Source organism: Oncorhynchus keta, chromosome 9, assembly GCF_023373465.1.
Source record: "Oncorhynchus keta strain PuntledgeMale-10-30-2019 chromosome 9, Oket_V2, whole genome shotgun sequence".
In the NCBI taxonomy this organism is placed as follows: Eukaryota; Metazoa; Chordata; class Actinopteri; order Salmoniformes; family Salmonidae; genus Oncorhynchus; species Oncorhynchus keta.
In genome coordinates this window covers 39,417,340-39,557,899 of record NC_068429.1, presented here as the reverse complement: position 1 = coordinate 39,557,899, position 140,560 = coordinate 39,417,340, and the positions used below count along the sequence as shown (strand labels likewise).

The window sequence follows — 140,560 nt, the reverse complement described above, 5'->3', positions numbered from 1 at the left end:
CAGTAGTAGGCTACCATTCACCAATCATTCATTCAATAGTAGGCTACCATTCACCAATCATTCATTCAATAGTAGGCAATTCATCAATCATTCATTCAATAGTAGGCTACCATTTATCAATCACTCATTCAATAGTAGGCTACCATTTATCAATCGCTCATTCAATAGTAGGCTACCATTCATCAATCACTCATTCAATAGTAGGCTACCATTCATCAATCACTCATTCAATAGTAGGCTACCATTCATCAATCACTCATTCAATAGCCAAGCAAAGTAAATAGACCGGTAGTCTTGGCAGTATGTGACAGTATGGGTAGGCTACAGTATTGCTGTGTGATAGGATTAGTAAAGGATTAGGAACACCCCTCCCCCTTTATTGGGGGGAGGGTTGTTCTACTAAGCGAATTGGTTTAAAATGGTTATACCAAGGATCGTTTAGCTATCTGATTTTGAGCTTTAGGACCCTTTTAGGTTTATATATATTTTTTAAATGAAACATTGAATTTGGTCATACTGCTATTAGCCAATAGAAATGCATTGAATAATAGATTCATACATGGAAAAACAGAAAGTAAAAATAAAAAAATTGAAAGGAAGTCTATTTTGAAGTGTCTGTCCTATATCTGAGAGATCGAAGAAAGATCAGGAAACGATTTAACATTTTTCTTGACACATTTAACCCGTTTTTGTAGGCATTAAACCACTTCCATATATACTTCCAGAAATGTTTTTAACTGGTACCGGGCTACGTTCAGGAGAGTGTTGTTAAGCTTCTGAGTAAAACAACCATCATGTAGATGTTCGTGAGAGTCTCACCTTTCCATAAAGGGTCAAATTAGTTAGAAGGGGTCAAACCGTTCGGACGCTACAGACGTTTTCGTGAGAAGAGCAATTTTCTCGTGGTCTCGTGGTCTGACAAACACCACGGTAGCTGGGCCACCCTCCACCTCAGATGCGGAAGGCCACCATTGGCAGACGAGGTGGATTGAGACGCAGCCCATGCTGGATATCTCTAGCTTAGGTGAACGACATCATAGCCTAGCCTATTGAATTTCAGAGCCTATAGCAAGGCAGGAAATAGAAACACAATCATGCATTGATAAACTAAATATTGAACAACAATTTGTCTTTTGCATCGATGTGTGCACTGCAGCTTTTACTTTTCAATTGTTCGAAAGGACAATCAATCTAGCAGAGTGCGCAGCCAGTGTTTGGCACTCGCTAGGCGGTATGCATTTTTAGTTTGGAAAAGTCACTGCAGCATTTTGCCCACGCCTCTACAGAAATGTGATCAAATTTGCCATTACGCTTTCTTTTAGGAACTACCATGTTCCAGTTCCAACATCATCAAATCATACAGCAAATTTGTTTTTTTTTGTTACCATATAAGGTGAATGGGGGGCATTTTCCAGGCGGGGTTGTACGGCTCGTTCACGTCTGAGAAATGCAAATAATATGTGGCGAACGCAAATCCTAGAATCTCCATGTATGCCAGAATTTAGTAAGACATTTATGCATGGTTGATAGATGAGGCCCCAGGTCATTTTTGGTTCTGCTATTAGATGAAGCACAGTGATAACACAATCTGTTGTATAATTAAACAAAATGTCTGACATTGTTTATCCAATAGAATTTGGTTCCACATTGGAAATTCAACAAACTTTTGGATGTATTTTTGAGTGGGTGAATATAGTTTGTAACCTCATTGATCAACCTCTCAACCAAATACCACCCAATTATCCACGTTGAAATGATGTGGTCTGACCAGCAGGGTGTCTTACTCTTAAAAAACATCAACATTGCTTTTATTACTTTGAGGTTTTGACCTAATCTGTAAAATGGCTTGCTTTAATAAAACAGACAGTACTCAGTACAGCTCATCCTCTCAAACCAATGTCTGTTTGTTGCCATGGTACCCGTCTCAAAGATATGCTTCATGCTCTCGCTCTTTCATCAATGATCAGTTACTCAGGCAGACACAATATCTCATATATAATGAGCTTGATATCTATATTTTCACTATAGGCCTACCTACACCACAATTGACCAATGAGTGCATTCCTTTCCTACAAACAAAACAGCTACAGTAAGCGAGAAAAACAGTTCTCATAGCAGCCGTAAGACAGCCTTTGTCAGCCAGCACATCTGTATGCAGGAGGCAGTGTAAGTATACTTCAGCATCAGCTCTTCCATTATCAGGATCAGGATTGAGCCATCCCTCACAATACCCCTCTCCGCCCGCATGCACTAAATCCTAAAATCACTAAACAGGAAAAGGATGATCATTTTTGGAAGTTGATGACGTCCATAAGCATACACAAGCTCCTCCTGTCATGATTCTAGAAAATATGCAATTCCCAGGGTGAGTGATGGGCTGAATGAAGTAGTGTGGTACCTATCGTCTATATGACTGACAGTAACTGGTTCTCTTGGATGAAAAGCAATAGAGAGTGAGTCATACTCCCTGCTTAGTGGATGGCAATCTCCCAGAGCCTTGTCTATCAGTGGGCATCAGTGAGCTCAGTACAGACACTCAGCTCAGTACGTCAGAGGAAGTAGGCTGATCTGCCAGGATAAGGGCTGCCTCCTAAATTACCATCTTATTCCCTATAGTGCACTGCTTTTGACCACAGCCTTTTGGGCCCTGGTAGGCACCATTTGGGACACAGCCAAGGCATGACAGGCAGGCACCCAGGCTCCCTCACAGCTTCACAGAGGATCTGATCTGCGGGGGCTTAAGCAGCTGCTGTTGTTAAAACAATCGTTGCCGTGTTGGTGATATTTTTAGAGTGTAATGACTGGACATCCTGTGTCACCACCACCGGCCGACCCTGACTGTGAACAGCAAACATTGGACATCAATATCCCTGTCAACAGGGCCCGTCACACATCTCTGTTCCATTGACTGATAAGCAGCGAGCGATCTGGTGACCAGACGCTAAGACTCCTGGCTCCTGCCTGTCAAAACCACTGGATATAGACTATTGGTACATACGTCGTCATAGCCACCGGCAACAGGAAGAGGATCCCCGCCCACCTCACTGTCATCATGACAGCAGCACACCTGTCCTGTTTCTCACCTGGACAGACAGAAGTTCTGCATCCCAAATGGCACACTATTCTCTTTATAAGCCACTACTTTTGACCAGGGCCCATACAGCTAGGGTCAAAGGTAGTGCACTACATAGGGAATAGGGTGACATTTGGGACGCTGCCAGATGGTCCCAGTTAACAGTTTCCTGCCTGGCAGTGACGCCACAGCTGGCCTGTTCTTACAAGCAGCCAAATAGAATACCTACAGCAACACTTACCACCGCAACAGCGTTATCCCTTTAGCCAAGAGCAATCCCTACTGAACAGACCAGTCTCTATCTCCTGAGTGGTGCTCTACTTGCTGAGAAACTGGCTACAGACATTTAGGCACTGGACACAGACCTTTCCTATCTAAATGGTCAGCAATGTTGGACATTTACATAGACCAAATGCTGCTTATTTTTAAGGGACATTGGTAGCATCATGCTAAATCCATGGAGCAAAAAGAGAAACGATGACAGTGCATCTCACTGACACTGAGAGGAATAAGAGCGATGAGAGGAGAGTAGATGAGAGGAGGAACCTTGGGAAAGACATTGTTGAGCTGGACTCCAATGCAGTTCCGTTTGCCTCGGCTGCAGAGGAGATCCTCCTGTCCTGCGTTTCTATGACAGACGACAAAGCGCAGCATAACCAGTTCATTACATCACAGTCTTCTCTGACCACTCTGTTTAATTTCTCTCTCCTCACATGACTTAAGCTGAGACCTTGGGCGCTGTGGCTTGTAGCTGTCACATCTCTGCCGTGGTGCAGAGATGTGGGGTGACGACCCTAGTGATTGAGTCAGCCGCATCAGGGAGCCAACAGAACACTGCTAGCACTGCCTTTAGGACTATGCATCTAGAGACTGTCTACCATGGGTTTCTATGTAAAGCAGTGATAGACACTCACCGGCCAGTATATTAAGTACACCACCCCGTTCACGTAAATGGTTCACTCCTACAGACAGTGAGTCATGTGGCCGTGGCTTGTTATGTAGGGGCGGCAAGTAGCCTAGTGGTTAGAGCGTTGGACTAGTAACAGATAGGTTGCACGATCAAATCGCTGAGCTGACGAGGTACAAATCTGTCGTTCTGCCCCTGAATAAGGCAGTTCACCCACTGTTCCTAGGCCGTCATTGAAAATAAGAATTTGTTCTTAATTGACTTGCCTAGTTAAATCAAGGTTTAAAAAAAGCAGACAGACAGGCATTGAGGCATTCAGTTACTGTTTGATTTAACGTTAGAAAGAAAGTTACCTTTGAGCGTGGTACAATCGTCGGTTGCTGACACGCCAGATTCAGTCCCTCAGAAACCGCCACCCTCCTGGTCTTTTCACGCACGACAGTGTCCAGGGTTTACCAAGAATGGTGCGACAAACACAAAATGATCTGTTTCTGAGGTAACGGGCTGTTCGTACCATGAATGTACCGTCGTCCAATCTGCAGCAACTGCATGATGCCATCGCGTCAGCACAGACGAACATCCCTGTTGGAATGTTTCCGACTAGAATGCCTCAAAGAAGTCAGGTTGTTATGGAGGCAAAGGGGGTCCGACCCGGTACGAGATGGGTGTACCTAAAAAACTGTCCGATGAGTGTTTCTTAATTTAATACACAACAGAGGTTTGTAGATATCCATAAATCCATATTATTGACATCATCTTATGTCATCAAAGTATATGTCCATATGGTCTGTTTTACAGAGTATAATTAAGCAATAAGGCCCGAGGGGGTGTAGAATATGCACAACGCAGAGTGCCTGGATACAGCCTTTAGCCATGGTATATTGACCATATACCACAAACTCTGCAGGTGCCTTATTGCTATTATCAACTGGTTACCAACATAATTAGAGCAGTAAAAATACATGTTTTGTCATACCTGTGGTATATGGTCTGATATACCATGGCTGTCAGCCAATCAGCATTCAGTGCTCGAACCACCCAGTTTATAATTTTATATAACTAGCAACCTACATTCATTCTGTATTACCTGTCTATGGGTGGTAGAGTAGCAGTGAGACTGACAGCAGGAACCTACTCGTCTCCGCACCACACATATTAACTAACACGTTTTTGAATATACTTCAGCTCTCTTTCTCCACTAGTATTACAGGAAGGAAGCCGAGTGAGAGGAAGCATATTGGCTTACTCTGAGACAGGAGTGTGGACTAATGCACTAAGTGGACAGAGATGAAGTGCAGGTTCTGAGTGGCTGGCTTCCAAAATCCAGCAGAGCTGTGTTTTCCAACCGGATCATCGGATGCTGTGGTCAGCTTCAACACTGTTATTATAATGTGTGAAATGGTTTTCCATCCCCTTTGTTGTACTTCCTGGGAGTTGTGCAACTGTGATAATGTAAACCACGTTGAACAAACATACAGTATTTTAGATGCCACAGAGTGTAGGGAAACATATACAGTATATTGATTCGTCTTTTTTTTACACTCAACCTAACATACAGGCATATAAGACATGAATGTTGCCTCACCATCTCTATCAGTGTGTACCAGTGAGTATGCAGTCAGTCACTATGATGCAGGGAGGGGTCCAGGACTCTGCTATGAGTCACACCTGCAGATGAATGACATGTCATACCCCTCAGCGGTCAAGCATATCACAGTCTCCGGGAAACAAACAGAGGTTGAAAACAGTCCACACAAACAATAGCTGAACGTATACAACCGTCATCGTTCAGTCAGAATGTCTGCCAGAATGACGACTGCTTAGAACGTTTGAGTCTTTAGAACGTCTGGTTGTTCAGAAAGAGAGATGCATGCCAAATGTTTTCCTGTAAAATGATATGTCGCCATTATCATCGTCGTATCGAATGTTAGATATGTTACACTGAGAATGGTGTTCTTGGGGTCCGCTCTTCTCTCTTCCTGCACAGCACACATTGTCGGTGACTACTAGCCAGGTGTGAATGAGCTGCAGCAGGACATCCTTCTTCAGGCCAATATATTTTCACACTAGGGCAAGCATCTCCTCCTCTCCAGTCCCTCTGTATGATAGAACAGATAATGTTTCCACAGCTGCGAGTTATATATTCTTCTCTGTCCCTACAAGCAAGTTATGGAGACAAGCAAGTTTATTCGAGAGATTCCACATTCTAAGAAATGATTGTTTGCCTTACAGCATGATTACTCCAGTCTGAGTGGTGTACTATTGTCAGTGGGCCCTAGAAGTGAGATTACCCTGCCTTCCTGACTGCTGAGATCAGGGTTGTGGTCCATGCATGACATTTTATAACAGGACCGGACAGTCATTAGTGTTGCTTAGAGGGCTGATCCAGCCTCATAGCTGACTGAAACCCAGCACCTTGTTCACTCCATCTGATGTCCACTGAGGAGACAAGGACAGAAAGAAAAGACAGGAACTAAGAGAGGAGAGAAGAGAAAGGGGAGAGAGATGAGAAAGCAGAGGAGAGAAAGAGAAGAAGAACTCATTGACGGGAAGAGAGCAATGGACACCATCAAAAAGAGGTGGGTCATTATTTTTTCCTTCTGCATTAATTGAACACGACGAGGCCTGAAGAGGAGTGCGACAGCAATCAGGACAAGAGGGAGAGAACCCCAGTCTGGATTATATACTGTTCTCCGTATGTTGATGAAAGCACTACAGTCTCAAAGGGTTTATGTAAATGAAGGGGCTCTAGGAAGGATGTTGGTCCTCAAAGAGCGAGTTGATTGATTTGAAGAGGCAGGTGATAAGGAGAGAAGGAGAGCTCTGTCTGCATCCAAAATGGAACCCTGTTCCCATGATAGAGCCCTACATACACTAGCGTTCAAAAGTTTGGGGTCACTTAGAAATGTCCTTGTTTTTGAAGGAAAAGCTCTTTTTTTTTGTCCATTAAAATAACATCAAATTGATCAGTGTAACAGTGTAAGATTAGGTAACTAAGCACTTTTCCCACTTACCCAGAGTCAGTTGAACTCATAGATACAATTTGTATGTCTCTACCTGCAGTTTAAAGGAAGTTGAAGGTAGTTTCACAAACCATTGCTAACTAGCACAATGACTAGAAGCTTAAAGGAACAGCTAGCATGCTGTTAGCAATTGCGCTAACGCTAGATAGCAATTGCACTTAGTTAGCAACTTCCATCGAACTGCATGCAGACATAAAGTTGGTATCCATTAGTTCATTTAACTCTGGGTACGTAGAAAAAGGGCCTAAATTGCGAAAATCACGCACTATCGCTTTAAAGGTGAAATAAAAAAATTAAAAAAATAGAAGCACCTCTCGACAAAATGTTTTATTCATGTAATCATGTTTTTTGGAGTGGCCGCAATGATTCATATTCATATCAAATGAACGATTTTAAATCAATCTATGGCTGTGCCTCCATTCTTATGTTATATTAGCTTTATGATTGAAGTACTGTAGTCTACATATCTCTTACATGTCTGTTTATCGATATGTTTCTTTGCATCCATGCAATGTCCATTGGTGTATGTTTGTGTGTGTGCACTTGTGTGTGTGTGTGTTTGTGTGGAATGTCTCTGTTTGTGTTAACGTCTGAGTGTGTGTTTGTGAGAGGGATGCTGCTCTCTCCCATGAAACCCTGGGGAGGGGGAGGATTCAGAAGTGAGTCAGAGCGGAGCAGCCCCCTGCCCCCCTGCCCCCCTGCCTCAGCTGATGAAGGGGGGGTGGGGGAGGATCCTCTACAGCTGCTCTGTCTGCAGTGCGATGAAGGGCATAGAGACACAGGGACTTATCATCACACAGACTGATGACCCCTGAGCTGGCTTTCTTTCCTAGAAAGTAAGACCCATAACCTTTGGTGAAAAGACACAGGATCAAGTCAGTCAATACTCTGGTCAGAAGCCAAGCTTCTCTTTGCATGATGAATATTTCAGAAGCTGAGTCCCAAATGGCACCCTATGACCTACAGTACACTACTGTTCAAAGGTTTGGGGTCACTTAGAAATGTCCTCGTTTTCCATGAAAACATACATGAAATGAGTTGCAAAATGAACAGGAAATATCGTCAAGACATTGACAAGGTTATACATAATGATTTGTAATTTAAATAATAATTGTGTCCTTCAAACTTTGCTTTCGTCAAAGATTCCTCCATTTTCAGCAATTACAGCCTTGCAGACCTTTGGCATTCTAGTTGTTGAGGTAGAGATTTCACCCATGCTTCCTGAAGCACCCCCCACAAGTTGGATTTGGCTTGATGGGCACTTCTTACGTACCATATGGTCAAGCTGCTCCCACAACAGCTCAATAGGGTTGAGATCCGGTGACTGCTGGCCACTCCATTATAGACAGAATACCAGCTGACTGCTTCTTCCCTAAATAGTTATTGCATAGTTTGGAGCTGTGCTTTGAGTCATTGTCCTGTTGTAGGAGGAAATTGGCTCCAATTAAGCGCCGTCCACAGGGTATGACATGGCGTCGCAAAATGGAGTGAAAGCCTTCCTTCTTCAAGATCCCTTTTACCCTGTACAAATCTCCCACTTTACCACTAGCAAAGCACCCCCAGACCATTACATTGCCTCCACCATGCTTGACAGATGGCGTCAAGCATTCCTCCAGCATCTTTTCATTTTTTCTGCATCTCACAAATGTTCTTCTTTGTTATCTGAACACCTCAAACTTAGATTAATCTGTACATAACGCTTTTTAAAAATCTTCCTCTGTCCAGTGTCTGTGTTCTTTTGACCATCTTTTCTTTTTATTGGCCAGTCTGAGATATGGTTTTTCTTTGCAACTCTGCCTAGAAGGCCCGCATTCTGTAGTCGCCTCTTCACTGTTGACGTTGAGACTGGTGTTTTGCAGGTACTATATAATGAAGATGCCAGTTAAGGACTTGTGAGGCATCTGTTTCTCAAACTGGTTAACAATGTACTTGTCCTCTTGCTCAGTTGCACACGGGGCCTTCCACTCGTCTTTCTATTCTGCTTAGAGCCAGTTTTGCGCTTTTCTATGAAGGGAGTAGTACACAGCATGGTACGAGATCTTCAGTTTCTTGGCAATTTCTCGCATAGAATAGCCTTCATTTCTCAGAACAAGAACAGACTGACGATTTTCAGAAGAAAGTTCTTTGTTTCTGGACATTTTGAGCCTGTAATCGAATCCCCCCCCCCCACTGCCTTTGCCACCGCTGCTGTACAAAAAAAATCCTAGAGGAACCTTTGATAGGGGAATCCCCATCGGTAAAGACACAGTCAGGTGGCCAGTTGCCATGACAACAGTTATCTGCTAGAGAGAGAGAGAGTGCCATCGAGAGAGAGCAAGAGAGAGAGAGAGTGAGAGAGAGGGAGAGGGAGAGGGGGAAATGCCCCCTGGTTCATTCATAGATCTGCAGCTCACATTCAATAATGGAGGGCTCAATGGCAAACCTTCTCAAACAGCCTAATTCATTCTCTTTATAGGGAGTAATGGACTTTACAGTGTTCTGCTATTAAAATAACATATTCCTATATATAAATACGTACAGTATATTTGGCTGTATGTATTTGTAGATAAAGGCCTATTTGAAAATGTGTATTGTTGCACTGTCACCATTTTCATTGCAAAAATAAATACACATACAAGCATAACTTTAAGCTACATATTACTTTGACAGAGGTAAGGAACTCTCCATTGATCAGCACAGCAATTGATGAAACAGGACCATGTTTGCTAAAAAATATTTTTTTAAAGAAGTGGTTCTGAGCTCATGGCAATATTGCACAGGTAGTCAATGGGTTACAATAACCAGGAATGCACAGGCTAGCTCATTATATCTGTATGAGACTCTGCGTCCAACACACCACCACCTGTTGTTACGTTGGACACCTACTGATGTTATGATTTTTTTTTTAAGTATTTCAATCACATGTACTGCTAAAATAAAGGTTTAGGGAACAACAGGCAGGTACCACATTACAACACGACAAAACAGCTCAGTCAACCAAGCCTGATGGTCTTGTAAGTATAAAAGCAAATATAACATTGATGTGACCGGCAGTGTGTCAAGAAGCAATGCGGCTTGGCAGAGTCGTGTTTTGGAGGACGCATGGCTCTCGACCTTCGCCTCTCCTGAATATATACGGGAGTTGCAGCAATGGGACAATTGGATATCACAAAAAGGGGTATACATTTATTTTTTAAATAGTACATTTTGTGTGCACTACGTCATCACGCACAGCCTTTTATCCGGAACAAGTCCATTTGATGGAAACACATCTCTGGTGGGAAATTGCACATACTGATTTTCTGCAGATTATAGAATTGGATGGAAACCTAGCTAGAGATTATGAAATATATGAAATAATATGAATAAATAGCAAAAGCTTATTAGACAATGTCACATCTGATATTCATTAACCCAGGGGTCTCCAATCTTTTCTAGCATGAGAGCTACTTTAAACAATGTAACACGTCGCAAGCTACTTTTTCTAGCTTTAAAATAGGAATGTTCTTCTCTTCTCCTCTCCCTTGCAACTCTTCACCAGGTCCTTAGTGTACAAGATAAAGTAGTGCACTATGTTTTCTGTTAATATACCTGGTAAAAAGAATGGTTAATAAACAACTCTAAGGGGGGCCCAATAAAATATTTGTTGTGTTTTCCAAAATTCTGTTTTATATTTTCCCAAATGATGTTCTCAGTTTTATTTTTAACTCCTAAAATTACAATTGTTCATAGAGAAACAACAAAATTGGATGTTCTGAGTCCAAATCACATCAGAAGACTATTTATTTTAGGTCTGGAAGAAAATGAACAAATATAGATTGTTTAGTGTAATTCCCCTTTAATTGTGCATCTTGTGAGTGAGGAATGTGCGGCCTAGCGATGGTTCTGTACTGCTGCTACTCATTTAATGAAAAAGTTTGCAATAACAAATAATAGAAGCAAATTATATACTTACCCATGATACACTTTTGCCAGGTAAGCCTACTTTGTGATTAACATTTAATTGAGAAGATTCTGGGAAAAATATTTCTGTCAACCCACAAGATGATTATCACATCAGCTGGCTACACAGAGAGTGATAAACAAATGTGCGCACCACACAGACAGACAAGAGCAATATTGCTGAAATCAATCGGCATTAATTACAGTATTGTGTTTTTTAAAAGTATTATGGCATTTTAAGACAATAGTGGCCAAACAGGGATGGGATAATGTCAATGTTGTGTTGATTAGATAGTATCTGGGAGCTTGTGGTGTCTGATACTTGTGAGATTTGTTTATGACAGTTGGCAGTGGAACACGTCAAAATTGCATGTACTTTCAGAATTGTTTGGCGAGCTACTCATAGGTGGGCTGCAACCTACTGTTATCTCACAATCTACTTGTTGGAGACCCCTGCATTAACCCCTCTATCATTATCATAACTCCAGTGCACCTTGAGAAATGACAATTGCTATTATTGAGGATTTGAGAATGGAGCCTGGATCTAATGTGCTACAATAACTATCAACCAGAGCATTAAAGCATTTCCCTTATTATGTGGTGAGTGAACCGTTGTAACAGGAGGGATCATAAATCTAATTCATGGCTGCATGATTCACATAGAGAACAATAAAGCAGCTGGCTGGACCAGCAGGAGCTGCCATCATCCTCTCTCTTTACCTGCTTCTGACCAGTTGCTCCTGACAACTGAGAACTAACCTCCCATACTAAATAAGGGCAATGGGCGGATTTCTCAATTCCCTTCTCCAGACGTTGTATTGGGCAGTTCAATGGTGAGAAATGTATGTCTCAGGGCATCAATAAGTTGCTCCCAAGCATTTTAAACCAGCATCAGGAAATTTAGTCTATCATAGTTCATGTGGGATTCAATGACATTATGAAATGCAGCTCAGAAAAGCTGAAGATGGATTTTAAAAAACATATTGGGTCACTACTTGACACCAACAAACGCCCCATTATATCTGTCCCTCTGCCCTCCCTAAATCGTAATAATAATATAATATATGGCATTGAACGGTTCAGCAGACTTTTATCCCTCCATAACTGGCTAGGAGACTTTGGCAGCTCTGTGGGTGTAACATTTATTCACCATTTTGATACCATCTGGAAACAAAGCTCGTATTTTAAGAAGGATGGGATCCACCCAAACCATTTGGGTTCCTGAATCCTTTCACAGCATTATAAAGCTGCGTTGAGACAATGACTTATCAATGACCCAAGCCCAGCTCATTTAATCCGTACCATTGTGTCGCTGAGTTGTCATAATGCTTCAGCAAATGTACATTATCCCAGGGGCGTTGGAAGACACAATGTAAGTAACCTAATTTATATTTATTTTATTGCCCTGAATGCCTCTGCTGATCCCACAGCTGTTGTATGCAGTAATCATGTGCCTATGAACCAGAGTGATACTGTTAGCACTAAGGCAGTGTGTCCTAGTAGGAAGTCCACTGTGTGCAGCTCACCCTGCACTAACATAAATAACATGAGCATGTCTACCTCTGCTAATTTCCCCAGTAAAGCAATAAAAACAATCAATCATCACAGAAAAGTGCTAAAAATAGCCCATATTAACATATGTAGTTTAAGAAACAAGGGTTCATAAAAATCTATAATTTGCTCGTAACAGATGACATTCATATTCTGACAATCTTTGAAACTCACTTAGATAGTACCTTTGATGATACAGTGGTAGCAATACATGGTTATAAGATCCACAGAAAAGACAGAAATACCAAAAGTGATATGGCTACAGGTTCAACTTCCTCCCATAAAACTGCTATAGACCACCAAGTGCTAACAGTCAGTATCTGAATAATGTGTGAAACGCTTGATAGTATATGTGATATCTACAGAGAGTTATATTTTCTGGCCGATTTTAACATTGACTGGCTTTCATCAGGCTGCCCACTCAAGAGAAAGCTTCAAACTGTAACTAGTTCCTGCAACCTGGCTCAGGTTATCAGCCAACCTACCAGGGTAGTTACAAACAGCACGGGAATGAAATCATCGTCATGAATTGATCACACTAACGCTGTAGAAATCTGCTTTAAAGCATTATCCAAGTCCATCGGGTTGTTGTTGATGTAATATATGTGTTGGTCTGTGGTGTGTAACGAGAAGCAACCAGACGCTGCACTTGACCCATATATGGAGTTGCTTATCCCAGTTACTAATAAACATGCAGCCATTAACAAAATTACCGTAAAAACTGTTAAATCCCACTGGATTGATGAGGAATTTAAAAAATGTATGGTTGAGAGAGATGGACAACAATAATGTCTTCACTGACATTTTCAACCTCTCCCTGACCAAGTCTGTAATACCTACATGTTTCAAGCAGACTACCACAGTCCCTGTGCCCAAGAAAGCGAGGGTAACCTGCCTAAATGACTAAATGACATGGTAGCCATGAAGTGCTTTGAAAGGCTGGTCATGGCTCACATCAACACCATCATCCCGTAAACTCTGCACCCACTCCAATTCACATTCCGCCCCAACAGATCCACAGATGACGCAATCTCAATCACACTCCACACTGCCCTTTCCCACCTGTACAAAAGGAACACCTATGTGAGAATGCTGTTCATCGACTACAGCTCAGCATTCAACACCATAATACCCACAAAGCTCATCACTAAGCTAAGGACCCTGGGACTAAACACCTCCCTCTGCAAATGGATCCTGGGCTTCCTGACGGGACGCCCCCAGGTGGTAAGGGTAGGCAACAACACATCTCCCATGCTGATCCTCAACATTGGGCCCCTCAGGGGGCCCTTCCAAACACACCAAGACAGTCGCGAAGAGAGCACGACAACACCTTTGCCCCCTCAGGAGACTGAAAAGATTTGGCATGGGTCCCCAGACCCTCAAAAATTTCTACAGCTGCACCATCGAGAGCATCCTGACCAGTTGCATCACCGCCTGGTATGGCAACTGCTCAGCATCCGACCATAAGGCCCTACAGAGGGTAGTGCGTATGGCCCAGTACATCACTGGGGCCAAGATTCCTGCCATCCAGGACTCATATACTAGGCGGTGTCAGAGAAAGGCCAAAAAATGTGTCTAAGACTTCAGTCACTCAAGTCATAGACTTTTCTCTCTGCTACCGCATGGCAAGTGGTACTGGAGCGCCAAGTCTAAGTTCAAAAGGCTCACTAACAGCTTCTAACCCCAAGCCATAAGACTGCTGAAAAATAATAAAATGGCCTCCCAGACTATTTACAATGAACCCCCCTTTGTTTTACACTGCTGCTCCTCACTGTTTATTATCTATGCATAGTCACTTTATGCAAAGATACCATGTACAAAGTACCCCTGCATATTGATTTGGTACCGGTACCCCATGTATATAGCCTCATTATTGTTATATTTATTGTGTTACTTTTCATAAAATGTTTTACGTTAGTAAAAGGAAGGGCATTCAGCATGCACAGCACTTACACAAATGATTGATGATTGGCTGAGATAAATTGATTGATAATGTCAAAAGCCACTCTGAAGTCAAACAAAACATCATAGTCTGCTGCTGGAAAAACGTATGTGTTATGGCTTTACACCCCCTGTTATATTGTGGATAAAGAGTTACCTGTCTAACAGAACGCAGAGGGATACGTACCTTTTTTTCAGTTTTCACCTAAAATGACACCCAAATTTAACTGCCTGCAGCTCAGGCCCTGAAGCAAGGATATGCATATTCTTGGTACCATTTGAAAGGAAACACTTTAAACGTTGTGGAAATGTGAAAGGAATGTAGGAGAATATAACAGAATAGATCTGGTAAAAGATAATACAAAGAAAAATCCAACTGTTCTTTTGTATTTTTTTTTCCTGGTAAATGTTCTTGTTACTTACAACCTCAGGCTAATCACATTAGCCTATGTTAGCTCAACTGTCCCATGGAAGGGACACCGATCCCAAAGAAGTTTTAATGGAAGCCTCTCCAACATAATCATGAAATCCCCAGGGCAGATGTCTAGGTCCCTACCTTATGGAACAGCTGGGACTGTGAAGCAACACAAACATAGGCACATGCATCCAACATACACACTATACACATACGTACACATGGACTTTGTGTTGTAGATATGTGGTAGTAGAGTAGGGCCTGAGGGCACACACTTAATGTGTTGTGAAATCTGTTATGAATGTATTGTGATGTTTTTGAAATTGTTTAACTGCCTTAATTTTGCTGGACCCCAGGCAGCAGCTAATGGGGATCCATAATAAATACTAATACAAACACAGATACACTACATTACCAAAAGTATGATAAGTATGTGGACACATCTCATTCCAAAATGATGGTCCCCCCCCACATGTCCATGTCCTGGGAAATGTTATTGTTACTTACATCATCATGCTAATCACATTAGCACACGTTAGCTCAACCGTTGATGTGGCCTCCTTCATTAACGGGCTGCTATCTGTCTATGGTACAGGGCTTCAGTTACACCAAGGCTGTCTGCTGGAGACAAACAAAGTTCATTGCCCTGCCCCACACAGCTGCACACAACATCTGTTGCACAGCTGCATGGAAACCATAGCAACAGCAGCCAAAAGGAGCGTCCGGCTTATCTGAGAGGAAATAGAAGAGTAGCAGATACAGGTACACTCCATTACCCCAGGTCAACTTCCTGCCTAGATGGAGAGATGGAATCTATGGGGCTCTGATAATGGTGGATGTCTGGCAAACCAACAAAGAGTCAAAAAGTAAAAGTGAAATGAACACATAAATAGGTTGTTTATTAGCTTGCCTCTATTCTGGGAGTGATGATAGAGAGAGCAGTACTAAGCAGTTTCTTTATTGTTGATAGCCCCATCTCTCCACCACTGTCCTCCCTAAAACGTCACATTCCAGTCTACCAGTCCTGAAGGTGGTGCAGTGCTACAGTGAGAAGTGGAAATGAATGGCTGAATTACTTCCTATTTTTTCTTTGCTGCATGAAAGGCAGACAGCACAACAGCCTGTACATCTCCTCCCTTGAGCAACACCACAACAAAAACAACAACATAAACCCTATTAGCTGGTTTATTTTCTATGCAGCATATGGACTCTCCCATTAAACTCAACCTGATTGAAAACCAGCCTGTGTAGTTCTGAATTCATCCACATGACACATAAACATAGTCCTTCTCTCTTGTTTTTGCAATGCTTTAAAAAATAGTACTAGATAACGGACAGTCCATTTATGAAAAATGGACTGAAAAATGTATATCATTTATATCATTTCCCCCCTATTGTATATAATTTCCCCCCTATTGTTTATGAAAATGGGTTCTAATGCACCCCCTCCCCCTGTATGTTTATTTTTTTTAGCACTTTGGCACAAAAATCAAAACCGATGTTTCAAAACTCTAAGCACATTTTCAATTGTCTGAGTACAACAAATAAATCCACAAGTCACTTGTTCACTGCACCAAATCACTCTTTCAATTTGGATACATATTCAATCTATGTATCTGCTTTTGAAAAATTCTATTCTAATTTGTTAACAACACAATGAACTTAAATCAAACTGCTCAAAACGGATAACTATTGAACCAACAGTATGTAGTGCCTAGTTAATGTATTTAGTTTGATAAGTGCTGAACACTACACATTTCTATATGTTTACCTCATAAATGCATCAATTTGACATACATTTATGGTTGAAGGTAAAACCAAATATGGATGTGGCTGTAAATAATACGTCAATCGTTCTCCATCAGCCAGTGTGCATCAATAGGACAAAGTTGTAAGAGTCTATATATATTCTACCATTTGGAATTATACATGTAGTGTAGTATACAATGCACTGCTGAAATACCTGGTTTGAATGTGACAATATAACTGTGTGAACTAACCACCAATGTCAAATATGACATAAACCTCTGCTTTATAAAGGGTGGCATAAGCACCGCTTAATAAAGGCCTAATAAATCATATTCAATTAAGGCTTCACAAAGCATTTATAACCCTGTTTCAAGTATTCAGACTCTTCACTATGTGCTATATCTCTGTAATATATGTTCAGGCATTACACGCTACAATTTGGATATATGTTGCCCTAAGATTTATGAAAAGTTGGTAGAATCTTATTCAAAAGGATTTATAGCTGTAATGGATGCCAAAGGTGCATCCACCAAGTATTAACTCTGGGTTGTGAAGACAAACACAATCAACACATCTTTGGTTTTGTATTATTATTCATTAGGAAAATGTTCTATTCTTTTTCTTTCCCTTTGAAATTGTGGAGTAGGTTGTGTAGATTGGTAAGAAAAAATATGTATAACATAATCCATTTTTACATGTAATATTAAGGCAGAAAAATGTGAAGACTGTGCAAGGAGTGTGTAGACTTTCACAAGCGTCTGTATATCTAGGGGATTAGTCTCGATCTCTATTCTATCATGAGAACAACTGAGTATCAGAGATAATGTTGATAAGGCTGTCAATGCTTAGAGCCCAAGGATCTGGTAAGAGACAACATTCAGTCATACAGTCATGATAGAGTTACAGTGAAATTCTGTGGTAACACTGTGATAATGTCTGATAAGTGCATGATAATGTGTGAAATTCATACCATGAAATTATACAGCAGCAACACGGTAGGTGCTCTGATGATGATGATGAGGGGGGTCGGTGAGAGAGAGAATAATAGAAGGACAGAAAGGTGGAGAGAGTGAATCAAACTGGCCTCATTGTCAGTCGGAAGCCCACGGATGCTTTCCACTGCTGCAGGGTTTGATGCATGATGAGACCTGGCCTGGCTGCCCTGTATGAGGTCACAGTGAGTGGCAGTTCACTTCCTGTTCCCATATCACCAGCTGTGACGGCCTCTGCTGGGGGCAGGGAATTGGACCACTGAGAGGGGATGACAGGTTGAGGGGGGGGGGGTGGTAGCAGAGCTCAGTGAGAGGAGAGAGGCCTGGGGACGGCACAGAGTTGGGGTTGGGATGGGGGTGGGCAGTGGTGGACCCTCCAGGGAAAATTAAGCCTCCATCTGCCGGTGTGGAAAGTGGACAGGAAGAGAGAGTTTTTACACGCTGTTCTGTTGATTAGCCATGGGCATCATGCTCTATAACTGCAGCAGTGTAGAAATGACTAGAGAGACTCACTCACTGCACCCAGGCATTTGAAGCTACAGTTGACTCATGGCTAATCAACAGATTACCACGGTTGACTCATATTTCCCCTCCCCTGTAGTACTTCTGATTCATCTAAAGAAAATGAAGGACAGCGTTCTGCTATTATTTGAGTCAATATAAGATAATTAGATAAATATGTGGGAGGAAAAATATTGGAGAGAATATTGAATGGATATGATTAGGGATGGTATGATTTTCCTCTTGACAGAACCCATACTTTCTATGTATGAGACTTGTGCAATTGTTAAGGACATACAGTATAAACAGTGCACAATAGGTTGTTGGCACCTTAATTCGGGAGGACGGGCTCATAGTAATGGCTGGAGTGGAACGGGATCAAATACACCAAACACATGGTATCCACACTATGTTCCAGACATTATGAGCCGTCCTCCCCTCAGCAGCCTCCACTGATACAGAGGTGTCCAAAATTATTGACACCCTTGATAAAGATTAGCAATAATGACTTTATAAAATGAATAACACTTAGTGTGTCTGCTACCTTGAATACGGATAATCCTGAATCAATCGTGAATAATCATAAGAGATACAATTCTGAGGGTCAAAGATCATAACCCCAAGACATACTAAGTTAGCATGTCTTGGAGGTACAGTATGATCTTTGACCCTCTGTAACTTTCTCAGTGATCATTATTTATGATTAATTCAGGATTATCCGTTATCATTGTAGAATTAACGTTAATGTAGAAGTGTTAAAAAAATCTATTCTATTCTCCAAAATGACACTACATTATTTACCATACATTTGTATTGGGCACAAAATGATGTGAAAAACAACAAAAACTAACTGCAAATGTATCCAAGTTTGTGGAGTCAAGCTTGATGAAGTCATTGCGTGCTAGGAATATCAAATCAAATGTTATTGGTCGCATTCACATACTTAGCAGATGTTATTGCGGGTGTAGAGAAATGCTTGTGTTCCTAGCTCCAACAGTGGAGTATAATATCTAACAATTCACAACTGTCACACTGATATTAAGTATTTGGAGACAGGCGCAGGAATACACAAAACAAACACGTATACAAAAACAAAAGAGCGATGGTAAACCTCGTTGAACGACACGATACCCATAATACACAATATATAAAGCACGCAGCATAACAGCTGCACCAACGCATAGGTACTCACACCACCAAAGGACATGGGAACAATAATCGACCCAGCAATGGAGACCAAGATATAGGACAGACACTTCAAAACCTTATTCTTTTTTTGACATTTATGAATGTGCTATTAAGTATTAGTAAAAGGCCAAATTCAATATTTTATCAAATAGCGTTTAAATATATATATTTTTTTGTATCTAAAGGGGTCCTAAAATTCTAAATGAAATAGCAAAATGATCCATGGTATGACCTCAAAACAATTCCATATGTCAGCTTAGAACCAACGAAGTTAAATCCTTCAGAAGAGGACAAGATAAGCTCACAATATAGAAGTTCCTCCTATAAAACTATAATGCCAGATGGCAGCTCGATTGACCCAGGAAAAGTATGTGATCATCAGCATAATGGAAACTTTCATTTCGATCTCAACATCCAATCATGGCAAAAACATCAAATCCTTACATTACAAGGGCTATATTCTGAAGATATTAGAGAAGAGAGAGAGAGAGAGAGATAGAAAGGCTATATTCTAAAAGAGAGCGAGAGAGAGAATAATGATTAGCTCCAGCTGCAGTCTGGCTAGCGACACGGACAGGGGTACACAGACAGGGACAAGACACTCAGGCCCAGAGCGTGCCTCCACTGAGAGCTCATTCCCTTTTGTTTTGATGCACTGTTTTGATGCACTGTTTTGATGCACTGTTTTGATGCACTGTTTTGATGCACTGTTTTGATGCACTGTTTTGATGCACTGTTTGAGAGGAAAAGTGAATAATGCTACTGTAAAAGCATTAAGAGAAGAGTTTCCTCACCTTCCACCCCAACTCTCTGGCAGGAAGTCCTCTGCAACACTTCCAGGTCGCAGCGTAACCCTTGGGAATTTGGAAGCCTCCCAGAGAAGTGTCCTTTGGAGGGAATCAAACAGTAGGAGACTGGCATTGCATTGTGAGGGCAATAATTTGACGATTACTCAACATCAGTGGATGCTTTTCCTAGAAATCCTAGAGACATGAACATGGCAGGAACATACTGAGGTATTTAATTATAGCAACATACATTTGGTATGCAATCAGTAATCACTCTTAATGACTAGTGTTCGACTGGCACAATACCGAGAGAGAATCCCGAGGAAGAATTCCTTCTTCCTCTCCTCTGTCCCTCTTGCATGAACTCAATTAGAGGCATTGGGTGGTTTGTTAAGGCATTAAGTCCATCACAGAGAGGCACTGATGTGTCATTATAGAGAATCTGCTTCCTGTTTACCAGCGGGAGACAGAGAGAGCCTCCTCTCAGAGCAGAGCAGAGAGCATGTCTACAGGTCACACACGCACTCACTCAAGCATGGACACACACACACACACACACGCACTCACTCAAGCATGGACACTCACGCACACACATAAACACAGGCTTTGAAAAACATTGCTTAACCTGTCACCACTCTGCAGAGTGCTAGACAAAACCCTTTTCTGAATACTGATCCTTGTTCTCTGAAAGAAATACTGATCATGGTACAGGGACAGAGAATCTGGGTTAATACGATTCTAATACAACTATTTGAAGACTGGGAAGATACATTTGATTCCAATGAACTATCAAAAACCGAGTGGAAAATAATCTCCTCAATGTGTACACTAGTTCTATGGTTTAGTGGAAGTCTAAAAGGGAAGCTAGCTAATGACCTCACATATTTAGGATGTCTGTATTCGCGATCCCTGGCATTTAAAGATGGCTGATTGAAGCCGAGGAGCTACAATCTTGTATCACAGGTCCCCGGTAGACTACAACCCCTCACCAGGCCTAGTACTTATTCCCAGTGACATGCACATCCTGCTACCAGCCAGTGAGGCAGGCAGCAGGCCAGATGTGGATGTTTTATGTATAACCACATTAGCAGACAGCATATGGGCTCACCTGGCCGGGGCTCTGGGCACAAAGTTCTGAAGGAAATAAATAAACACAACATGGGGCAAAGATGGGTCTGGATCTCAACAGTTGCTGTCTCGACTCCATCTCTGATCATATGCTGGCACAAAGGTGATGCAGCAACTGTCCTGGAATATAAAGTCTTCTATGGGTTCCAGAATGAAGTGTGAGAGTCCAAGAGTCCAGGGCTAAGTGAATGAGTGCAGTAGGAAAGAAAGAGTCCAGCAATAGTCTGACAGTGTTAGTGGAAACTAGCTCAGCCACATCATCCCCAGTCAGGTCATTGTAGAGAACAGTAAGACTCACTGACCTCAGAGTTAATATTCCACCAGCAAGCGACAACAGGACAGGCTTAAAATGCCGCTGCACACTCCCTCGTTCCATTTGAGAGGATTACTCACGTCTTTCCGACAGCTCGGGAATCTTAATCCGCCACCTTAATGATGCCAGGTGAGGCCTTGCGGCTATGATGCCTGGCTGGCTGCCTGGGTCTTGGTTAAAGTACTTTATCTTTCTCTCACTCTCTCTCTCGCTAACCCACTTTTGTCTTCTCTCTGTCTCTCCCTCCCCCTCTCTCTCTCCCACTCTCTCTTTCCTTCTCTCTCACTCTCCTGGTATTGTTATTGTTGTGGCGGAGCTGCTTTTCCTCAGGTGAGGGGAGGGCATGACGAACCTCCCTCCACCCATGACGACCACCTCCCCCCCTCTCCTCCACCCAACTCCAGCCCTGCATCATTAGTGTTTCTGCCTCAATCAATTACCAATCATAACCTGGGCGTGTAAGTATGCATTATTCATCCACCTGTCGAGAGGGGGAGGTCTACTGGGAGCTGGGTTCCTCTCCTCTCCCTTCCTCCTCCTCCCCTCTTCTCCCTCTCCCTCTCTCTCTCCAACCTTTCCCTCTCGCCATCCTCTCCCTCTAGATCCTCTCCTCCATCTCACTCTCTATTCTCCTCTCCCTCTCCCGGCTCCCTCTCTCTATCCTCCCACGCTCTATCCTACCTCTCCCTCTTCCATCTCTCTATTCCTCTCTCTCCCTCTCCCTTTCCATCCTCCCCTCCGTCTCCCGACTCCCTCTCTCTATTCATCATCTCCCTCTCCATCCTCTCCTCCCGACTCCCTTCCTCTATCCTCCTCTACCTCGCAATCCTCCCTCTGTCCATCCTCCCGTCCCCACCTTGACAGTTCACTCTGTACGACAGATTGATATTCATGAGCTATTAGTATTAAATATGCATCTATTATCACCTGTTTGTGTCTGATTAATCTCAACACTTGTAATTGTTTTTTCTTGCTCTTAGTTGTGTCGGCGCCTCACTGGCTGGTTGAAGTCCCAAGCCGCTTCATATTAACGACATCTCCAGGTCAGGACTCACACAGGGAGAGATCTTTACATCAGTCCAAAAAAGAATATGTTAAAAAAAAATATGAAAAAGACATTACACAACATCCTAGCACACAATTTAAGCCATTGCAAATGCAAGCTATTACTTTTTCCACTCACACAGAAAACACAAGAGGGTCAATCAATTTAAGCCCAATCAATTCCCCTCATGGGCTGTAGTTGATGCGTAAAGAGGCATGAGGTCACACTATTCCAAGATGGACGTCATCAACTGGACCATAATGAATTGGCGATGGGAGTAAGACAATAATCTATTGGCTGACAGCTCTGTTACTAAAAACATCCATAATACGATATTCAATAACTTATTTTTAGTCACACAATCCATACATTTCAGCAACTGCATCATAAACACTGACTGAGATGTAGGAGAAAATACTGACGTATCATTGTAAACAACTTAGAAAGAAAGAAAGTAATTGTCACTGCGTGCCACAGGGAGATCCCAATTGGCTATAATAAGTCTAGAAAAAGACATGATGTTCCCTTTACATTCAGACGTCTATAGAGACGTGGGCATGCTACTCCCCCTAGAGCTCAGATCATGAATTGGAGAGAGAGAGATGAGATAACAAGCAATGTAGTGGACTCACCTGATTGGCTATTCAGAGAGAGGGGGAGAGAGAGAGAAAGAGGGGGGAGAGAGACAGGGGAGGAGAGAGAGAGAGAGAGAGAGAGAGAGAGAGAGAGAGAGAGAGAGAGAGAGAGAGAGAGAGAGAAAGTGATAGAGCTTTGAGAGCCAGTGACAATGAGAGTGAGGAGAGAAGACCCACCACATGTGATCACAAGGTATGTGTCTATGACAACATGTTTATGGACTCACCCCTGTCTCTCACACTCCAGCTTGTTTTTAATGATGTCCATGAGCTTGTCTTTAGCCTCCAGCGTTGTGCAGAAGCCAGAGATGAGATGATCCCTGTAAGGGAAGGACAGCGGGTTGAAAGGTCTACGGTCACATTCTGATCAAATAATATACTGTATGTGCAAAGGGGGCAGGAAGTTCTTTGAAAGAAAGTGAGACGAAAATATGTGTTAAATTGAGGCCCAGTGTGAGCAGCATGTCTAAGAGGGGTAAATCTACAGTATGGGTGGCAGAGGCTGATCTCGCCGTGCCATTGTAGGGTACAGGTAGCCTAGCGGTTGGGCCAGTAACCAAATACCTGAGCCAACAAGGTGACAAATCTGTCGATGTTCCCTTGAGCAAGGCACTTAACCCTGCTCCACGGGCGCCGTACTACTATGGGTAAAACACATTTCACTGCACCTATCTGGTGTATCCGACAATAGAACATATATTAATAATCTCACTGTGCCAGTGTAGGGTACCGAGCCTGTAATCTCACTGTGCCAGTGTAGGGTACCGAGCCTGTAATCTCACTGTGCCCGTGTAGGGTACCGAGCCTATAATCTCACTGTGCCAGTGTAGGGTACCGTGTAATCTCACTGTGCCCGTAGGGTACCGAGCCTATAATCTCACTGTGCCAGTGTAGGGTACCGAGCCTGTAATCTCACTGTGCCAGTGTAGGGTACCGAGCCTGTAATCTCACTGTGCCCGTGTAATCTCACTGTGCCCGTGTAGGGTACCGAGCCTGTAATCTCACTGTGCCAGTGTAGGGTACCGAACCTGTAATCTCACTGTGCCCGTGTAGGGTACCGAGCCTGTAATCTCACTGTGCCAGTGTAGGGTCCCGAGCCTGTAATCTCACTGTGCCAGTGTAGGGTCCCGAGCCTGTAATCTCACTGTGCCAGTGTAGGGTACCGAGCCTGTAATCTCACTGTGCCAGTGTAGGGTACCGAGTCTGTAATCTCACTGTGCCAGTGTAGGGTACCGAGCCTGTAATCTCACTGTGCCAGTGTAGGGTACTGAGCCTGTAATCTCACTGTGCCAGTGTAGGGTACCGAGCCTGTAATCTCACTGTGCCCGTGTAGGGTACCGAGCCTGTAATCTCACTGTGCCAGTGTAGGGTACCGAGCCTGTAATCTCACTGTGCCCGTGTAGGGTACCGAGCCTGTAATCTCACTCTGGGTTCACGTTCAGGAACAGCCCTAACACCAGCTCTGTCCCCAGCTGTTTAAACAAAGGGTACACTCCACAAGAAGTGGTAGTCAGAGAAGTGAACAAAACATACATTTCTGGTATGGTCCTGCCGGTGTATTTTGAGTAAGACTGCATGAAGGCATGTGACTGGGGTTTTTAAAGGGTTCTTATGTTGCAGAAAGACCGTATAATCACTTTTCACAAACACTGTGCAGGAAAGAAACACTGTGAAACAAGCACTGTTAGCATAAATCCATGCCTATTTGTCATGACATTTTCACCCTGTCTTACCCATGTCTTTACCTGCTGATGAGGTCAGACCCTGAGTCGAGACAATTTCCTGTGAAGAGGTTGGTGATAGACAGAAGCAGCAAGCAGGCCTCCGCATGAATTAAAAAACACAGAATACAACGGACAACATTATAGAGCTGCTCATAGTATATGAGAAATAAAGAAACACAGTACAATGACTCCATCTATTGGTCTAAATAAGGAATAGTGTGGAGGCCTGAAGCAGCTTGAAGCAGTGTTGTGATAATTGAATTGTTTTCTCTATAACCTGTTAATTTATATGTCTTGTGACCGTGATATATACAGCGGGTTCAGAAAATATTCAGACCCCTTGACTTTTTCCACATTTTGTTACGTTACAGCCTTATTCTAAAATGGATACAATTATTTTTGTCCCTCATACAATACATCATAATGACAAAGTGAAAACAGGTTTTAAGAAATTTGTTTGAGATTTGCTATGAGACTAGACATTGAGCTCAAGTGGATCCTGTTTCCATTGATCATCCTTGAGACATTGCTACAAATTGATTGGAGTCCATCTGTGGTAAATTAAATTGATTGGACATGATTTGGAAAGGCACACACCTGTCTATATAATGGTTGAAGGAATTGTCCGTAGACCTCCGAGACAGGATTGTGTCGAGGCACAGACCTGGGGAAGGGTACCAAACATTTATGCAGCATTGAAGGTCCCCGATAACACAGTGGCCTCCATCATTCTTAAATGAAAGAAGTTTGGAACCACCAAGACTCTCCCTAGAGCTGGCCACCTGGCCAAACTGAGCAATCGGGGGAGAAGTGCCTTGGTCAGGGAGGTGACCAAGAACCAGATGGTCACTCTGAAAGATCTGATGATGGGAGAAACTTCCAGAAGGACAAGCATCTCTGCAGCACTCCACCAATCAGGCCTTTATGGTAGAGTCACCAGACGGAAGCCACTCCTGTGTAAAAAGGAACATGACAGCCCGCTTGGAGTTTGCCAAAAGACACCTAAAGGACTCTCAGACAACGAGAAACCAGATTCTCTGGTCTGATGAAACTAAGATTGAACTCTTTGGCCTGAATGCCAAGCGTCACATCTGGAGGAAACCTGGCACCATCCCTTCAGTGAAGCATGGTGGTGGCAGCATCATCCTGTGGGATGTTTTTCAGTGGCAAGGACTGGGAGACTAGTCAGGATCGGGAGAAAGATGGACGGAGCCAAGTACAGAGAGATCCTTGATGAAAACCCGCTCCAGAGTACACAGGATCTCAGAATGGGGCAAAGAAGGTTCACCTTCCAACAGGACAACGACCCTAAGCACACAGCCAAGACAACGCAGGAGTGGCTTCAGGACAAGTTTCTGAATGTCCTTGAATGGCCCAGCCAGAGCTCGGACTAAACCCAATCGAACATCTCTGGAAAGACCTGAAAATAGCTGTGCAGCGACGCTCCCCAGCCAACCTGACAGAGCTTGAGAGGATCTGCAAAGAAGAATGGGAGAAACTCCCCAAATACAGGTATGCCAAGCTTGTAGCATCATACTCAAGAACACTCAAGGCATCGCTGCCAAAGGTGCTTCAACAAAGTACTGAGTAAAGGGTCTGAATACGTATGTAAATGTGATATTTCATTACATTTTTTTACATTTGCAAAAACAGTTTTTGCTTTGTCATTATGAGGTATTGTGTGTATATTGACGCCAAAAAACACATATTTAATCCATTTTAGAATAAGGCTGTAACGTAACAAAATGTGGAAAAAGTCTCAAGGGGTCTGAATACTTTCCGAATGCAGTGTAGGCCTAAAGACCAAGACAAGAATAAGACACAGTGGCAGAATAAATTCAACCACACCCTTGTTTTATCCCAGCCTCTGTCTGGTGAAGTCCACAAAGCATATTGCATGTACAGTAACCTGCCCTACAGCATGGTCAAGCAAGTTAATGTTTCCTACATTTTCGGACCACAAAACAACTATTGATTTAGAACCACAGAGTTACCGCAAGTCGCAAAGAAAACAGGAGCTGCCTCCACTATTCCAGCACCATTTAAACAACATTCAACATTTCAACATTATCAAATCATGATGTGGCTGTCCATGGTTCTGAGTTCATGTTGACTCACCCTACTTGTAGAGAAACACCAATGCCATCCTCCTCTCTTTCATGTCACGAAACGGTCTATAACTCAGTCATACAGTACACGCTTTTAAAAACAGTAATATCATGACCACATTTGCCCATCAGTTGTAATTTCCTCTTTCAATGGGGAAGCAAAGGGCCCAACTAATCTCTGGCACTGTAGGTATCTTGCCTTCACCTTTTGTTACTTTTGATAACTGCTGCATCTATGTCCACCACAGTCCTAGTTCATAGGCAAAATATGAATTTGACGTGACTGTCAGATAATTGGCACTCAGTCTTTATGTATAGTTTACCCAAACTTGGCAATAATAATTAAAACATTAAACTTTTTTGATTTTTTTGTTGTTGTTGTTTTGTAACGCTTTGGCAGAATTTACAATTACCTGTCTTTTCCATTTGAATCTGTCTCAATCTGTTTATCGTTCTCTCTCTTCAGTAGAAGTAGTAGCTGTCATCTTCTAATTTTTTATTTTTTATTTTTTTATTTCACCTTTATTTAACCAGGTAGGCTAGTTGAGAACAAGTTCTCATTTACAACTGCGACCTGGCCAAGATAAAGCATAGCAGTGTGAACAGACAACAACACAGAGTAACACATGGAGTAAACAATAAACAAGTCAATAACACAGTAGACATTTTTTTTTAAAGAGTCTAGGTGAATAATTACAATTTAGCAGATGAACACTGGAGTGATAAATGATCAGATGGTCATGTACAGGTAGAGATACTGGTGTGCAAAAAAGCAGAAAAGTAAATAAATATAAACAGTATGAGGATGAGGTAGGTAAATTGGGTGGGCTATTTATCGATAGACTATGTACAGCTGTAGCGATCGGTTAGCTGCTCAGATAGCAGATGTTTGAAGTTGGTGAGGGAGATAAAAGTCGATTTTTGCAATTCGTTCCAGTCACAGGCAGCAGAGAACTGGAACGAAAGGCGGCCAAATGAGGTGTTGGCTTTAGGGATGATCAGTGAGATACACCTGCTGGAGTGCGTGCTACGGGTGGGTGTTGCCATCATGACCAGTGAACTGAGATAAGGCGGAGCTTTACCTAGCATGGACTTGTAGATGACCTGGAGCCAGTGGGTCTGGCAAGGGATAGGTCCAATACTAGACTACAATGTTATCATTTTACATTCAGACCAGAAACAGTAACCTCATGTGGAATGCATTTGAACCCCTACCCCCCAGACAAAGTCACTGGTGCATCTCATGACATGGTCAGTTACCAAGCCCTGTCTAATCCATGGATGAATTATCATAAATGAAATCCTATCATTGCCTGCTAATGTGTTAAAAATAGAAATAAAGTCTAAACGGATATGTAGGCTATGAAAAGCAAAACAATGTATTAATGTATAACATTGTAAGCCTATGACAAAGTGACAAAGTTCAACTGATTAGGCTATTGCAACACACCAACGCACACACACACACAAGCGTGCGAATAAGTGGCTATAATAGGACTATCACAAAGAATTCCTAACAGACGAAGGTTGTTGGTTTGTTCGGCAATCTTGATTGCTTTTCAATTCGTTGTTCACAAAGTCACTGCATCTCGGCAAAACTCCAGACTTGTCGCCCGGCACAGAGAACCCTGCAGTGACCGGTAGTTTCAACATGATTTTAAATCACTCTGTAGTGGTAATTCAATGTTTAGTTTAACCAAACAGTAGTTGGATTAGATGGCATGGTCTCGTTTGTTGGAGTGATACAAAAAATACCTGTTTATTCTGCATTTATTCTGCATACAGCCTTTTATATCCATTCTGCAACAAGGTTAAAGATCGAACTGGCTATTTGTCTAACTATGCCATAAAACAAACTCCAATCAAACTGAAAGCATGACTAAAGTCGCCCAATTGGTTTGTTTATGACAGCTGTCATATTATATTACACAGACCTATCACACTGCTATCTCATCCTGATATCTCGACCGCAACCGAAAGTATTCAGCAAAGCGCTTCCTGGATGGACTTCAGTAGTCCCACCAGTAGTCCCACTAGTAGTCCCACCAGTAGTCCCACCAGTAGTCCCACTCCTCTGCAGAGTTTCAGACTACTGTACTATTTTGGCCAGTGGTGATTTTAGCATGTAAATCTTGGTGGTGCAAACTCTATATAATTTTTTTTAGATCCATGCCAGCAAAGCTACTACACAACACAACACGAAACAATGCTTGAATTGCACTCTAACGGTGACAAACGGTGCCCACAAACTGTTAGGGCCTAGCTGTCCCAACCGCATAGGCTTGTCTGGCACACTTCATTCAGGCTCATTTACTGTCTTAGTTGATAGCTGATATGGCTGACTTGCTTAAACAAATGTGATTTTGACAATTGACATTTGAGATGTATAAACTATGGCATAAGGGAATGATGAGTGGACAAGAGGATATCTGTAATTTCAATTAAGACATTAATGAGCAAGCTAAGACGGACAAATCCATGTTACTACTTATTCAGCACTCTTGAAATGTACTGCGACAGAAATCAGAACATGGGCTGCTCTTGCAGCATTTTCCCTGTACACCAAGTCAGAACCATAGGATAAACAAAGGGGGTATAAGTAGACAATGAAAACTCTTACAATATTCAATGATGACATTTATCTTAAACAGTCTATAGGTTACATGTGCACCACCAAGTCAGAACAGTAGGTTAAGTTATGAGGAGGAAAGGGATTAAATGATTAGTATGACTTTCTTAGCTACAGTATACATCTTTCTGTCATATTACATCATTTATGCAGCAGCATACAATACATTTTTGGACTCACTGTTGCTCTGTACTCACTTGAACAGGAAGATGGTCCTTATTGTGGGCAAATTTTGTCATGAAACTTTATCATCAAAGTCTGACATTCTCTGGATTTATGGTGCTTTCAACCCAAGGCAACTGGGAACTCAGAAAAAAAGTTAAATAATGTATTTTTATTTAACATTTATTTAACTAGGCAAGTCAGTTAAGAACAAATTCTTATTTGACAATGACGGCCTACCCCAGCCAACCCCTCCCCTAACCCGGACGACGCTGGGACAGTTGTGCGCCGCACTATGTGACTCCTGATCACGGCCGGTTGTGATACAGCCCGGGATTGAACCAGGGTCTGTAGTGACGCCTCATGGCATGAGTTAGGCCTGAGTTCTCGACTTGGAATTCTGAGTTGGTTGACCATTCAAAGTGTATTTTCCCAGTCAAAGCTCACATTTTCGTATTTTTTTGGGCAAACTGATATGTGACAAGTATTAAAGCCAAAATAACACGCAAAACAGGCACAAACAAAAAACAACAATTATTATTTGTATTTTTTTTGCTAAACAGGTGTGGCTCAAAACAGCCCCACCTGCCCTGAATGACAGATCCCCTCTGATCCTGGCACATGTTTGTTATAAGCAGTGTGTATATAACAGTGTGTATATAATCCTCTGTCGCTATGTCTTGAATTAATAGGAGCTTTTGCAACTACACATTTTATTTGTGTCCCAGGGATAGATTTACACACACACACACACACACACACACACACACACACACACACACACACACACACACACACACACACACACACACACACACACACACACACACACACACACACACACACACACACACAGACAGACAGACAGACAGACAGACAGACAGACAGACAGACAGACAGACAGACAGACAGACAGACAGACACAAATAACATTTAATTTTTGTCAGCTTTCAAAGCATTTAAGTTTAAGTGACAGATTGGGCAGGAGGGGTGTATTTTTTTTGGTTTGGTGAGGGTTGTGTTTTTTAAAATTGGGCACAGTGGAGGGTAGTGCATTTCTCTCCCTGGTTTACATTAGCTAGTTTCTGGTTTTACTATATCATTTCTTCCAACCTAGACAAATGTCCTTATCTGCTTGCATGCTCTTCCCCTATATCAAGGTGTTTTGGTACTTCCCTTATGCACTATGCTTCTCTGTGTGGTAACTTTTACTATACTACAGATCAGTATAGTCTACCAGTCTAATGGTCCATCCTGCCCTTTATCCACCATTCATAGTGACAATAGTGCTAGGTGGATCGTTTATCCAGATGTGCAATAGGCTAATTAGCAATCATACCACACATGAAAGCATTCAAAGCTGCATAAATGTTAAAAAATATGAATACACAAGAACAAAAAGGAGATAGCTGATTGCCAGTGGAGAGCCCATTGAACAGTTAAGCTCCCATATTGATCTTGTTTAGGGACAATACAATTATCCTACCTAGACTAGCCTACAACACCACAATGCAATTAATAATTCGCTATTGTTTTCAAGCCAGTACAAAATTCTACTCCAGGCTGCAGTGAAAATTTAATTTGAATAACGGCGCAAAAGCCCTGTGATTTGAATGTTCCATTCAAAAGTTTCTGTCTCTCTGGGGCTAAGCTTCTTTTCCAATTTATAGGCTATATATATTTGTTTTAAATATTAATGTCATGCAGTGGACAACTAAGCCTATAGGCCTAAGCATGCAATGTCCTGATGCAATTAGTGCTCAAATCTCTGACAGCTGAACCTTGAGGTGGACAATTCATTTTTTTTTTTGCATATGTTACACATCGATTTGTTACAGGCTGTTTTTAAGTAAATGTGGCTCATTTGGCCAATATCCCTCGTTTATTGATGATGCTGGCTACGCCAGGTCGAATCTGAAGCCAGGTTGGATCTTAAGGCATATGGATGTCGGTAAATTCTTCAAATGTCCAGTAAATTAAAATCTTCAAGCTCAGTTGTCTGGCAACAAATTTTCCCAAAGAAACTCTGAAATGAGCGTATTGTTTTTATGCAGATTTTAGAATATGTTCATGAAAATCTGTCGTCAATTGGATGGAAACCTAGCTATAGACACCCTAAAGACTCTGGCAAGTGCGATAGTCCAGAGTCACTTTGATTTTGATCATGCTTCACAAGCAGCCCCAAACATCTAAAGAATAAGCTACAGACCAGCCAAACAAGCTTGTAAGATTTGTACTCCCCCCTCATATGTATCTGAGGGAGCCCGTCTGCAATTGATTTGGGCCGAGCTTGAACGCGCTGTGTTAAAAAAAAATGACAGCGAGTGCCTCTGTGACTGGTACACATTCTCTCTCTCTTCAGCAACCAGGGACCATAGCAAAGCAACAAATCAAATCAAATTGTTTTTGTCACATGTGCCAAATACAACAGGTGTACAGTTCACCTTACAGTGAAATTCTTAATTACAACCGCCTAACCAACAATGCAGTTTTAAGAAAAATACCCCCCAAAAAATAGAAATAAAAGTAACAAATACTTAAAAAGCAGCAGTAAAATAACAATAGCAAGGCTATTTACAGGTGGTATCGGTACAGAATCAATTGTGCGGGGGCACCGGTTCGTCGAGGTAATATGTACATGTAGGGAGCAGAGACAACAGTCTATGACTGCTGGAGTCGTTTACATTTTTTAGGGCCTTCCTCTGACACCGCCTGGTATAGAGGGTCTGGATGGCAGGAAGTTTGGCCCCAGTGATGTACTGGGCCGTACGCACTACCCTCTGTAGTGCCTTGTGGATGGAGGCCGAGCAGTTGCCATACCAGGCAGTAATGCAACCTGTCAGAATGCTCTCGATGGTGCAGCTGTAAAACCTTTTGAGGATCTGAGGACCCATACCAAATCTTTTCAGTCTCCTGAGGGGGAATAGGTTTTGTCGTGCCTCTTCACAACTGTCTTGGTGTGCTTGGACTATGATAGTTTGTTGGTGATGTGGACGCCAAGGAACTTGAAGCTCTCAAGCTGCTCCACTACAGCCCCGTCAATGAGAATGGGGGCATGTTCGGTCCTCCTTTTCCTGTAGTCCACAATCATCTTCTTTGACTTGATCACATTGAGGGAGAGGTTGTTGTCTTTGCACCACACAGTCAGGTCTCTGACCTCCTCCCTATAGGCTGTCTCGTTGTTGGTGATCAGGCCTACCAATGTTGTGTCATCAGCAAATGTAATGATGGTGTTGGAGTCGTGCCTGGCCATGCAGTCATGAGTGAACAGGGAGTACAGGAGGGGACTGAGCACACACCCCTGAGGGGCCCCTGTGTTGAGTATCAGCGCATTTTTACCGACCCTTACCACCTGGGGGTGGCCCGTCAGGAAGTCCAGGATCCAGTTGCAGAGGGAGGTGTTTAGTCCCAGGGTCCTTAGCTTAGTGATGAGCATTGAGGGCACTATAGTGTTGAACGTTGAGCTGTAGTCAGTGAATAGCATTCTCACATAGGTGTTCTTTTTGTCCAGGTGGGAAATGTCAGTGTGGAGTGCAATAGAGGTTGCATCATCTGTGGATCTGTTGGGGTGGTATGCAAATTGGAGTGGGTCTAGGGTTTCTGGGATAATGGTGTTGATGTGAGCAACGACCGGAACATATGTGTGTGTGCTGTAGCTTAGCCTCTGTGTCGTCTGACCACTTCCGTATTGAGCGAGTCACTGGTACTTATTGCTTGAATGTTTGCTTGTTAGCAGCATTTAGGAGGATAGAATTATGGTCAGATTTGTCAAATGGAGGGCGAGGGAGAGCTTTGACGCTTCTCTGTGTGTGAAGTAAAGATGGTCTAGAGTTTTCTTTCCATCTTGTTGCACATATAACATGCTGGTAAAAATAAGGTAAAACAGATTTAAGTTCCCCTGCATTAAAGTCCCCAGGCCACTAAGAGCAGTGCCTCTGGATGAGCATTTTCTTGTTTGCTTATGGCTTTATAGAGCTCGTTGAGTGCGGTCTTAGTGCCATCGGTTTGTGGTGGTAAATAGACAGCTACATAAAATATATATGAAAACTCTCTTGGTAAATAGAGTGGTCTACAGCTTATCATGAGATACTCTACCTCAGGTGAGCAAAACCTTGAGACTTCCTTATGATTTGATTTCGTGCACCAACTGTTATTGACAAAACAGAAACAGACCGCCACCCCTTGTCTTACCGGAGACAGCGTTTCTGTCAAGCCGATGCTTGGAAAAACCAGCCAACTGTATATTATCCATGTCATCGTTCAGCCACAAGTCGGTGAAACACAAGATATTTCAGTTTTGAATGTCCCGTTGGTAGGATAGGCTTTAATGGAGATCATCCAGTTTATTCTCCAATGATTGCACATTGGCCAATAGGAAAGACGGTAGAGGAGGGTTACTCACTCGCCAACGAATTCTCACAAGGCACTCCGACCTGGTCAGGTATCTGGAGTAAATCCTTCGCTTGGAGGTGAGTAATCGCTGTTATGATATCCAGAAGCTCTTTTCAGTCATAAGAGACGATGGCAGAAACATTATGTACAAAATAAATTACAAACGACGCAAAAAAAAACATAAAAGAGCACAATTGGTTAGAAGTCCGTAAAACAGTAGCCATCTCCTCTGGCGCCATTCTTTACTCATGATAAGTAAAGAGTCATGATGATCTGGACGAGACTGCCAAATCGAGGCAAAGGTTAGAATCTCTGGATTAACTATATAATGTTAGCTAAATGCAGTAATGAATAAATTGGCGACATTTCTTTAAATTGACAACTCTGTGAACTGTCTTGAGCAAGTTTTAAATGGACACAATACCTGTTAGTAAAGGTGTCAGCTAGAGATGATGTGCAGGAGGATTTGTAGTCTGCTTTGATGTTCATTAGCATTTTCCAATTTGAGAGTAAGTAGAGCCGAAGATTTTGATAAAAGTCACCTTGTCCGAAATAAATTTACATGGTTATCAAATCGTTAGCTTTTCCCCACAGGGTTAGCTTACACAAAATATACCTTATTTTAAGTATTTCTAAAATCCCCTGTGGGAAAAACGATTGGAACCATTTCCTTGTCTGACCACTAGGTTTTATGGGTGTTATGGCACATTCTCCGTGGGGCTCTATTGTCCTCTATTTGAAAGAATACATCTCATTATGTTGTGGTTGGGATTTATAAAATGATAGCTGATCATATTAACCAAGTAAACCACATGGCCTGGCAGTTAAATCATTATATATTTGCAAATTGTCATAACCAACACTGTCATTACCACCACAAAATGTGTCAGAAATGAGGATTTCAAGGTTATTACTATCAGAAAATAACAACTTCTGTATAAAACGGGTATATCCCTGCTCATATACCCCTGCTCAATACAGCTTATCAAAATATATTTGACTGTCTTTATAGCAATCAATGATATTGTAGATATACATTCCCACCCACTTATTTCTTAACAACTAACACAATTTATTTTTTTATCAACTAACGCAATTTACCATTACTCTGTTATTTCTTAATGTGGGAGTACCAATCTCTATAGACAGATAAACCCAATAACCCCAAAACCCGTTGTGTTTGTCGTTCAGTTTTAAACTAAAATTAAATGTTTTATGTTGTGATGACAATGTCATCTGCAGTGTCATCTGTGTTTTGTGAAAAATCCATGTATTGTCGAATAAAATGGTCACAGCCAATACCGGTATATGGTTCCTTACAAAATATCTCTGTTGATAAAAGTTTATTTCATGAAACATATTTGCCAAAAGTGTCCATAGTTGCAAAATCACTCTAATACTGTTTGAACATGACTTTGTTTTATTTGAAGCTGCAGACCTACGCACGTTCTGAGCCAAATAATGTCAGTGCATGGAGGGAAAGAGTTCATCAAAGTCCAGCATTTGACACAATAATGTGGCTCACAGGGGGAAAGTTGTGGTCTCCTAGTGTCTCCTTATTGGAACCACATGGGGACGGTCTAGTCAACCTTTTCTCTCATCCTAGAGAAACTGGCGTTTAAAGCGGGTTTCCCATCTACCGCCCAGCTGTAGAAATGAAATGAAATGTAGTTCATTTGCAATCTGTGACCCACTCATCTATTCTCCTGCACATCGGCTCGCGCACCATGGCATGTAACTTTCCCGCTCCTATGGCACTCAGTGGTCATTGCCTGGTGTGTTTAATTATTCCGTGACACCTATGGAATATGAGAGTCCATAGCAACCCAGGGAGCTGTTCAAACCCGAAAACCGAGCGCCCGACCCCTAAAAGGTGAGGAAAACTTTGACATCAAATTTGGAAAACCTCAGTAGTATTGGGGGTTTATGTAGCTATTTAGACACTGAAAATGAACTGGTTACATCGAAAATAATATAACCTAATTGAAGAGTTTGTAGTAGTACAGCCTGAGGATATTCTGCTTGGGCAATGTCGTTGTACATAACACAATTACGCACGAGACTTTCAGCAAATGTACTCTTATACCCGACTATGATTGAAGTAGGCATTATTATGGTTGTTAACGTACACAAACCCCATACGAACCCTGAATTGTATAGGCTGTTTATTCTATTTATTAACTAATTAATGCATGTTATAATCGAGATAATTATCTAGCCATTATTATTATGTGTCCGTGATTAGGCATAGGCTACCTTTAGTTTGTTATTTGTGACCTGGGTAGCTAATTTGACAGTGAACAGAGCAGTAACATATTTCACTTGCTCTTTTTGTGCATAGCATTGTCAATTAAAGTGCACTTTCATACAAACTGGCATAGAACAGTTTAGCCTATTGTCCATAACTTAACATTGCATTTCATTGCTTGATGGCAATTAAAGGGCAAATCCAAGTGTTTTATTGTTTAGGGGGTAGATCAGCTTTAATATTGAATATAGATTGTGGCTTTTATCAATGTAATTGTCTGCATCATTTCCAATCCCCCATATATTTTTTTGTATGTATGTATGTATGTATGTATGTATGTATGTATGTATGTATGTATGTATGTATGTATGTATGTATAAATATATTTTAATGTTTTATTTTCCCCTAACCCTACCACCCCTCCCCTAATTGGACTAAACTAATGTACATACTATATACATTTTACGGACACAGTATATTTTACAATAGTTATATTTGGTTTGTTTTTAGTTCCATCCAGCTACCCTCAACCCCTCCCATCTATCTCTAAATTACCATCCAGTTTTGATTTCTATTTGCCATATATTTTTCAACTGTACTATTACACAAAACTTCTGAACCTACTGTAAATGCCATGATCATATGCCATTAATATGCCATGATCATCAGATATTAAAATGAGGCTCAAGGTCCCTGTTCCTGCCTCTCAGGACTGTTCATGTCTCCACTTGCTCATGGACTGCAAGCTCATTTCATCAACGCGTTAAATGTCATTTTTTCTTCCATCCTTGTTACTTTATCACCCTTTAGTAAACAGTAGCCTACCACTTATTGGGTTGGTATATATATAACACCCTGTTGGGTTTTATACTGTTACACCTTGTGGATTTCATTAGAGCAGAGATCAGGCTAGCTGGTCCGCAGCTAAACCAACACCCCGGATCTAAATGGAGTTTAAAAGATACTAGAAAGTACTGAACCGTTAATGGCAAACATTCACATCCATTTCACAGCACAGAGTAAACACACTTTCTCTCTCTCTTCCTTTTGCTTTCTCTCTTTCTCACTCTCTCTCACACACACACACACACACACACACACACACACACACACACACACACACACACACACACACACACACACACACACACACACACACACACACACACACACACACACACACACACACACACACACACACACACACACACACACACACACGTTAGTTGCTACCAGGTCTGCAGTGTTTAGGAGAGCTCCAGTGATGATGTAACGTTAACCCCAAGGAGGAATGCTTATGCTGTGACCAATCCTGTTTCATTTCATTCATATCCAAAGCATCATGTATAGCCTTGCTGAAATACTCTCAAGAGGATGTTTGCATGTATAGGTATAGTAGGATTAGAAACTTTGCACTGTCTTTTATGGCACCAGCAAACATGATTGGGAAGATAGTATCTAGGCTTTGTCTCTACTAGTCTTTGACTCTAGTAGTGCTTCAGTGTACCATGCCCATACGATTCTGCTACTACTTTCCCTTAGTTTCTTTCTGTTTCAGGTTGTTTCCACTTCCAAGCTCCACTTCGGTTCCATTTGAAAAGTATCCACATCCTGATAAGTAGGATGTTGTGTCTATGAGAGGCTGTTAGCAGAAGTGTGATCCAACAACGTATCATACTCTCAATAGCTTCAGTTACAGTGCCTAGCCCAAGCATCTAGTTATCATTGATCTTGACAGTGCTGCCATGTGGTGCCATGAGAGAATGGAGATTTAGTCCGTTTCCACCGAATAGAGGGAAAACCACATCCACAGCTGCCTGATGGTAGCGAAAAGCTGTTTTATTCCATGGTGCCTGGTGTGTCTGTATTCATTCTCCGTTAACCCCCCATCACAGGCGTCACAACGACTCCTAAGTGGCCCTGCATAGTCACTTACTCCTTCACAAATCATTACAGTCATCTAAGCTCAATTCATAAAACATGTTTCTTTGCACGGAATGAGAGTTTGGGTTTGCATCCTGTCCCTGTCGTTGGTTTGAATAGCGTGTGAAATTGTCTCCCTTAGCACATGGAAAAGTCTTCTTTATGGTGTTATTTATGGAGAAAATGAGAGGCTTTGAAATGCTTGTCATGTGAATTAGAATAGATGATACGATTGGATTTACGGTGGAGAAGCCCAATTTGTCAGCCATTAGAGTAAATGTCAGAGAACACACATAGGAACATACGGTACATAGAACACACTGTCCAAACTACTGGTACAGATGTAAGATCTTCATTTGATCATCCTGTTGCAGGAGAACTTTCCTGCAATACAGGAAATGTTTTAATTGTAGTGTATTAGAGATTTTTAAAAAGCTTCTGAAGTTTGTAATTTCCACTTAAAAATGTCAGACTTAATTTTCCCTTATGAAAAATGTGTCAACCCCTACAAAAAGGTCCATAAATTATAGTCAAGTTTGTGGTCATACGCACAACCTTAAAAACATAGGTGCTGGGATAAATTGGAGTACTAGCATAGACAAAGAAGGCCCGCACACTGTTAAAGCTCTCAATTCACCGCTTTATTGACATCGTTTCAATCGAAACGTTGTAAATAAAGCGGTGAATTGGGAGCTTTAACATTATTTATAATCCACATAATAATTTACACATCCTGTTGTTGCACAATTATTTTCCTGCTGTACCAAACTGGCTCAAATGAAGATCCTACATATGCACAGTTACTGTCAACCTACTGTTACAGTTACTTACTCTTACTGTATTAAACTACTGTGGCTGAGATTATAGCATGGTTAGATTATATATTCCGTACTCGAAAATTCACTAAACTAAACAAATTGTGGCAAGTGGTCAGTGGAGGTGTATAGAATATTAACCTGTTTCCCTGTTCAACAGCCACACAGTAAAGACAGCCAGTGTGGGAAGGTGTCAGATCGTTGTCGTAACTTTATTCTTATTCCTCCACTAATGTTATGTATTGTAATGTATTGCAATTCAATTAATCTGTTTTGGTCTTTCTCAATAACTCCGGACTGTGATGGTGGCAGGGGTTTAAACATATCAGGATCTCTGATTTACTTATTTTTATTCTCTCACTTTGTAACAAATGAATGTGGGACAGAAGTTTGACACGGAGCCCATGTATATTGGTTCTTAAACAAACTTTACAAGTATGCTATTTCTCAAATTCCCTTCAATTTCCCTTCCCGCAAGTCTGTTTGGGTTAACCTCGGCTCCTTGCCTGAATGTGTTGGGACAGAAGTATGCCTGAACACACTGGAAAGTGAAATGCCCAGATTTTATCACGGGACTATGGATGAAAATGAATGAAGGCGACAAGTGTTATTTTCCTAGATTTTAGTAGTAAAAAAATAGGACTTTATTTATCCAGTTCTAGTTTAACTATATGACTATTTTAGGATGCAAAGACATGCAGTTCTAAGATTTTCAATAAAATGTCTATCAGTGTATTCTGAAATCCATAGGTTGTGGATATGATAGCAGGACCATCACTCATTGAGTAATGAGAGCATTACAGGGGTATCATATTTTAACATGGAGACGTCCAAGTGGCCAGTGGCCAGATTTGACGCTCCTCATCCTCACATGTAAATCCACAGCATGCCAGACCTCTTAAAGCATGATGTGTGAAGTTGTTTTGGAATATTTACTTGTAAATTATTTATATGGAGGCGCTGGTAAATGGTTTGGGATTCATTCAAGGCTTTTACAGTAAGTTTAATTTGCGTTCATGGCATGATCATCTGTAACGCTTGTCGTCTGGGGAAGGAGAGTAGGATTAAGGTGCAGCGTGGTAAATGTTAATATTTTAAATATTTTAATGAACACTGAAAACAAAACAATAAACAACCAACGAACAGTCCTGTAAGGTGCAACACAACACTAAACAGAAAATAACCACCCACAAAACACAGTGGAAAACAGGCTACCTAAATATGGTTCTCAATCAGGGACAACGATTGACAGCTGCCTCTGATTGAGAACCATACCAGGCCAAACACAGAAATAGAAAATCATAGACAAATTAACATAGACAACCCACCCAACTCACGCCCTGGCCATACTAAAACAAAGACAAAACAAAGGAACTAAGGTCCAAAGGTGGGGACTCCGCAAAACCTGAACCTATTGGGGAGGGTCTGGGTGGATGTCTGTCCGTGGTGGCGGCTCTGGCACGGGACGTGGACCCCACTCCACCATAGTCTTCTCCGCCTCCTTAACCGCCTCCGTGGCCTCTTAAGAGCGGCGACCCTTTCCGCCGACCTCGGACTGGGGACCTTAGCCACAGGTCCCGAATGGACGGAAGATTCCGGCAGCGCCGGAGTGACAGGTGGCTCTGGCAGCTCCTGGCTGACTGACTGCTCTGGCAGCTCCTGGCTGACTCACGGCTCTGGCAGCTCCTGGGTGACTGATGGCTCTGGCAGCTCCTGGCTGACTGACGGCTCTGGCAGTGCCTGGCTGACTGACGGCTCTGGCAACTCCTGGCTGATGGACGGCTCAGGACAGACTGGCGGCTCTGGCAGCTCAGGACAGACTGGCGGCTCTGGCAGCTCAGGACAGACTGGGAGACTCTGGCAGCTCAGGACAGGCGGGAGACTCTGGCAGCTCAGGACAGGCGGGAGACTCTGGCAGCTCAGGACAGGCGGGAGACTCTGGCAGCTCAGGACAGGCGGGAGACTCTGGCAGCTCAGGACAGGCGGGAGACTCTTGCAGCTCAGGACAGACGGCAGACTCTGGCAGCTCAGGACAGACGGGAGACTCTGGCAGCGCTGGGGAGGAGGAAGGCTCTGGCAGCGCTGGACAGGCGGGAGCACCTGTAGGGAGGAGACGGAGAGACAGCCTGGTGCGGGGGGCTGCCACCGGAGGGCTGGTGCATGGAGGTGGCACCGGATAGACCGGACCGTGAAGACGCACTGGAGGTCTTGAGCACCGAGCTTGCCCAACCTTACCTGGTTGAATGCTCCCTGTAGCCAGGTCAGTGCGGTGAGGTGGAATAGCCCGCACTGGGCTATGCTGGCGAACCAGGGACACCATGCGTAAGGCTGGTGCCATGTACACCGGCCCGAGGAGACGCACTGGAGACCAGATGCGCTAAGCCGGCTTCATGGCACCTGGCTCGATGCCCACTCTAGCCCGGCCGATACGAGGCGCTGCAATGTACTGCACCGGGCTATGCACACTCACCGGGGACATCGTGCACTTCACGGCATAACACGGTGCCTGCCCAGTCCCTCTCGCTCTCCGGTAAGCACGGGGAGTTGGCTCAAGTCTCCTACCTGACTTAGCCACACTCCCTGTGTGCCCCTGCCCCCAATACATTTTTGTGGCTGCCTCTCGGGAGTCCAACAGCGCCGACGTGCTGCCTCCTCATTCCACCGCCTCTCAGCTTTCGCTGCCTCCAGATCAGCCTTGGAGCAACGATATTCTTCAGCCTGTGCCCATGGTCCCTTGCCGTCCAGAATCTCCTCCCATGTCCAGGAGTCCTGCGATTCCGGCCACTGCTGCTGCTGCCCGTTACCACGCTGCTTGGTCGTTTCTTGGTGGGTGGTTCTATAACGCTTGTCGTCTGGGGAAGGAGAGGAGGACCAAGGTGCAGCGTGGTAAGTGTTTTAAATATTTTAATGAACACTGAAAACAAAACAATAATCAACCAACGAACAGTCCTGTAAGGTGCAACACAACACTAAACAGAAAATAACCAGTCACAAAACACAATGGAAAACAGGCTATGTAAATATGGTTCTCAATCAGGGACAACGATTGACAGCTGCCTCTGATTGAGAACCATACCAGGCCAAACACAGCAATAGAAAATCATAGACAAATTAACATAGACAACCCACCCAACTCACCCCCTGACCATACTAAAACAAAAGACAAAACAAAGGAACTAAGGTCAGAACGTGACATCATCTGCAAGATCAATTCAATTCAGACTTTTTAGGAAATACTAAAGCTATCTTGAGTCTTGTAATTGATAATGACAATGCTCATCTTCCTTTGTCTTGGGAATTTGAAACACATGGTAGAAATTTGTATGCTTTTTCTTTTCAATTGGATTAGTAATTTCTATTAGAATGTCCAGGGGACAGTTTTACAGATTCAGGGGAGAGAAAATGAGCACCACTTATTCTGTCCCCAGATTCTTGTCACTTTGGCTCCTTCTATGGAGTCTAGAGGTCAACCGATTATGATTTTTCAACGCCGATACTGATACCGAATATTGGAGAGCCAAAAAAAAGCAGTTACCGATTAAATCGGCCGATATTTATATATACAATGCTCAAAAAAATAAAGGGAACACTAAAATAACACATCCTAGATCTGAATGAATTAAATATTTGTATTAAATACTTGTTTCTTTACATAGTTGAATGTGCTGACAAAATCACACAAAAATTATCAATGGAAATCAAATTTATCAACCCATGGAGGTCTGGATTTGGAGTCACACTCAAAATTAAAGTGGAAAACCACACTACAGGCTGATCCAACTTTTATGTAATGTCCTTAAAACAAGTCAAAATTAGGCTCAGTAGTATGTGTGGACTCCACGTGCCTGTATGACCTCCCTACAATGCCTGGGCATGCTCCTGATGAGGTGGCGGATGGTCTCCTGAGGGATCTCCTCCCAGACCTGGACTAAAGCACCCTCCAACTCCTGGACAGTCTGTGGTGCAATGTGGCGTTGGTGGATGGAGCGAGACATGATGTCCCAGATGTGCTCCATTGGATTCAGGTCTGGGGAACGGGCGGGCCAGTCCATAGCATCAATGCCTTCCTCTTGCAGGAACTGCTGACACTCCAGCCACATGAGGTCTAGCATTGTCTTGGGAGGAACCCAGGGCCAACCGCACCAGCATATGGTCTCACAAGGGGTCTGAGGATCTCATCTCGGTACCTAATGGCAGTCAGGCTACCTCTTGCGAGCACATGGAGCACACAGCCCCCTAAAGAAATGCCACCCCACACCATGACTGACCCACCTCCCCGTCATGCTGGAGGATGTTGCCGGCAGCAGAACGTTCTCCACGGCGTCTCCAGACTGTCACATGTGCTCAGTGTGAACCTGCTTTCATCTGTGAAGAGCACAGGGCGCCAGTGGCGAATTTGCCAATCTTGGTGTTCTCTGGCAAATGCCAAACGTCCTGCACGGTATTGGGCTGTAAGCACAACCCCCACCTGTGGACGTCGGGCCCTCATACCACCCTCATGGAGTCTGTTTCTGACCGTTTGAGCAGACACATTCACATTTGTGGCCTGCTGGAGGTAATTTTGCAGGGCTCTGGCAGTGCTCCTCCTGCTCCTACTTGCACAAAGGCGGAGGTAGCGGTCCTGCTGCTGGGTTGTTGCCCTCCTATGGCCTCCTCCACGTCTCCTGATGTACTGGCCTGTCTCCGGGTAGCGCCTCCATGCTCTGGACACTACACTGACAGACACAGCAAACCTTCATGCCACAGCTCGCATTGATGTCCCATCCTGGATGAGCTGCACTACCTGAGCCACTTGTGTGTTGTAGACTCCGTCTCATGCTACCACTAGAGTGAAAGCACCGCCAGCATTCAAAAGTGACCAAAACATCAGCCAGGAAGCATAGGAACTGAGAAGTGGTCTGTAGTCACCACCTGCAGAACCACTCCTTTATTGGGGGTGTCTTGCTAATTGCCTATAATTTCCACCTGTTGTCTATTCCATTTGCACAGCATGTGAAATGTATTGTCAATCAGTGTTGCTTCCTAAGTGGACAGTTTGATTTCACAGAAGTGTGATTGACTTGGAGTTACATTGTGTTGTTTCAGTGTTCCCTTTATTTTTTTGAGCAGTGTATATATTTGTAATAATGACAATTACAACAATACTGAATGAACAATGAACACTTATTTTAACTTAAAATAATACATAAATACAATTTATTTAGTCTCAAATAAATAATGAAACATGCTCAATTTGGTTTAAATAATTCAAAAACACAGTGTTGGAGAAGAAAGTAAAAGTGCAATATGTGCCATTAAAAAAAAAGTTTAAGTTCCTTGCTCAGAACATACGAAAGCTGGTTGTTCAATATTCCCAGTTAAGAAAGGTTGTAGTTATTATAGGAATTATGACATGTCGACTATTTCTCTCTATACCATTTGTATTTCATTTACCTTTGACTATTGGATGTTCTAATAGGCACTTTAGCATTGCCAGCCTAATCTCAGGAGTTGATAGGCTTGAAGAAGTCATAAACAGCGCTGTGAATCAAGCATTGCTAAGAGCTGCTGGCAAACGCAATAAAGTTTGAATGAATGCTTACGAGCCTGCTGCTGCCTACCACCGCTCAGTCAGACTGCTCTATCAAATATCAAATCATAGACTTAATTATAATTGTATAAACACAGAAATACGAGCCTTTGGTCATTAATATGGTCAAACCTGGAAACTATAATTTCGAAAACAAAACATTTACTCTTTCAGTGAAATACGGAACCGTTCCGTATTTTATCTAACGGATGGCATCCCTAAGCCTAAATATTGCTGTTACATTGCACAACCTTCAATGTTATGTCATAATTATGTACAAATCTGGCAAATTAGTTCGCAACAAGGCAGGCGGCCCAAACTGTTGCATATACCCTGACTCTGCCTGCAATAAAAGCACGAGAAGTGACAAAATTTCCCTAGTTAATATTGGCTGTTAACATGAATTTCTTTGAACTAAATATGCAGGTTTCACATTTTTTTAAGAAAGGCATTGATGTTTATGGTTAGGTACATTCGTGCAACGATTGTGCTTTTTCCCCCAATACGCATCACCTGTTTGGCGAAGTAGGCTGTGATTCGATGATAAATTAATGCACCGCATTGATTATATGCAACGCATATAATGCAATGCAGGACAAGCTAGTTAACCTAGTAATATCATCAACCATGTGTAGTTAACTAGTGATTCTGTGAATATTGATTGTTTTTTATAAGGTAAGTTTAATGCTAGCTCTCGCAACTTACCTTGGCTCCTTGCTGCACTCGCGTAACAGGTGGTCAGCCTGCCACGCAGTTTCCCCGAAGGAATGCAATGTAAATCGGCCATATTCGGCGTCCAAAAACGGCAATTACCGATTGTTATGAAAACTAGAAATCGGCCCTAATTAATCAGCCATGCCGATTAATCTGTCGACCTCTAATGGAGTCGGTTACACAAAGTTTCCAGGGAACTGTAATCACATGGTCGTTATCAATTTACTAGTAATCCTTTTGGTTTGTGGTCATGAAAAGATAACTGCAAACCCTGTGCACTATTTCACAGGATTGCAGTGCATTCTTCTTGACATTCCTATGTCTAAACTATTGCAAATCAAAAATCATCAAAACAAATTTGATTTGTTACATACACATGGTTAGCAGATGTTAATGCGAGTGTAGCGAAATGCTTGTGCTTCAAGTTCCGACAATGCAGTAATAACCAACGAGTAATCTAACCTAACAATTCCACAACTACTACCATATACACACAAGTGTAAATGGATAAAGAATATGTACATAAAGATATATGAATGAGTGATGGTACAGAACGGCATAGGCAAGCTGCAGTAGATGGTATCGAGTACAGTATATACATATGAGATGAGTAATGTAAGGTATGTAAACAAAGTGGCATAGTTTAAAGTGGCTAGTGATACATGTATTACATAAAGATGCAGTAGATGATATAGAGTACAGTATATACATATACATATGAGATGGGTAATGTAGGGTATGTAAACATTATATTAAGTGGCTTTGTTTAAATTGACTAGTGATACATTTTTTACATCAATTTCCATTATTAAAGTGGCTGGAGTTGAGTCGGTATGTTGGCAGCAGCCACTCAATGTTAGTGGTGGCTGTTTAACAGTCTGATGGCCTTGAGATAGAAGCTGTTTTTCAGTCTCTAGTTCCCTGCTTTGATGCACCTGTACTGACCTCGCCTTCTGGATGATAGCGGGGTGAACAGGCAGTGGCTCGGGTGGTGTAGGTGTCCTGGAGGGCAGGTAGTTTGCCCCCGGTGATGTGTTGTGCAGACCTCACTACCCTCTGCAGGGCCTTACGGTTGTGGGCGGAGCAGTTGCCGTACCAGGCGGTGATACAGCCCGACGAGATGCTCTCGATTGTGCATCTGTAGAAGATTGTGAGTGCTTTTGGTGACAAGCCAAATTTCGTCAGCCTCCTGGGGTTGAAGAGGCGCTGCTGCGTCTTCTTCACAACGCTGTCTGTGTGGGTGGACCAATGCAGTTTGTCCGTGATGTGTATGCCGAGGAACTTAAAACTTACTACCCTCTCCACTACTGTCCCGTCGATGTGGATAGGGGGGTGCTCCCTCTGCTGTTTCCTGAAGTCCACAATCATCTCCTTTGTTTTGTTGACGTTGAGTATGAGGTTATTTTCCTGATACCGCACTCCGAGGGCTCTCACCTCCTCCCTGTAGGCCGTCTCGTTGATGTTGGTAATCAAGCCTACCACTGTGGTGTCGTCCGCAAACTTGCTGATTGAGTTGGAGGCGTGCATGGCCACGCAGTCGTGGGTGAACACAGAGTACAGTAGAGGGCTCAGAACGCACCCTTGTGGGGCCCCAGTGTTGAGGATCAGCAAAGTGGAGATGTTGTTTCCTATTCTTACCACCTGGGAGCGGCCCGTCAGGAAGTCCAGTACCCAGTTGCACAGGGCGGTGTTGGGACCCAGGGTCTCGAGCTTGATGACGATTTTGGAGGGTACTATGGTGTTAAATGCTGAGCTGTAGTCGATGAACAGCATTCTCACATAGGTTTTCCTCTTGTCCAGATGGGTTAGGGCAGTGTGCAGTGTGGTTGCGATTGCGTAATCTGTGGACTTATTGGGGCGGTAAGTAAATTGGAGTGGATCTAGGGTGTCAGGTAGGGTGGACGTGATCTGGTCCTAGTCTCTCAAAGCACTTCATGATGACGGAAATGAGTGCTACGGGCGGGAGTCGTTTAGCTCAGTTACCTTACCTTTCTTGGGAAGAGGTATAATGGTGGCCCTCTTGAATGTGTGGAACAGCAGACTGGGATAAGGATTGATTGAATATGTCCATAAACACACCAGCCAGCTGGTCTGCGCATGCTCTGAGGACGCGGCTGGGGATGCCGTCTGGGCCTGCAGCCTTGCGAGGGTTAACACGTTTAAATGTTTTACTTACTTCGGCTGCAGTGAAGGAGAGTCCGCAGGTTTTGGTAGTGGGCCGTGTCAGTGGCACTGTATTGTCCTCAAAGCGAGCAAAAAAGTTATTTAGTCTGTCTGGGAGCAAGACATCCTGGTCCGCGACGGGGCTGTTTTTCTTTTTGTAATCCGTGATTGACTGTAGACCCTGCCACATACCTCGTGTCTGAGCCGTTGAATTGCGACTCTACTTTGTCTCTATACTGACGCTTAGCTTGTTTGATTGCCTTGCGGGGGAAATAGCTACACTGTTTGTATTCGGTCATGTATCCGGTCACCTTGCCCTGATTAAAAGCAGTGGTTTGTGCTTTCAGTTTCGCGCGAATGCTGCCATCAATCCATGGTTTCTGGTTTGGGAATGTTTTAATCGTTGCTGTGGGTATAACATCGTCAATGCACTTTCTAATTAACTCGCTCATCGAGTCAGCGTATTCGTCAATGTTGTTGTTGGACGCAATGCAGAACATATCCCAATCCACGTGATCGAAGCAGTCTTGAAGCGTGGAATCAGATTGGTCGGACCAGCGTTGAACAGACCTGAGCGCGGGAGCTTCTTGTTTTAGTCTGTCTGTAGGCTGGAAGCAACAAAATGGAGTCGTGGTCAGCTTTTCCCGAAAGGAGGGCGGGGAAGGGCCTTATATGCGTCGCTGAAGTTAGAATAACAATGATCCAGGGTTTTACCAGCCCTGGTTGCGCAATCGATATGCTGATAGAATTTAAGGAGTCTTGTTTTCAGATTAGCCTTGTTAAAATCCCCAGCTACAATGAATGCAGCCTCAGGATATGTGGTTACCAGTTTACATAGAGTCAAATAAAGTTAGTTCAGGGCCATCGATGTGTCTGCTTGGGGAGGAATATATACGGCTGTGATTATAATCGAAGAGAATTCCCTTGGTAGATAATGTGGTCGACATTTGATTGTGAGGAATTCTAAGTCAGGTGAACAGAAGGACTTGAGTTCCTGTATGTTGTTATGATCACACCACATCTCGTTAATCGTAAGGCATACCCCCCCTCTTCTTACCAGAAAGATGCTTGTTTCTGTCAGTGCGATGCGTGTGTAACGGATGTGAAACGGCTAGCTTAGTTAGCGGTGCGCGCTAAATAGCGGTTCAATCGGTGACTTCACTTGCTCTGAGACCTTGAAGTAGTTGTTCCCCTTGCTCTGCAAGGGCCGTGGCTTTTGTGGAGCGATGGGTAACGATGCTTCGTGGGTTACTGTTGTTGTTGTGTGCAGAGGGTCCCTGGTTCGCACCCAGGTATGGGTAAGGGGACGGTCTAAAGTTATACTGTTACACGTGAAGAAACCAGCTGGCTGCACCGACTCTGATAAAGTCTCTCGAGTGAGCCATGTTTCCGTGAAGCAAAGAACGTTACAGTCTCTGATGTCTCTCTGGATTTCATCAACCTTGTTGTCAAGAGACTGGACATTGGCGAGTAGTATGCTAGGGAGTGGTGCGCGATGTGCCCGTCTCCGGAGCCTGACCAGAAGACCACTTTGTTTTCCCCTTTTATGAGGTCGTTGTTTTGGGTCGCCGGCTGGGATCCGATCCATTGTCCTGGGTGGAAGGCAGAACACAGGATCCGCTTCGGGAAAGTCATATTCCTGGTCGTAATGATGGTGAGTTGATGTTGCTCTTATATTCAGTAGTTCCTCCCGACTGTATGTAATGAAACCTAACATTACCTGGGGTACCAATGTAAGAAAAAACAAAATACTGCATAGTTTCCTAGGAACGCGAAGCGAGGCGGCCATCTCTGTCGGCGCCGAAAGACACTTGCAGTGCATTGCTGAGGACTCTTAACTCTCCAGCAAGCTATTCATGGGAAATGAACTATTCTTCTCTGAGGCATTTGAACACAAAATAGAAGCCATACATGAAAGATATTCCCAGAGAGTGTTTTGAGGACCCCGGGTAAGCATTGTGAAATAGGCTGTGATGGCAATGGATCTCAAACTGTGATTTGTGAAGACAGTGTCAAACAATTAAAAATTTCTTTACCATTTTCTTTTTACACAAAACCAAACCAGAGTTGTATTTCATGGAATACAATAGAATGACAGTCATGCCACTTTGATCACATGCTTATAAATGTAACTTGTGAGCATATAATTGCTCTGGAATAGTCCGTCATTCCATCAGAAGCTGTTCATGGAGTACTGAAGCCTGGCAGATTATGGAGAAATATTGTACAATATGGGAGGCGTGCTTTTCTTTTGAAGAGCAGTGATTAGGGTTGGATCTATAATAGAATGAGGAGTTTTCTAGAATGGTGAACACCATAGTCTTCTCATGTGTTTACCCACTTGGATCTCGGCATACTCCCACATCACTCTCACTGTCCCCATGTATTTACCCAGCAGGGCCTCCCCCCTCCTCGGAGGCTGAGATGTCATTTGGCCACAGAGGACTCCCTGTTAATAATAATGTGCCAAAACTCGCCTCCCTTCCTCGTGTTGTGTAGTGGAACCTTCCTGTTTAACTAAACTCCCAGTCTGAAAGATGACACATTTATGTTTGGAAATGTAGACACCTCTAGAGTAATATTTTGTCAAGGAAGATGGTGGCGTTGTCTAAAAGCTTTCTCTGCTCCCTTTTATGTGATTAAATACAGATAGAGCAGATATTTTGTTATTCATTGGCTGCGTGGGTTGTGTTTGTTCTGTAAGGTGTGTGTGGGTGCACAGCATGCACGTGTGCTTATGTGTCTCTGTTGTCGAGCCACTGAACTTTGTGCGGCAGGGGAGATTTGTGTCCAGACACTGCCCTCTGTTTGCTTTTTCACAATTGCTTCGTCAATGTCTGAGGGATTCAGACCATACTTGTTCATCTCCATCCGGAAATCCCTTCTCTGCCTGTATTTGTAATCTACTGTAGCTGTCTTATATCAAGGCCAAATGTGGACCATAGAGGGATATTCTCAAATATGTTGACACAGAATCATCATACTGTAACATGAGGGTAACCTCACACACACAAGATATAGTGGGTTATGACGTGAACTTTATAACTGTTGCCAATATGACAACACCATTTTCCTAGACTTTGATGGACTTTCCTGGACTTCCGAGTTAAAAATATTCACGACTGATATAGAATTCCTCTATAAAGTTATTGTTCAATCATGAGTACCAGACAGTGGGTAAATAGTGGCTTTGTAACATCGTACAGTAGTACAGCTGTAACATCATACAGTATTACAGCTGTAACATCGTACAGTATTACAGCTGTAACATCGTACAGTATTACAGCTGGAACATCGTACTGTATTACAGCTGTAACATCGTACTGTATTACAGCTGTAACATCGCACTGTATTACAGCTGTAACATCGTACTGTATTACAGCTGTAACATCGTACTGTATTACAGCTGTAACATCATACAGTATTACAGCTGTAACATCGTACAGTATTACAGCTGTAACATCGTAACATCGTACAGCTGTAACATCGTACAGTATTACAGCTGTAACATTGTACTGTATTACAGCTGTAACATCGCACTGTATTACAGCTGTAACATCGCACTGTATTACAGCTGTAACATCGCACTGTATTACAGCAGTAACATCATACAGTATTACAGCTGTAACATCGTACTGTATTACAGCTGTAACATTGCACTGTATTACAGCAGTAACATCGTACTGTATTACAGCTGTAACATTGCACTGTATTACAGCTGTAACATCGCACTGTATTACAGCAGTAACATCATACAGTATTACAGCTGTAACATCGTACTGTATTACAGCTGTAACATTGCACTGTATTACAGCTGTAACATTGCACTGTATTACAGCTGTAACATCACACTGTATTACAGCTGTAACATCATACAGTATTACAGCTGTAACATCGTACAGTATTACAGCTGTAACATCGTACAGTATTACAGCTGTAACATCGTACTGTATTACATCTGTAACATCATACAGTATTACAGCTGTAACATCGTACATCTGTATTACATCTGTAACATCGTACAGTATTACATCTGTGACATCGTACAGTATTACAGCTGTAACATCGTACTGTATTACATCTGTAACATCGTACAGTATTACATCTGTAACATCGTACTCTATTACAGCTGTAACATCGTACTGTAGTACAGCTGTAACATCGTACAGTATTACAGCTTTAACCAGGCCCTGGACTTTTTGACTCAGACCGGCCCACCAAAACCCCCCCAGCGATACACCACCACCCACACAACCGACACACAAACACTTTATGTAAAGAAGATTAATGAACAATATTTAAAACAATACGTTTAGTAAAATAGATGTAAAAAAGAACAAGGTTGCTCTTAGGAAGAGGCTGGAAGGAGCAGATACTGGCACAATGGCACTGGCAGCAATCTGACCACTGAAATAAATATTACAAGAATACATTTGTTGGTGAAAAGACTGGTGTCATAGAATAAAATTTAAATAAACATATTTCCTACCTCCTTAAATTAAACCATTTCTGCAGCAGCTCACTTCTCTCAGCAATGTCATCTATAACCAGGTCACTGTCCAGGGCCATTAAAATATCTCGCTCAGTAACCATGAGCATAAATGCCCCCAGGTGCTGTTGAGCTAGAGTGCTGAGCCTACTGTTGATGAATTTCAGAGTAGAGAATCTCCGCTCGCAAGCTATCTGGGTTATTGACCGTGTAAGTCGGAACTTGTAAGCAAGGCCCATGATGTGGTATACGTCAGTCAATAGGTTGTACTGACTAAGAATACGGTAGCAACACGCTGGACAGTCCTTGCAAGATGAACAGCTCTTGTTCACCGTCTCCACCTCGTCTTAATTTCCTTCAGGTCCATGACCCTCCATAGTCCTGGTTGTGTATTCAAATCTCAATTGTTTTAACCTAGTCCACTGTTCTGCCAGACTCATGAGCTCACTCTTTAAATTGGCCACCGTTGCTCTGCTGTCAGATTTGATCAAACATTTGCTTAGTTCTTGAAGGGCTGTCTGTGGAAGGCCACTAGGCAATGGATGTTAGCTGACTAAAGTGTTTAGGGTCCAGAAGAGCCATGTCGGCATACAAAGTATCATTACTCAGAAATCGCCGATGGATGCTATCTATGACTGTATCCAGAATTTGATTATGGACACCAATCCTGTATGCACTTTCTGCCCCAGTAAAAGTCTCATCTTGTGCAATCTCTCCAGGCATGGTTTTCTTCTTTCAAGCCCTTTTCGTTGGCAGAGTGGTCTCTAACTCCAGCTCTGTTTCCCCATCCCGTTCCTGCAACTTCCTGTTGGCCCACTGAACAAATGTGTCTGCGGCTACCTTGACTTTTTCAACATCTCTTGCCATTCCTTTCAACTGCTCCTCTGTAGACACAACCATACGATGCGCAGACAGAATGTCCATTCTACTTGTTTGAAGATATTTTGAGACGGGTTAGGTGGCCTGAAATATTCTGAGGAATATCTGAGCTTTAGGTATTGTTTCATACTTCAGCAACCCCTCAATGTATCCTTGTGCCTTGACCTGTGCAGTAGTGTTGATGTTTTTCTGATCTTGTATGGTTGAAAGAGTGAGAAGGACATCAACATACAGACCCTCATCTGGATTTCCAAAAGCTCCAAAGACCTTCTTTAAGGCACTGTCTTTAGCCCACCAGCGTGTCTCTCCAATTGGAGCAAGACGTCTGTGTCTTGTGTCCTTGTTCTCCTTCTCCCAAATGTTCACCCTCTGGTAGGATTCACGGAAGAACACAGCTGTGTTGTCAACGAGAGAAAAAAGTGACCCACTTGCCAAGACACTCTCTGTTGTGTCTGCCAAAACAAGGTTCAAAATGTGTGCATAGCACCACACATGCACTTGATTGGTTGACTTTGCAGAGAGAAGGGCAGGGAAGCCTGTATACTGGCCTTGCGTACTGGAGGCTCCATCAGTGGAATTGCCAATGCACTTGTTAATGTCAAGCTTAATGTTTTCCAGTACTTCACTCAGTGCCTGGACAAAGTATTGTCCAGTGGATGCCTCGCATTTCATAAGTCACAAACCTCTCATGGATGACGTTCGTCACATATCTGACTATGACAGAGCATTGATCTTGTGTTGTAATGTCCTGCATAGTGTCAATCTGGACTGAAAACATACCAGCTTCCTGGATTTCACTTGCTATGGTGGCCTGCATTGTGTGTTGGATGATGGTAATGACGGTATCGATGGTAGTCTTTGACAATAGAGTGATTAGAGAGCCTCTGCCCCCTCTTGACCCAGACTCAAGCAGTTTTTTGCTTTTCTCTATGCAGGCAGTGAGATGCTCTTTCACACACAGGTCGTACTTTCCCAGCAGAATGATCATCTCTAAAAAGTTGCCATGGTCAATGCTGCTGTCATCTAGCGTATAAGCTGCTTCAGACTGCGTTCCGCTGTAGCTCAGACCCCTCTTGCCTATGACTATAATAACATCTATAATGCTCTCCAGCACTTGCCTTCTTCTGTTCACTTGCTCTCTATGAGCAGACGTCTGACTGCTGATGAACAGGCTCTCAATGTTACCTTTGGAGGACCTTAGAAAGTAGGCCTCAGCATGACCTCTATGCATAACGCTCTTCTCATGCTCTCCCACTCCCTGATGGATATGCTTCCAGTCTGCCATTCAATTCGTGAAAGGGCTGTTCTCGGTGGGCTTTGCAAATGCTATACAAATGAAACAGAATAAAGCATGGTTTTCCTCACTGTATGACAGCCACTTCCTGTTGGTCTCATCTTTATAAAAGAAAAACCTTCTGCACCACAGACTTTTCACACTTTTGTTGGGGGTGGAAGCTAAAAAACATATCTAGGTCCCCTGACTTCGGCCTCTTAAAATACTCACAAATTTGGGTGGCAGTGGAATCCTGGCTTTGGCTCAATCTACATCTGTCCACCACAGATGCATTATCCTCGACCTGGATGAGTAATTAGTATAAATTAGTATATTAGTATAATATTATAACATAATAGTATAATGTTAGTATAATATTAATATATGAATGATATAATGTTCATATATATTCATATAATTTCATATAATAGTATACTGTATACCACGAGTATAATATTAATTCCAATTGGACAACGGCGCCAAATTAATAATTTGTTATTTTAAAACATTTGGCTGCATCAGCCTCAAGGGACTTCAACCTCTTCTCTCTCTGTTTTTAAGCACCAGCTTTACGTTTTTCTCTTTTTGGTTGTCCATCTTGCTCCGCTTCAATATTTATCCAAATGTCACCACTTAACAGAGATAGGAAAGGGGCAGGGCTCAGGTAAAGTTAGAATGGACTGGACCAAAAGTAATTGGCTGGGAGAGAGAGGCCGACAGATGTAATACCCAACAGCAGTGGCAGTGGGCCGGCAGTCCGCTCGCCAAGGCCAGTCAGACACACAGCACTTGGTTATTTTTATTTAAGCGTTCTGGGGTTATTTATATTTTGCGTTGCAACGACCCCAATTGTCAAGCGGCCCACCGGGACAATACCCGGTGCTCCAGACGGGCCGTCTGTCATTGGCTGTAACATCGTACTGTATTACAGCAGTAACATCGTACAGTATTACAGTTGTAACATCGTACAGCATTACATCTGTAACATCATACAGTATTACATCTGTAACATCGTACTGTATTACATCTGTGACATCGTACTGTATTACATCTGTGACATCGTACTGTATTACATCTGTAACATCGTACAGTATTACATCTGTAACATCGTACTGTATTACAGCTGTAACATCGTACTGTATTACAGCTGTAACATCGTACAGTATTACAGCTGTAACATCGTACAGTATTACAGCTGTAACATCGTACAGTATTACATCTGTGACATCGTACAGTATTACAGCTGTAACATCATACAGTATTACACCTGTAACATCGTACTCTATTACATCTGTGACATCGTACAGTATTACATCTGTAACAGTGACATCGTGTAACATCTGTGACATCGTACTGTATTACATCTGTAACATCGTACAGTATTACATCTGTAACATCGTACTGTATTACAGCTGTAACATCATACAGTATTACAGCTGTAACATCATACAGTATTACAGCTGTAACATCATACAGTATTACACCTGTAACATCGTACTGTATTACATCTGTGACATCGTACAGTATTACATCTGTAACATCGTACTGTATTACATCTGTGACATCGTACTGTATTACATCTGTGACATCGTACTGTATTACATCTGTAACATCGTACAGTATTACATCTGTAACATCGTACTGTATTACAGCTGTAACATCATACAGTATTACAGCTGTAACATCATACAGTATTACAGCTGTAACATCATACAGTATTACACCTGTAACATCGTACTCTATTACATCTGTGACATCGTACAGTATTACATCTGTAACATCGTACTGTATTACATCTGTAACATCGTACTGTAATACAGCTGTAACATCGTACAGTATTACATCTCTGTACTGTAATACAGCTGTAACATCGTACTGTATTACAGCTGTAACATCGTACAGTATCATCTGTAACATCGTACAGTATTACATCTGTGAACATCGTACAGTATTACATCTGTGACATCGTACTGTATTACAGCTGTAACATCGTACAGTATTACAGCTGTGACATCGTACTGTATTACATCTGTAACATCGTACTGTATTACAGCTGTAACATCATACAGTATTACAGCTGTAACATCATACAGTATTACAGCTGTAACATCATACAGTATTACACCTGTAACATCGTACTCTATTACATCTGTGACATCGTACAGTATTACATCTGTAACATCGTACTGTATTACATCTGTAACATCGTACTGTAATACAGCTGTAACATCGTACAGTATTACATCTCTGACATCGTACTGTAATACAGCTGTAACATCGTACTGTATTACAGCTGTAACATCGTACAGTATTACATCTGTAACATCGTACAGTATTACATCTGTAACATCGTACAGTATTACATCTGTGACATCGTACTGTAATACAGCTGTAACATCGTACAGTATTACAGCTGTGACATCGTACTGTAATACAGCTGTAACATCGTACAGTATTACAGCTGTAACATCGTACAGTAATACAGCTGTAACATCGTACAGTATTACATCTGTGACATCGTACTGTAATACAGCTGTAACATCGTACAGTATTACAGCTGTGACATCGTACTGTAATACAGCTGTAACATCGTACAGTATTACAGCTGTAACATCGTACAGTAATACAGCTGTAACATCGTACAGTATTACATCTGTGACATCGTACTGTAATACAGCTGTAACATCGTACAGTATTACAGCTGTAACATCGTACAGTATTACAGCCGTAACATCGTACAGTATTACAGCTGTAACATCGTACAGTATTACATCTGTGACATCGTACTGTAATACAGCTGTAACATCGTACAGTATTACAGCTGTAACATCGTACAGCCTTGAAGCTGTAGATGTGAACAATTCACAGTGTTAGTATTAGAGCTGTGATGAACTGCCGAGTTGTGTTTGTCCTCAGGGCCACAACGACTGGTGTGGAGGCCTCTCCTTTTGCACCCTCTATGCAGATGAACAGCGATGGCCACAGAATCCCACCCACCTGAACAGTACGAACACACAGTGGAACACGAGTAATTCCTTTAAATTCAAATCACTTTTATTTCCTGAGAGGGAACATTATTCATTGTTGGGATATGATGGTCTATATGAAACATATAAACTAAATACCATTTAGAGGCGACACAGCCCACACATCAAATGCTCTCTGTTATTGAAAATATATATTTTTTTATGTTATGAAAGGTCTTCATTCATACATGTCTTATGATTATCAGTCATATTCCAATGATGTTATGATGATGACCTTAATAACAGTAATTGTTTGATTGTGTAGTTCAGTCGATGACGTGGTAAACATGGAGCATGTACTGAACTCACTGGAGAGGGTCATTCTCACCATCTTCCTCTCCATCATCATCATCATGACTGTTCTGGGAAACCTGCTGGTGATGGTGGCACTCTGCAAGGACAGACATCTTCGGTAAGCCCACTTCCTGTTACATGTAGGTCACGTCCTGTCAAATCGAAGGCTTTTTCTAATTTGGGCAAATGTCAAATCAAATCAAATCAAATTTTATTTGTCACATACACATGGTTAGCAGATGTTAATGCGAGTGTAGCGAAATGCTTGTGCTTCTAGTTCCGACAATGCAGTGATAACCAACAAGTAATCTAACTAACAATTCCAAACTACTGTCTTATACACAGTGTAAGGGGATAAGGAATATGTACATAAGGATATATGAATGAGTGATGGTACATGATGTCCATGCTCCACCCTCTTTCCTCTCTCCTCCGTGACCCAGAATCCGATAAGTGGTCGAGTTGTGAACGAAAAAGTGTCCTCCCTTCCTCGATAGCCACCTTTCATTGAGGAAAGTCATGTGTCCTTCACGGAAGAGTTTTGAAATCTGCCACACCACCTTTGAATCAGCTTTTGTTTTGTCAAAGGAGAAAACCATGCACACGTTCTAAAACAATGTTCTACTTATTGTTTTATTTATAAAATGTCTAGCACAACTAACTGAATTTGTTTTCATCACTTCACACATTTATTTTGGGATCCATCCCTGTAAACGTAGTTTTCCTGATGATGTGCGAGCGGAGAAGGAGAGTCTCAATTTCATACAAGCACCCTTCGCCGCCTCTCCTCGATTCCCTTTGACCCTTTTCAAATGGAGGTGAGAGTACGGAGGAGAGAGGACTCAGGAGCAAATCCAATTGAGAAATTGCCTAAGTGCTCAAAGGAGGAAATGTGACCCCTTTAAAGCACAACAAAAAATGTGTGCTGTTGGAAGTACTCAAGGGCTGGAGTTGAGAACCACTGCTTTAGAGTGTGCTTTTTAGCACAGAGATGGATAGTATAATTGTGTTTACATCCTGTGTCCCAACATCTCTAGAGAACATTATCTTGTTGCTGTGTGTCAACAAGTCTGTATATTTGCTTCTAGGGGATTCTCATATGGGCCTTTTGTTACGTGCACTGTTTTCTATAAAATTACATATGATGTCATGTACAAAAAAAATATTGGACAGAATTTAATTGAAGTAGGAGATGTGTGATTGACAGACTGATGAATATGCCACCTTCTGGCTATTGGGTGACAACAAAGCAGCTGTTCTCACATTAGACACGGGCATTGTTTCTGTCATGTTCTATGTTTATGCGGTATGGTTTTAAAGAGTTATGAGAAAAAAAAGGTTGTTCTGTCTAGTGCAGATAAGTCGATCATTTTAAAAGCTAGATTAAAAAAAATAGAATTATCTTTGCATTCAACTCATGCGCCTTTCAAGAAATGAATGAAAATGCTTTTGTTCCCCTTCTGCCTCAAGGAAAAAGAAGACCAACTACTTCATAGTGTCGTTGGCGTTTGCAGACCTCCTGGTTGCTGTGGTTGTCATGCCATTTGCAGCCATTGAGCTGACCACAGGTCAGTGGAGGTATGGGGAGATCTTCTGTCTGGTCAGGACCTCGTTGGATGTGTTTCTGACCACTGCATCTATCCTACACCTGTGCTGCATAGCACTAGACAGGTGAGCAATGAACATAGTGAAAAAAATCCCTTCACTTTGGTAATTATTGCAAAACTATTGCAAACTGTTGCCACGCCCCCCCAGCCCAGTCACCTTGATGCATCCATTCAGCCTAATAGCCGTACACCTTTGTTAGCACCCAGCTGTGTGTTAGCATTAGCACATGTCTTGGAGGGCCCTTCTCTAGCAGCTCTCTGTCCTTCTCTGTCCTTAAGCATATGGCAGCCTGTCATGGCTGATACATGAGCAGATATCTTGTCCTGTCCTGCACTTGCCCCATACAGTCAAAAGTCACTGGAGTAAGTCACCTGCTAGCTCACCCCTTGCTCCAAACAAATCTAATGTATGCTTCTCTACAGGACCAGGGCCGGATTACCAAACAGGTATGCAGGGCACGGGCCCCGGACCTCCAGTGGGCCTTCAACAAATTATTATTATTTTTAATTTGGGGGAGTTTGTGGGCCCCCTGTAGGTCAGTGTGACATGGTCTAGGTCTACTGGTGACTGACCAATAAGAACACGATTGGCACACAATAATATGATTATTGTGACTAGTCAGAATAATATAATAGTTTGATTTAAACGTTTACATGTTATGTGGAAGAAGAACCATTTCCTAATAATCTTGTTTACATGACACATCTGAAGTCAGTCTACCTGATGAAATGTTGATAAATGCACAAGATCGACAATCAAAATAAACGTTTTACCACAGCGACCATGTTATTTTGGGGAAACCTATTTGATTCAGAGTTTGGACATACACTCAGTGTATTAGGTACACCACCCCGTTCAAAAAAATGCTTTGCTCGTGCAGACAGTAAGTCACGTGGCCATGGCTTGTTATATAAAGCAGGCAGACAGGCATTGAAGCAATCAGTTGCTGTTCAATTGAACGTTAGAATGGGCAAAACGAGTGACCTAGGTGACTTTGAGCGTGGCATGATTGTCGGTGCCAGACGCGTCTGTCTCAGTACCTCAGCATCTAGGAACGCAGAACTCGTCAGTCCTTCTCACGGATGGGCTATTGCAGCAGACAACCACGACCCCAACGGGATCCACGCTTATCAGTTAAAAACAAGAAGAAGCGGCTCCATCGGGCACGCGATCACTGAATGTGCCCCGAAGAATTCAGGCCATAAGACTGCTGAACAAGACTGCTAATTAGCTAGTCAACTGACTACACACAGTCACACAGACACTTTCACACTCCTGTTGTGAAAGTTTTTAAAAAATCGCCAAGTCACTTTACCCCTACTACTGTACATAGTTACAGTGGCCCGTTCCTGTAGGTTCATGCTCTACAACATCCGCAGAGTACGACCCAGGCACTTGTCATCTCCCGTCTGGATTACTGCAACTCGCTGTTGGCTGGGCTCCCTGCCTGTGCCATTAAACCCCTACAACTCATCCAGAACGCCGCAGCCCGTCTGGTGTTCAACCTTCCCAAGTTCTCTCACGTCACCCCGCTCCTCCGCTCTCTCCACTGGCTTCCAGTTGAAGCTTGCATCCGCTACAAGACCATGGTGCTTGCCTACGGAGCTGTGAGGGGAACGGCACCTCAGTACCTCCAGGCTCTGATCAGGCCCTACACGCAAACAAGGGCACTGCGTTCATCCACCTCTGGCCTGCTCGCCTCCCTACCACTGAGGAAGTACAGTTCCCGCTCAGCCCAGTCAAAACTGTTCGCTGCTCTGGCCCCCCAATGGTGGAACAAACTCCCTCACGACGCCAGGACAGCGGAGTCAATCACCACCTTCCGGAGACACCTGAAACCCCACCTCTTTAAGGAATACCTAGGATAGGATAAGTAATCCTTCTCACCCCCCCCCCCCTTTAAGATTTAGATGCACTATTGTAAAGTGACTGTTCTACTGGATGTCATAAGGTGAATGCACCAATTTGTAAGTCGCTCTGGATAAGAGCGTCTGCTAAATGACTTAAATGTAAATGTAAATGTTAATTATCTCGTACCCCTGCACATCACCTCGGTACTGGTACTCTTGACATATGATGACCCAGTGAGTGGGTTAATTTCCCCGGCAAATCCAGAAGAATAAACTTATCCGGCAAGCTCGTGAATGAGGACTGTTGCAGCTGTAAGCAAGTCTACCAGTGCAGCCAGGCACTGAGTGGAATTACTTTTTGACGGACCAATGGGCAAGGCGTTGTGGCTGACTGAAAGCTGTGAGTAAAAAGCTAACGTTACTGATCATCCATTCAGGTTACAGTTTTTCTCGATTGCTAAGACACTTTTAATGAAACTGGAGTACACTTGATCTCCAAGTCATTTCTTATTGCTTTCGCACACAATGCAAATGCTAAGCACATTATTGAAAAACAGTAAACACAACTCTCTACAAAAGGTGCAAGTTGAGTAAATCGTGAAAAACGAAAAACAAAATGTAACATTTGGTGACAGCTGATACAAATTATTCCCATGAATGCGAACCTCTTCTGCACGTGTGCAAAACTTATATGCACAATGTTTCAATCAGCAATCAGTCCTTATGCATAAAAGAGGTCAAATCTGAGTTGCTGTTTGCAAGAATGGACCAAGTAAGAGGCCAAGGAAAAGGACAAAGGAGAGGTACTGTAGAGGGACCCATAGAAGAAGATAGTTCAGCTCTCAGTTAAAATGGAAAAGGGTAAATAAAGCCTTTTGTTTCTGGATATTCATGCTCTTGAATTACATTTGAGGAAAAAATAATACAGCCCATGCTGTGATAATATCATTTACATGCCTTTTATGGTGCATACTATAATTATAGTATCAACAAATGGCACAGCCATATAAAAGACAGTTAACCAGGTTAGGGTATATTGATAGTTGTAGTTAGTGCAGTGCCTTCAGAAAGTATTCACACCCCTTGGCTTTTCTCACATTTTGTTGTGTTAAAGCCTGTATTTAAAATGGATCAATACAAAATTCACTGGCCTACATACAATACCCCATAATGTCAAGGTGGAATTATGTTTTTTTATTTTTATGTAAAACAAATTAAAAGCTGAAATGTCCTGAGTCGATAAGTATTCAACCCCTTTGGCAAGCCTAAATAAGTTCAGGAGTATAATAGAGTTTAACATGATTTTTGAATGACTACCTCATCTCTGTCCCTCAGTCAAGCAGTGAATTTCAAACACAGATTCAACCACAAAGACCAGGGATGTTTTCCAATGCCTCGCAAAGAAGGGCACAAATTAATAGATGGGTAAAAATAAAAAAGCACACATTGAATATCCCCTTGAGCATGGTGACGTTACATATATTAATTACACTTTGGATGGTGTGTCAATAAAACCCAGTCACTAAAAAGATACAGGCTTCCTTACTAACTCAGGTGCCGGAGAGGAAGGAAACTGACTTTAAAACAGTTACAGAGTTTAATGGCTGTGATAGGAGAACAAAGAGGATGGATCAACAACATTGTAGGTACTCCACAATACTATCCTAATTGACAGAGTTAAAATAAGGAAGCCTGAACACAATAAAAATATTCCACAACATGCATCTTGTTTTAAACAAGGCACTAAAGTAATACTACAACAAATATGGCAAAGCAATCCACTTCTTGTCCTGAATGCAACGTGTTATCTGGGGCAAATCTAATACAACCATTTCTGAGTACCACTCTCTATATTTTCAAGAATAGTGGTGGCTGCATCATGTCATGCTTGTAATCATTAAGGACTGTGGAGTTTTTCAGGAAGAAAAAGAAACAGAATGGAGCTAAGCACAGGCAAATCCTAGAGGAAAACCTAGTTCAGTCTGCTTTCCACCAGACACTGAGAGATAAATTCACCTTTCAGCAGGACAATAACCTAAAATACAAGGATAAATCTACACTGGAGTTTTTTACCAATAAGAAAGTTAATGTTCCTGAGTGGCCTAGTTACCGTTTTCAATTAAATATGCTTGAAAATCTATGGCAAGACCTGAAAATGGTTGTCTAGCAATGATCAACAACCAATTTGACAGAGCTTGAATAATTTTGAAAAGAGTAATGGGCAAATGTTGCACAATCCAGGTGTGGAAAGCTCTTAGAGACTTATCCAGAAAGACTCACAGCTGTAATCACTGCCAACGGTGATTCTAAAGCCCAAATCAAACGAAAAGCATTTAGTTTGTTTACGGCGTAAATGAGCGCGTACAGGCTGGAATTAGAATGCACGGTAGTAAATGGGAGAAAACAGACGTGGCGCGAGCTTCAATGCCGTCAACGGTATCATGCGCTTCAATTTAGAAAGCAAGTCCATTATTCTTACGTGTACGCGAAGCAATGCTGGTAAAGTGAATTGTTATGTCTGGACTTTTAAAAAGTGTCTATTTTGTGTTTATAAGTTTAGCTGCCAGTGCCAATAATACATATTTAAAAACAATAATGTTTTGCCTACCTTTGTTGATTTTGAGCACAGGCATATGGCCTATGCAGGCCACGGCTGGGAAACTCAGAACTCTGTTCGAGAGAATACTGTTATGTAGAAAGAATGAGACTAGCTAAATGATTTATTAACTGCTAGGGTGTATTAGCTACAACTCTCCTCATGTTTGTGAGCCGACGTAACAGGAGGCAGGTACAGGGCTCCCATAGGACATACAGTATAAGGTGAGTCAAAAGGAACACAACAATAGTTGACAAAGCGAACATAACATGACAAAAGTTTATTATGGATTCTCATGACCATTAAGTTGGCATACACTAGGCAGTGTAATGTGAATTGACTCTCTACTCTCGCACGCAAATTTTGACGCCATTGACGACGTCTGTCTGTGTGGTTTCGGCTTAACATGTTTTCATTCAGGGGGTTGAATACTTATATAATCAAGATATATTAGTGTTTTATTTTTCATGAATTTCAAAAAATGTTTTAGAATATTTCTTTCACTTTTACAGAGTATTGTGTGTAGATCGTTGACAAAAAATGACAATTAAATCAATTTTAATCCCACTTTATAGCACCACAAAATGTGAAAAAAGTCAAGGGGTGTGAATACCTTCTGAAGGCCCTGTATTTAATGGGCTATTGTGTAACATATATGTTTTGATAGAAGTAGTTGATTTTGTGTAATGTATTTAATGTTTTGATGGTCTTAATGGAAAATTCCACCCCAAAATTATCTTTTGGTATTTGTTTCATTAGTCAATTGTTGACATAGACCCTAAATGTTTTGCTTGTCAGCACTCAAGTTTTCAAGATCTGTAACTTTCAAAATACAGAAATCATCCCCTGTATAATGCCATTTTGCATCATATGATGCAAGCTATTTTCATGTGCTGTGTGTGAAAGCAGAAATGTAAGGTTTTTGTTGAAGATGGCTATATCAGTGCCTGAATAAAACCTTTCTTCTGTAGGCCTACTGTGTGCGGCATTGTTTCCTCTCCGGTATCTAGCTAATTTATCTTAGCTAGCTATCTATCTAGCCAAACGTTAGATTTTACTTAGCTAGGAGTATTCCCTCTCTCTGAGTTAATGTAGCCCTGTCCTGTAGTCAAATTACCAAATCACCCTCGAGTGGCCTCATGGGTGCAATATTATTAATATTTTCCATAATTTCATAATTAATAAACAATGGGTTTTCTTAACTGCCAAAAATCTGGTGTTTCTATGTCAAATGGTTCTGTTAAATTTCAGTCTTATATGTTGTAGATCAAGTATAGTATTGGGATGCAAACTTAAAATTAAATACATTTCAATTCTATATCTTCCAGGTCTCTTCTTTTTTAAGCCCATACCCATGTGTGTAAGGTGTATACTTTTGTTCAAAGTAGATTTGTACCAAGAATTCTGTGTGTGCCCATTGCAGTAAAATTAACATGGTTGGTAGCTACAGTAGTTGTCAAGCTTATAATTCATGCTTTTATGGTGGTTCAGTTACTGTATGGTTTTTAGCCTAATTATTTCCATGAGTTAGCTAGCTAGCTAGCTAGTCTGTCTGGATGCAGGCACAGTTACTTTAACGATAAGTGGATATAGCTAGCTAGCTACATATTGAATTGAAAGTAGTGTCTCAATTGTTCAGCCAAGTTTAAACTATCCAATTAGACTCTCCACTTAAATGTTGTCATGTCTTTGTCCCCCAGATACTAAAGGCGGCATGGCCCTGAGAGTACTTATCCCACCACCAGTGTACAGAGTGCAGGCAGCTACATATGGAAATTAAAGTAGTATCTCAAATGTTTATCCACGTTTGTCCATTTTGACTGCCCCCTAAAATCTTGTTACGTCTGTATTCCCCAGATATAGATACTAAAGATGTGTGTGACAAGTTGGAAAGAAGACTACCTGCCCAAGCATTGATGATTCCCGAAAGTCATACTGTAAGTATACATGTGGAATATTGAATTATGTTTAATATGTAACACTGTAACCCATGCACAAAGGAGCTGGACTCAACTCAATGCAGATTAAAGTCCTGCAAACAGCAATTGTTTTGCACCCCAGTATCTCTACCTGCACATTCATCTTTTGCCGATCTACCATTCCATTGTTTATTTGCTATTTTGTAATTGCTTCGCCACCATGGCCTATTTATTTCCTTAACTTACCTCATTTGCACTCACTGTATATAGACTTTTTGTTTTCTTTTGTTCTACTGTATTATTGACTGTATGTTTTGTTTATTCCATGTGTAACTCTGTGTTGTTGTATGTGTCGAATTGCTACGCTTTATCTTGGCCAGGTCGCAGTTGCAAATGAGAACCAATGAGAAATGAGAACTTGTTCTCAACTAGCCTACCTGGTTAAATAAAGGTGAAATAAAAAATAAAATAAAAAAATAATAGACTGTATAGGAGTAGAGCATATTCTGAGAAATAGGAAAGGCCACAATTTGTGTGTGTGTGCACGGGCTTGTGCAAAAGTGTCGTGATCATTTTTCAACATTTATAATATTTTCTAATCCCCAGGTTGTTACAAATATGGCTGAATAACTCTGCCAGGCGACCAACAGAACAAGAGACCTGAACCCTTCATTGTGACTCTCGGGGACAAATCACCTCTACTCTCTGGCATTCACCATCATGAATGGGCAGGCTCTGGAGCAGAAGACATTATGTTTCCTTGTTGTTGTTGTTGTTTGACATAAAATCATGTTGAAAATGTATACCTGGTAGGAGCTGTGGGGTGGCGACTTTTCTTCAGCCCCGTTCCTCAGCTTTAATTGGTAGGGCTGCTGAGATATTCAAATGATGGATTGTGCTTCTAAAATGTTGGTTGATTTGTGTGTTCCTTATTTGTTTTTTTATATTTTGCCTGACTTCATTTTGTAGTTGAAATTAAGAGCTGAAAAATAAACATTTGTGTGGTAACGTTGTAACTTTGATTGTTAACAGTACTTGTACTTTAAGAAAATTAGCAGATTCTGTAATAGAGAGAAGGTAGAAAAAGAGAACCCAGCAAGAAACTAAGAAATGAACACTGCTGGGTAAATAAACATACAAATAATGATAACCCAGCCATAAAGTAATAAATAACCCTCGGCTGGGTTAAAAATACATGAATAACAATAACCCAGCAAGAGTAAAAACCAACCCACTGCTGGGTCAAAATAACCCAGTGCCAGGTATCCATCAATCAAATGTATTTATAAAGCCCTTTTTACATCAGCAGATGTCACAGTGCTGTACAGAAACCCAGCCTAAAACCCCAAACGGCAAGCAATGTAGATGTAGGAGCACGGTAGGTACTATATTGACCCAGTGCAGGGTTACAGAAATGACCCACATTTTTTTGTGTAAAATTGTATTATAAAACTGCAATCGATCATTAGAAGGATATTTCTGTTTTAAAAGTAGTCTTTGAAGTGATGAGTCACTGCTTGTCTTTCTTATCCACCTATATAGGACTAAAGCATTTAATAGAGGGTGTCCGTTTAGTTTATTATTTGGTATTGCAAGTTATGAGATTATCTTAATAAGGAATGAGTCATCATTGGCAATATTTTGGTGTGTACATAGCAGGTAGATATTTGTGGCCTGTAGATATAAATGTTATTCAGAAAACCACTATCAATAGATTACAGGTTTTGTCCTCTGTTGAATCTATGATGTTGATGTTATAATGTTGTTATATTATTTTGATACTGTAGGTACTATGCGATCTGCTGCCAGCCGCTGGTGTACAGGACTAAGATGACTCCCGTCAGAGTGGCCCTAATGCTGGGGGGATGCTGGGTCATCGCCTCCTTCATCTCCTTCCTTCCCATCATGCAAAGCTGGCATGCCATCGGCATAGAGGACATTGTAAGTCTGTAAGCAGCTTGTGGCCTGCCTGTCTATCCGATGGTTCTACTACAGACAGAGTCTTGCTCTGTCGTCTAAATCGTTTGATCCAAATCAATTTACATGCTAGATGTTTTGAGCTACCATGAATTACTTTGTTGATCCTTGAAAATGTGGACAGATATTGTTAAGTGAAGGACACATGGTTAAAACATCAAGAATTACATGTTTTTATTTGAATAACATTTCAATCTCCTAGAATGGTGTTGTAGTAGTCATAAAACAATTGCACTATTCACAGCCCTTTTCAGCAACAAGCACAACAGATCAAACTGGAGACCTACAGTATGTTTGAATAGTTTAAAAAAATGTTTTGACATAGTGCATTGAGCTGCTGAGATCATGAACTGTTCATGCATCAAGCTCTTTGGGGAGAGCAAACACACAAGCCCTCTTTTAGTTCTAAAAATAGTACAATGACTCATTGTTTCACCTTTGACATCTGAAAGATACGTATCTCTGTCAAATGATGACACTGATTATTGTTTACAAAATTCAAATTATCCATATACACTGACTGTACAAAACATCACTTCCTAATATTGAGTTGCACACCATTGTCCCCTCAAAACAGCCTCAATTTGTCGGGGCATGGACTATAAGGTGTCAAAAGCGTCCCACAGTGAAGCTGGCCCATGTTGACGCCAATTCTTCACGCAGTTATGTCAAGTTGTCTGGATGTCCTTTGGGTTGTGAACCATTCTTGATACACACGGAAACTGTTGAGTGTGAAAATACCCAGCATTGTTGCAGTTCTTGTCACTCAAACCGGTGTGCCTGGCACCTACTACCATACCCTGTTCAAAGGCACTTAAATATTTTGTCTTGCCCATTCACCCTCTGAATGGCACTCATAAACAATCCATGTCTCAGTTGTCGCAAGGTTTAAACACCCTTCTTCAACCCGTCTCCTCCCCTTCATCTACACTGATTGAAGTGGATTTAACAGGTGACATCAATAAGGGATCATAGCTTTCACTTGGATTCACCTGGTCAGTCTATGTCATGGAAAGAGCAGGTATTCCTAATGTTTTGTTCTCTCAGTGTAAGTGCCGTCCAAGTGCACTCAACCATCCTAGGCTAAAGCTACCACTACCATTTACATAGACATAAACACCCAAGAAAATTCCAAGCGCACTGAGATCTAAACACTGGAGTCAGTGCTGAGCACAATTCACAGCTACCAGTTTATGAACACAAATAATACTATATGTCAACGTCTACCCGTTCATAGTTTGTTTTAAGAGAGTCAGTAAATGGACATTAGGCAATCGTTACACTCTCGGGTTGAAGGGGATACAAGCGTGTCACTATTCCATATGTGGATACAACAGAACGCACATGCCTCTTCCTGTATGTGGATCTGCTTGTTCATTGCTTGTTCTCTCTCTGCATGCTGTCTGTCTCCAGATTGAGGAGAGGAAGTACAGCAGCAGCAGCAGCAACAAGACCAACTGTGTATTTGTGGTGAACCGTCCGCATGCTCTCATCTGCTCCGCCGTGGCCTTCTACGTTCCCCTGGGCCTTATGGTGCTGGCCTACCAGCGCATCTACATCACCGCCATGGGCCACGCGCGGCAGATCGGCACGCTGCAGCGGGCAGGCTCCGCCCACTACTCGGCGCCCCCCCATCACTACCTCAGCTCCGAGCAGCAGGGCTTCAGTCGCATGCGCATAGAGACCAAAGCTGCCAAGACCCTGGCTGTCATCATGGGCTGCTTCTGTCTCTGCTGGGCCCCATTCTTCATCACCAACGTGGTGGACCCCTTCATCCACTACAGTGTGCCCTGGCAGATGTGGACCGCCTGGCTGTGGCTTGGCTATATTAACTCTGGCCTTAACCCCTTTCTCTACGCCTTCCTGAACAGGGCCTTCAGACGGGCCTTCCTCATGGTACTGTGTTGTGGTGGTGAGAGATACGTACGCCAGGGGAGTGACGGCCCCACCAGACGCTACTCTGGATCTGTCAATGGGACCTCCGTCGCACTCAGGTAAGGAACTGATACTGGACCACCCACACGTGTCCTACCTTTTATCATTTAGCCTTGAATTAAGATCATTCTCTCTCAGGTACAGACACATAATGTTCTCTCAGGTAGGTGGGTTAAGCTGAGTCTCTGGTGCCCTATCTTACTTCTAATACTTTTTGATTAATCTGAGATGAGATATTGCCCAAGACGTTTGTGTCACACCCTGATCTGTTTCACCTATCTTTGTGCTTGTCCCGTCGAGTCCTACCAGCGTTTTCCTGTGTTTCCTGTGCTCTCGTTTTTGTTACTGCAATGCCTTATGAAGGCAGGCAAAAGAAGTCGAGGCAGGCAAAGGGTCGTAATCCAAATCAGAGTCATGCAGGTACAGCACGACAGGCAGGATAAGGGTCAGGACAGGCAGAGGTCAGAACTGGGAAGACTAAGAAAAACAAAAACTATAGCACAGGAAACACGGAAAACAGGTAGGATTTGACATCTAAGGCACTGCATCTTAGTGCTAGAGGCGTCACTACAGACCCTGGTTCGATTCCAGGCTGTATCACAATCGGTCGTGATTGGGATTCCCATAGGGCGGCGTACAATTGGCCCACCGTCTTCCGGTTAGGGTTTGGCCGGGGTAGGCCGTAAATAAGGATGTGTTCTTAACTGACTTGCCTAGTTAAATAAATGTTAAATAAAAACATAAAACAATTAATGGGACAAACACAAAGACAGGTGAAACAGATCAGGGTGTGACATTTTGAGGTCTGAAGAGAAAACCAGGTTATTCTCCAATCAGGGTCATCAAAGAATGAATATTTAAATTGTTGAACAACATAGTGAGAGTTTAACTCAAACTCAGAAGCTTGAGTTTGTTTAACTGTTAACCTATTCTGGCTTCCAGACATTCATCGTCAAGTGAAGACAAGTAAAGGATGGGGCATCATTAGGGAGATTTAGATTTGCTCTTATACCCCGTTTTTTTCCATACCCAATTTGGTTGGGCACGTTGAGCAGTGCTGTACTCTTCTACCAGACTCAGAGGCCCATGTGTGAGGAAGGCACTTAGGCCACTCAGCCCGCGCCTATATGACCTCATCAACACTACTGGATACACAGAGGGGGGAAAACAAAATGCATGTGACTATATCCTGGATTGTCAATTGGCCCAGAAGTAGTATGTATGTGCTTTTTAAACCACATTGACATTTTGAAATGGGATAGTGTTTGTTTATTCATGTTTTTATGATTATGTTTTCCTTTTGAAATCGGATAAGGTGCCGGATGTTGTGATCTTTTTGTGTCATCATTTATCTTTCTCAAAGGTTGTTTAGAGAAAGAGAGAGAGAGAGAGAAGTAGCTGGTTTTACATACTTCTCTCCAGGGTGACTTAGCCTTTTTTTATTGTTCAGTGTTTTGTTTGTGAGTTTTTCACATAATGATTGACTTTGTTTCCATACAAAATGTTACAAGTCTACCGTCCATGTGTTTATATTTTATTACGTTTTGGAAAATAACATTTCATTCTTAACTGGTAACTCTGCGGCCATATTCACAGTTGTAGTGGTTACTCCTTGGATTCATTTTTGTGTAATATAGTAGGCGGAAAAACAAACGGTATTAGAGTCACCCTAATGTCTCTCTATTAAAAAATGTCTGAGACACAAAGCAGATGTCTCTTTTTTCCGCTCAGAATCAAATTACTGCAACTAGAATAGAAGCTGTTGGAAAATCATTATGGATTTTGCGTAAGATACTTTTTCTTCTAGCATTAAAGTGGTCAGTAGTCAGTCACATAGTGAAAATGTCAACCAATTGATTGGTCGAAAAAACAGACTATTTTCAGTCTACCAAGATTTTATTTAGTTGGGGACAGCCTTACTTCCCCTAACCTTTTAACCTAACTCCTAAACCCTAACCCTAACCCCTAGCCTAGGCAACGTTAGCCACCTAGCTACCTAGCTAGAATTCGTAACTTATCATACGTTTTGCAAATTTCTAACATATTGTATGTTTTGCAAATTCATAACATATTGTAAGTTTAGCAAATTTGTAACATATAACATGAATTGTAATTCGTAACATATCATACGAAATGGGTGATGTACATCCACAAATGAATACATACCATATAAAACATAACATATGGGAAGCAAATGCTGTCATTATTACACATGTAATATGGTAGTTATTTTAACGTTATATTTTTTTGTTTGTAAAAAATAGTTTGATTCATAAAATATTTAAGCAGTCATCTTCCTCAAATGAAGGGGATGATGACAGAATATTTGCGAGAGGTAGGGTTTTTTGGAGATTTTTATAAGGATTCCAAAAAACAGAGGCAGTTGGAGAACTTATTCATGGAAGTAAATACATTTTGAAAAAATATATATATAATATACATGTATATATTATTATTAGCTAGCATACAGGTAGACCACTGTATGTGATGAGATGCTAGCTAGCTAACTTTACTGTATAGCTAAGTAAATCAATTATCATCAGCTAGCTAACGTCTTATTAGATATCTATCTTGATGTTTATCATTGCGAATTAAAACACAAGCTCCAAATGCATTTGTAGATAACAGTCATGGAAGAGAGTGAAATGACTTTTGCTCCAGCTGTCAGAAAATGGTGGAAGTAGACTGGATAGGGCAGGTCATTTTTTGGGAGGACATTATGAAAAGATTCTCTCGTTCTAGTTCCTAGTAAGGAAAAATGTTAGGACAGAGAGATTTTAGCAACATGCTAAAACATGAGGTGGGTAAATGGCACGACAATGGGCCTCAGGATCTCGCCACGGCATCTCTGTGCATTCAAATTGCCGTCTATCGTCACACCCTGATCTGTTTCACCTGTCCTTGTGCTTGTCTCCACCCCCCTCCAGGTGTCACCCATCTTCCCCATTATCCCCTGCGTATATATACCTGTGTTTTCTGTCTGTTGCCAGTTCGTCTTGTTTGTTCAAGCCTACCAGCGTTTTGTTTCAGCTCCTGTTTTTCCCTAGTCTCTTTTTCTCGTCCTTCTGGTTTTTGACCTTTGCCTGTCCTGATCCTGTACCCACCTGCCTGACCACTGCCTTTCTCTGACCCTGACCCTGAGCCTGCCTGCCTGCCTGCCGTCCTATACCTTTGCTCCACCTCTGGATTACCGACCTCTGCCTGACCTGAGCCTGCCTGACATCTTGTACCTTGGCCTCGTTTGCCTGCCCATGTGGTTCAAATAAATATTGTTATTTCACATCGTCTGCACTTGGGCCTTACCTTGATTCCTGATATCGTTAAAATGCTATTTTTTTCGTTGTCCGTAGCTTATGCCTGCCCATACCATTACCCCACCGCCACCATGTGGCACTCTGTTCACAATGTTGACATTAGCAAACCGCTCACCCACACGGCGTCATGCACGTGAGGCTGGTTGGACGTACTGCCAAATTCTCTAAAACAACGCTGGAGGCAGCTTATGCTAGAGAAATTAACATTAAATTATCTGGCAACAGCTCTGGTGGACACTCTGTAGTCAGCATGCCAATATCACATGACCTCAAAACTAGAGACACCTTTTATTGTCCCCAGCACAAGGTGCACCTGTGCAATGATACGGCTGTTTAATCAGCTTCTTGAAATTCTAACTAACAGGGATGTTAACAAATTTCTGAAAAGAAATGAGAGAAATAAGCTTTTTGTGCATATGGAAAATTTCAGGGATCTTTTATTTCAGCTTATGAAACATGGGACCAACACTTTACATGTTGTGTTTATATTTTGTTCAGTGATTGCCTAGTTACTTTTAACCCTATAATCACATGTGTAACGGATGTGAAACGGCTAGCTTAGTTAGCGGTGCGCGCTAAATAGCGTTTCAATCGGTTACGTCACTTGCTCTGAGACCTTGAAGTAGTAGTTCCCCTTGCTCTGCAAGGGCCGCGGCTTTTGTGGAGCGATGGGTAACGATGCTTCGACGGTGACTGTTGTCGGTGTGTGCAGAAGGTCCCTGGTTCGCGCCCGGGTATGGGCGAGGGGACGGACGTAAAGTCATACTGTTACACATGTACATACTGTATTACCATAATTATCTCAACTACCTTATACCCCTGCACATTGACTCGTTACTGGTACTCCTTGTATATTTCCTCATTATTGTTTTGATTGTGCTACTATATCCATGTTTATTTAGCAAATGTTTGTCTTACTTTTTAACTCTGAATTGTTGGGAATGGGCTCGTAGGTAAGCATTTCACTGTAAAGTTTACACCTTTGTATTTGGCGCATGTGAGCAATATAATTTGATTTGATTGTGCTAGGGGAGGCGGAGGCCTGGGGAGGAGAAATGAAGAAGTTCCTAATTTGTATTCCGTAGACCTCGCTAACTCCTCAAACCTGATTCATAGTATAGAGCACTGGTCGTCTTTCCATGAGGTTTCAGGATGTTGAATAACACATTATTAGTTATGTTATAATGCCTACATAGGATGGTCAAAATCCATTCTGTGTTGAATTGTGCATCCATTGTTTTCAGTATTTGTTATGGATTTCCTTTTGCTTAGTAGCTTTAGCTGCTCTAGTTTGTATTTGTTTATTCTGAAGCTGCTTTCAGCAGCAGAACAAAGTGTCGATAGAGAGTGTGTGTTTAGTCATCTGCAGGAAAAAGGCATAAGGACATTACACGTCAAAAACCAAGCCTTGTGTAGCAAGGTCATAATATACACAGAGAATTAAGTTCTTGTGGCTGAAAAGCAGGTTTAGCCTTGGTTCACACACAGACTACAATCCACGTTGATGCACTTCGCTGAGCACTCTGGTTTTATTCACATAGCAAATAGGGAAGGATTCAAAATGAATATATAGTGTAAACACTTAAAACTTTCACTATGTTGTTCAACAATTGACAAGCCCTATACTGTAGCTACCTGGGCTTTTACAACTTGAAATAACTACACTTCACACTTCACATCATTGCATAATAAAGCAGTATCACCATCTTCAAGTCTGCCTCAAGCTAACCGCTAACACAATGTTCTAGCATCTTGAAAGCATTCCACCATCTTGCCAGAAGTAGCCTTCTCTTGTCATCACTGTTGCATCCAAGATGCGGCAGGGTAGCCTAGTGGTTAGAGTGTTGAGGTTGCAAGTTCATATCCCCGAGCTGACAAGGTACAAATCTGTCGTTCTCTCCCTGAACAAGGCAGTTTACCCACTAGGGTTCCTAGGCCGTCATTGAAAATAAGAATTTGTTCTTAACTGACTTGCCTACTTAAATAAATAAAGGTTAATAAAAAGATAAAAGCATGGATGGATTATGTTTTATCTAAAATGTCTATATCTAAGTGATGTAGCTACAGTATCCATTTTGCACCAGAACATATGCTTTCCTGTGTATAAGCTCTCTTGGTGGCAAGGTGACGAGTCAATACAACCAAATGGAACCTAGCTTGACTGGGAATTCCACAAGGTTAGGATAAAAATGTGTACTCTATAGGTGTCATTGAATCTGTATTGCCCACAAGGGTTGAGAGCAGTGGAGGCTGCTGAGGGGAGGATGGCTCATAATAATGGTGAGAACAAAGCGAATGGAATGGCACCAAACCATGTGTTTGATGTATTTGATACCGTTCCACCGATTCCACTCCAGCCATTACCACGAGCCCGTCCTCCCCAATTAAGATGCAACCAACCTCCTGTGGTATGAGAGAAATACATTTGTAAATTAATCAAAGGGGCTTACAAGAAAATGACTAATTCAGGCAGAAAGGAGTTTCAGCACTTTAGTCCATTGTTCAGAATGAGTAAATCACCTGTACTTACCCTGAACATTGGATTAAAGTGAGCAAATAAAAAATTGATCTCTGCCTTTTTGTTGAGTGCTCCTTTCTGCCTGCAATTAGTCCCTTTGGAAATGTTTCTTGGTAAGCCCCTTTGATGGATTTTTGTCATTGTTGTCAAGCACCCCTACTTTCTTTGTTTGCTGTTGCTCATTTGTAAAGTAAATACATTCACTCTCAGTGTGTTGGTTCACCACAGAGACATAAGTGCCTCCTACCCCAGCTAGCATATACCGTTCTGAGGACCATATGTTTCTTAGAGCTTCGTGGGAGTATGGTTGTCCTATGGTTATGTTGCCTGCAACCTTCCCAAAATGTTATTGGAATGGTGTAGGATAGTTGCTTGGCTTTGGAACATCCTCAATACATTTAAGGAACATGACAAAACAACGTTATTACTTTAACGGAATGTTCCTAAAAGTTCAAACATGGTTACATTTAATTACATTTTTTGGTATTGTTCTAGGAATGTTCTCCAACTGGTTTGGCATTGGGAATGTTCTCAAAGTTCAACAAACGTTAAGAAACAACGTTCTTCTGTGGGAATATTAGTACTTCAGCATAACGTTTCCTACAGGTTTCCTTATGGTTCTATTTTAAATGATGTTCTCAGAACGTTCAGAGAATGTTAAAGTGGAACTGACAGCGTTTTAACTACTTTGCAGATATGAAACAAACAGACAATCATAATATCAGTGAAAAATATCAAATTCCTACTTTATGCTACAAAACCAACTTCATAAGAGGTTTGAAATAGGTTCTACTTTACTAAAAAAAAATCCAGTAAGGCATTATTGGCAGAATAGATGGATGCATTTCAATACATGATTAATATAATTCACCAATACATTTAATCACTTTTTTCCCAAAAATGTATAGCTGTAAATCACAGCTGGCGCCCCGCCCCGTACATTGTTTGCTGCCTCCACCCATTCGGGCGGGATGCACTGTTTCAGGGCAATGATCACAAGTCGGTCATAACGTAGTCATAGCGTGGCTAATAGGCTAGCGTACATGCTAAACATAAGGCCCGTGGGCCGAACAGAACACATAAGCGAGTCAACAATTCGGGATTCGAACTCGGGACCTCTGCCTTAAAAACACACGTGACCGCCCTCCTCAAGGGTAGCCGATCGCACCACCTCAAAAGCTAGCTAATGAAGCAAAGCAAGTGGGATACTTAAGGCTGAGGAGCAAGTTTCACACATCCCTATGTGCTACACTAGATTCTCAGAAACATATATCTTCATTCCCAGAACCAATGGGAAACCAAAAATGTACGCTACCATTACTTCCAAGAAACCAAATGTGCTAACTGGGATTGCTCTCAATATGGCCCCCAACACTACTTCCTGTAGCAACTCTACATCCCTGTCAACAGCTCTGCACCATTGGGACATGTTTCTGCATTTGACATTCCTAGATTACAATTTTAGGGTGTAGGTGAAAGTTACTGCAGATGCAGTATCTGTTAATCTAATGAACACTAAGTTATTCTACCTCAGAGCTTGAGCAAAAACTGTGGACAGTCTCCGCCACCACGGCAATAAATATACAGTGCCTTCAGAAAGTATTCATACCCCTTGACTTATTCCACAGCCTAAATTCAAAATTGATTACATATATTTTGTCTCACCCATCTACACACAATAACTCATAATGACAAAGTGAATATGTTGTTTTAGAAATGTTTTAAAATGTATTGAAAATGAAATACAGAAATATTAAAATTACATAAGTATTCACACCCCTGAGTCAATACATGTTAGAATCCCCTTTGGCAGTGATAACAGCTGTACGTTTTTCAGCGGTGAGTCTCTAAGCGCTTTTCACACCTGGATTGTACAATATTTGCTATATTTTTCTTTGAAAAATTATTCAAAATTTGTCAAGTTGGTTGTTGATCATTGCTAGACAGCCATTTTCAAGTCTTGCCATAGAATTTCAAACCGATTTAATTCAAAACTGTAACTAGGCCACTCAGGAACATTCAACGTCACCTTGGTAAGCAACTCTAAAGTATATTTGGCCTTGTGTTTTAGGTTATTGTCCTGCTGAAAGGTGAATTTGTCTCCCAATATCTGTTGGAAAGCAGACTGAGCCAGGTTTTCTTCTAGGATTTTGCCTGTGCTTAGCTCTATTCCATTTACTTATATACAAAACAATTCCCTAGTCCTTGCCAATGACAAGTATAACCATAGCATGATACAGCCACCACCATGCTTGAAAATATGAAGAGTGGTGCTCAGTGATGTGTTGTGTTGGATTTGCCCCAAACATAACACTTTGTATTCAGGACAAAAAGTTAAATTTCTTTTTTTCTTTTTTTGTAGTTTTACTTTAGTGCCTTATTGCAAACAGGATGCATGTTTTGGAATATTTGTATTCTGCACAGGCTTCCTTCTTTTAACTCTGTAATTTAGGTTAGTAATTGTGGAGTAACTACAATGTTGTTGATCCATCCTCAGTTTTCTCCTATCACAGCCAAACTGTAACTGCTTTATACTCACCATTGGCTTCATGGTGAAATCCCTGACAGGTTTCCTTCTTCTCTGGCAATTTAGGAAGGATGCCTGTATCTTTGTAGTGACTGGGTGTATTGATACACCATCCAAAGTGTAATTAATAACTTCACCATGGTCAAAGGGATATTCAATGTCTGCTTTGTTTAAAAACCAAAAACGTCTACAAATAGGTGCCCTTCTTTGCGAGGCATTGGAAAACCTCCCTGGTCTTTGTGGTTGAATCTGTGTTTGAAATTCACTGCTCGACTGAGGGACCTTACAGATAAATGTATGTGTGGGCTACAGATAGTACGTAGGTAAGCATTCAAAAATCATGTTAAACACTATTATTTCACACAGAGTGAGTCCATGTAACTTATTATGTGATTTGTTTAGCACATTTTTACTCCTGAACTTATTTAGGCTTGTCATAAACAAAGGGTTAAATACTCATTGACTCAGGACAATTCAGCTTTTTATTTTTAATTCACTTGTAAACATTTAGAAATTCTTCATTCCACTTTGAAATTATGGGGCTTTGCGTGTAGGCCTGTGACCAAAATCTAATTGTAATCCATTTTAAATTCAGGCTGTAACAACAACAAAATGTGGACAAAGTTGTGGTGTGAATACTATTTGAAGGCACTGTAAATGCAGGGATGGGTAAGTTACTTTCTAAATGTAATCCGGTACCGTTACTAGTCCAAAATTGTAATCGGTAACTTTTGGATTACCCAAACTCAGTAACGTAATCTAATTACATTCAGTTACTTTTAGATTACATTTTACATTACATCCTCTTTGTTAAAATGTACATACAGTTGCTGGCCATATATATATCCTTGCCAATGACAAGTATATATATATGACGGAGAGGAAGGAAACCAGTTATATAAATATAATTTATAAGTCCAAAAATATATATAGCGACAGATTGCCCCTTAAAGTCTATCAAAAATGTGCGAGTTTGAGGAGGTGTCCATTTTTTATCAGCACTGCCCTGTACTGCATTATCACCACCGCATCTCAATGTTAGAGCCGACACCCTGGTTCGATTCCAGGCTGTATCACAACCGGCCGTGATTGAGAGTCCCATAGGGCTGAGCTTAATTGGGTTTTGCTGGTGTAGGCCGTCATTGTGAATAAGAATTTGTTCTTAACTGACTTGCCTAGTTAAATAAAGGTTACATTTAAAAAAAGAAATAAATGAATTAGACTGAGCAATAAAATCCCCACTTTTATTCCATAGGCTGGGATCTGAACTATGCAGCTGTTACAAGAGCACATTTGTCACTTGCTGCCCACTGGTATCAAAAACAATGATTGATAGGCAGCTTAAACTTCTTGAATTCAACCATTATTGGGTTCAAATACACATTTAGATTTGTGAACAGCCATCAACAACAACCACAATCCGTAAGACACAAATAGCTAAATGAGAGAGCAGCAGTGTGATTCACATCAATGCGCTATGTAGATATCAATAATAAGTGATATCCGTATCGCTGTACACTACACCACTGCTGTCATCCTGACCTCCTTTATTTCAGTTGGATAATCTTTGGATGCTGACAGCAGTTGCACCATTGGAAGAGATAGCTTGGACTGTAGCCTACAAAAAGCCCATTCCTGCTCTTTTCCCGCAATCCACCAAATACATTTTAGTGTGTCATCATAGTGGTCTCTGACTTGTGGTCAGATTCGCTCAGGTGGAATAAACTTAAACTTGCGCCTTTTTTCAATGCTGATTTGAATGTCAATGAGAAAACAGAGAAGTGTCAATTATTTTTTCCCCCGCACATCCTTTCTGAATTTAAATTGAATCCTCGAAGTAATCATCTAGTTTTTTGAAAGTATCTATAATCTGATTACAATATTTTTGCTGGTAACGTAACGATTTACAGATACCGTTTTTTTGTAATCCGTTACTCCCCAACCATTTGTATATTTGGTATTTTTGGTATTTTATTAGGATCCCCATTAGCTGTTCCAAAAGCAGCAGCTACTCTTCCTGGGGTCCACACAAAACATGAAACATAATACAGAATATCAATAGAAAAGAACAGCTCAAGGACAGAACTACATACATTTTTTTTAAAAAGGCATACGTAGCTTACATATCAAGCATACACACAAACTATCTAGGTCAAATAGGGGAGAGGCATTGTGCTGTGAGGTGTTGCTTTATCTGTTTTTTGAAACCAGGTTTGTTTATCTGAGCAATATGAGATGGAACAGAGTTCCATGCAACAATGGCTCTATATAATATTGTACCCTTTCTTGAATTTGTTCCGGATTTGGGGACTGTGTAAAGAACCCTGGTGGCATGTCTTGTGGGGTAAGTGTGTGTGTCAGATCTGTGTGTAAGTTGACTATGCAAACAATGAGAATTTCAACACATTCATGTTTATTATAAAAATAAGAAGAATCCAGTCAGTCTCTCCTCAACTCTTAGCCAAGAGAGTCTGGCATGCATAGTATTTATAACAGCCCTCTGATTACAATTAAGAGCAAGACGTGCCGCTCTGTTCTGGGCCAGATGCAGCTTAACTAAGTCTTTCCTTGCAGCACTGGACCACATGACTGGACAATAATCAAGATTAGATACAACTAGAGCTTGCAGAAACTTGCTTTTTGGAGTGTGGTGTCTAAAAAGCAGACCATCTCTTTATTACGGACAGAACTCTGCCCTTACAACCATTGAATCTGTATGTTTTGATCATGACAGTTTACAATCTAAGGTAACGCCAAGTAATTTAGTCTCCTCAACTTGTTCAACAGCCACACCATTCATTACCTGATTCAACTGAGGTCTAGAATTTAGGGAATGATTTGTACCAAATAAAATGCTCTTAGTTTTGTAGATGTTCAGGACCAGTTTATTACTGGCCACCCATTCCATAACAAACTGCAACTCTTTGTTAAGAGTTTCAGTGACTTCATTAGCTGTGTTGCTGATGAGTATATGTTTGAATCATCAGCATACATGGACACACATGCTTTGTTTAATGCCAGTGGCAGGTCATTGGTAAAAATAGAAAAGAGTGGAGGGCCTAGAGAGCTGCCCTGCGGTACACCACACTTTACATGTTTCACATTAGAGAAGCTTTCATTAAATAAAACCCTTTGAGTTCTATTAGATAGATAGCTCTGAATCCACACTAAAAAAAGCCATAGCATATCATGTATGTTTTTTCAACAACAGGTTATGGTCAACAACAGGTCATGGTCAATAGTATCAAAGGCCGCTTTACCACTCTTGGGTAGCGAAATTACTTTGGCTTCCCTCCAGGCCTGAGGACAAAGACTTTCCTCTAGGCTCAGATTAAAGATATGACAGATAGGAGGGGCTATAGAGTCAGCTACCATCCACAGTAGCTTTCCATCTAAGTTGTCAATCCCATGAGGTTTGTCATTATTTATCGATAAGAATTATTTATCCCACACTCTCCCACACTAACTTTACAGAATTCAAACCTGCAATGCATTTCTTTCATTATTAGTTTTTTTATGCATGAATATGATGGCTCACTGTTCGTTATTGGCATTTCCTGCCTAAGTTTGCCCACTTTGCCAATTAAGTAGTCATTAAAATAATTGGCAACATCAAATGGTTTTGTGATGAATGAATGAATAGCCACCTGATTCGATGAAAGATGGATTTGAATTTGTCTTCCTGCCCATAAATTAATGTAAAGTACTCCAAAGTTTTTTTCCATCATTCTTTATGTCATTGATTTTGGCTTCATAATAAAGTTTATTCTTGTTGTTGTTGAGATTAGTCAGATAATTTCTCAATTTGCAGTAATTCAGCCAGTCAGATGTGTAGTCAGACTCCTTTTGCCCCATCTTTTTCAAACATACAGTTTTTCAATTCCTCATCAATTCATAGAGCCTTAACAGTTATAACAGTTAGTTTCTTTTTAGGTGCATGTGTATCAATAATAAGTGCAGCATCTGGATGCTCCTCATTAATCACATCAGACCAACAAATATTTTGAACATCATCCACATAAGAGTCACAGCAAAATCTTTTGTATGATCACTTATACACTATTATAGGCCCAGCTGTTGGAACTTAGGCTTTCCTGGATATAGCCACTATATTGTGATCACTGCATCCAATGGATACGGATACAGCTTTAGAACAAAGTTCTACAGTATTAGTAAAAATGTGATCGATACATGTGGATGATCTTGTTCCGGTATGTTTGTAAACACCCTGGTAGGTTTATTAATAGCCTGAACCAGATTACAGGCACCGGTTACAGTAAGAAGCCTTCTCTTGAAAGGACAGCTTGATGAAAACCAGTCAATATTCAGGTCCCCAAGAAAGTAGACCTCTCTGTTTACATCACATACTCTATCAAGGATTTCACACATATTGTTTAGAGACTGACTGTTAGCACTTGGTGGCTGATAGCAACACCCCTAAAGAAAAGGCTTCAGATGTGCCAAGTGAACCTGCAACCACAACACTTCAATAACACTTGACATAAGATCTTCTCTAAGAATTACAGGGATATGGCTCTGAACATATACCACAACACCTCCCCCAAGTATTTCTGTCTCTTCTATAGATGTTATATCCGTGTATTGCTACTTCTGTATCATCAAAATGAGTCTCAGAAATGGCTGAAATATGAATGTTATCTGATGTTATCAAGTTGTTGATTTCATCAACCTTATTTCTAAGGATACATATATTAATATGTTCAGCCCTTTCCTGGGTAGCTTATCAGAGATAGACATAATACTGAAAAGAGCATACAAAGCAAGATACAAAAATATACATTCAGCAGTACATTAATCAACTGGTGTGTGTGTGTGTGTGTGTGTGTGTGTGTGTGTGTGTGTGTGTGTGTGTGTGTGTGTGTGTGTGTGTGTGTGTGTGTGTGTGTGTGTGTGTGTGTGTGTGTGTGTGTGTGTGTGTGTGTGTGTGTGTGTGTGTGTGTGTGTGCGCGCGCGCGCGCTGCGGGGTTGAAACTACGAACCCATAGGCTTGGCTCTCTCATCCCCTCCAGGCTTCTGGGAGGGAGGGTGGACAATGAGCCTGTCATAGCGGATGTAAGCAATGTCCCCACGCGCTCTGGCAGCTTTCATGGCTGGGATCAGTTCTTTCCTCTTCTGGCACACAGCTTCAGGATAGTTGAGGAAGATATACATTCCTCTCAAGTTCTTGGCTCTTTCAGGAACAGCTACCTTGTCCTTGAACCTCAGGAATTTTACCACTATTGGCCTGGGCCTGTCACCTGGGCCGGGGGTGGGTTTTCCAATCCTGTGTGTGCACTCCAATCTTCCTGTGGTCCATCTTCAGTTTTTCAGAGATCATTTCCCTCACTTTGTCCTCAGACTCCGTCCAAGTCTCATGTGGAGATTCTGCAATTCCGTCCACAACCATGTTGTTCCATCTGATTTATCCATCATTTTTATCATGGATTCACATACATAACTGATGTCCTCTCTCAATGACAGATTGCTGTCATTTTGCTGTTCTCCTGTTTCAACTCATTGAGGTGACCCTGGGAGAACTGCAAACTGTTCTTCAGGTCCTGGATCTCTCTGGTCAGGTTGTCCATTCTTTTATTAGTTGAATCTACCAGTATTTGGACAAAACACTTTAAGCTATTTCCTTGTTGTTGTAACAACTGCTTGTAGAACTATTTTTGTTAGTTAAAAGATCCTTCACGATTGATAGAGAGACACCACTGTCCTCAACGGTACACCTGCCGGCTTTGGTCTTTGTCATGGTAGCTAGCAACGTAGGTTAGTCTGTTACTCCTCACAGTTTGAGACAGGGCAAGTCACAGGGAAGATTTAAAACAACAAACATCAAGGGTCTAGACAGCCACAAACCCGGGACAATCCGCAGTCCCAGACATAATGGCTAACCGCGTCGCTGGCTGTGTTCAAGCCATCAAGAAAACCCTGCTAGCTTGATATGCAGCTAGCTAGCAGCTAGGTTAGCTGCAAGCCCAAATAGCTCCTCAGACCCGTCCTTGGTTGGCAGGATCACTGGACAGAAGCTACCAGTCTCAGCAACTGATGCCAACTGTGTCGCGGGATCCAAATTAAAAAGTTAGCTAGCTACTAAGAACTTTTTTCATTGATTTTGTTGTAAGGTTTGAGTCACTCTGATACCATAAGAATGGCATAAGCCATGGGAAATTAGCTTTAAAATGTGTAGAATTGCAGGAAATTAGCTCTAAAACTGTTTTCTTTTCTCTCAGCCCATGATAAAATGTGTAGTATTGCAGAAAACTAACTTTAAAACTGTACATATTTTTCTCCGGCCCATGAACAAATTTAAGGAAATAAGCTTTAAAAAAGCAACATTTTGTCTCTGCAGCCAAGACTGTGCAATTGGCCACACCCACTATCACTACAGTACCACTACCAATCCTTGGGGAAACACTGGGTTTAATGTTCTTCACCTCAAACAGACCTGGAATCTTTTTGATTCTCTCACTGACACAGCCGTACTGTAGCCTACATCGGGTCATCATGCTTCTTTTGTCACAATTAGCTTTTCCCATGAACATTGCAGTCATGAACTGATACAAAGATAATGATCACCGTCTTTTGTGTTGTGTGTCTTCATTGTGGTAAAGGGTAGGCCTAACAGAATAGAAGATATGTTCAATGTAATCACTACACCATTTGGCACACTACTATTAACCTTCCTTCCAGGTAGACAGACAGAAGGGTTGAGGCATTTCAAGAAGCTCACTAAAGAAGCAGGCTAAGTGCTACATAGATTTGACCTTTGGTGCATTACAGGTGTTTAGCTGTGTGCACTGTGTGTGTTTGTGCATGTGTGTATGTATATCTGCAGATGTTAACTGTATGGATCTGGAACCCAGTCGTTGTAGCACCCTAAAATGTCAACTAACAGCCTCCGTGGTTTAGAGAGAGTGATGTTTTAAAAAGACACGTGCCTATACTATGTTGTGTGTGACAAAGAATTCAACAAGTCTGTACATTGCAATTTGTATGCGTGGGGAAAGCCTGCAAATGTCTACAATGTTTAATGAAATGTACATGTTGATAGCGCTGTGAAGGTCTGGTTCGGTGGACACCCTTTGGGCTTCTGTTGTCTAGTGTAGAAGGTGTTCTGTAGAGACTGGTGTGTTGCAGTCTATTGTATATTGTACCCTCATGCTGCCAATTTTAATCACCAACAGCTGTACTTTGCTGACCTGAACGCCTAAATACAATTATTTGTATGGAAGTGAAATTAGGTTGCATGAAGAGGGTAAGTTACCTTCTGGAATCACATTGACATGTTCTATTATTCCTACTCTGACTTGACTACATGGGAAACTCTGTCTCCACTTGTTTCTATGTATGAGGAGAATCAGGAGATGAAAGGTATTATTTATGTTCTGGCTTGATCAGGGATATTGGGTGTTAGAACCTGTGAGTGTGAGATCAAAAGTAAATATACAATCCCCCCCCATAGTATTACGGCCCTTGCAGTCAGCTGCACTGTTAGTAGTGAGATCAATATTTTTGATATACCACTAGAATTCATCAAATCCTATTTTTTCTAAAATCACAGAGCATTTTGTTATGCTGATTACAATAGTGGATTGAGTGAGGCTGTCTTGAACAATTTGTCTCCCAATTATCAGCCTTCCTATCAGTGTTTATCACCATGGTGACTTACCAAGAAAATACCCATTTGTGTGCCGATATCACCCGCTACAGTGATCCATTTCCTAGAAGGATATCTCCATATTTGGTCAAACTTGGGTAAAGTTTTGTCTATGAAGCACCAAATCAACTCATCTCAGGTTGATGGCCAGCCCTCTTCTCCAGCTTGCAGGACTAATTTGATTACAATAAATGTCTGCTCAGTGACATGGTCCCATGTATTTTCAGAATGATACTCACAACCAAAGAAGTTGTTTTCCATTATGTTTGTTTGTATAGTAACAGCAAAACAACTGGTACATCATCTCATGTGTATCGTCTGATGTCAGTGTTCAAATCTAACCACGGTGGTGATACTGCCAGATCTGTCCAAAAAGATCATGTTGATTAGTCTTTCCCATCCCAGTTCAAGACAGGCGTTTGGCAGGATCTGCGTTTGGAGGATTTTGCTTACAAGCAAATTGCCAGTATAAATATGCACTGTTCCATTAACACTGAGTAATCCTGACGAACAGTACGGAGTGGCAATGTGAGTGGATTATTGAAGTATGTGAACACTTGATTTGGTCAGTCCGCGGTAATGTCTGGAGAGTCGGTGATCTTCAGTACAGACCTTTCGATTGTTCAGATACTGTATCACCTCTTGGTTTTGATTAAGTTGGAATGAAGTTCATTGAAGGTTTATTTACGTTTAATTAGCCTTGATATGAGCTTTCCATATCAGCATGTTTGCTTTGACAGATGTTGATAGAGCGTTGATAATTGATTTAAGTCCAGCTCTCCTCCGCATTGTGCAGCAACACAATTAACTCTGGACAAACATTCCATATAACAAAGATCAAATGCATTCCATAAATGATACACCTTCACATCAACACTCATAATTCATTCTTAATGAAATTGTAAACAAAGTTTGCAAAGTGTCCTACTTTGTACTCAGATAATAACAGCTGCGACTAGGAACTTGTTTTTACAAGCAACATTTATTCATGATGTAACATGACCGTTTTTTTTTTCACGGCCTGAGTGGGCCCCTGTACCATTTGACAAATCAAAATCAAAATGTATTGGTTCTGTACAACTTTTAGCAGATGTTATAGCCGGTGCAGCTAAGTGCTTATGCTACTAGCTCCTAACAGTTGAGTTAAATGTCAAACAAGTACACAAATAATACAAAAAATGATCTAGAAATGTCAAAAATGAATCCAATGAACAATCCAAATAGCAGTGTAACAGTAATCAATATGTATATATATGTATATACAACAGATGAATATACACCAGTTATACTAAGAATGATATGTATAGTAGTAGATATATTAGAGTAAGCTATGTCAAGAATCCAGTATATAAATAAATATGCATTGTGTATAAACAGTGTATAAACAGTGTACCTAAAATGCATTGTACAGTAGTAGAAATATTAGAATGAGCTACAGTGCCAGTCAAAAGTTTGGACACACCTACGCATTACAGGGTTTGTCTAGATTTTTACTATTTTCTACATTGTAGAATAATAGTGAAGAGATGAAAACTATGAAATAGCACATATGGAATCATGCAGTAACCAAAAAAGTGTTAAACAAATCAAAATATATTTTATATTTGAGATTCTTCAAAGTAGCCACCCTTTTCCTTGATGATAGCTTTGCACACTCTTGGCATTCTCTCAACCAGCTTCATCACCTGGAATGCATTTCAATGAACAGGTGTGCCATGTTGAAAGTTAATTTGTGGAAGCCCTATTTGGTAAAAGACCAAGTCCATATTATGGCAAGAACAGCTGAAATAACAAAAATAAATGACAGTCCATCATTACTATAAGACATGAAAGTCAGTCAATACGGAACATTTCAAGAAAAAAACATCAAGCTCTATGATGAAACTGGCTGTCATGAGGACCGCCAAAGGAAAGGAAGACCCAGAGTTACCTCTGCTGCAGAGGATAAATTCATTAGACTTTCCAACCTCAGAAATTGCAGACCAAATAAATGCTTCACTAAGTTCAAGTAACAGACACATCTCAACATCAAATGTTCAGAGGAGACTGCTGCTGCCACACCCTGATCTGTTTCACCTGTCCTTGTGCTTGTCTCCACCCCCTCCAGGTGTCGCTTGTTTTCCCTGGTGTATTTATCCCTGTGTTTCCTTGTTTGTCAAGTCAACCAGCAATTTTGTTTCTCAGCTCCTGCTTTCCCAGTCTCTTTTCTCTGCCTCCTAGTTTTGACCCTTGCCTGTCCTGACTCTGAGCCTGCCTGCCTGACCACTTTGCCTGCTCCTGACCTCGAGCCTGCCTATCACCTGGTACTGTTTGGACTCGGACCTAGTTACAGAAGCCCTACCTGTCCTGACCTCAAGCCTGCCTATCTCCTGGTACTGTTTGGACTCTGACCTGGTTTATGAACTCTCGCCTGTACACCGACCTGTCTTTTGCCTACCCCCTTTTGTCATAATACATTTCAGAGCTCAATCATCTGCCTCCTGTGTCTGCATTTGGGTCTCGCCTTGTGCCCTTATAACTGCGTGAATCAGGCCTTCATGGTCGAATTGCTGCAAAGAAACCACTGCTAAAGGACACAAATAAGAAGAAGAGACTTGCTTGGGCCAAGAAACACGAGCAATGGACATTAGACCGGTGGAAATCTGTCCTTTGGTCTGATGAGTCCAAATTTTAGTTTTTGGTTCCAACTTCTGTGTCTTTGTGAGACGCAGAGTAGGTGAACGGATGATCTCTGCATGTGTGGTTCCCACCATGAAGCATGGAGGAGGAGTTGTGATGGTGTGGGGGTGATTTGCTGGTGACACTGTCAGTGATTTATTTAGAATTCAAGGCACACTTAACCAATATTCTGCAGCGATATGCCATCATTCTGCAGCGATATGCCATCCCATCTGGTTGGGACTATCATTTGTTTTTCAACAGGACAGTGACCCAAAACACACCTCCATATGTGGGAACTCCTTCAAGACCGTTTGAAAAGCATTCCAGGTGAAGATGGTTGTGAGAATGCCTTTGAGTGTGCAAGCTGTCATCAAGGCAAAGGGTGGCTACTTTGAAGAATCTAAAATATAACATATAATTGGATTTGTTTACACTTATTTGGTTACTACATGATTCCATATGTGTTACTTCATAGTGTTCATAGTAAAAATAAAGAAAAACCTTTGAATGAGAAGGTGTGTCAAAACTTTTGACTGGTACTGTATGTTGAGAATACAGTATTTAAATACACAGTACAAAACCCCCATGGCAAAATGGATGAAATTGCAGGAAATGACCTTCCATACCAGAATACAAAATATACATATACAGTGCCTTCAGAAAATATTCACATCCCTTTACTTTTCCCTCATATTGTTGTGTAACAGCTTGAATTTAAAATGTATTACATTTAGATGTTGTGTCACTAATCTACACACAATGCCCTATAATGTCAAAGTGTAATTTTGTTTGTAGAAAATGATTGAGTCAATAAGAATTAAACCTATTTGATTTGACAAGCCTAAATAAATTCAGGAGTAAAAATGTGCTTAACAAATCACATACGTTGAATGGACTCATTCTGTGTTCAATAATAGTGGTGAATATGATTTATGAATGACTACCTCATTATCTGTAAAGTCCCTCGATTGAGTAGTGAATTGCACGCACAGATTCAACCACAAAGGTTCAATGCCTCACAAAGAAGGGCACCTATTTGTAGATGCTTGAATATCCCTTTAAACATGATGAAGTTATTAATTAGGCTTTGGATGGTGAATCAATACTCCCAGTCACTACAAAGATACAGACATCCTTCTAACTCAGTTGCCATGACGCCAATGGTGACTTGAAAACATTTACAGAGTGTAATGGCTGTGATAGGAGAACACTGAGGATGGATCAACAACATTGTAGTTACTCCACAATACTAAATTAATTGACAGAGTGAAGATCCTGAATTCAAAGTGTTATGTTTGGGGCAAATCCAATACAACACATTACTTAGTACCACTCTACATATTTTCCAGCATAGTGGTAGCTGGGTAAAAAATAAATAGAATGGAGCTACTGTAAGCACAGGCAAAATCATAGAGGAAAACCCAGTTCAGTAGCTTTCCACCAGACACTGGGTGATGAATGTACCTTTTCGCAGGACAATAACTTAAAACACAAGGCCAAATCTACACTGGAGTTGCTTACCAAGAAGACAGTGAATGTTCCTGAGTGGCCGAATTACAGTTTTGACTTAAATCTGCTTGAAAATCTATGTCAAGACATCAAAATGGTTGTCTCACAATGATCAACAACCAATTTGACAGAGCTTGAAGCAAATATTGTACAATCCAGATGTGCAAAGCTCTTAGAGACTTACCGTGAAAGACTGTAATCACTGTCACAGGTGATTCTAACATGTAACAACTCAGGGGTGTAAATACATATGTAAATTGGATATTTTACATTTTTGTCATTTAGCAGATGCACTCATGCAGAGCAACTTACAAGAGCAATTACGGTTAAGTGCCTTGCTCAAAGGCAGATCGACAGATTTATGTCATAGATTCAATAATAGATCCAGATTAGGTTTAGTGAGTGATTTGTCCCAAAAATTGTGCTTTTCATTTTTCAAATATTTAGCATCAGCCAATTGCTTGTTACCCATTCTAAAACTGATTGGAGCGATATGTCGAGGGCGTCAGCTATTTATTTACTGTTGCCACGACATGTATACTGTTGAGTTGTTGAGCGTACATGGACACACAGGCTTTATTCAAGGTCAGTGGAAGGTCATTAGTAAACACAGACAACAATAATGGTCCAAGCTGGCTGCTCTGTGGTACACCACACTCAACCAAATTTGCATTAGAGAGGCTTCCATTAAAGAAAACCCTATTGGATAGATAACTGTCCATCCATGATAAGGCAGAAAATGTTAATCCATAACACCTAATTATTTTCAGCAATATGTTATGATCAATGATATGAAAGGTTGCACTGAAGTTTAACAAAACAGCTCTCAAAATCTTATAATAATAATATATGCCATTTAGCGGACGCTTTTATCCAAAGCGACTTACAGTCATGTGTGCATACATTCTACGTATGGGTGGTCCCGGGGATCGAACCCACTACCCTGGCGTTACAAGCGCCATGCTCTACCAACTGAGCTACAGAAGGACCACACAATTCTTTCAGCCAATCATCAGTCATTTGTGTCAGTGCTGCACATGTTGAGTGCCCTTCCTTATAAGCATGCTGGAAGTATGTTGTTCATTTGTTTTCTGTATATAATTGTCAATACATTTTCAAACATGCAAAGTGTAGTGTTCATGTGTAATTTATCTGCATGTTTTGAAACTTGAACAGTAATTTTTTATTAACATTTTTCACATATAACAGATATTTTGTGTTACTTCATTTTACCAGACCTGGTTGATGCTTGATGCTTCCTAGATCCCTTCAGTGAGCTAAGCTGTGGTGATTTGTCTACCTGCTGAGATACAGTGCCTTCAGAAAGTATTCATACCACTTGATTATTCCACATTTAGTTGTGTTACAGCTTGAATTCAAAATGTATTAAATATATTTTTTTTTACATTTTTGCAAATGATTGAACATGAAGTACATAAATATCTCATTTACATAAGTATTCACACCCCTGAGTGAATAGTTTGTAGTAGCACCTGGCAGTGAGTACAGCTGTGAGCATTCCACACCTTTCAAGCAGATTTAACTTGACCACTCAGGAACATTCACTGTCTTCTTGGTAAGTAACTCCAGTGTAGATTTGGCCTTGTGTTTTAGATTATTTGACCTGCTGAAAGGTGAATTCTTCTCCCAGTGTCTGGTGGAAAACAAACTGAACCAGGTTTTCCTCTAGCATTTTGCCTGTGCTTAGGTCCATTCTGTTTATTTTTTATCCTGTAAAACTGAATTGCATTGTCACATTTCCTGCACTATTTCTTTAGTGCCTTGTTGCAAACAGGATGCATGTTTTGGAATATTTTTATTCTGTACAGGCTTCCTTCTTTTCACTCTGTCAATTAGGTTAGTATTGTAGAGTAAGTACAATGTTGTTGATCCATCCTCAGTTTTCTCCTATCACAGCCATTAAACTCTGTAACTGTTTAAAGTCACCATTGGCCTCATGGTGAAATCCCTGAGCAGATTCCTTCCTCTCTGGAAACTGAGTTAGGAAGGACGCCTGTATCTTTGTAGTGACTGGGTGTATTGATTCACCATCCAAAGCGTATTGATTCACCATCCGTCAACTGAGGGACCTTACAGATAATTGTATGTGGGGTACAGAGATGATGTAGTCATTCAAAAATCATGTTAAACACTATTATGTCACTCAGAGGGAGTTCATGCAACTTATTACTCGTGAACTTATTTAGGCTTGTCGTAACAAAGGGGTTGAATACTTGTTGACTCAAGATGTTTCATTTTCATATTTTATTAATTTGTACATATTTTGAAAAACATGATTCCACCTTGACATTATGGGGGTATTGTGTGTAGGCCAGTGACAAAACATCTCTATTTAATCCATTTTAAATTCAGGCTGTAAATGTGGAAAAAGTGAAGCGGTGTGAATACTCTTTGAAGGGACTGTAGCAAGGCTCCTCCAATAGCAGGGTCCATTTCCTCAGACAGACCACCCTCTCTCTCACACAGTCCCTCTCACTCCTGTCCTGCTCTGACCATACTGATGGTCATCTGGTTATGATCAAGGTTTTGAGTTTAGAACCACATTTTTGGAAAATGTAACAGTGTGTCTCAGCCTCAATCCAATAAACCCAATACAAATTGAAACAAGTAACATCCACATACCAGGGATCAGAGGAGGCTGATGGTAATTTCAGTTGTCAGTGTTTTCATCTATCAGCATCGTATAATGGAGAACTAAATAAAATAAAATCAAGTTTTATTAGTCACATGTGCCGACTACAACAGGTGAAATGCTAACTTACGAGCCCCTAACCAACAGTGCAGTTTCAAAAATTACAGATAAGAATAAGAGATAAAAATAACAAGTAATTAAAGAGCAGCAGTAAAACATAACAACATTCACAGGGGGGCACCAGTTAGTTGAGGTAGTATGTACATGTAGGTAGAGTTATTAAAGTGACTATGCATAGATGAGTCAATGTGCGGGGGCACCAGTTAGTTGAGCTAGTATGTACATGTAGGTAGAGTTATTAAAGTGACTATGCATAGATGAGTAAATGTGCGGGGGCACCAGTTAGTTGAGCTAGTATGTACATGTAGGTAGAGTTATTAAAGTGACTATGCATAGATGAGTAAATGTGCGGGGGCACCAGTTAGTTGAGGTAGTATGTACATGTAGGTAGAGTTATTAAAGTGACTATGCATAGATGAGTAAATGTGCGGGGGCACCAGTTAGTTGAGGTAGTATGTACATGTAGGTAGAGTTATTAAAGTGACTATGCATACTGAGAGTGCCACACTGAGAGTGGCAGTGGTGTGGGGGGGGGGCAATGCAAATAGGCAATGCAAATAGTCTGGGTAGCCATTTGACTAGATGTTCAGGGGTTTTATGGCTTGGGGGTAGAAGCTGTTTAGAAGCCTCTTGGACCTAGAATTGGTGCTCTGGTACCGCTTTCCATGCGGTAGCAGAGAGAACAGTCTATGACTAGGGTGGCTGAAGTCTTTGACAATTTTTAGGGCCTTCCTCTGACACCGCCTGGTATAGAGGTCCTGGATGGCAGCAAGCTTAGCCCCAGGGATCTTACTGAGCTGTACACACTACCCTCTGTAGTGCCTTGCGGTCGGAGGCTGAGCAGTTGCCATACCAGGCAGTGATGCAACCAGTCAGGATGCTCTCGATGGTGCAGCTGTATAACTTTTTGAGGATCTGAGGACCCATGCCAAATCTTGTCTCCTGAGGGGGAATAGGTTTTGTCGTGCCCGCTTCACAACTGTCTTGGTGTGGTTGGATCATGTTAGTTTGTTGGTGATGTGAACACCAAGCAACTTGAAGCTCTCAGCCTGCTCCACTGCAGCCCCGTCGATGAGAATGGGGGCGTGCTCGGTCCTCTTTTTCCTGTAGTCCACAATCATCTCCTTTGTCTTGATCACATTGAGGGAGAGGTTGTTGTTCTGGCACCACACGGCCAGGTCTCTGACCTACACCCTATAGGCTGTCTCGCCGTTGTTGGTGATCAGGCCTACCACTGTTGTGTCATCGGCAAATGTAATGATGGTGTTGGAGTCGTGCCTGGCCATGCAGTCATGAGTGAACAGGGAGTACAGGAGGGGGCTGAGCATGGACCCCTGAGGGGCCCTTGTGTTAAGGATCAGCGTGGCGGATGTGTTGTTACCTACCCTTTCCCTGCATTAATGTTGCCGGCTACTAGGAGCGACACCTCTGGGTGAGCGTTTTCTTGTTTGCTTATGGTGGAATACAGCTCATTCAATGCTATCTTAGTGCCAACCTCTGACTGATGTGGTATGTAAACAGCTACGAAGAATACAGATGAGAATTCTCTCAGTAGGTAGGGTGGTCTACAGCTTATCATGAGATACTCAACCTCAGGCGAGCAATAGCTCGAGACTTCCTTAGATATAGTGCACCAGCTGTTATTTACAAAAATACATAATCTGTTGCCCCTTGTCTTACGAGACGCCGCTGTTCTATCCTGCCGGTACATCGTATAACCAGCCAGTTCAGCTGTATGTTGATATTGTCATCATTCAGCCACGACTCCGTGAAGTATAAGATGTTACAGTTTTTAATGTCCTGTTGGTAGTTTAATCTTCCCCGTAACTAATATATTTTATTGTTCAAAGATTGCACGTTTGCTAGCAGAATTGAGGGAAGTGGGGATTTATTCGATTGCCTTCGAATTCTCAGAAGGCGGCCCGCTCTCTGGCCTCTCTTTCTCCGTCTCATCTTCACTCAGATCACGGTTGTCGTGGCCTGTTCCCAAGGAAGCCGTATATCCTCCGCCTCGGGCTCATCAGAGTTGTGAAAGAAGAATAAGGATTCTGCTAGTCTGTGGTGAGTAATCGCAGTCCTGATATCTCAAAGTTATTTTCGGTCATAAGAGACGGTAGCAGCAACATTATGCACAAAATCAGTAAAAAAAATATTGAAAAACAACGCAGATAAAAAATATAAAAAACAATCGGTTGGGGGCACATAAACATACCTACTGTACCGGTGGCATAATACCCGGAAAAATGGTCTGGTGATTGGAAAGTTGGTATTTTAATTTCCATTGGGGGACCTGGGCTCCCGAGTGGTGCAGCGGTCTAAAGAGACTGCATCTCAGTCACTACAGTCACCCTGGTTCAAATCCAGGCTGTATCACAACTGGCTGTGATTGGGAATCCCATAGGGCGGCACACAGTTGGTCCAGGTTTGGCTGGTGTAGGCGGTCATTGTCAATAAGAATTTGTTCTTAACTGACTTGCCTAGTTAAATAAAGGTAAAAAAAGAAAAACATGTTTTGTTCTGTTATTTTTTGGTCTGGGAATAAACAGTTGTTAAATGTACCATGGCTCTACATTTGTACAACTATTGCCTGCTGCTATTCCCTGACAAGTTACACCAGAGATGGGCTTTGATTGTACTACATTTGAAACTATCTGGGACTTTGGGATTTGATAGAGTTTAAACAATGCAATTTTATTTGTTTTTAGAGGCAGAACAAATCCTTCGTAGCATGTTTTGGCAGTAAGACATTCAGCATACTCAAGTACCCCATGGACTCATGCCAGGTTCTGATTTCTGACCCCTGTGAAATAAGGTTGAAGTGGTTTGTATCATATACTGTAGCTCAATTTCAACATTCTTTGATGTCATGTCAGAAGAAAAACATATTATTATTATTAAGCCAATCAACATGTGATCTCCATGGCTCCTCATGTCTGCCTAGTAGGTGTCTCAGGTCCAGTGTTTGGGTTTGATTTCCACCCAGAGTCCTCCAGGTTTCAGAGTTTATACTTTAAGACTGATCACATTATATGTTGGCAAGAACAACCATATGGACCAGCGCCTGAGGAATCAAGATGAAATTAAACAGCAAACTAGTCAATAAAACCTTCCCAAGGACATGTTCAAATGGTCTTCGTTGACGTAGACCTCATGTGTATCAGATTTAAGCTTCAGGTTTAATCGACGTCACAGACATGTTGAAGTTCCCACGGAGGATAGTGGATAATAAACATCTGGGCCCAGATTCACAAAACACTTCTTACTCAAAAACGTAAGAAGCTTCTTAAGAAGAAAAAATAAGAATTTCATAACAAAGTTATGTATGTGCAATTCCTCAACAATATCTTAAGATTGAATAATTTTCTTACAAACTTCTCAAATATGTTCTTACGAATCTTCTTAGGATGTTTGTTGCTGGTCAACCGATTTATCTAGCTTTCTAGCTAGCAATGGCAATCATGTTAGCATATTTCCTACAGAGATTACTGTTCTAAAACATGTTCTTGGGTTTAAAGAAATCAACACTGAAACTTTCAGATTAACTTTGTGAGTGAATTAAACATGTTCAATTGCTTTCATGAGCTTATTCTCTCACTGCCCTTCGTTTACGAAAAGGGTTAAGCTATCTTGGAATTAAGAACAAATTCCAAAACTTTATTTTCAAGAATCATATTTCTTTTTAAATGTTTGCTTTCAGGAGAAACACAAGACATAGCACAAGTACATTTCCAAGAACGTTTTGGAAGAATACCAACTTTGCTTAATTTTCTTCATAAGTCTATAGTTAGGGGGAAAATTGCAGTTAAGAAGACATTTCTTCTTAAGAAGGTTTTATGAATATGGGCCCTGGACTGTACCTGAAATACTGTTCCCACAATCTTCTCTAATGTTGCTATAATCACAACAGAGTTCTACAGTATGTGGAGGACATGTGTGAAGTTTGATCATGCTATGGTGGATATTATGGATATTTCTCCATCTCCATGATATGGCTGATAGTGAAGGTTGAATCATAGTCAGAGCAACATTCTGTTGCTTAGCAGTGGAATGGGTGGGGTAGTGTCATTGACGGTTGGCACCCTTAACTGATCAAATCAATATGTCTTACAATAAATACACATTATTTTCAAAGAATGTATGTGAAATAATTTGCATATAGGAAGGGTCCAGGAAATCTGGTCACAATGGATGGAATACATTTTTTAGTTTGTTTGCTTTTTGTTGAATTTTACCCCTTTTTTTGTGGTATCCAATTGTTAGTAGCTACTATCTTGTCTCATCGCTACAACTCCCGTACGGGCTCGGGAGAGAAGGTTGAAAGTCACGTTTCCTCCGATACACAACCCAACCAAGCCGCACTGCTTCCTAACACAGCACGCATCCAACCCGGAAGCCAGCCGCACCAATGTGTCGGAGGAAACACTGTGTACCTGGCAACCTTGGCCCAGCCCGCCACAGGAGTCGCTGGTGCGCGAAGAGACAAGGATATCCCTACCGGCCAAACCCTCCCTAACCCGGACGACGATAGGCCAAATGTGCGTCGCCCCACGGCCCTCCCGGTCGCGGCCGGTTACGACAGAGCCTGGGCGCGAACCCAGAGTCTCTGGTGGCACAGCTGGCGCTGCAGTACAGCGCCCTTAACCACTGCGCTACCCGGGAGGCCCTCAGACACATTTTAATATTATATGTAGACACATTTCCAGAAATGTGGATACAATCAGAATGTAGACAAGATCAGGACAAAGGACCCATGTTAGCACCAGGTATAAACAGGCTTAAGTTACATTCAAAGACAAGGAAGTCACTGTGAATTTAACCACACATATTGCACACTGAGTATACCAAACATTAGGAACACCTTCCTAACATTGAGTTGCACACCCCCTTTTGCCCCCAGAACAGCCTCAATTCGTTGGGGCATGGACTCTACGAGGTGTCAAAAGAGTTCCTCATTGGAAAGAGCTTACTCATTGGAAAGGGGGACAACCTAGTCAGTTGTTCAACTGAATGCCTTAAACTGAAATGTGTCTTCTGCATTTAACCCAACCCTCTGAATCAGAGAGGTGCGGGAGGCTGCCTTAACCGACATCTTCATCGCCCAGGGAACAGTGGGTTAACTGCCTTGCTCAGAGGCAGGGTGACATATTTTTACCTTCTCAGCTCGGGATTTGATCAGGGAACGCCAAGCTACCTGCCGCCCCAAGTTCACTACACATTCTCTTTCGAGGACTTGTATACCGTTTAGGTCAAATTGGACATGTATTGCATGGTATTTAGTTATGGTGCTTCTTTTGACATGTTTATGTTGAGTCCATGACCAAGTGTGGGTTTATTTTGGCACATGTTATTTCCATACTGTACATGCTGGAGGTTTCCCAGTTATCAAAAATGTGGACACCCCCTTTTGTTCTCAAGAGTTTGCACTACAATCAAAGATATCAGTCTGATCTACTGCTTAGTGTGATAGGGTGAAACACCAATGTCTTTCAATTATATGAAATACAATTCAGAGGTTACGAGGGGGACCATAGAACCCATTTTGGTCAAACGTGAGAATGTCCATTATGGAGAGCGATTTTAGTTTATTAAGCATAAACATCTCAAGCTAAATCATAACTGTCTGTTGGTGAATGGAACCATACAAGTGTGCTGCTCTAGAAATGTATAATTGGCATTCAAATTGTCTCAATATAATATGCCTTTAAGCAGACACTTTTATCCAAAGCGACCTACATGTGCAGGATCTTAATTTGATCACGCGGGATAACATTCCAGCAATGGGAATTGTATTTGGGGTTTAAAAAGGCTTCTGAAGTTTGTCATTTCCACTTCGAAATTTCAGACTTGATTTCCACTTACCATTTTTTGAATCAAACCCTACAAAAATGTTATATTCAAAATGTCCTATTACATCAGGATTATTTTCCTGCTGTAGCAAACAGGCTAAAATGAAGATCCTACATATATATATATATAACATTTTGTGTGTATAGGTGGCCCCAGGAATCAAACCCACTATCCTGGCATAGCAAGAGCCATGCCCTACCAACTAAGCTCCAGATGACCACTCAGTTTTTAGTCAGTCTCACATAACTGTCTGATTCCATGCATGCAGCTCTCAGGTTTGAGCTGGCTCCAGAGGGCATAACGTAAATCATCTAGAAATAACATTGAACATGTCTTGTATGTTTTGTGTGTTCCTGTGTGGCTCAGTTGATAGAGCATGGCGCTTGCAATGCCAGGGTTTTGTTCAATTATCAAAAATTAAAAGCATAAAAACGTATGCACTCACTACTGTAAATCTCTGAAACATAATTGCAGTGGACAAGTCCAATGACATAGGTACAGAATCATTCTGCCACAGTGTGTTATTGTGATTGCCTTCATTCCATTTAAGTGTATATAATAGGCATTTTTATACTGACAATATATACCACCATAGAGAAGGCACAGTAGCATTATACAGGTATGTTGATATGTACATTTTAAAAATACTCTCGAACTTTGGCAACTAATAAGTACTTTTTTTAACCTCAATTAGCCACAAAATCCCTAGTTTGAAAGCCATTGTTTGTTTTTTTGGAAGCTGTGTGGTGGCATTTCCCCCCACATGGGGCAGCCCCCTAGAAATTAAAGTTTCAGCCAATGAGCTTCAGCCCGTCGCGAGAGAGAGCAATGACGAGGTGCACAAATCTGCACATTCGTGGCATAGTACGCCTTTTGGCTCGTGAGTAAGACTTTCAGAACTACAACAAATGAGTCATTACAGTGGCATTATTACAGCTTTAATGGCAGATCAGCAGTGTAAATATGACAGACAATTACAATATTGTTTATGGACAATTCATAAGCCATTTGTCATTCTTGCTTGCAACATATATCAGTGTAGGAGTGATAACACGTTCCCAAGTTTGATGGACGTTCACGTGACAAACTTGATTGGTGACATTTTCATGTCAAGTTGATCATGACAATTACCTCCCATACTGTACGGGCTAAGCCAGGTGGCATCTGACATTGTTTGCCTGAGTATGATAAGTACTTACAGAGCTCTACTTGGACAGTAAAGGGTCTCCTGAGAGAACAGAGTGCATTTGGAGGTGGAGGAACATTGCTGTTTGTTTTGTTCCCCCTCAGGTTTCTCATCGAGGGCTTTGGTGGTCTGATAATGAGGACAACCGACATTTGGCCTCCTGAGACTGGCTTCAGTAGACTCCCTGGAACTCAGACAGGGCAGCAGTAAAACCTAGCAGCACTAGTCCTACTTATTTTTCACTTCTTATGAGCCTTATTGCTGCCTGAGGGGCTCAGTCATAACTCAGCTAACCCTACATGTGATTAAACCACCTAAGACATGATCTATCCAATATTCCAAATATGACGGGTTTTCTCACCGGCTAAGAGGGGTATTTTTGATTAGCAGTTAAGAATCCATGTCCTGAGGCATGAAATATGTGTCAATTATTATTTTGTTAGTATACCTGGTTGCGTAACACTATCTGGTATCTGCCCTGCCTGCTAGAAGCCAACTACAGTGCACTTTTCTATACAAACAGAACAGTGTTATAACTCATGAGAAACAGCACTTGTATACAAATGACCTACACTAGTCGTGTTTTTCCCGATTCACCTTTCCACAGGATATCGTTAGTATTTCACTTTGACCCTCATCAGCTTATAAACGATAACAGCATTCTTTTCATTTCCTCCTTCTAGATTATCCTTCCTTCCCAACCGAAGCCACAGTGAACAGCAGAAAGATTTTATCCAATGAGGTAGGATCTCAAGACTCTATGGGTGGACTATAGCCCAGAGAAATAATGGTGTTAACCTGCTTGTCTCACACAAGCGAAATACAGTAGATATTAATGGGGACGTATGGTCACGACATTGAGATTCTGAGCTGAAGGACTTGAGAGGACTGCAGTCTGATTGTGGAATTTGATGCAAAACAAAGCACTGTCCAGTCGAGCCCCCAAGTGAAGACAATTAAGATACAGGAAGAGATCAAATGCTAGTGTGCCAAGATTGTTTGTGATTGATGTTCTAAGAGTCCCTATGAAGTTAAAAGCTATTGTACATGTAATCAGTTGGCCAAGCAGTTTTGTGGACTGGGGTCTCTCCCATTCCTGCTAGTGATCTGTGTTTTAAGGACAACTATGTTTAAATATGTCAATCAACTTATCATTACATTATCTTTTGACAAATATTTCATGTATATATATATATATGTATGTTTTGCATAGTTGGGATGTACCAAATGTAACTATCATGTAATTTGGCAACTAAAAATGTGCTTCTGAATGTCTAAACAAATTCTTTCCCACTGGATCAGGGTATTATTCAAACTCGTTGCAGTCAGTTTAATCTAGCCGTAGATTTGTAATCATGCAGCCTAGACAACGTGACGAGCTTCAATGGAGACAGTTGAATAGCAAACAGCTTTAATTGTGTAATACTGTGTTGCCTTGAAAACATTTAAACGTTCTTGACCATCATGCCATTGTTTGAGTGAGGCAATTATACAGCCAAAAATCCTCTTCTCAATGTTCATAAATGACTAACTTGATTATCCATGACAATTACATGGTTTCTACAATCCCACTCGTCGGTCAACGGTAAAGGAGTGTTTTGGCTCAAGGTCAATGAAACAATCCAGGATTGATGGAGCAGAAGAGGAATATCATTCATTCTCTATAACCATTCATGTTTACAGGACTTTGGCTCTAAACCAACATTCCCTTATATGAATAAAGCCAAACTCTCCCATGCCATCATTTCATGTGTAGATAAAAGTTCAAACACTGCCATGTAGGTCGGTTGATAGAGCATGGTGCTTGCAATGCCAAGGTTGTAGAGTTCAAATCCAGTGCGGGACCAGTATGAAAAATGCATGCACTACTGTAATTAAAAGACAGGTGACATATTTATTAATAGGTATACAAGAAACAGTAAAATTCACATGTTGACACAAGGACAAAACACATTGCCAAGACAGTGTGTGTGCAGAAGAAACAAATGAGAAGTAGCATTACAAGAAAGCAATATTTACAAACAGAAATATTTATAATAAAACATTTTTTAAAAAGAATAGCATGTAGATCTGCTGGAAGGTCTGTATCAAAACAGGATGCTTCCTCTGGTGTTACCTGGTCATTTATTATAAAGTAAAACATTTCAAATGAATATTAAAGTACTGCATGTCTAACATCTAAGGGGCTCTACCTTTAAAAAAGTATCAAACTCGTGAAATACCTGCCCTGGACAGCAGAATATTAATCATTGGAAAACATGGCTTTATGACAGTTTCATCCACACCTTTACTATTACAATACTTTGCAAATTACACTAAGAGTCCCTTTTGACCTATCCACGTCCATGCAGGTTGTAGTATTACTATACATAAATAAAATTGGTTAGATTTCAAAGTAACAGCAACACCAATTAGCCCACATTAGTTGCATCAAGACACGTGTAGCCATGGCAAGTCTTTGATGTAACTAATTTGAGCTAATTGGTGTTGCTGTTACTTTGAAATCTAACCAATTTTATTAAAACACTGGCCGTGTAGCCAGGAGAAGAGTGCCAAGTGGACAGAACACAACCTCTGAGGAGTGAACTGTGCACGCACCTCTTAAAACGCAGGGTCCTTTGCTGTGGAATTGAAAACTGCATCACTTGACTTTTTGGACAACGCACTCTGGAGGGAATGAAAGACATATTTCAGTAACTGATACCATAACCCCCTCCCCCCCAAAAAACACTGTTGGAGTAAAAAGTGAGGAAAAACTTAGGTCAACATTTAACTTACAGTGGAGTCTGAAAATATTTAGACCCCTTGACTTTTCCACATTTTGTTACAGCCTTATTCTAAAATCTATTTTTATCTTCCAACGCATCAATCTACACACAATACCCCATAATGACAAAGAACACAGGTTTCAATATTTTTGCAAATCTACAACAAAAATACAGAAATATCACATTTACATAAGTATTCAGACCCTTTACTCAGTACTTTGTTGAAGCACCCTTGGCAGCAATTACAGCCTTGAGTCTTTTTGGGTATGACGCTACAAGCTTGGCACACCTGTATTTGGTCAGTTTCTCCCATTCTTCTCTGCAGATCCTCTCAAGCTCTGCCAGGTTGGATGGGGAGCGTATCTGCACAGCTTTTATTCAGGTCTCTCCAGAGATGGTTGATTGGGTTCAAGTCCGGGCTCTGGCTGGGCCACTCAAGGACATTCAGAGACTTTACATTTAGCAGACGCTCTGATCCAGAGCGACTTACAAGAGCAATTAGGATTGAGTGCCTTGCTCAAGGGCACGTCGACAAATTTCAGCTAGTCAGCTCGGGGATTCGAAACAGCAACTTCTCAGTTACTGGCCCAGCCGAGACTTCGAGACTTGTCCCAATGCCACTCCTGCGTTGTCTTGGCTGTGTTCTTACGGTCGTTGTCCTGTTGAAGGTGAACCTTCTCTCCAGTCTGAGGTCTTGAGCACTCTGTAGCAGGTTTTCATCAAGGATCTCTCTGCACTTTGCTCTGTTCATTTTTCCCTCGATCCTGACTAGTCTCCCAGTCACTGCCACTGAAAAACATGCCCACCGCATGATGCTCCCACCACTATGCTTTACCGTAGGGATGGTGCCTGGTTTCCTCCAGACGTGAAGCTTGGCATTCAGGCCAAAGAGTTCAATCTTGGTTTCATTAGACCAGAGAATCTTGTTTCTCATTGACAGTCTTTAGGTGGCTTTTGGAAACTTCAAGTGGGCTGTGATGTGTCTTCTACTGAGGAGTGGCTTCCATCTGACCACTCTATCATAAAGGCCTGATTGGTGGAGTGCTGCATAGATGGTTGTCCTTCTGGAAGGTTCTCCCATCTCCATAGAGGAACTCTGGAGCTCTGTAAGAGTGACCGTCAGGTTCTTTGTCACCTCCCTGATCAAGGCCCTTCTCCCCTGATTGCTCAGTTTGGCCAGGCTGACAGCTCTGGGAGGAGTCTTGGTGGTTCCAAACTTCTTCCATATAAGAATGATGGTGGCCACTGTTCTTGGGGACCTTCAATGCTGCAGAAATGTTTTGGTACCCTTCCCCAGATGTGCACTTCAATCCGGTCTCGGAGCTTTACGGATAATTCCTTTGACCTCATGGCATGGTGTTTGCTCTGACTTGCACGGTCAACTGTGGGACCTTATACAGACCGGTGTGTTTTTCCAAATCAATTGCATTCACCACAGTTTAAAATAAGGCTGTAACTTATCAAAATGTGGGAAAAAAAGTCAAAGGGTCTGAATACTTTCTGAATGCACTGTAAATTCATGTGTCCGGATTATTGAAGTACACAGTGGCACAGTCTTAAGGATGGTCTCACAGTGAAGTCCGGATATAGTTTAAAAGGCTGGTTTAACAATATATAAATTGCAGGAAATTTGCATTAAAACTAATATTTTCTCTCCACCCCATGACAAAATGTGTAGAATTGCAGGAAATGTGATTTTGAGAGCAAAATGTTTCTGCAGACAAGACGGTTGTAGAGTTTAGTTTAAAGGGTTAGTCTTACAGTGAAGTCAGAGTAGTTTAAAATGCGCAACTAACAATATATGATGAGCTATGAGAATGTATGAATTGCTTTTGTTTTGTAAAGTGCCATGTTTATTTAATTGGTTGACTATAGAGCCGAGAGAAAAATCCTATTCAAATATTTGTAAAAATAAATAATAATTAACAGCTGGTCTTAAAGTCAGAGTATAGTTTAAAAGGCTGGTCTCACAGTGAAGTCAAGGTAGCTGATGTCAACAGGTTGTTTCCTCTCTGTACTGTTGCACTCCAGCAGGGGCGTTCTCTGACTGCTGCTGCTCTCCAGGGGCCTCATTTTCTGCACAGCCAATGAGTGGACACAAACAAACACGGCACATCAGAGTCAACATACTGAACGTGCAGCACACTTCCTTCTCTGCTTACCTATCGAATCCACCTGAAGTAATTATATTTCTACATCTCTTTAATAGAATTATTAACTTGGAAAGAGATTAGATTCTAAAGACGAGTTTGGATTTTGCTGTCAATACTGTGTCTCTCACAAGCTAGGTAGACTTTGGAAAGTGGTTTACGGCTCGAACAGGAAAAACTCTAACAGCAATCACCTAGTGGTTCTCTTAATAGTCATCGCACTATATAAATGGAAGCTGTTCACCAAGCACAAGAACCAACAATGGTCCACAGTTTGGAGTGAGTGCTGGGTGTGTACCTGCATCTGAACCTGGGAGAGAGGAGGCTTGCTGCTGGGCACACTTATGAAGGTGTTGGCTGACCGCACCCTGGTAACCTGGCTAGGAGTCTTCTGAAAGAAAGGCTATGTGGGTCAAGGTCATGTAAATCTAGTGACACATTTCTTACATTTTCCACCTACGTAAGGTACTTAATGAGATTCTTACATTACGCAATTATATCAAAATAAGTGTTACCACAATAATAAAGTGCTCGAGTTGGTTTCGGAGGCCAGTGAACTCGTCTCATAAGGACCACTGTAAGTACTAGTTACTGTACCTTCTACAGCTACATATCTGGAGATTCTTTTTTGACAAAAAAATCTAAATATTATGTTTGCGCTAGTCAGCCGTCCCTGTACCAAAACTTAATATTTTTCCTTCATAGCTTGTTCGGACCCTGGCTATTCCCAGCCCTAGTACCTTTCTGATCTTGTTGGGGGTAGGGCCGTTTATCCCTCCATGGGCCCTCTTAGTGGGAGTTTTGAATGGAGTCGTCATCTCCCCCTTCTTTGATGTCTGCAACTTAAACAGAGACAAACAAAGCCTCAGTCACAGACCAGTCAGTAACAAACGATCAGTGCCCCAGAATGGTCAAATCCACATTTCTCAGCATTGCCATTTGGCAGTTGCACATGTTGACCACGCTACTCTGTACAAGTCTATTTTAATCTACTTTCAGCATAGTAAGTTTTAGAATCGGCCTTTTGCACATGGGAACAGAGAGATATGGCTTTACGATGGTTTGTGATGAAAAACAGTCACCTTGTAAGAGATTTACACAGGTATCAAAACGTTATGCTAGAGTAAGCCTAGACGAAACACAGCCCCTCATTTAAGTGTTTCTAAAATCCCCTATGGGAAAAATGCATGGTGGGAAAACAATTGGAACCAATTCCCTGTTTGACTGCTAGGGTTTATGGGGATTATGACTCATACTGTGGTAATCTATGGGTGAGAATTAGGAGGGGCTGGACTTACGGCGGCACGTTCACTTTTCTCCTTGTCCCTCTGCTGCTTGTACTCCTCCCATTGGCTGGAGATGTAGGTCATGACTCTCCGGCCCTGAACCAGGAAGGCAGAACCCTGGTCCTTCTCCCAGGCTTCAACCCCCTTCTTCAGTTCTTCCTCCAACTGGTCACATCACATAACAGGGAGAAACAATGTCACTTTTCCTTTGTAAAAAGCCTTTACACACACACACACCTTACTGTCATTTACAGTGGATTTGGAAAGTATGCAGACCCCTTGACCTTTTCCTTATTGTTTTTACATTACAGCTGTATTCTAATATGGATTAAATCGTTTTTTCCCCTCGCAAAATCTACACAATATCCCATAATTAGGGATGTACGATATATCTGTGAACATATCGGATTCGGACGATATTAGCTAAAAATGCCAACATCGGAATCAACTGATGTCTAGTTTAACGCTGATGTGAGAAACCAATGTCAAAGTTGACGTGCATACCTATATAAACGCAGGTACATGCCGTAATCACGCCATGTCAAATTTGGCGATACAAGTGCAACACAGCATTCACAACCTAGCCCACAATGTCTGAGGTGTGGCTCGAGCAGTCAACAAGTCGAACAGTCATTTGAAAGAGTAAGAACATTTTAGCGAGACAACTCAAAAGGCAAAATCCAAGATTATGGAATTCATTGCCCTTGACAGTCAACCGTTCTCTGTCATGAATGATGTTGTCTTTCGCCGACTGTTCGAGCACCGGTACACACTACCAAGCACGCTATTTTTCAGATGTTGCCCTACCGGAGTTACATAGTAATAGTGTCACTGCAATTAGCGTCAAGACATACATACTATGGAACGCCGTTTGGGTCTTTGCGTGTCAAAAAAGATACAGTAGCACTGTCAAAAGTCTGCAGACCAGCAAACAACGGCCACGAACGATGTGTTTACAATACCACGTTGGTAATAAAGCATCATTTGTTTGAGCGCAACTTCTGGGCTAGCTAGGTTTAGCTTGGTACCTAGCTAGCACCAATACAACCAGCCCGAAAACAATGACCAGTAGAAACTGCAATCATTTTCATTATTCTTAGCAATGATTTAGGAATCCTTGTGAATAAGTATTAGCTAGGTCGCCACTTGTTCACCTATTGAAATTTAACTTCACTTCATGAAAATAAATAGCTCGCCAGCTACTTAACCCTGTTGCCCAAAGCTAACGTTATAAGAAGCCAGCTAGCTTCATCTGGCTAGTGAGGCTCGACCGGACATGGTTATGTGTGGTGAAGCTAGCCACAATAAGGATTAGGGACAATAGTGGAATTTGCAGTTTGCCTTCAAAATAAGTAATTGAAAGTGATGCAAATGAATACAAATAGTAGAATTATGCCATACGGTTATTTTGAAGGCTAACCGCAAAGTCCACTATTGTGGTTAATTATTATTGTGGTTGGCTTCACATAGATGGGTCCGACCCCCATTAATCAAATAAAAACTGTCTTATGAATGATAACACCTAGCTATATAGTTAGCTAGCTAACAATGGCTACTGAAACAAGATGTAGTTTTTGGGGAAGAACATTGTTTGCATCCATGAGCTAAGCTAGCTTTTCTTTTTATGACCACAGCACTGTAGGTGCACAAGACAACTTTACCAGCATCATAGCATACGTATCGATGAATCATTCACATGAAATACAAGTGATTGTGTAATAACTACGTAAAAAATGTATGAATGCGTTAAATTATGATGTGACGTGCAGTCATATTCAGGTCCTGATTGGTCAGCAAGCTTATTTAACGCGTCAAATAGTGTTATCTACCTACTGGTCAGTTTTCTATCTTGACACGCAAAGATCCAAATGGCGTCCCATAGAAATCTTGGTTGAGAATGAAACGACTGAACAACGAAACAGCACAGGAAGTAAGTGAAAGAAATAGGCTTCGATTATGCTTTACTGGTAATGGGGACATACCAGTACATACAATTGTGCGCTAGAATGCTTAAAAAGGCCGCTAAAATTTTAAATATCGATATCGTGTTTTTTAGCAAGGAAAATGTCGGATATCGCTATCGGCCAAAAAAAAAAAAAAACTGTCATATCGTTGCAACACTGCCCATAATGACAAAACATTATTTGCAAATGTCTTAAAAATACTAAACTGAAATAGCACATTAACATAAGTATACAGACCCTTTACTCAGTACTTTGTTGAAGCACCTTTGGCAGCGATTACAGCCTCGAGACGCTACAAGCTTGGCACACCTGTATTTGGGGAGTTTCTCCCATTCTTCTCTGCAGATCCTCTCCGGCTCTGTCAGGTTGGATGGGGAACGTGTCTGCACAGCTTTTTTCAGGTCTCTCCAGAGATGTTCGATCAGGTTCAAGTCTGGGCTCTGGCTGGGCCACTCAAGAACATTCAGAGACTTGTTCCGAAGCCACTCGCTCATTGCCTTGGCTGTGTGCTTAGGGTCATTGTCCTGTTAGAAGGTGAACCTTCACCCCAGTCTAGGGCCCTGAGTGCTCTGGAGGAGGTTTTCATCAAGGATCTCTCTGTACTTTGATGCTGCCACCACCATGCTTCACCATAGGGATGGTGCCAGGCTTCCTCCAGGCGTGATGCTTGGCATACAGGCCAAAATGTTCAATCTTGGTTTCATCAGACCAGAGAATCTGGTTTCTCATGGTCTGAGAGTCCTTTAGGTGCCTCTTGGCAAACTCCAAGCGGGCTGTCAAATGCCTTTTGCTGAGGAGTGGCTTCCGTCTGGCCACTACCATAAAGGCCTGATTGGTGGGGTGCTGCAGAGATGGTTGTCCTTCTGGAAGATTCTCCCACCTCCACAGAGGAACTCAGGAGCTGTGTCAGCATGAGAAGCGGGTTCTTGGACATCTCCCTGCCCAAGGTCCTTCTCCACCGATTGCTCAGTTTGGCCGGGCGGCCAGCTCTAAGAGTCTTGGTGGTTCCAAACTTCTTCCATTTAAGAATGATGGAATTTCTAAATGCACTGTATACATCATTGGCATTTTACATCAGAGTACAACTTCAATGACACTGCCATATAAACAGCATATGAGAATGACCTTGAACCGATCATTGGATGCTCCAGTGAGCGGTTGTGAATAGAAGCTGTGTTGATATAACGCTGGACTCCAACTAATTTAGCAGGAGTTTGTTTGATTACCATCATCAACCATGTCTGTCATTCATATATACATATTTTATATGTAAAAATGTAAAGACTATAATTTCTACAACTTACAGATTTTAAGCAGGTGAAAATAATTGAAGAGTTGAATGAATGGTATATAACATTCCTTCAGACTGTGAAGCCAACCACCATACAAATGTATAGAAGGACATGACTTAAATCAAACTAAGTCTTACCTTTGGCAGCATCTTTTGAACTTTGATCTTCTCTTTGGCCTCTTTAAGAAGGGCTCCTCCTCTATTGGAGAAACGGTTTGGATCATTGGCCTTTTTCTGCAAAGAGAAGTTTCAGTAATAGATTATACATTTTCTTGTCAAATTATATAGAATAACAAAATTAGCAACACACTGAACATGTATCAGAAAATGAGCAGATTGTTGTCTAGTATGTAGAGTGCAAATGTATTTTAGTTTTCAGCAAATCTAAAACAGATCACATTAGGGCTGACCCCATTTAGTCAACTGGTTGATAGGCTATTGTTTGACCATCAACCAGTCAACTACATGGGGTGAGCCCAAATGTAATCCGGTTAGGATTTGCTGGAAACAAAAATAAAATATCCAGTGTATTCGGGAAAGTATTCAGACCCCCTTTTCTAGTTTCTTACATTACAGCCGTAATCTAAATTTGATTAAATAATTTCTCTTCAATCTACACACGATATCAAAGCAAAAAACTATTTTTTTTTTTAGAAATGTTTGCAAATTTATTAAAATGCAAAACTGAAATATTAAATTTATTCAGACCCTTCACTCAGTACTTTGTTGAAGCACCTTTGGCAGCAATTACAGCCTTAAGTCTTCTTTATGACGCTACAAGCTTGAGACACCTGTATTTGGGGAGTTTCTCCTCTGCAGATCCTCTCCAACTCTATCAGGTTGCATTGGGAGCATTGCAGCAGTTATTTTCAGGTCTCCTGAGATGTTCGATCGGGTTCAAGTCAGGGCTCTGGCTGGGCCACTCAATTCAGAGACTTGTCCCGAAGCCACACCTGCATTGTCTTGGTTGTGTGCTTAGGGTCGTTGTCCTGTTAGAAGGCGAACCTTTACCTCGGACTGAGGTCCTGAGCGCTCTATAGTAGGCTTTTAGTCAAGGATGTCTCTGCACTTCTCAGTTAATATTTTCCTCAACCCTGACTAGTCTCCCAGTCCCTGCCGCTGAAAAACATCCCTACAGCATGATGCTGCCACCACCATGCTTCACCATAGGGATGGTGCCAGGTTTCCTACAGACATGACTCTTGGCATTCAGGCCAAAAAGTTCAATCTTGATTTCATCAGACCAGAGAATCTCATTTCTCAGGGTCAGAGTCCTTCAGGTGCCTTTTGGCAAACTTCAAGCAGGCTGCCATATGCCTTTTACTGAAGAGTGGCTTCTGTCTGGCCACTCTACCATAAAGGCATGAATGACAGAGCTGTTGCACTCCACCAGAGTGACAATCGGCTTCTTGGTCACCTCCCTGACCAAGGCCCTTCTTTCACAATTGCGCAGTTTGGCCGGGCAGCCAGCTCTAGGAAGTGTCTTGGTGGTTCCAAACTTCTTCCATTTAAGAATGACGGAGGCCACTGTGTTCTTTGGGACCTTCAATGCTGCCGCAAAGTTGCCACCCTTCCCCAGATCTGTACATCCACACAATCCTGTCCCAGAGCTCTACGGACAATTCCTTCGACCTCATGGCGTGTTTTTTTCCCTGTCAACTGTGGGACCTAATATAGACAGGTGTTTGTCGACTGTCATAACAAAGCATTTGAATACTTATGTAAATAAGGCATCTTTTTAAAAATGTGTAATAAATTTGCCGAAAATTCTAACAACCTGCTTTCGCTTTGTCATTTTGGGGTATTGTGTGTAGATTGATGAGGAAAAATTATTATTTAATAAATTTTAGAATAAGGCTGCAATGTAAAACAAATGTGGAAAAGGAGAAGGGGGCCAAATACTTCCTGAATGCACTGTGTGTGTATACATACAAACATTCAAAAGTTTGGGGTCACTTAGAAATGTCCTTGTTTTCCATGAAAACATACATGTAATGAGTTGCAAAATGAATAAGAAATATCGTCAAGACATTGACAAGGCTATAAATCATTTTTTCTTGAAATAATAGTCTCCTTCAAACTTTGCTTTCATCAAAGAATCCTCCATTTGCAGCAAGGCCTTGCAGACATTTGCCATTTTAGTTGTCAATTTGTTGAGGTAATCTGAAGAGATTTCACCCCATGCTTCCTGAAGCACCTCCTACAAATTGGATTGGCTTGATGGGCACTTCTTATGTACCATAAGGTCAAGCTGCTTCCACAACAACACAATAGGGTTGAGATCCAGTGACAATGCTGGCCACTCCATTATAGACAGAATACCAGCTGACTGCTTCTTACCTAAATTAGTTATTGTAAAGTTTGGAGCTGTGCTTTGAGTCATTGTCCTGTTGTAGGAGGAAATTGGCTCCAATTAAGTGCTGTCCACTGAGTATGGCATGGCATTGCAAAATGGAGTCACAGCCTTCCTTCAAGATCCCTTCAACCTTGTACAAATATCCCACTTTATCACTACCAAAGCACCCCCAGACAATCACATTTCCTCCACAATGTCCTTCTTTGTGAGCCGAACACCTAAAACTTAGATTAATTATTCCATAACACGTTTTACCCCCAATATTCCTCTGTCCTGTGTCTGTTCTTTTGCCCATCTTAACCTTCTTATTGGCCAGTCTGAGATATGGCTTTTTCTTTGCAACTCTGCCTAGAAGGCCAGCATCCCGGTGTTGCCTCTTCACGGTTGATGTTGAGACTGGTGTTTTGCAGGAACAATTTAATGAAGCTGCCAGTGAGGACTTGTGAGGCATCTGTTTTCAAACTAGACACTCTAATGTACTTGTCCTATTGCTCAGTTGTGCACCGGGGCCTCCAACTCCTCTTTCTATCCTGGTTAGAGCCAGTTTGCGCTGTGCTGTGAAAGGAGTAGTACACAGTGCTGTACGAGATCTTCAGTTTCTTGGCAATTTCTCACATGGAATAGCCTTCATTTCCCAGAACAAGAACAGACTGACAGGTTTCAGAAGAAGGCACTTTGTTTCTGGCTATTTTGAGCCTGTAATCGAACCCACAAATACTGATGCTATAGATACTCAACTAGTCTAAATCAGCACAACAGTTTTCAGCTGTGCTAACAAATGCTAAATGGTTTTCTAATGATCAATTAGCCTTTTAAAATGATCAACTTAATTAGCTAACACAATGTGCCATTGGAACACAGGAGTGATGATTGCCCTCCGTACACCTACGTAGATATTCCATTAAAAAAAAACATTTAAAAAAAATGCCATTTCCAACTACAAAATTAACAATGTCTACACTGTATTTCGGATGAATTGAATATTATTTTAATGGACATACACTTTCTTTCAAGAACAAGAACATTTCTAGGAGAACAAACTTTTAAACGGTAGTGTATGCATCATTTTTGTAAAAAATAAAATAAAAAAATACGTATGGTACACGAGACAACGCCTGTCTCAGTGGACTAATCCATTGCGGTAGTATTACCAGTAGTACATTTACCGTTCTAATCTACAACATTGGTTTAATTTCTGTTAATGCATTCAATATATTATTATTACCGTCTTTTACCGTTCTCATTGTCCGGAGTGGACACGTTGTTTAAGGACCATTGGCATTTTGGTTTATTTCATACCATTTCCGAGTTGTCAATTCATGAATTGTCTTTTGTTTGTAGCTCTCCTATCAACGTTAACAGAACGCACACTGGATTATGCAGAGAAATAGGCCTAGGCTGCCTGGCCTGCGTGCAAATGTAGGCCTATAAACGTGCCCATTTGGGGATCTGATAGTATTTCTGATTGTCTTACCTCACCACCACTGTGGAACTTGTTATTGTTTGTTGGTTTGGCAGTGCCACTGTCAGCCAGAGAAATATGCTAAGAAGGATTATCACCACAGCAAGCAAGGTACTTCGAGTCAAACAGACAGGCCTAGATGAGATCTTTAAGTTCAGGGCCCTCCGCAAGGCTCACAAAATCATTTTAGACCCAAGCCTCCTATGTACCCTGACGTACTCCCCTCTGGGCGCAGGTAAAGGGCACCCCTCAGCAGGAAAAACAGAACCAGACAATCATTTGTGCCAGGTGTGATATCCCTCCTAAATAGCTCGGGCTAATGTTCCTACAGACTCAGTAAGGCCGGCAGGCTAGTTTTTTAAATGTTTATGTATTGGTATGTAACTTATGAAAGTTGTATTGTCAATTTTGTTTTGTATTTAAAAGCATATTAAAATGTGTAAATGACACTGCAACAACATTTCCCCATGGGGACAATAAAGTCAGTAAGAACTTCTTTCTACAACTCAAACAGCAAGTAAATAAAGTCTGTTTTTTTCATCCATTGAGAAAGACAATAGTTCCTCAACGTAGCTTATTTGAAAAATCTTTCCAGCTCTTTCGATAACCACTTGTGCTGTGATCCGGTGGAAACCTTGTAAAATAGGCCTACCTGATTACTTCTCATCCCTTGCACAAACTGTCTACACCTGTATCTACAGCCTTGTCGGTCTGGAGCTAATTTGCGGGAAACTAAGGGCCCAGAATATTTTTATACAATATTACAAGTTTGCTAGCGCGAGCTTCAGGCCGGACCAAGTTGATACAATGTTCCTTGCAGACAAACCATGCATAGCCAACTAATTTATTTTTAGTCAAGATATTTTCTACCTGCAGGCTTCAACATTTTATTTGTTAACTTTATGTAGGCTATTTTGTGTCTACAGGCTATTACCAGCAACTTCATGAGCTTAACTGCAGAAAGCCAGCAGCAAGGGGAGGAGGGTAGGCTATCTCTGGCTCCTTCTTGAGTCATTTGTGTCTTAATTATTTAATCACTGTGCTTAAAACACAAGACAAGCTCATTAGCCTACATATAGGCTAGCTGATTTCTATATAGGGAAAAATAAACCGTTTGAAATTTAAACCAATCGATTGGTCGAAAGAAGTCAACTCTTGGTCAATTTTTTGTTGTTACAGACAGTCCTAGATGACATGCACCAAGTAGTGCACAATTTTACAAAACGTTGCAATTTCATTCAAACATAGCCTGACCGCAAATACCAGCAGTACCTCAAAATCCTGGAAGAGGGCCCAGTACTTCTCCCATCTCTGCAGGGCCTCCAGTAAGGGCTTTACCTGGTCGTAATAATTCTTCACCTTCAATAGCGCAGCATCATGCAGCGCCAACAACTCCTCTGTGAAGTTATCTAGGGAAAAATGAATGGGTTCAATCAGATGCATGTGTATTTTGTCTGTGAGAGTGAGATTTCATAGTGTTGTTCTACTCACTGTCACAGAAGTGGGCATTGAAGGGTTCCCTCTGCTCACGGCCCAGGTTGCACTTGTCCCAGAAGGTCACTAGTTCCTGTCTGACCTTTTCAATCACATCCCCCAGCCTGGTCTTCTGCAGTTCTGTCAGACGGTCCACCTCCCCCTGCCACTGGACCGGACAACATGGTCAGGTTCAGTATGAAGAAAAAGGAAAACAACGCTCAGAAACAGTGATACGAGGAGGTACTATAAGAAACACGTTTTTTCCTCAGTGGTCCCCAATGAACATTACCCGGGTAAGAACTGTCTCAAACACTGTGGGGTACTAGCACCATCTCTGTTCTGTTTCCTTGTTAGCTAAGTCCGGGGCAACATTATAGTCATAGTGTAAGGTTTACTGTTTTGAACAGTGGTGTGTGGTATGCATGTGAAGCTTTGTCCAACACAGTGGTGAAGGAGAGGTATGAAGGAGGAGAGTTCCAACCTGTGTGATTTGGTCAGAGAGGGTACCCTGCACACTCTCTTGGAACACACTGCAGTTTTGCTCCAGCGCATCCAGACGATTCCACAGGCACATGGATCGTTCTTTCAGCTCAGCTAGAGTATTTGTCAGTGATTCCTTCTTGACCTCCATCTACACAAAATGATACAAATACTATTGGCCCAGACCTAGAAGTCACATCAGATACAATAAAAGACTACAATATAATATCGAAGTAATCATTAGTAGCGCGGCGAGATTATTTTCAGTACCTGGGAGAGCAGCAGTTTGAGGGCTTTGATATTTTCATGAGTGAGCAGGAATATATCCTCGTCGTGGCACACAGACTCTTTCTCCAGGCTAGTCTCTGGTTCATGACCCATCTCCTCCATCAGCTTCCTGATGTCCTCACGCAGACCTGAGAACACCTTTGCACGACTCTTCTACAGGATTGAGTGATAAGAGTTTAGATGTTTTCCCCTCCAAAATACCAGCAATGGGCAGTTATGGCAAATGTACAGTTTGAATAATAATGTTGCTTTTTAAAGACAATAGGAAGTTCAAAATGACATTCATACTAAACCCAAATCTTCAACCTGGCCTGCAGCCATTACAGTACCTTTTCCTCACTGAGGGTCTGGATGTGCTCCCGGAGTTCCTGTAGCTGCGTGTGAGATGGCATGCTGCCAGTGGGGATGTAATAAGGGGTGACGCACAGCTCCACACATAGTTCCTTATCCTGCTGCTGCAGTCTGTGTAGCTCCTTCAAACGCTCCCCCTTCTCCTTGGTCAGAACCTCCACACGCAGACGCAGGTTCTTCTCAATCTGGAGGACTGTCAGGCCCTCCTCCATCTGACAGGTGGGCAAGACAGACAGGAGGTTTGTACAAAGGAAGGAATGGAGTCAAGGAAAGGAATCAGCAAACAATGTTGAGGTTGATTATAAAAAGCCTTAAAGTACCACTCACTTTGTATGGATCCATTGACATTTCCAGGCACAAGGTATCCAGCTGTTTTTGAAAAGTGATGATATTGGCCCGGATGCGGTGCCTCAAGGCTTCCTCCTCGGTGATCATATCATTCAAAAGGCCCTTAGGAAAATAGTGTCAGAGTTGGTTAATTTGACTACTTGACGAGGATTCAGTAACATGCAGTTCATCTGAATATACTGTTTTCTAAAGCCTCACCTCAATGTGTTTCTTCACTGTCTCCATTCGCTCCACCCTCTGCTCCTCCATGATGCCCATGCTGTCCCAGATGTCCACCAGCCTGGCCATGGCATGGTTTATACCCGTCACTAGCGAGAAAGCCAGGGCTTCACTGCAGAGATGAGTGACAAGACAATCAAATTTGGTAACTTAAGCTGGCTAAGTAGCTAGCAAACATATAACTAGGTTATTTGAACACTTTGTTTACTGCCAGACTAGCTCTGGTCCAAGCGCATGCGTTAGATCTGCACTACAACGAATGGACCACACAACTATTTTCGCGGTTCAGGCAAATAAATGTTCGTCAGCAACCGTTACTCTAACAACATCTTTACTTTGGCGAGTAGCAGATGTATGTTAAAGCCTGTCAATATTAAGGTGGAAATCCATCTAGGGGCGAATGTAAAAATAACACCCTGGACCAGCGCCAACACACAGCTGGCTAGGTGGTAAGGGTATCAAAGATTAGCGTTAGTCCTCTGTTAGCTAGCTACCAACGGTTTGAACATTTCCCCCTATCTCGGCAATGCTGCAATGTCATTAGCTATTTCTATTAAGGAAGGGAAGCAACTTCTAATTCTAATCAACCAAACATTGATGCAGCTAACTAGCTAAGAGACAGTACCAGTTAACTAGCTAACTGGTACTACCAAAGATTTCGTATAACTGTGGTGCTACCGTCTGTACTAAGGTTAACATACTTTAGCAAGCCAAGTCAACTTGAACTTACCTCCTCCGACTTGACATAGTTTCCTCCGAAAACAATAAAGGAAAAATAGGTAGCTGTTGAGGAATATCAATTATTTATACAAAAAGACGTAGATGGCTGGCTCGCTTCATTTGTCACTACAGCGGTGCGGAAACAGTGCCCTTTCAGCTGCTTGTGCAAAAAAATTCAAAAAAGACGTCCTTGTTCAAGAAGCGCTCTAATAGGCTATTCACTCACCAATGGCACTCCCATTTTCTCACTTTTGTCAGGAGGCTCTCTGCCGCCATCAAGTGGACAGTAGGCTACATTGCATTTTCACTTCAGTACTATACCAAGTAAGTCAAAATACTTTTATAGAATTACGCCACACGCCATATCAATGTTATTTTTTGGTAGATGTTGCTGATTAGATGGATACACATAAGTCTATACATCCAATCATGTTGAATGAAGAGTCAGGAAAGCTCACATTGTAATCAATGTCTGTAGTGCTCTGGAGTGATGTTTGAACCTGCAATATGAAAAGTCAGCATAATTCATGCCAATGCCCAAAGTAAATGATTATTTCTATCAAACTGACACAGCAAATTGTGAAATGACTAAACGGTAGTAAGCCTGTAATGGCTGAGCACAGAGGAATTGTTCCAATGCTGCATTCTGTTATTTTGCCAGTTAATCATTGACACAGCCGCTGTCAAGTGAATTGGCAACTGAAAAGGACCAGCATTCAATATAACTTCATAGTCTCAAAATCATTAGTCATTTAAATTACACATAGCTAGTATTGTAGTAGTTTATTAAACCATGAATTTACTTATACTTTATACAAAAGCGTTGTTTCTATTGATAACTAAGATGCACAGTATATAAAAACATTCAACCGTCAACAACTCTACAAAGTAATATAAAATACGATTTTAAGAATAATTTGATAAGATTCCAAACTTTAAAAGTTCATCTGAAACATCAACTTCTATTATAAATGTTTAGATACCAACACCTTGTTGGAATAGACACTGGAGTTTGTGTGTTACAAAATAACTGGTGAAGTCACCATCAATATATTATGGTGAATCTGTCCTGGTCAAACTCAAAATGAAACATAAAATAGATTGATTCCCCCTTGATTAGTAGTTAGATGGTCAATCATAAATCCCCTATAAAACAACCAGCAGATAACATTATCACTGACACATTCATCACTGTACAAAAGCATGCTAGTTTTATTATTCAAATAACATTAACCCCCCTCCCCACCCTATTAGCATGATAAAGAAAATCCTTCTGTCTAAGCTGGAGATGATGTGTTTTTGCATGGGCTGCGTCTCAATCCACCTGTGTTGGTCTTTCGCATCTGTGGTGGGAGGTGGCAGAGTTACAGCGGTGTTTGTCCGACCAGGAGACATCCCCGAAAATAATCTGAAGTCGGTGCCACCGATGTGCCAACTTCTGTCTGTAGCGTCCGAATGGTTGACCCCACCATCGAAAGCTGAGTCTCTCATGAACGTGTACATGTTGGTTGTTTAAAATCAAAGTATACCTACAGAAACCTGAGACCTTCCTCCCTTCGACAGGAAGAAGAGGGCGAACGGCACGAAGCTTCCGAAGCTGTTTTTTTCTCACTCGAGCGCATGGGGGAGAAGAGAGTGCTCATCACGGAGGCAGACACCAGCGAGGGCACAGGCACATGGCAGACACTTTCATTGCCAGCAGCATACCACCTTGCGTACCACTGCTGGCTTGCTTCTGAAGCTAAGCAGGGTTGGTCCTGGTCAGTTCCTGGATGATGGGAGACCAGATGCTGCTGGATGTGGTGTTGGAGGGCCAGTAGGAGGCTCACTTTCTTCTGGTCTAAAACAATATCCCAATGCCCCAGGGCAGTGATTGGGGACACTGCCCTGTGTAGGGTGCTGTCTTTCAAATGGGATGTTAAATGGGTGTCATGACTCTCTGAGGTCATTAAAGATCCCCTGGCACTTATCATAAGAGTAGGGGTGTTAACCCCAGTGTCCTAGCTAAATTCCCAATCTGGCCCTCAAACCATCACGGTCACCTAATAATCCCGTTTTCAATTGGCTCATTCATCCCCCTCCACTCCCCTGTAACTATTCCCCAGGTCGTTGCTGCAAATGAGAACGTGTTCTCAGTCAACTTACCTGGTAAAATAACGGATAAATACAAAATTACAGGAATCATGAGGATAATACACTTTACTGTTTGACCAAATCATAGGTTTAGCCGCCAACATAATAGGATCTTTGAGGTGACAATGTACAACATGCTCTTGCTACGTTTATAAACACCTTTCCGTTTTTTACAATCCATGATCTTGGCTGTATAACTTATGACAGAGTCGGGGAAGGTCTCTTTGCTGATGCCACTTTTGACCTTGAAGGTGAGTTTGCGTGACCTCAGCTCAGCCGATCAGAAAAGCCGGGCCGGCCCTTGCCCACAGAACAACCAAAGGCAAATTTGATTGAGAAATGTGATTTATAGATTTGTCATTCTTCTTGAAAGCAAGTCTAAGAAGCAGTAGATCTGTTCTATGAGTGCCATTTCTATGCTTCCCAGTCTTAAATTTAGTTTTTGTGTCTTTTACTTTCGGTGTTATACACCAGCTTCAAACAGCTGAAAATACAATATTTTTGCTTATGGAAAATATGTTTCACAGATTGTACAATGATTCTCTACACTAGACTTGCTTATTTTGTCACACACTGAAATTAGGTGAACTACAGTATTAGAATTTTAGCAACCAGGAAATGTCGGCGAGATTTCTGCTTGGTACATCTTTAGCCCTTTACACCTATATGGATAGTTTCTAACAGAAGAAATATTAAAAGTATATGCATGACCATGGTATAAATTGAAGGAAATGATCAGACCAAAGGTGAGAACACAACAGTTCACCTGACATAAGACCAAACAAATCCAAACATTACGCTGTTGATTTCATCTGCGTTTAACATTTACTGTACTTTTCGCTGCATTTGTTGATGACGAATACACTCATAAGATAAGAATATTCACTGCAATTTTGGGGTAGGTGCAAACATTATTACAAGGGCTTGAGTGAGAGGTCTAACTGGTGTCTTCAAGTGGACACACACCTCTCCGAACTGTGCACAGTACCTAAGTCATTTCAATGCACTTTTATGACACAAGGAAAGAGCCTTCAACTTAAAGGTGTTTTTTTTTAGATCTCCTAGCTTTGCCGTTGAGGAACTGAAGCAAGCACACCTACAGTCTTTTGTTTGGAACACAGCCCTGCGTCCCCACCATCACACAATTACGTCAAAAAAAAACGTTCCATTATAAATCACAATCTGGGTCAGGTGGACATCATTTGAAAGCTTATTCTATTGCCAACATGACTAGTTATAAAATAGGATCTTACAGTGTTAGGCTTTCACAAGGCACTTCAGACAAACATATTGTCATTTTTGTGCGCATGGAATGGAGTCCTTCAAGTGTGTGTTCCGCAGCAAATTTTCTTCACAATATGACACACATTCTGTTCAGGACAACCCATGGTATGACGCTTGTCATTCGTGTAACTGTACATCAAATATAGCTATCATGATTGTTGATACGGTAAATTACATCAGTTTTCAAATATGGAAATGTGAAGTGCACATTTGGACTTATGGGTGTGTGGTTTGCTTGTATGACATCAAAGCAGTGTTTATTATAATCCTCCAAGTGTCATCTGTCAGAACACATTGACTCCTCTCAATTTACAGTGTCCCCTCACTCAGACCACAAAAATGTTGCTTAACTACTAGCCCAATTAGCAGGAGGGTTTGGGGGCATTTTTTTTATTGTGCGTGGTACACATGTTTAGAATGACTGTCAGTTGAATCGCACACAGGGCTGTAAAGTAAAGAGCTTTTTCTGACATCATATATAGTACATTACAGTAATGTACTATATACAGCCACTGCATTCATATTTAGATGCTTATGAGTGACCAAATCTGCCATTTTCAAGGGGATGACAGGGGCTGTGAGTGTGAAGGGCTACCAGGCCCATGGACCGCCGGCAATGTCACCTTTTTAATTGTTTTATTTTGATATAAAAACATTTTGTGTGTGTGTGTGTGTGTCAATTTTGACCAAGCCACCCAACAGAAAAAATGTCCAGCCTATCTGGCATTTTCCAGAATTGCCAGAAGGCCAGTCCATCCCTGACCAGAGCCATTTATTTACATATCCATTTATTTGGAAATATACGGCTCTGGTCTACACCAATGTGTCACCAATAAATGCAGATGTTGCCCTGTCATTGGCAAATTGAACTGCAGTGTGTACAGTATAGAATGACAAGCGTTCCATGTCTTTGTCAGCCTTCCCGAAGAAAGAGCCTTGTCTGAGAGAATCTATGACTGTTGTATTACAGCTTGCTAGCAGCACTGTGACACCCACCTCCTTATAGTCTTTAATGATCCCTTTGAAGGTTTGCATCCCTGTGGAGTCTACGAAGGGCATGGCAGAGCAGTCTAAGATGATAGTGTGGAAGTCAAGTTCTCTGGATACCAGCCCTACATTCACCTCTCCATTAGTCTTGTCGTCTCTCCCGACTTCCTTCGCTGCCATTTTTTCAGATTTTTTCTCTGCTTCCATCCTCCTGGTCATCTCCAGGAAGGGTTCCACGCCCACGGCCTTGTACAGCGACTTCAGGAAGAAGTCCTTGTTTGCATAGTAGAGCGGGGCCTGGAAGCGGAAGATCTTCACTTTAGGGAGGGACATGAGGTTTTCATACTCCTCCAAATCCTCGTAGTAGACAGTGTCATGGACCTGTCCTAGCAGCGAAACCTTGGGCTTCTGGGTCTGGACGATGATACAGAGGATAGAGAAAACCACCCCAACCACCAGCCCCATCTCCACACTGATCAGTGCTGAGGCACTCATAGTCACCATCCAGACGACAGCGTCCATCTTACTGACGCGCCACTTACTGGGCACGTCTCTGAACTTACGGAGAGCTCCCCTCAGGCTGACGATGATGATACAGGCCAGGACGCACTTCTGGAGGGAATAAAAGAAGGGGGCGAAGAAGAGCAGGACCAGGAGAACGACAAAGGCACTTACAATGCTGGAGACCTGAGTCTGGCAGCCCGTGGAGTCTTTCACCATAGTTTTAGCCAGGGCAGCACTGGTGGTGAAACAGTGGAAGAAGGAAGGGATAATGTTACAGAAACCAATGGCCAACATCTCCTGGTTGGGCCGGACGGTGTAGCCGTTCTTCTTGGCAAACATCTCAGAGAGGGAAACCGTGAAGGCAAAGCTGATCACAGCCAGTGGGATGGCATCGAAGGCCACCCGGGGCATCAGACCAAAACTGGGCACCTTAGGGGGGATGAAGCCTGTGGGGATAGCACCAGAGACACTGGAGTCGTACCGTCCGTGGAAGTCTGCAAAGTGGGACACCAGTGTAGCGCCCGCCACCACTACCAGCTCTGTGGGCAGAGGGATCTTCAGACGATCCTTGTAGCGATCTTGGAGCTCCTTCCCCAACACCAGGACAGAGATGCAGATGACGCTGGTGATGAGGTCACAGTAGTTGGTGTTCTGGATGTTACTGAAGATATTGATCCAGGTGACCACCACAGTGCCGTAGCCCTGGTGGCGAGGGATCTTGAGCCCCAGTAGGTACTTGGCTTGGACGGTGAGGATGGTGAACGATGCGCCTGTGGCGAAGCCGTCCAGCATGGGAGCAGAGAGGTAGACGGAGACAAAGCCCAGTCTGAACACAGCCATCAATACCTGAAAGGAGGTAACCATGTTTATCAGATAGCTAATCTAATCTAAAAGGTCAATATTCAGCACAGTCATCTTTGATGTGAGGTAATTTATGATGTTTAGGACATGAGTAATCAAGTCTAACTGATTTACATCTGTTCCACTACATGTTGAAAGCAGTTATGAGAGTGCTGAATCAATCAGAGTAGTTGAAACTGTACCTGGTAAATCCCAGCCAAAAACGTCAAGGCTGCTGCGATGCTGATGGCATAACATTCTTTCCCACACTCCATGCCGAAGGCCCCTATTGTCAGGTTGACGGCTAAGCTGTCTGAGTCTTCTGTTACGTTTAAGAATCCATCTACCGTGGCTGCTTTGGTATCATCCAGCTCGAACCCTGCCATATACACCTCTCTGTCCACAACCTGGCCCACCATGAGGCTCATAAGACTGAAGATGCCCACAGACACGTGCCTGGAGGTCCCCATGAAGAAGTAGATGATGTTGGCGAAGAAGGAGGTGTAGAGGCCATAGATAGGGTCCACTCCGGCCAGCAGGCAGTAGGCGATGGCCTGGGGCACCAGGATGATGCCGATGATGAGGCCTGACATGAGATCACCCCAGATATACTCTTTCAGTTTGTACTTGGGAAGCCAGAGCACCACAGGGAAGAACCCAGTCAAGGTGTTCTTGACCCTGGGCACAGAGCAGGACAGGCTACGGCTCAGCTTGGTCTTCAGAACGGTCATGGGCTCTTTCCGCTGCCGGACCCTCCGCTCCAGGTGGGGAACTTCAGTGACCTTGGCTTCCTCCATGGCCTCTGAAAGGGGTGGGTTGTGGGGGTGGGGGTGGGGTGCTTAGCTGTGCTCCTGGAATGAATCAGACAGAGAATCGGCACTCATCATGACACTCATTGATCATTAGATAGTGTGTCCTCCCCGAAGGAAACAATGATTAAACACCTTCCCAACTAGCATTTGCATTCAAGGGGTGTTGCAATACTCATAGTTGTCTCGTTAAACTTTGATGCATAGTTTATTGTATCATTGAAACTGTAACAGAGGTTCAGTCAAGGAGTGATTTAGTGAAAATGAAAACATTGAAAAGCAATAAACATGTCGGGATCTGTGAGAGATTAGTTAGGCTATCGTCAAATAAACTTCCTGCTTGCTGTTAATGTGCTCCCACATCAAGTTCAATGTTACACAGAGACATTCAGCATCGTTGTCACACCCTGATCTGTTTCACCTGTCTTTGTGATTGTGTCCACCCCCCTCCAGGTGTCGCCCATCTTCCCCATTATCTCCTGTGTATTTATACCTGTGTTCTCTGTTTGTCTGTTGCCAGCTCGTTTTGTTTCGTCAAGCCTACCAGTGGTTTTCCCTCTGCTCCTGTCTCTCTATTTGGCCTGTTTCCTAGTTTTCCCGGTGTTGACCATTTTGCCTGCCCTGAGCCTGAGCTTGCCTGCCGTCCTGTACCGTTGCACCACCAATCTAGATTACCGACCTCTGCCCGCCCTTGACCTGCTTTTTGCTTGTCCCTGTTCGATTAATAAAGTGTTGTTACTTCGACGTTGTCTGCATCTGGGTCTTACCTGAATGGTGATAACCGTGGCAACACTTACTCAAGGACCACAGGGGAAATATATAGGTGTCTTAGGCAACCCATCTCAGGTTGCCCCTTAATTCAAAGACAAACGCAGACAATGTATTGACAAACCATCTAAAACGCCAATATATCTTAAATGTGACCTAACCGGAAATATCAAGCATCAAAGCATGCCTCTAATGATAGAAAGCATGCCTCTAATCAGTAGAAAGAAATTCCTACATTTCCCACTGTGGACAGTCTGAAAATCTCTAGATTGAGATGAATGAGTGATCCAGACATTCAGCATAGAGCTCATCATGTCTTATCATGTCTTCAGAAGCCCTAAACTATGCAGTAGATAACTGTCCCACTGGGCACACACTGAGTGAATCAATGTTGTTTACACGTCATTTCAATGAACATAGGTTGCACCGACATGCAACAGACGTTATGCTCGGTGGGATGATAACCCTTAACGGTAGCAGTAAACAGAAGATTAAATCTTATCGTTGTGTCCCATCATAACCTCATTACAGCTGTCTGATGGGCTTTGATTCCTTGCTTCTTTTTCCTGTACCAAAGTCAACACCCACCCCTCATGTATTAATAACGGTACTCAAATAGTAATGGCAATTTTAGGTCAAAATCATTTTTAGACCCTCCTCTAGAAGCTCTACGTTTACCTGTCTTAAAACGCATGAAATGCATGAAATGGAAGACATAGGTTACAAACGCAGGCTACTTGTTATTCTACCAATGTTCAGGCTGAGGCAAAACAATAACTCACCCACACTTCGTTCTGCCAACCCAAAGAGGAATGCAAATTTTGTGTCAAAGTTTTGTAGTCAGGAACATGTAACCTACAGGTACACCTACAAATAGTCACCGCTATCAATGTTCTCCCTCACAGCCAACATGTGAGTGTCACATGCTCTCTCTCTACTTTCTCTTATCCTGTCTCTCCTGTCTCTCTGGTAGTGTCATACACACACCTCTCTTGCTACCCCGGAGTAGAATGACAAAAAGGGTGTTGTCTCAAATCTATGTTGGATGAGTATAGCGATAAGGGCAACCCTTGTCCTGACACTGACCATTGCTATAGGCTGGACAGCGTGGGGAGGTGGGGCCACTGTCTCCTTTTGGGTTGTCCATAAAGTGGAAGCAAGGCCTCCCTTGGCAATCTAATTTTGTTCAGGGCAATAGGGTAACAAAAGTCAATCGTTTACTGGCTGGTGTGGCTTATCTATCTGTTAATATTCAGACCTAACCTGGGATCTGGTTAGTTTTCAAACTGAAACTGAAGAAGTTGGGTCACAAACGGAAACAGAAGGGTCACAAATGGAAACTAAAGCAGAAGGGTCACAAACTGTTAACATGCAGCAGTTCTAGTTGACACAGTGACCTGGTTTGGTGATTGTCTTACAACACAGCAATAAGATAGGGGTTCATTCACTATTGACTTGACACCAGATTACTGATCCCTGTTCTCAGTTTATTATGTATTGCATACATTAATATATCTGTCATCATGTGTCAAATATGGAAATGTACATGTTTTTTTAGAACTAGTTTTTTTTTTGCATTTGACTGAATGTCCTGTTTCCCAGAGGCCTAGGGTTTAGTAAGGTTTGCCTTTTAAGGGAAATACGTGTTCACACATTCTTTTTTACTTCTGCATTGCATATTAGTCCTCATTAATGAACTACTAGATGATGAGTTGTGTTCCTGGTTTCTAGCTATGTCATTGACTAAGACTTAGCCAATTAAGCCATGGAGCACATCACTCCAAATCTGCTATATGAAGTCCCATTGTGCTCAGTGTTATGGTACAGAAATCGATCTGTGACTAGCTAATAGTTCCTGTCTCGTGACCTGCAGTGATGTCATATCTGTGGACCCAATATTAAAGAATGCCCTAGCTTTAAATCCCGTGTGAAATCCCATTATGATATGGTATGACTCTAGTGTGGGATCACAAGACTATGTGTCGTCTGGTCTTTCCACTATTATGCCATGAGGGAAAAATTGTACAATGGCCCTTGACATTATATCCAGATGAATTAAGTCAAACGTTGACCAGTGAGGTCTTGTGAGATGTGTGTGAATTGATTTGTGACAGGTCTTGGCATACACCATAACTTATCACTGTTTGACCAGTTAAGTTGAAACATACCCTCCAAAAGGTCTGGATCATCAATATGAAGTAGAAGCTGTGTAAACATAATAAACTACATGTATGAAATAATATTTGTGTATAGAATGATATTATATAGCCTTTTATAATGGAATAGCTTACATGCAAACTAAAGAGGTATTTTTCACTAATCAGTTATTCACTTCATCTAGGTTTTTGCCTTGTTTGGCTGTATTTCATAGTGAATGGCACCATTGTTGGTGGGCTGAAGACGTTGCATTCAACAGACCCCTGTCCAACCGTGTAACAGGCTTCAGTAGAGTAATAGTACTAAATTACTGAAATGTGTATATTGTTATTGTTTCATGTGCAACACAATACTGCTCAACATCCGTTTGTATACCATTCATTCCAGACAAAAAAAATACCTCTTGAAAAACCTATACAGTGCATTCGGAAAGTATTCAGACCCCTTCACTTTTCCCACATTTTGTTACGTTATAGCCTTATTCTAAAATGGATGAAATAGCTTCTCCCCCCCCCTCGTCAATCAGTAATGACAAAGCAAAGGGAGGTTTTTAGAAGTGTTTGAAAATGTATAATAAAAAACTGAAATATCACATATACATAAATATTCATACCCTTTACTCAGTACTACCTTTGGCAGCGATTACAGCCTTGAGTCCTCTTGGGTATGACGCTACAAGCTTGGCACACCTGTATTTGGGGAGTTTCTTCCATTCTTCTTTTCACATCCTCTCAATCTCTGTCAGGTTGGATGTAGAGCGTTGCTGCTAAGCTATTTTCAGATCTCTCCAGAGATGGGGTTCAAAATCAAGGCCACTCAAGGACATTCAGAGACTTGTCCTGGAGCCACTCGTGCATTGTCTTGGCTGTGTGCGTAGGGTCGTTGTCCTGTTGAAAGGTGAACCTTCATTCCTTGCCACTGAAAAACATCCCCACAGCATGATGCTGCCACCCCATGCTTCCCCTTAGGGATGGTACCAGGCTTCCTCCAGACGTGATGCTTGGCATTCAGGCCAAAGAGTTCAATCCCTACCGGTCAAACCCTCCCTAACCTGGACGACGCTAGGCCAATTGTGCGTCGCCCCATGGACCTCCCGGTCGCGGCCGGCTGCAACAGAGCCTGGGCAAGAACCCAGGGTCTCTGGTGGCACAGCTAGTGCTGCGATGCAGTGCCCTAGACCACTGCGACACCCGGGAGGCCCCAAACTTCTTCCATTTAAGAATAATGGAGTCCACTGTCTTCTTGGGGACCATCAATGCGGCAGAAATGATTTGGTACCCCAGATCTGTGCCTCGACACCATCCGGTCTCAGAGCTTTATGGACAATTCCTTTGACCTCATGGCATGATTTGTGCTCTAACATGCGCTGTCAACCATGAGACCTTATATAGACAGGTGTGTGCCTTTCTAAATCAAGTCCAACCCCCACTTCCCTCCATTCTGCTAGCAAATGTGCAATCCTTGGAGAATAAAATGTACGAGTTACGCGGAAGATTAAACCACCAACGGGACATAAAAAATGGTAACATCTTATGCTTAACGTAGTCGTAACTGAATGACGACAATATCAACATACAGTGGGCAGGCTATGTGATGTACCGGCAAGATAGAACAGCTGGCGCCTGGTAAGACAATGGGCGGCGGATTATGTATTTTTCTAAATAACAGCTGGTGCACAATATCTAAGGAAGTCTCGAGCTATTGCTCGCCTGAGGTTGAGTATCTCATGATAAGCTGTAGACCACACTACCTATCAAGAGAGTTTTCCTTTTTCCTTCTTCGTAGCGGTTTACATACCACCACAGTCAGAGGCTGGCACTAAGACTGCATTGAATAAGCAAACAAGAAAAAGCTCACCCAGAGGTGGCGCTCCTAGTAGCCGGGGACTTTAATGCAGGGAAACTTAAATCCGTTTTAGGAAAAATAATTCTGGACCACCTATACTCCACACACAGAGATGCATACAAAGCTCTCCCTCGCCCTCAATTGGTCAAATCTGAGTAAAATTTCATCCTCCTGATTCCTGTTACAAGCAAAAATTAAAGCAGGAAGCACCAGTGACTAGATCAATAAAAAAGTGGTCAGATGAAGCAGATGCTAAGCTACAGGACTGTTTTGCGAGCACAGACTGGAATATGTTCCGAGATTCCTCCGATGGCATTGAGGAGTACACCACATCAGTCATTGGCTTCATCAATAAGTGTGTCGATGATGTCGTCCCCACAGTAACAGTACATACACGCCCCAACCAGCAGCCATGGATTACAGGCAACATCCGCCCTGAGCTAAAGGCGAGAGCTGCCGCTTTCAAGGAGTGGGACTCTAACCCGGAAGCTTATTCGAAATCTCGCAATACCCTCTGACAAACCATCAAACAGGCAAAGCATCAATACAGGACTAAGATCGAATCGTACTGCACCGGCTCTGACTCTCATCGTATGTGGCATGTTTTGCAAACCATTACAGATTACAAAAGGGAAGCACAACAGAGAGCTAAACTACTTCTATGCTTGCTATTAGGGAAATAACACTGAAACATGCATGAGAGCTCGAGCTGTTCCGGAAGACTGTGTGATTACGTTCTCCGCAGCCGATGTGAGTAAGACCTTTAAAAAGGTCAACATTCACAAGGCCACAGGGCCAGACGGATTACCAGGATGTGTACTGCGAGCATGCACTGACCAACTAGCAAGTGTCTTCACTGACATTTTCAACCTCTCCCCCTCCAAGTCTGTAATACCAACATGTTTTAAGCAGACCACCATTGTGCCTGTGCTGAAGGCCACTAAAGGTAACCTGCCTAAATGACTACTGACCCCCAGTACTCACGTCTGTAGCCATGAAGTGCTTTGAAAGGCTGGTCATGGCTCACATCAAGACCATCATCCCAGAAACCCTAGACCCACTACAATTTGCATACCGCCCCAATAAATCCACAGATGATGCAATCTCTTTTGCACTCCACACTGCCGTTTCCCACCTGGACAAAAGGAACACCTATGTGAGAATGCTATTCATTGACTACAGCTCAGCGTTCAACACCATAGTGCCCTCATAGCTCATCACTAAGCTAAGGACCCTGGGACTAAACACCTCCCTCTGCAACTGGATCCTGGACTTCCTGACGGGCCGCCCCCAGGTGGTAAGGGTCGGTAACAACACATCCGCCACGCTGATCCTCAACACGGGGGCCCTCAGGGGTGCGTGCTCAGTCCCCTCCTGTACTCCCTGTTTATTCATGACTGCACGGCCAGGCATGACTCCAACACCATCATTACATTTGCCAATGACACAATATTGGTAGGCCTGATCACCGACAACGACAAGACAGCCTATAGGGAGGAGGTCAGAGACCTGACAGTGTGGTGCCAGGACAACAACCTCTCCCTCAAAGTCATCAAGACAAAGGAGATGATTGTAGACTACAGAAAAAAGAGGACCGAGCACGCCCCCATTCTCATCGATGGGGCTGCAGTGGAGCAGGTCGAGAGCTTCAAGATCCTTGGTGCTCACATCAACAACAAACTAACATGGTCCAAGCATACCAAGACAGTCGTGAAAAGGGCACGACAAAACCTATTCCCCCTCAGGAGACTGAAAAGATTTGGCATTGGTCCTTAGATCCTCAAAAGGTTCTACAGCTGCACCATCACTGCCTGGTATGGCAACTGCTCGGCCTCCGACTGCAAGGCACTACAGAGGGTAGTGCGAACTAACCAGTACATCACTGGGGCCAAGCTTGCTGCCATCCAGGACCTCTATCCCAGGCGGTGTCAGAGGAAGGCCCTCAAAATTGTCGAAGACTCCAGCCACCCTAGTCCTAGACTGTTCTCTCTGCTACCGCACGGCAAGCGGTACAGGAGCGCCAAGTCTAGGTCCAAGAGGCTTCTAAACAGCTTCTACCCCCAAGCCATAAGACTCCTGAACATGTAGTCAGATGGCTACCCAGGCTATTTACATTGCTCTACATTGCTCCCCACCTACCCTCTTTACACCACTGTTGTTGTCATCTATGCATAGTCACTTTAATACCTACATCCTACCCCAACTAACCGGTGCCCCCCCCGCACATTGACTCTGTAACGGTACCCCCCTGTATATGGTCTCGCTATTGTTATTTTACTGCTGCTCTTTAATTACTTGTTACTTTTATCTCTCATCCTCATCTGTATTTTATTTTTTAACTGCATTGATTAGGGGCTCGTAAGTAAGCATTTCACTGTAAGGTCTACCTGTTGTATTCGGCACATGTGACTAATACAATTTGATTTGATTTTATCAATTGAATTTACCACAGGGGTTCTCCAATCAAGTTCAAGAAACATCTCAAGGATGATTCATGGAAACATTAAAACATTAATCATGTTTGAGTACAAATTTGAGTCTCATATCAAAGGGTCTAAATACCTTTGTAAATAATGTATTTCAGATTTTTTTTGTATACATTTGCAAAAAAAAAACATTTTGATGTTGTATTTTGTGTAGATTGATAAAGATTTGTATTTATTTAATCAATTTTAGAATAAGGCTCTAACTTAACGAAATGTGTAAAAAGTCTGAATCTGAGTCTGAGTCGGAGTCTGAATACTTTCTGAATGCACTGTATATGTGAAAGACATGAAGAGAGGAATACAACATGCTGATGAAAAAATATAGTTTTCAATTGAACATTGAAATATATTATACAATTCATTAATAAGGCAATACTTTGTTTTATAAATGTCTAACTATATAGGACGCATACTATAAATTATAGATATGAGAGGATGACTACTCTATCTCTTTAAATACACCAGAGTCAGGGGGTTGTCTGATGTATATTCATTCTCAGTCTAGAAATGTATCCGTTTTATCTGCAAAAGCCCCTCTCCAGGGGTCCATCTGTGGCTGCATAGAACCAGTCAACACAGTGTACAAGGAGAGGGGACTCACTCTGATATAAGGGGTGTGGAGGCTGGTGAGAGGATACAGTAGCCATGCCTTCTCTTCTGAGATCTTCACTGTGCTCACACCCAGGCCTGATTCAGTACAGCTGGATGGAGCAAGGGATGATGGGAATAGGAGCCTCATTCTCATCCAGGGCCCACTCATCTAATCCTCCAATCAGAGAAAGAGAGACGAGGGGATGGGGGATGGGTTTGTGGGCTGGTTCATAACCATGGAAACTGGTGGGCTGGTTCATAACCATCCATTCACTGATGAGACTGAGAATCAGCGTGAGCGGGTTGAGTGATTGAATGCTTTCTCCAAGGCACAGAATGCTCATAAACTTTGTTGAATGTGCTATGTAAGTTGTTAAAGATATATCGCTTTTTCTAGGACATATCACTAGCACTGTTACTTTGTCAAACGTGTCACTGCCTAGTACCCTATTATCTCCCCAGGAAGGCTACCTCAGCAATGACATCCAGGTGTTCTATTCTACTCTATTGTTGGGTCCTGTTTGCAGTGCTGGCTGGACAGAGGACCTTTTTTTTAATGCCAGTTCACTCTTGCGTTCATAGTGCATGTGGTGTGAGAGTAATTAAACGTCCTTTACACATTAACTTCCTTTGAAGAGAGTTTCTTTTTTTTTTCCATCAGCATGTAAATGTTTGAATAGGATTAGTCAGAGAGAGTGGGAAAGTAACCTATTGGCAACCCTCTCATCCATCTGAACATGTGCATCCAGGTTCACAGCAGGTAAACTCTTGGCCTTGGAATCCACACTAACTGAGTGAACCAGAGCTTGGCTTGAGCAGCAACGTTGAACGTTCTCCCCTTTGATCCGAACAAGATTGATGGTATCAAATGAATGAGACATTTATGATCCTCTAAAACTGATAGATTTCTGCTGTGCACATGACATAGGTGTCAACTCCCATGAACTATAATGGAATTATATGGCCAAACAGTGGTTAAACCTTATCAAGAGGACATGAAACATGTTATAAATTATTCACACACTGTCAACAGTATTTTGACATCTGACCACTGACGATAGGAACTTCTTATCCAGATCCTTTGGCTTACTTAGGGGTTTTGTCTTAGCAACATGTTCTGATCTTTACATATTTTTGTCCCATTAATTAGAATCATACATTGACATACTTAAGAAGAGAGATACTTAGGTGCATAAAATACTTTGGCTTGCATACAATTACATTATCTAACAGCCAAGATAATTTCAATTTGTTTAATGGGAAAGTAGGCTTTTGTCCCAGCTCAAATGTCCAGGGTCATTGTCGTTGTAAAGTCCCTTTGTCTGGGTTATATTGTAACCATATAATAATTTGTTGCTACATCGAATACCTTAGGTCTACGTAGAATGCTGATTCACACAAAATCGGTCACTCATTTCGTTATGGTTATGGAGTATTTAAGACTGTGAGCAGTTGTTTGGGGAAAAATAATGCATACCATACAGGTTTGATGCTATTCATAAAACAAATATTTTCCATATTGCACATCATTAATTCTTCGCCACGAGTGTGGTAGTTCCACTGGGTGGCGAAATGAGAATACCATCTGCCACTAGAGAGAGCAGTATCCTATGTGCTCGTCACCACCACTACTGTTGAATAGTACAGGGTGTTGGAAAAGGCAGTGGAAACCGTATGGCAATGCAATAGGTTTTTGTGAATGTTTACTTTATCTATATATTCTTAGGATATAACTATTTCTCAGTGGGTGATCACCGATCATGGTTTGAATATAACTTTTTGCCTAAGTCCAAACGGAGAGATAAGGACACAGTGTATTTGTAAAGAAACTCTCAGGCCAGATAGGTTTCCAGATAGGCCTCTAAGCCTTTAGTGGACCTGGAACAGACAGTATTTTAGCAACATGAAATCTGATTCAAATCTGTTCATATACACCCCCAGGACGAATATGACTATTTTTTATAAAATTTTCTGACAAGTGAGCACTTTGATATGGTCACGTTCACGTTTTCATAAATTCTTAGAAGGTTTGGGAATAACATATACTAAGGTATTTGTGAAAATTCTACAGCAATATAGAGTGGGAAAGCGGCCGATCTCAGATATAAAAAGTATCTAGACATTATCTAATTTCTTTTAGGCTAGCATTTAGTTTTCAGCAGCGGAGATTTGTATAAACCTCGCTGTCTGTCTCGTCGACATTTGAAACACTGTTTCAATATTCAAATTCGATCTCCAGCTGTCGCATAGTAAGAACGAGTCTGGACGAGACAGACAGACAGACAGACAGGCAGCTTTTCTCAGCCAGTCGAAACCCTGAATCATTTTTATGGATATATACAAAGAAATATCAACAGAAAACAGGTACAACTTCAGCTAGTTTGCAGTCTTTCTAGCACCAGGTTAAAGTGATTGTGTTAGCTGTGTTGTTGGCTAGCTCCTCGAAACAACAATGTCCTGACGAGAGAGCACTTTTTCTACGTGAGTCATTAGCTCAATCTTATGGATGTATCCAAATAAATGTCATAAATGTTCTGTTGCTATACTGGCTGGCAACATTATTATCCCTTCCTTACTAGCTAGCCAACTACGGCTAACTTACAGTCACGTCAAACAGTGCAGCCAGAATAACAACCAAGTAGCTGCATTTGTTTAAGATGTTTTCTAGTGACGCGTCCATAGATACAGAACAAAAAGACTTAGCAACTGGGTCTCGTCTCTGGCAACCGAACCGATAGAACGAACGACCAGATGGCTTGGGTAGCAGCCCTACATTTGTGCTGGGACTATATCTTATGGAAATATGAAAGTGTGATTAAATTAATCAAAAAAATGTTTTAAATTAAAATATGTAAATCATTATTTGAATATGTTGGTAACCAGTTGTATAAAAGTGATAATGCCCTCAAAACCGGTGTTTGGAAGATATTAGCATGGTTTGCCGGCCCTCGACTTCGTCTTGGGCCTATCAGCACCTGAGCCAATATATCATCAAAACACCGGCTTCTGGCATTATCACTTAAATAGACACTGCAGTAAATAAAACCTAATAAAAACATCAGTCTTCCAAGACCCGAGTATATGCAGACCGGTGCGCCATATTCAATCAGAGCTATAATAGGCCTTTATGCAAACAAGCCATTTGCCACAAGGGCCTGCCATCATTCACTGTGAACTGAACTGTGTATTTACAGGCAGTTGCAACAGTGCAACTTTAAACCATTAGAAAGCATTTGGCAAAAGCCAGAAAATACACCTGAATAGATTTATGCAAATACCATTGGAGTCCTCTTAAATTTTAGTCGTATTGATCAAACAAACATAAAAAGGTAGGCGATCTTTCCCTATATCCACATCAACAAGATTAAGGCTAGCCAGAGCAAGATGAGCTCAAATCTAACAAAGGAACATTAGATAAACCCTCTCAGAGTGACCTGGGGTTTGCACATTTTTACACACGTTTCATCTGCAACTACAGCCATCTGTCAGCACCTCTCACCTCGTTCCGCTCCCTCTTTCTCTGTATGTATGTGTGATTGTGTGGGCGGAGACAGGTGTGCTGTAGGCAGAGCAGATCCCTACCAGCTGCAACCTGTTCCATAATCAAGACCTCTACAAATACTCAGCCCTGCCACTTCCACGCTGCCAGATCGTAACCTCTGCTCAGTCAGTCTGTGGTTTTAGCTGTTTGTTCCTGCATAGATCCTGTTTTTGTGTTGTGCCTGTTTTCCCATGCCTGATGCTGTTTTCCTCTCTGCTACAGTTCTGTCCGCTTTGACTCTGGTCTTTTTCTCCAGTCCCACATTTCATCAAATCCCGCCACCCTGTCCTGGACCCCCCACTCTACTGCTTCCTTGGATTCCTCACCAGGACCTGCTTACCCAGCCCTAACTCCCCTCGCTCCAGCCACAGCACCTGTCTCCCTGTAAACCGCACAATCTTTCCCTGGCCTGCACCCCATTTTCCCCCTGCTTTTCAATAAATACCTTGGTTACCTCATCCCAGTCTCCTCGTCTGAGTCTGCTCCGTGTAACAGAGTACATTTACAAACGCAAGGGATATGCAAGAGATATGCTAACAGGATAACAGTCGTTCAGCATATCTAGCTAGCAAAGTGATTAACATTTTCTTGCTGGCTAACCAAATGACACCTGCATCTGTGGCTGTGTAGCCACCAAAAAAACTATATGATGGGGAAAAAGTCAGTCACTCACCCACAGTGCTTTAAAGTACTACATAAGTCGTTTTTTGGGGGTATCTGTACTTTACTTTACTATTGACAACTTTTACTTCACTACATTCCTAAAGAAAATAATGTACTTTTTACTCCATACATTTTCCCTGACACCCAAAGTTACTCATTACATTTTGAATGCTTTGCAGAACAGGAAAAGGATCCAATTCACACATCAAGCTCACCCCACAAGAAGCATTGCATGATCAACGCCACCCTCAGCAAGGAGATCTGCTGGAAGTGATGTCTCTCCCATCCTTAGACGTACTATCTCTAGGTAATCAGTCCAGATTATTTTCGTAGGGTGTGACCTATCTAACTCTACTTACTTCTTATTTGGATTTCATTGATAACATTGACGTTCCAGGCACGAGAGTTGATGCCAGATGTCGGGATAGCAGGTAGCCTTTTGCTTAGATGTTGCTTAGCTTGGTTGATGAAAGTTAAGTTTAAATATTGTCAGTTAAATGTAAATATTGTCAGTTAATCATTCCACTTAAATTGGCTGGTTAGTTGGATAACAAGCATACTGTGTAGCTACATCTACAAATTGACCTGGCTAATTGATAGTTTGAGGAGGAGTGACATGATGCTGTGCTGTTACATTTGTAAATTACCTGGTCTAACAGCAAAATGAGCTAAAAGGAAACATCTGCTAACTACTTTAATCATTGCATTATTGCAAATTTTCCATTGGGAAAGAAAAATGGCCCTGCATTTACCAGAAAACGAAGCTCCACACAACAAGGGGGGGTAAGAAATAATTTAAACATTACATATATAAATTCCCACTGGGCCCATGATAAAATGCAATGTGAATTGTGTTGTACCACTGAATAAAACTGTAAGAAGATGCACTCAGACCAGCTTTTGTGATTTAACTTATGTTAAGTACATTACTTTAGTTGGCTGCTTTGAGGAAATCTTGTATGTAATATAACCTATTATGGGATACGTGTGTGTGTGTTACAAAATATTTACAGAGGTTCACTGTTGCAGTGCCAACTTTGGGAGCATGTGGTCCTTGATAACCTCCTCTAGTCCAGCAATATGAGTCTACCAGAGGTCGTCACGCTGGATGGGGATGGAGGCCTTGGTGGTCCACATAACGAAAAAGTAAAAGTCCCTTCCAATGATTTGGAGCTGCCCTTGGACCTGGTGCCAGTAAGGATGGTCTTCCCGGAGGCAGTAAAACCCTCCCTCCTCCTGGTTATAGAAATAGTTTGACTTCACTGCCTCGTCAATGGTAAGTTCCCTTGCACCTTAGGGACACTTGACCTCCACCACTGCTGTGGTGCCCAACAGACCATCCGGTGAGGCACCCTGGACCCCATAACCCAAAGCCGTGACTCCAGCAAATCCATCCCTGTAGCCATTTTGAATACCTTGATGCCCTCCTCTTCATTATCGGTGCCCGACTTTACAGACAACACCCCCATCCAACGACTGTGATCTGAGGATCCTTTTTTAGCAGCGACGGAGTAATGAACTTGGCCCTAAACACTGCTCTAAAATTGCTGGCTGTCAACTTCGCTCTCCTCGCGGTATGCCAGTTGGGGTTGATGCACTGTTCAACAGTTGCCTGCAGTATAGCCTCCTGTTGCTCGACTGATAGCACCATGCCAGCCAGGATTCCTGCATGCCCCAGGTGCCCTTGTTTTTTAACAATGTCCGGTGATGACAGGAAGATAGTGGTTGTTCTGGCTCAGGTTCAAGGAGTCATGTCATTCCACTGAACCTGCCCGGGAGACTGTTCCTTAGCCACTGAAGATCCTCTTCTGTGGGCTCTCGGGTCAGAGGGTTGTAGTCTTCGACCGAGTACAGGTCCTCCACTGACTGCACCTGGTCGGGCACAGCTGGCTTCCTCCACTCGCATTACACATCTGTACAGCCAATATCGTGAATCGCAAAAACAGCTGCATAGCTACACTGCACTCTACAGGGGGATTCACATGTGGTAAAGAGAATCACCTATTACCTATGGAGACCTAGCAAGAGGACGGATGTTAAGTGCCACGTGCCTTTCTATGCTTGACTTTGAACACCTTGAAATATGTGTGTTGTAAGAAATTAGCTATATAAATCAAGTTTGATTTGATTGATGGCGTTACAGCTGAAGAATATTTAATGAGGACAAGTGCAGTTTTTCCATAAACTTTTCATTGATATTTGGGGATTTTATCACTTGACATATCAATCATATAGTGGGAAGGATCCCACAAATCAAGACTGTGTGAAGGCATGTTCCACCCCAAGTAAATAAACACTGTGCCTTTAAAGATTTGTCTCTGGTCATGAAACTACAATAAAGGCTGGATGTTTAAACAAAGTCAATTCTGAATGCCAATAGATGTTTAGAACATTCTAGAACTGAGTTATCACTCGTCTAAGTCTGGTATCTGGGGTAATCTGGGGAATGACTTTATAATTGATTAAGTGGCTCTTTCTTTGTAGAATGTCGATAGTAGTAAAGAACACATTATATTGCTAAGATGCTCAAACTTAACTTAATAGCTACACTCTCCGACACAATATAAATTCCATCCCTCATGCTGGCCCTGACCAAATTGGTAGGTTGCCACTAGGTTTAGATGCACTTCTCCACATGGCCAGACTTATAGAGGTCTTCTCCCCTTTAAATGCTCTTATGTTCATCCTTGAAAATGTACATAAGGTCTGAAAGACACCAAAGTCCACATACTGTACAAACGATTATCGAAGTTTAAAAAAAATGTTTTATCTACTGCTCTGCTAACTATATAACTAAAGTGTAGTCAGTGGCTAGCTAAGACAGAGAAAGGGGGAAGAAGTTCATGGATAGGACACGGGTCTCTGTTTGCGCTGGTGAACGGAAGTTGACAGTGTCGGCTAGAGATGACGTGCAGGAGCTCCCTGCAGGATTTTGTAGTCTTGCTGAGATCTTCTGTTGCTAATTAGAATTTCACATTTTTGAGAGTAAATTGTGGCGAATATATTGATTAAACTGACCTTGTCCGAGAGAGAATTACACAGGCTATCAAATGTCATGCCAGGGTAAGCCTACACCAAACACAGACCTTATGAAGTAGTTCTAAAATCACAAACGCAAAAATGAAAGGGGAAACATTGTTATTACAACGTCTCACCAGGGTAAGCCTACACGAAACACAGCCCTTATTTTAAGTGTTTTTAAAATTCCCTATGGGAAAACTGAATGGTAGAAATACGATTGAAACCATTTCCCTGTTTGACCGCTAGGTTTAATGGGTATTTTGACACCTCCACTGTGGGGCTCTATATTTTTGGGATTACCAAGAAATGTATTGGTGAATTATATAAATCATGCATTGAACTGCACCCATCTATTCTGCCAACAATGCCGTACATCATGTGTTGAGTCAAATAGAACATATTTTTAAAACCATCAATCAATCAAAGCCCTTCTTACATCAGTTGATGTCACAAAGTGCTGTACAGAAACCCAGCCTAGAACTCCAAATAGCAAGCAATGCAGGTGTAGAAGCACGGTGGCTAGGAAAAACTCCCTAGAAAGGCCAGAACCTAGGAAGAAACCTAGAGAGGAAACAGGCTATGAGGGGTGGCCGAGGTTAGATCATATCAGAACATGGACAAGATGTTCAAATGTTCATAGATGACCAGCAGGGTCAAATAATAATAATCACAGTGGTTGTAGAGGGTGCAACAGGTCAGCACCTCAGGAGTAAATGTCAGTTGGCTTTTCAAAGCCGATCAATCAGAGTATCTCTACTGCTCTTGCTGTCTCGAGAGAGTTGAAAACAGCAGGTCAGGGACAGGTAGCACGTCCGGTGAACAGATCAGGGTTCCATAGCCGCAGGCAGAACATTTGAAACTGGAGCAGCAGCACGACCAGGTGGACTGGGGACAGCAAGGAGACATCAGGCCAGGTAGTACTGAGGCATGGTCCTCCGAGAAAGAAAGAAAGAAAGAAAGAAAGAAAGAAAGGGGTTAGAGTTCACGAGAGAGGGGACTGTACTGGTAAATTAAAGGTTTTACATTCTCAGGATTACATTCTCTGTTGAGAAAATATATCTAGCAAACAATTCCTGAAGAACTAGCTTGATTAGCCTATTGCAAAACTACAACTCAGCTAATCTGTTAATAGTCAAGGTCACATTGTTGACCATATTCTCATTAAACCTGGGGACTTTCCGGATAAAGGCTTAGGGATCTCACATAGAATTACATACTGTATTAGAACACTAAAATTATCATTTAATAGGATCTCTGTGGTTGCATGGTTCAGGAGTTGAGGCTTGAGGAATTGAGGAGTTAAGCTGGTGTGGGTGAGAGACTTCCCAAACTCAGCTAGTCTGGACCTAGCTGGACCAAGACCAGTGGATTCTCTGCCATTATTCACAGTTCACAGCCAAGACTAGTGGATAACAACTGAGCAGCTTAATCCACTTATATTATTAACCATGGCTCTTACAAAGAGGTTCTGTGAGGAGAAGCCTTCATCAGCAATCTGGCATCTGTGGGACTGGTGTGTGGGACCATCTGGACCATTTGAATACAAAACAACAACACAATAGCTTCAAAATAAACTAGATGCACTAACAACAAAGCCACACTCATTCAAATGAAAATCTGAAATACCACATTTACATAAGTATTCAGACACTTCACTCAATACTTTGTTGAAGCACCTTTGGCAGTGATTACAGCTTGGAGTCTTTTGGGTATGACGCTACTAGCTTGGCACATCTGTATTTTGGGAGTTTCTCCAATTCTTCTCTACAGATCCTCTCAAGTTCTGTCACGTTGGATGGGGAGCATCACTGCACAGCTATGTTCAGGTCTCTCCAGAGATGATCGATCGGGTTCAAGTCCGGCTCTGGCTGGGCCACTCAAGGACATCCAGAGACTTGTCCTGAAGCCAAGCCTGCGTTGTCTTGGCTGTGTGCTTAGGGTCATTGTCCTGCTGGTAGGTGGGGTCCTTTGGTCACTCTAACAAAAATACCTGATAGGTGGAATGCTGCAGAGATGGTTGTCGTTCTGGAAGATTCTCCCATCTCCTCAGAGGAACTCTGGTGCTCTGACAGAGTGAGCATCAGGGTTCTTTGTCACCTCTCTGACCAAGGCCCTTCTACCCCGATTGCTCAGTTTGGCCTGGCGGCCAGCTCTTGGTGGTTCCAAACTTCTTCAATTTAAGAATGACAGAGGCCACTGTGTTTTTGGGGACCTTAAATGCTGCAGAAATGTTTTGTACCCGTCCCCAGATCTTTGCCTTGACACAATACTGTCTCGGAGCTCTACGGACAATTCCTTTGACCTCATGGCT

General features: G+C 42.0%; 3 protein-coding genes across 10 annotated transcripts; 1 reads left to right on the top strand and 2 right to left on the bottom strand.

Moving 5' to 3' along the window:
• Positions 1–35,691: 35,691 nt before the first annotated feature.
• LOC118387757 (5-hydroxytryptamine receptor 4-like) lies at positions 35,692–100,399 on the top strand. 6 transcript variants are annotated; one of them, XM_035776441.2, is made up of 8 exons: positions 35,692–36,058; positions 57,175–57,262; positions 57,550–57,696; positions 59,049–59,249; positions 67,339–67,492; positions 68,942–69,522; positions 94,392–94,489; positions 100,145–100,399. In XM_035776441.2, the coding sequence occupies exons 2-8, from the start codon at positions 57,234–57,236 to the stop codon at positions 100,234–100,236; spliced, it is 1,302 nt and encodes a 433-aa protein (XP_035632334.1). In that variant the 5' UTR covers positions 35,692–36,058; positions 57,175–57,233; the 3' UTR covers positions 100,237–100,399. The 6 variants fall into 6 exon arrangements, with proteins under 6 accessions (XP_035632334.1, XP_035632333.1, XP_035632336.1 ...); XM_035776440.2 differs by having other exon boundaries at positions 35,694–36,058; positions 57,175–57,286; XM_052525831.1 differs by lacking the exon at positions 35,692–36,058 and adding an exon at positions 49,171–49,271.
• A 936-nt stretch (positions 100,400–101,335) lies between these two features.
• LOC118387756 (protein regulator of cytokinesis 1-like) lies at positions 101,336–116,806 on the bottom strand. 2 transcript variants are annotated; one of them, XM_035776437.2, is made up of 14 exons: positions 116,631–116,806; positions 115,880–116,012; positions 115,661–115,783; positions 115,312–115,545; positions 114,965–115,135; positions 114,696–114,845; positions 114,230–114,380; positions 114,011–114,147; positions 109,059–109,154; positions 105,678–105,830; positions 105,120–105,221; positions 104,678–104,770; positions 104,201–104,305; positions 101,336–102,128 (listed from the first exon to the last, which is right to left on the bottom strand). In XM_035776437.2, exons 1-14 carry the CDS (start codon positions 116,645–116,647, stop codon positions 102,063–102,065), a joined length of 1,731 nt encoding a protein of 576 aa, XP_035632330.1. In that variant the 5' UTR covers positions 116,648–116,806; the 3' UTR covers positions 101,336–102,062. The 2 variants fall into 2 exon arrangements, with proteins under 2 accessions (XP_035632330.1, XP_035632332.1); XM_035776439.2 differs by having other exon boundaries at positions 104,678–104,767.
• Positions 116,807–117,388: 582 nt separating this feature from the next.
• Positions 117,389–135,732, bottom strand: LOC118387755 (sulfate transporter-like). Of its 2 annotated transcripts, none has more exons than XM_052525828.1 (3): positions 135,588–135,732; positions 122,572–123,219; positions 117,389–122,374 (listed from the first exon to the last, which is right to left on the bottom strand). In XM_052525828.1, the coding sequence occupies exons 2-3, from the start codon at positions 123,163–123,165 to the stop codon at positions 120,851–120,853; spliced, it is 2,118 nt and encodes a 705-aa protein (XP_052381788.1). In that variant the 5' UTR covers positions 123,166–123,219; positions 135,588–135,732; the 3' UTR covers positions 117,389–120,850. The 2 variants fall into 2 exon arrangements, with proteins under 2 accessions (XP_052381788.1, XP_035632329.1); XM_035776436.2 differs by lacking the exon at positions 135,588–135,732 and adding an exon at positions 124,728–124,960.
• Positions 135,733–140,560: the final 4,828 nt, after the last annotated feature.

What these genes read in the sequence shown, in the direction of transcription:
- LOC118387756 (XM_035776437.2), bottom strand. An exon ending in TCAAACTGCTGCTCTCCCAG is followed by an intron (nt 114,846 to 114,964) that starts GTACTGAAAATA and finishes CATTTTGTGTAG; the next exon opens with ATGGAGGTCAAGAAGGAATC. An exon ending in CCCTCTTCCAGGATTTTGAG is followed by an intron (nt 109,155 to 114,010) that starts GTACTGCTGGTA and finishes TTCTCTTTGCAG; the next exon opens with AAAAAGGCCAATGATCCAAA.
- LOC118387757 (XM_035776440.2), top strand. Translation starts at nt 57,234, where the DNA reads ATGGCCACAGAATCCCACCCACCTGAACAGTACGAACACACAGTGGAA. An exon ending in GAACACACAGTGGAACACGA is followed by an intron (nt 57,287 to 57,549) that starts GTAATTCCTTTA and finishes TTGATTGTGTAG; the next exon opens with TTCAGTCGATGACGTGGTAA. An exon ending in TGCTGCATAGCACTAGACAG is followed by an intron (nt 59,250 to 67,338) that starts GTGAGCAATGAA and finishes TTGATACTGTAG; the next exon opens with GTACTATGCGATCTGCTGCC.
- LOC118387755 (XM_052525828.1), bottom strand. Translation starts at nt 123,165, where the DNA reads ATGGAGGAAGCCAAGGTCACTGAAGTTCCCCACCTGGAGCGGAGGGTC. An exon ending in TTTTGGCTGGGATTTACCAG is followed by an intron (nt 122,375 to 122,571) that starts GTACAGTTTCAA and finishes ACCTCCTTTCAG; the next exon opens with GTATTGATGGCTGTGTTCAG.